Here is a 120,974-nt window from a genome sequence, read left to right on the forward strand (position 1 = left end):
GAGGAGGAGGAGGAGGAGGAGGAGGAGGAACCCGGTTCTCCATTCATCAAGACAGAAGCGCAAGAAGGTTTGACAGCATTCCGACCAGCGATTGTGGACGAAGATCCTCGAGCCTCTTCGTCGACCACCTCGTCGGAATATCAAAGCACAGAGCGATGGGATGACCAAGCACCTACAACACCCCCTCGATACCACAATCCGGTGAATTTCACAGCGGAAGATTTGAGGCTTCGATTGTCGTCAAACTTCGGCTTGTACGTGTGGCTGGATGCCAACACCATCTCGGGGAAAGTCGAATTCGCTCTCTATCAATCGCTGGAACCGCACCTGGCGTCGATCCGTCTACGGCGGACGAAGCGCATCAATCCGAAAATGATCGACATATATGTCAACAGTGCCCGTGAAAGGGAGCATTTGATACAATGTGCTGAAAAGTGGGTACCATGTGTCAAGGAACATCAGTATGTTCACCCACAACCTCCCCCTCCCCCACCTATTCCCCCACCAACGCCCACAAAAAGACAAATTCTTGGAAATTCCAGCCCTCTGAATCGAGCATTCAAGCTCTGAGCCCTTCTCGATCTTCCGTAAGCCGAGGGTGATGGATTGAGGACGGGGTTCTGGTATCTCAATTGATGGATTCTGCACAAGATACTTCTCCCCAGCACATGCCCCACATCTCGGGGCCTCACTGCTTTCAGTCCCTCTGCCTCTTGGCCTCCCCGAATGTTTCACCACAAGTAGACACGATTGGCAATTTCGTAGGCCAAGATTTGATGCAAGAATCTATCTATGTGAGCTTCCGCCTTTTGTGGAGTCGAAACGAAAACAAAGGCGAGCCAGAGAAGCTGCTCGGAAACATAATGGTCATGTTGGGCCGACCACTCGATCATCTAGATCTGCGTCGGGACGGTATCACCCCTACAGATGATAACATTGCCGGTTACAACTTGCGAGTACGGTGTGTGTGTGAATGTGCGTATGATCAGTTGTTAGGCAGTTCACAGACTCTGAAAGTTTAGTCCAATTATACTGTTTACCCAGCTTTTCGAAGCTTCGCAGGTCGGCGCTAGTGCCTATGTCTGCCAATGCGGTAATGCACGCGTTTGCACTGCGAGCTCATCATGGCAAGAGCGTGCGAGTGCAAGCAGGAGGGAAGACCCTCTCCAAACAATATCTGAAACGGATCCAAGGGCAATATCAAGATCCACTTATTCTCGACGGAAGCAAAACCCCACCCGAAGACTACGCATCCCTGTATCGACTTAAGCAATTGTGACGAAGAAAAACTGGCTTGTTGGAAGATGGTCTAAAACGCTCTAGTTCGGCTCATCATACACACCCATCACAAACCCAATGGAGTGCCTCCTCAATACTCCAAAGAACGCAATCACACTTGCTTTGCACGAACGCGAATCCTCACCAATTGCAGCCGGATCTCAACAGATACCATCATTCGGGCATATGCAAGTGAGACTGTGGCAACCGTTCCTGACAGAAGGACAGTTTACTAGCCGTCCACAATTCTTCCGACTGTATTCATACGACGTCAGTCAGTCTTCGATCAGTGGGTGACGGAAGAAGAAGAAGAAGAAGAAGCTCACCGGCTGCAACCGTCTCTTGCACTCCGGTTCCAGTGAGCCACCCTTGATGGAGATCTCCTCGGGCGCACTCTCCGCAACATCGGATATCGGGCTCCCACAGACCCCGCAGAAGCTGCGATGCACGGCAAGGCCTGAGCTGCCCACATTGGTGAAGGTGCGGAGCGGACCATGGATATGCACCGTATCCTTGGGGAATGTCAAGATTAGGGCTGCAGGAGGGAGGTCATCAGAAGGATAGCTATGATCCATGATGGCAGCAGAACTGACCGTATGTGGACCCGGTGTTGCGCTGACAGTCATCGCAGTGGCAGTAGACCACGAGAGGAGAGGCCGGGTCGACGATGTAGGTTACTGCACGGCAGAGGCAATGGCCGGAGAAAGTCATTGTTCAGGTTTCAGGGTTGAATTTGCCCGCCCTTGGAGGACTGACTGTAGGGTTATCATGGATCTATAAATCTACATACGCATGGCATGCACACTAAACCGGATCAGGCAGCCAAGGCGCAGGACTCGGGATCCCCCACCGCAACATTCATTAAGTTATCGATTCAAGCTGTGTGGCACAACTCTCTTCGAACTTTCGAACTTTCATCGGGAGAATCCCTCCCAAAACATCACACATTTTCTCACCCAACCAGCCTTATCAAGCAGCAAACTGACTGACCAGGGCTGGAGCTCGTGGATGCCCTACAAATCACACGTGAAAATCCCCTTCCACACCCCAGAACTCGCCCCACAACATACCCCCATGCCAAGTGCATGCCACACCTGTCGCCGGCGTCGGGTAAAATGTGACTTTCGAGCCCCAAAGTGTGACCGGTGCGAGACATCCGGGGTGGAATGTCTTGGCTATGGCAAACTGATCACCTGGGTGCAAGGTATTGCGAGTAGAGGGAAGATGATGGGGAAGTCTTTCGAGCCTTCATCTACACCCCCCGTGTCCCGGAGCACGGAAATGCGTATCCATGTGCAAAGAGCCCTGATGGATCCCTTCCTACAGGACCTCAGCTCCGAGGCTCGCCATTACTTGAATCATTTCTACTCCCGTGTCTGGGAGGATCTGGTCATCTATCACCTGCCCATGCAAACTTGGAATCCGTGCAGCGAACTCTACTGGCGCTCCCAGACCTGTCCCGCCATGTTCCATGTCATTATAGCCATGGCTGCCTATCATCGGTATAACCTCATTCCATCCAAGGAGCGTGCGCAGAGCATCCTGGTCGATGCACTCCAGTGGAAACAGGGTGCCCTGGTCCGATTTCAGACAATGCTCAGCCAAGTCCAATCAACAACGTGTGTGCAGGTGCTGGTGTGCTCGATGTTGCTGGCCAATTTCGATCTTCTCGAGTCTGGCAGGGATACATGGCAGCTGCATCTAGATTCAGCAGTACGTCTGATCAGTCTTATGGGTCCTTCAATCCGTTCCTTGGCGGGCAGACCAGAAAATGGGGGAAATTTGTTCGACCAGTGGGTCATATCCAGTATTCTCATGTAAGTCCTCACCTTTTCCGTCAAACATGCACGGTCACTTAATCGGAACGATAGCCAGAGTATCTTTGGCTCGACCTTCTCCCCAAGCGTAGGACACCACCATCTGTCTACACTCAACGATCCTACCGTGAGGGTGCTTGACTCCCTGGTTTTCGCCGAGGGTAATCATTTCCTCTCTTGTCCGGCCGAGCTAGCGAGCTGTATTGTCCTAGCATTTCAGACACAAGAAGACTCCCAAACCCCGAGCAGAGACGCCTGCCAAGAGCTATACGAGTCCGTTCAACAGTTTGACCCAGCCGCATGGGCCACCGCTATGCAGTGTTGGACTCCAGTCAATGACTACCCGAAGCGATTGCATATCGGATCCGCGTACAAGACGGCCGTGGTTCTCTACCTCTCACGGATGCTGCCCAATTTCTCCCCCGGCGGTTGTACACCCGAGCGGCAGACTGGACTAGTGCAGGCCGTTATCGGCCATATCTCGCAAATTCCGCCCTCCAGCGCATTATTCAAGTCCACTATCTGGTCGTCTTTCGTCGCCGGGGCGGAGGCCACCGATCCCCATCACCGAGAGTGGGTTGCCGCCCATCTCGACGCCATCTCGGCGCAGATTCCCTGGAATACGACAGTCACTGCGACGGAAGCGCTACGAGAGGTCTGGAGGCGGGTTGACTTGCCACTGGCCGAGCCACGGTCAGCTCCAAGGAACTGGATGCAGGAATTCCGGCGCTTGAAGGTGGCTGTCTTTCCAGCATGAAGATTATGACAGTAACTATGAACACCAAAGCAGCTTACTAAGCCGCTTATTAAGCACCAAGCCTTGTCGATTCGGGATCGATGCCTCAGGCACCCAAACCCGGCTCTCCTCGATGACATCACCACTTGCTCCTCGTATTAATGCGTCTCCATCGCTTCACCGTTCAACAGACTGTACTTCCTGTACATCCATCCCACATGGTCTGACTTCAACCTTCCCACGGCCTGTCTCAGATACCATGACCGGCCACATCGTCGACACGGTCAGAGAGGACCATAATGAGATTCAAGCTTGCTATGGCCGCATCGTGAGCTCGGCCGATCGACAAGAGCAGATCCGCTTCCAGAATCTCTTCACTTGGGCGCTGGCACGCAACACCGTCGGCAAAGAGCTCGTCGTCTACCCTGCCTATGAGAAACACCTCTCGGCCGGGGCGGCGACAGCCGAGAAACGCCGCAAGCAGAATCACGCCGTGAGTACCCCGCCAGCTGGTGCGCGGAGTGCGCGGAGACCATGGACCATGATTGACAGCCCGGCTAGGTCAAAGAGCATCTGAAGAAATTCCAGACCCTGGATCCGACCAACCCCACTTTCATCCCCACGATCAAGGGCCTGATGGAAGCGTTGAGTCCGCAGATGCGGGAAGAGGAGAACAGCGACCTGGTCGATCTCGAGCAGGTCCTGTCCGATCACGACAGCATCAGCCTGTCCAAGTCGTTCAACCGGACCAAGATCTTCATGCCGTCGCGGGCGCATCCCAGTGCCCCCAGTAAGCCGCCATTTGAGACGGTCGTCGGACTGTTGACGGCGCCGATTGATCAGTTGGGGGATCTGTTTCGGAAGTGGCCTCATGAGAAGGATGTTCAAACGTGATCAGTTGATTGTCTCCTTTAACACTTTTGTCCTTTTATGATTCCCGCTCCGGCTCCTATTTTTGGATCAGACTTTCTGGGGCGAAAAATTCTACTAATACTCGGTTGCTAGCTCATAATGGATAATGTATGTACTGTGCGTAACCCAGACTGCTACAACACTTCCTCTCTCCAACCGTAAGCCCGTCACATCCCCGTCTCTGGAACCCTAGTGAGACCGCCAGAAGCCCCTCCCCCACCGAAAGAGAAGAATACACCGGCCCACCAGACGCCCGAACGCGAGCGGAAGCCCGAACTTGAACCAGGTGGCCGGCTGCCACAAGGCAGCGCCGGGCACGGCAATCACGGCGCCACGCGCCGTGGACGGCGCCGTATCCCTGACCGTGACTGACAACCCCGCGAACGCCTCGACAGCCTCCAGCATGATCGCGACCGTCGCCTCGGGCTGGCTGAGAAACGGAGAATGGCTCGTCGGCAGCTCGCGGTGCTGGACGCGCGCCCCCATCGCGCGCGCCATGCCCACCTGCATGCGCTGCGCCACCACAGGCAGGCCGCGATCCTCGACGGTGCCGATGTACCAGACGGGCACGTCCTGCCACCCGGCATAGGCAAACTCCCCGCCCTCGAACAGGGCCTTCAGACTCTGCGTCGTCAGCTGCGACACCCACACCTCCGCCTCCTCGCGCGGGAGGTCGTGGTAGAAGAGCTCGCGTGGTGGTGTGACCAGCTCCGCGTAGCCGGTCTCGCGGTTCGCCCGCCACGACGGGGGTGGGTGGCCGAAGAACGGGTCCATGAAGGCCAGTCCGGTCAAGGTGAATCCGGAGGCGATCAGGATGAGGCCGATCACGGACCCCGCGGTCGGCGAGTCGGACTGCCTACCGGTAAACCCCTTGATGGCGCTGTTGCCGACCATGCCCCCGTAGGAGTGGGCGACAACGACCACGTTGCGGCCCTGGGCGGTTTCGTGGGTGATAGCGGCGCGGGCGGCGTCGAGGTCATCCTTGAAGGTTGCATTGGGGTTGCCGGTGGTGGAGGGGAGGGTTATGGAGACGCAGTTGAGCTGATACTCGCCCTGGAGGAGTTGGATGATGGGGTTGTAGCAGGTGGGTTGATGCCAGGAGCCGGGGATGAGGACTAGGGTTGGGGTTGGGAGGTTGGCCATCGTTGAGTAGCCGTAACTTGATCTCACTTATCATCCACGTCGTATGATAACTATATAATATAGATATGGGTAAGATGTATGACAAGTGGTGAAGGATTTGTGCTATATGGAGTATGGATGTGGCTGTGGCAATGCCCCGCGGGGAGGATCGAAAATATTTTATAAAATACTTATCAATTCAACCTTACGGGTACAGTACAGATCCACCCTATGAGTTACTTGGTTTGGACAGTATCATGGCCCCATTTCCCTCGCAACGCAACAGCCCGACTAGAACTCGGATTGAGCCTGAGAAATTAACGATGAACATGGATATACTGAGTACTGAGTAGTTGCTACTTGTATACCTTGTAAAGTAGCTGGATTTGCTATCACATCATATGATCAAGATATCTTCTGTGGCCTGAGGCAGCAATGTCTTAGTAAGTCTTAGACAAGCATCAGCCCTTTCCCAAAGGGTTGTCCCAACAAAGGTTGCTGTATTTAGACGAGCAGAACAGTAATGAATTAATGAAAGGATCTTTATTCCCAGTGAACAATGAAGAGGATACAGAGGCATGACAGAAGAGAATAGAGGAAAGAGAAGTTTGAAGAAAAGAAACAATCAAAGTGCTAATCGAGGAAGAACGGGCAGTAGCATCCTGTATAGTGAGTACATAGAAGCTTTGTTGTTGCCCCCAGTGAAAGGTAGAGTGTACAGTAAACCGAGATCACATAACAGCCTCGACGACTAGATCAACCATGCGGAGTCTTAGAACTGCTGCTTGTGATTCTAGACAGATTTGAATATGCCTCGGACGTCAACGCCCTGGCGCAAACCTATCGCCGGTTCCATGACCTCGCCCATAATTGATACCTCTATTCCTATTTCGCCCAGACATGTTCCCCACAGGGTCTTCAGCGAATGGCGGACACATGTAATTGTGAGTCTTTGCGGAAAATGCTTGAGAGCCAGGTGGACATAGACCAGTTTTACACTCTTGGTTGAGCTATTGGATCGTGGGGGTGAGGACTTCATGGACTTACCATGCTGTATGCTGCGCTCACGACCGGAAACAAGGTAGCATGCAAGCTCCTATTAAAGCGACACGCGCTCCTCTACTGCAGGTGGAAGTTGAAATACTTTATCCGTGAACCTGTCCCCAGAGCGGCCATGCAGGCTGGGGCATTTGTCTCTGTTCTGGCAGGCTCTAAGGCACGCCAATATTTGGCCGGCTGTCGGTGAGGACCACAGATCGAAGACGGTCGAGATACTGGGTCTCGCGGCGTATCGCGGCTCCGTCGACACCTCCAAGCAAGTCCTCAGTCACTGTGCGGTGTTTTTGGACCCCGAAGATCCTGCATATGACACTTTTCTCGTGTCGGCAGTTCTGGGCAAGCAACCGCCACATCAAAGCCTTTCCCTCCAAGATGAGCTCTTTGTTGAAGAACCCAGTCCAAGACGCAGTCCAAGGCCCAACCACAAAAGCCGTGCAAGACACAGCAGCTACTGTGATTGATATCAGCAAGGCGGTGGAGCAGCTCCTGGACGGTACGATCTCTCCGCTTGGCTAACCTTGGGCCATTGATTCGACAGACCTCGCAAGTACTGACCTCTATCAGGTCTTGCCAGCCAGCCACAACAGATCCTTCATGTCTATTTGTACAGTGATTAAACCAGAGCCATCGAGGAGAAATCATGCATTTCGTTCAAGAGTCTGGATGTGAATATAATTAAACTGTCTGATGTTCGAGACCTCCTGTTTAGCGAAAAGGTCTTGGAGCCGACATTGTAAGTGCCCGCACCGAGACAAAGTCAACAACATCCATTCACCTTCGTCCTACAGGCTATGGAGCTCCTTCTGCAATCAGCGTGGGGCTAAACCACCACCTTCCAGTTTACCAGCAACAAAGCGGGGAACAAATCGGTGTACGTGCAAGAGGGCGACGAGGTCTTCATTGACCAGTTCGACAAAGAAGGTAACGCTATCAGGGCAGCGGCGTGGCTGCACAATCCGGAGGGTTGCATTGGTACATATATCGACTCTCTCCAAGACCCTAAATATTACTGGTTCATGTTCAGCTACTTGAAGTGACGAGGCTGCAGTAAAAGATCGTGGAGGCGACGGTGGCGGGGTTTGTTTGCATCGTGCCAGGGCTTCCGTCCATGTGCCCTTCACCGTTCGGATGAATAATTCAGTGCAATGGAATAAATGCCATTATGTCCCTTCCCTGGGACTGTGATTTCAACTTGAGACTGAATACAGGACCCAGCACCCAGCACCCAGCACCCCGCACCCCTTCGTACTCCGTACGTACTATACAAAAATCGGGAGATGAAAGCTCCACGGTTGGCCCACTTAGGGCAGGCCAGGACGTCTTAGCGCGAACGCCACCATGAATGGCCTCCACTCGCACCCACGTCCAGAGTCTAGATCCCCTAGGGCTTCCAGTATCTCGACGTCTCATTCGTGGGCTCGTCTCGCACGAACTCTAAAGTTCGATCGATGTTACGGTGGGGGATGACAAGGCACCATATGGGTCAAGGCACGGAGTAAACTACGTAGCATTTAAAAATGCAGACCCATAAAGCATCCTGTTCTTTCATTCATTCAAATCTACCCCTGCAGCACCTTAGCCACCACCTCATCTGCACTCTCTTCTACCACCCCCAACAAGGGCGAGTCCGATTCCGACCACGAAGGCGCCACAACACACCGGGCCTGCCCTTCGTCGAACATCTGCGCGACCACCAACTCCAGCCTCCACATACCATTTCCCTCCTGAAATTTCCGGTGCCCACTCTCCATCAACCGCTGCGCTGAGTCGCGCTGCACCCTCCACTGCCGACCCGTACTAGCGCGCTGAAAGGCCTCCAGCAGCTCATTCTGATTCGTGACAATCGAGAGAACCTTGACGAAGCGATTCGCCGTCTCCTCCGGGTGCAGGAGCACCCCAACCACCGCCTGCCCGATCCCCGCCAGAGTGGTGCCGGAGAACCTCTCCGTGCCCGAGTCGTAGATGATAGCCGCCGCGCGGGCGATGTCGAAGCCCATCATAGGGAATTTTTTCATAGCCTGTACCGCACCAAAGACAATCATCAAGGTTAGCATCTTACTCCTCCCACCCAGCATTCTGGGATTAGGGGGGTAAACCGTACCCAATCAATCGGATTCCCCGTCGTGATCCCCGTAAACGTGAACCCGGGGTTCTCCCGTGCCTTTTGTTGCGCAAGATCCCACCCCACGCGGCGCTGCGCGTGGATGGCGCTGAACTCCGGCAGGCTGTGCGGATTGTGGCCCCAGCCGAAATCGTCGATGATGAACCGTTGCACCCCCGCCGCTGCTGCAGCTTCGACCATGGTGGCTTGCGCGGGGATGCCCCCGGGCCCGACGACGCAGATGGCGGCGTCTTGGCCGGTCAGAGCGGTGGTCAGGTCGGCGAGGGTGTAAGGGGTCCGGATGATGGGGAGACCCGGGGGAAATGTAGAGGTGGACTCGGGGCGGGTGATGATGGTGATGGCGAAGGTTTCGGTGCGTTGTAAGGCTGCTGTGATTGGGGCGCCAAAGTTGCCGGATGCCTGTGGGCGGGGTCAGTGATCGTGATCTGGGGGCTGAAGGAAGAGATGGAGAGTGGAGACGTAGACGTACTCCGAAGATGGTGACTTTGCGAATGGTAGGCATAATTGTGGTGGGAGGTGAGGTTGGACAGTGGTTGTTGTTGTTGTTGTTGTTAGGGTTAATGTTGTCAACGGGAGAATACTGGGCGGGTTGGTTGCATTTTATGTATAGCGAGAGGCCATAAGATGGCCTAGTAACTACTAAGTTAGTACCTTAGTTAGTATCTAATACAGAACTAACTGATAGACAGCATTAGTAATTTAATAAGGCTGTGGACCTGTGGTTGACTTACTAAACCAGATAGAGTCTATCTATGACTCAATCGAGGCATTTATCTGGACTTGGACTAGGCAGGCCATATGCAGTCAGGGTACGGAGTACACATACTAATTACAGCTTGAATGTGGGGAAGTCACGTACTGTTAGCTCTGGGTCGCGTCCGAGATATGCTTTCAAGTGGGTCTTCGAATGACCGTGACTGATGCTCTCGTATCACCCACCAGTGCCACTTGTGAGGCTTTCGCTAGTCGATTTACAGTATGAGCCAGAATAATGGTTTTAAAGTATCTTTAATATCTTCGTTGCATAGTCCTGAGAGACTTGACATCAAGTGAGCATACATTGGTGCATACATTGGGGCATACATTGGTGCATACAAGCGCATACTCCGCCTTTACAGCTTAATCCACCGACCCATCCACTCATTCACAATCGACTTGGCCTCATCCACCAGTCCCAGATCCAGCAGCAATTGCGTCGTGCCACGGACAGCCGAGTCCAGGGCAGAGAAGATCCACGCATGAGTATAACTGGTGTGCTCTCCAATGAAGATCGTCTTGAATTCCGTCTGGTAGTAAGCTGGGAGGTACAACTCCTGCTGTCCGACCAACGGATCCGCCCATGCACCCGCCTGGTGCTGATCGACCTCCCAACACTGGCGGTCGTAGATGCCAGTGAATTGCTCTGCCGCGATCTCGCCGTGAACTTCCACCATCGTCCGCTGGACAAGCGCAACGTGCTCTTCCTCGCTCAGCGCCGCAGTGGAGCGCGCCTCCGTGCCAGAGATATACGAAGCCAGGATCACGCCTGGCCCGGTGCCGTTGAGGTTGTAGGACGGGTAGCAAACGCTACCCACCCCGGCCACATCGACCGAGCCGCAGCCACCGTAGATGGGTTCATCCAGGTGCTCCCAGAAGCGAGTCTTGTAGAGCAGCGCCATCTTACAGGCCGGATCGTAGTTGAGCGTTGAGATGGCGCGGCTGAGCAACGAGGAGTACCGCGGCAGTTCCCAAAGTCGAACTTTGCTGAACGGCGCGGCCACGACGGCGTAATCATACTCCTTCGTCGTGGGCGTCATTGCGAACAGATCGTCCCGCCAGGAGACTCCGATCTTCCCGGAGGTTTCATTATACGTGAGTCCGCTGATCGTGCGGTTCAGGGTCAGTCGGTCCGAGACATGCGGGTAAAAGGCGCGAGGCAGGGATTCGAGACCCTTGTCGATGGTGCGCCATTCCGTGGCGGCGAAGTACACGTCGTCATAAAGGTCCCCCCAGATGGGAGAGTCGGTGGTTCCGGCAACATAGTCGCTGATGTTGGCATTATATCCAAGAGCGTATTGCAGGTATCCGGCCTCCGACCAGTGAAACATGTTGTTGTCCACAGCCCAGCGGTGCATCTTGTACATGTTCGTGGCAATCTGAGCGATGGTCTCGCGCGAGTCGATCGTCGTATAATTGTCATAGGCGGCTTTTGCATCGGCAACAGCCGTAGCGTTTGACGAGGCAGCCGTGTAGACTAAGGATGAGTTGGCGGCGACGTCTGCGGCGGTGGGGATGCGGCCGTCCGGGAGACGGACACCTCCCGAGTCGGCGGGCACATTGGGGGTGCTCTGGTGCCAAGGAATGAAGTTGACCTGAAGCTCAGGCTCGTCGACGTTCATCTGGTTCAGAGCCCCGGCCAGTTGAAACACCATCCGGTGGTCCATGATCTCAAGTGTCTCGTTCGTGTCGGAATAGGTAATGCTGACAGGGAATCGCATCGGGCCCATCTCCTGATACTGATATTGGTCGGGGCGCGTGTTGTTGAGGTATTTGGTGCGAATGCGGCCGCCGATCCTGCCGGAGGACTCGAAGATGTGCCAGTCATGGATCCCGACCGACTCGAGGAGCAAGCTTGTCATCAAGCCGGACATGCCACCTCCGAGGATAGCGACCGAGGTGTTCTTAGCTTTGGCGACCAGCGATGCGTCCTCGGTCTTAGACTTCATGTATGCGACCCCATCAAACCAGGGGCCCTCCATGTCGGCCACATCGGCGATGCTCTCTCGTTTGTCGACGCGCTTGGCAACTGAGACGGGCGCAGAGCGACCGACCAGAGAATTCCCCGAGAATGCATGCAGGCAGTGTAAATGAGGAGCGTCGGACGGAGTGATCCAGACCAGTCGCCCGGGTCGGGCATCTCGTTGTACAAACACGCTGGTGATATCGTGATGGCTCTGGGAGGGGTCGCGGAGGTTGCAGTCTCCATACACGACTCGCAGGGTGCCTGCAAATTCATTGTCGAGGAAATCCAGATGGATGTTGTGCAAGGAGTCTGCGGTGACGTCCACTAAGTCCCTGAATCGCACGAGGTCGTAATCGACCCCTGTCCGCACAACCCCAGCATCACTGAGGCCCGCGACTGCTAAGCTTAGCAACAATTGTCTGAGATATCTCTTCTTCATCTTCCGCTGTGTCAGGTCAAACTATGGCGAGAGGTGTTGTGCTCTGCTGCTCGATTGCGATTGTCCCAACCCCAGCGCCTGGGCTTTATACGCCTTCCGGGGGCATGATTTGAGCTCGCTGCCACCGCCCGTTATCAGTTGAGCTTGTCCCTCTCAATCCGTGACACAACAAAACCGGACCTGTATCGCCAGACTGCGATTAAGGCGCGCCTTTGCCATGACATGACCGTGTGGAGTTTAGTCCTCGTCTCGGTTCCTCTAAGCGAGGCCGCGGGTCACTGATTCTCCCGGTGTCGGGACTTCTCACTGGGAGACCGTTATCAATGTCTCCGCCTGAATTTGCCAGTCGAGCCAAGAGGCGAGTAAGCCCCGCGCGGGGTAGGTTGAATTGGCGGGATGGGAGTTGTGTAGGATCATCCCTGACGTATCTGGGGGGGTGAGAGCGAGATAACGAGGGTGGGTTGGTGCCGCACTGCCGATATCTCCTCAGCTGGTTCGGTGCTTATCATGATTTGCTCTGGGGGTGCCAAGCACACGTGGTTCGAGATGCTCTTGGCAGGGAAGATAAGTGATGAAATCTCAGATAAAACACTGCAAGGAGTAGTTTAGACGAGGGTGTCTTATCATGGGGGGAAGAAAGAGGGGGTGGAGAGAGAGAGAGAGAGAAGACGATGACGATGAAGGATGGAGGATGGAGAAACGGAAGAGACCGGCAGAAATGGGGGATGGGGAATCAGATCATGTGATCCATTGCGAGTTGTATGCGAATTGTGTGCTGGGGAGCTCTGCTGTGCACAGGTCTACAAGTCTACGGCGTATATCTCAATCATTTCTATCATCCTGTCAGATATATCATATATAAGGTGATCATATGGCCTTGCGCAGTGGGAAGTGCGATTGTCGACTGGTGAATCACTGCTCCTACTATTGAGAAGATGGGAGATATAAATATGTTCCGCTGCGGTAGGCCATGCAAAACACCGAGTAGAGCACAAGAGCCCAAGCCATTAGCTACCATTGAAGGACTCAATAAGACTAAGTGAAGCCATCTCATTACTAAAGCAAGATGAATAGGAAGGAAGGATGATTTCCGACCGTGGTCATTTACTCGTACTGTACGGAGTACTTCACACTTTACTGCCTGAGGCGTCAATCTATCTTCTAGCCAAGTCGGGACTAGGGCGGAGTGACACAGTCGCGCCTCGATTTGTTTTGTTTGTCTCGTTTGTTTCACTTGTCTTGTTTGCTTCCTTTGTTTCTTCAAGCCCACCACCACCATCACCACCAATAACAACTTCATCATCATCATCATCTTTTTCTTCTTCCCTCTACGACCACGAGTCCTGATATAACTTGCTCTTACTAGTAGCCATCTGGGCCACCGAGGTCAACGTGGCCCCACCCAAGATGTCGAATACCGCCATCTCCGATTGCAACTCCTTCGCAAACCAGCTCCGCAGCTCGACCGCCACCAGCGAGTCCACCCCATACTGATGTAACGGCTTGCTCGCATCAATGTCCGTCGCCGCAATCGACAGCGCTTTCGATAGCTTCTCCGCGATAGCTTCCCTGGCCACTGCATGAGCGCTGGCCAGCGACTCCGCCCGTTGCAACGCGCTCGCGATCGAGTCGCTTGCGCCCGCACTGCCATCCGTTCGTTCGTGGACGGTGAGATGCCCGAACATTGGCTTCTTCAGCCACATCGCCTGCGTCGCCTTGGGAGACAGTCCCACGGTGACTTGGCAGTCTGAGGCCTTGTCTAGACTGACCTGAGGATCACAGTAATAGTCCAAGAGCGCGTGGAGTTGAGGTTCAGTCACTGGTTCCAACCCCATACTTGCGATCAACATATCCCGCAGCTGCGCGTCCTCAGCCACCGCCCCGGCAAAGTCGAACACTCCCAGATCCAGCGCAGTTGCCTTCTCCCCAAGCGCCACGCGATGACGTGCCAGCGCATCCTGGAAGGCGTTGCCCGCCGCGTAATTGGCCTGCCCCGTGGTCCCGACGATCCCTGAAATGGAGGACAACATGATGAAGAAGTCCATACCTTGCGGAAGGTGACGGTGAAGATTCCATGACCCTTGCACTTTGGGGGCGAGGGACTCGTGCCACGCTTGATGAGAGATGTTCTCGAACAACGCATCCTGTCATGGTCAGGGTCAGAACGTGCATCGGGAGACACCATATGATATAGGGAAAGCTTACTCGCAACACCATGGCCGCGTTGAGACATCCCCGGATTGGAGGCATCTGAGACCTGCATAGCTGGAGGGTGTTTTGCAGCGGCACTTCATCCGAAACATCACAGGCTGGGGCTAGGACTTGGACGCCTCGTGTTTGCAGTTGCTCCACGAGCACACGGCCTCTCTCGCTTTGTCCTCCGGAGCGTGACAGCAACAGGAGGTGGCGTGCACCTCGATCCGCCAACCAATGGGCAATGTTGCTCCCCAGTCCTCCCAAGCCTCCGCAGATGACAAATGTAGAGTCGGGATCCAAAGAGTACGTTGGCTTGGAATTCAAAATCGTCTAGCACAGTGTTAGTGTCGCAGCCAAAGAAAGGGTACCCCGGGAAGCAGCTCACCATCACTTCGTCATCGGGGCGCATTTCCAAAACCATTTTACCGACATGCTGTCCGCCCTGCATGATTCGGAAAGCTTTCTCGATCTCCCCCACTCCATGTTGACGGATGGGCTGCGAGGGGTGCAGCTTTCCTTGCTGCACGGACGCGAAGATCTTGTCAAGAGCAGCGGCACAAATTTCGGGTCTCTCCACCGACATGGCGGCGAGGTCCACGCCACTGTAGGTGACATTGCGAAGAAATTGAGACATAGGAAGTCTCTGATTAGATAGTATGTCCCGCTTGCCGATCTCAAGGAATCTGCCATACGGCGCTATGCATTCCCACGAAGCCAGTAGACTCTTCCCAGCCAGCGAGTTTAGGATGATATCCACCCCTTTGCCGCCCGTGCGGTGCTGAATGGCTTGCGCGAACAAAGTGGTTCGACTGGAGAAGATGTGCGTCTCTGGAATCTGATAAGTGTCGATGAGAAATTGCTTCTTGCTCTGAGAGCCGACCGTTGCAAAGATGGTAGCCCCCGCGTTCTTTGCGATTTGAATCGCCGCTTGTCCGGTGCCGCCAGTTCCCGAATGGATCAAGACCGTTTCGCCGGCCTGGATGCGCGCAACATTGTGCAAAGCTACGTATGCGGTGGCGTAGTTAACCGGAATTGCTGCAGCCTCGGGGAAAGAGATGCCAGGGGGAATTTTCACAACGGGCCCATCCTCGTGAACCCGGATCGAGGTGGCAAAACATCCGTCGCCGAGGGCAGCAACTGCATCTCCGACCCGGAATTTGGAGACAGCGTCGCCCACTCGACTGACAATCCCCGAGCACTCGGAGCCAGTGTGCGTGGCCTTCAGTTGGCCTACAGCAATTAGTACGTCGCGGAAGTTCACGCCTGCGCACTTGACCTGTATCTCAATCTCATCTGGCTTGAGCTGTCGGTATGCTGTGGCATTTTCCAGGAACTGAAAGCCGCTGATCAGTCCAGGCGAAGAAGCGTCTAATTGCAAGGGGATTTGGCACTCAAACTTCTGCACTGCGCGCTGCTGAGAGCTGGCTTTGCGTGATACCGTTTCGTTGAGTTGCGCGGGTGTCACGATACGAGGGATGTGAAGCATATCGCTTTGTTCAATGTACTCTGTATCTGCACCCTTCGCAGCTGGCGAAGTCAGAAAACGAGCTAGATTCGCCACATGCTGCGCCACTTGGCTCAGTGGTTTTTCGGGCTCCAAGCAAAGAAGGTGCAGATTGCGCCGGCTATCCTCTTCCATCAAGACGCGGAACAATCCTTCAACTAGACGGAAATGCGGTATGGTGGGCAAGACACCCCCTCCTTGGTTGACCCACAGCACCTGAGATGCCGATGAAAGACAACTCTGAAGCTTTTTATACAGCTCAGGTTGGATGTCTGCCCACACCGGACGCTGGAGCTCGATGACAAAAACTCGAAGCGATTCGGTGTCTTTTTGATGGCTGATGGTTTCCTCGAGCGAGACGCGTCGAACCTGCGTGCATCCAATACTCTCGCATTGTTTGGTAATGGCATGTGCCAGGTGTTCCTGGTCGGGTTCCGTAGAATCGTACACTACCTCGATCTCTGTCACAGCACGCGTTTCGTGCTTGTTTTCGACCGCTGTCGAAATCATCAAGCTGCATTCGTGCGAACGCTCGCTGTCGAAGTCGGGTAACGAGACATCCACCCCAGAATATCCAACCTGTCGGAGGATTTCATCCCATTGACCTTCGTCCACGTACCGGGACGAGTTGCAATGAGGCTCCGAATCTGTAGCTGCTTAGTATTGCGACTCTTCTGACATTGCGAAGAGCTTACCCTGCCACCATTGCTCAAATAGACTGGACACAAATGTCAACCGGCACTCAGGAACGACTCCTTCGTACAGGACTAGCTTGCCGTCTCTACTTGCCGTGTGAGCAGACATAACAAAATAGCGATAGATGTGGACTCACGGTTTGAGCAGCCTCCGCGCATTCTGCAATGCCTTTCGCAAATTTGCTGTTTTATGAAAGAACTGCATGACTGTCAGTTGCGGGCCCGAAACAACTCAGGGTGGGAGATATACCATCGAGGCCACGACCACATCATACGTGCCACACTCAACACCTTGCGTGGCCGGGTCTTGTTCAATGTCGAGCACATTGAACCCCATGTGCTCGGCTTCCGAGGCGAACCTATCCTTGGCTGTAGCGATGCTTTCAGGCGACACATCAGTGAAGTCCAGGTGTGCGTATCGTCTGTCACTTGCATCCCCTCCCAATGTAGCCAGAATAATTTCCGTTACAGTTCCAGCATCTCCCCCTAACTCCAGGACCTTCATCTTGGGAAGGCGATGAGCCAGCAGATCAAGGTATTTGCTCAGGCCCCGGATGCCGTGCGATTCAGCGACCTGACTCGTTAGAGGCACGGTTCGTGAAGTGAGAGGGTAACCACTTACATGTTCCCGATACGCTGCCTTCAGCATATCCCCTTCAAGCAGACTGGACGGATCCAGCTCCCCAGTCAGGAGCTTTGTTAGATTGCGAGCGACTGTGGCGTACATATAGCCCTGTTTGCTGCCTAGAATTCGATTCTCGGCCTCCTCAATATACGATGGGTTGGTCATTTGGCTGGCAACACCCCGCGAGACCATTTGCTGGTGGTGGATCAGCCAGGTGTGGTACTTCTTGAGCTTCGGATCTGCTGGCTGGAACCCTGTCTCTACCAAGGCAGAGAGCGTTTCTTTCCCTCGTGCTGCGAGCACAATATCCAGGTCTTTATAGAAGCTTTCGTGGTCGACCGCATCAGCAGATACAGTACCGCATAAACCGGCAATCTCCGCATTGCTCAGCAACATCAAGTCTGGCTTCCACTCAATTTGATGACAGAGGTTATCCGCAGACTCATCGACCCCGTCAGTGAGACCTGGCGTGTCAACGATGTTCATACGCAACCCAGTCACGGACACTAAGGTCTTTTGCAACTTGTCGTCAAGTACAACGATGTTCGAAGATGGGCCAATGAATTGCGACACCTCGCAGCATGTGCCATGGACCTTGAGCACCGTGGATGACAGCGCGTGGTTATCGACCCATAACGTCTCAATGTAGGTCGGCACCGCTGTTGGGATCCTGTCCGTTTCCGAGGGTACTGCTGCCCAGATAGCTGTTTGAAGGATGGCATCCAGTGTTGTTGGGTGGATCGTCTCTCCCAAGGATGTCGAGAAGTTCTGGACCAGCGCAGTCACCTCTGCCTCCGCTCTGCCCTGGGAGAGCTCTTGCACCAGTTGGAAAGCCGGACCGTAGCCATAGCCTGAATCCTCCAGGGTATGATACAACTTCTCCCCCCTCATGGTCAGTTTTGACGTTTGTGCTGCCGCCGAGTAAGCGTCCCGCTGAGCGGCCTGCAGCTCAACTGCGAGCGCTTTCTCCATCTCCTCTTCCTTATCGCCATAGACAATCTGAACGGAGCCCGTGCAGTTATCGATCCAGGCCTCGTTCTCGAACGTGCAGACGTTGAAGTCAAACCAGCCGGACCGTTTCGACTCCATATTCTTGGCAGGCCGAAGATGAAAATCAGTCTCAATGCCTTGTGCCCCCGATGGCACCCGAATGGCCGCGTGGAAGGCGACATCTCGGACATTGAAGCCGGAGATCGGCCTGCTTGGATCCGCCAGCTGCTTGGCTGCCTCGATGGCCATGACCACCATCCCTGCTCCAGGGTAGAGGATCGTTCCATTAATCTTTGCAAATATCAGCATTACCCCCTGGTCGCAGCCATTGATGGAATCCGTACCTTGTGATCCTGGACCCAGGGCATTTCAGACACCCGGATGATATTCCTCCACCGCGCGTCCAGCGGGTTCTGGTTCTGATCCGCCAACCCCAAGAGGTCGTTCCGAGCGAATCGTCGCAGACGGTGACCCTTACTTATTTTGCTCTCGTACCAGTAGACTTTCTCGTGGTTGAAGGGATATTCAGGCAGATCTGGCAGAGCTCGGCATGTTGAATCGTCCTGGTTGACCAGGGTCAAGTCGATGGGATATCCTGCGGTATACAGATCACCGAACACTGAAAAAGCGGTATCCACGGCGGACATGTTACGCACCAGCAAAGACAGGTATTTGATGGAAGGGCTCTTGCCGATGTTTTTCAGGATATCCTTGCAGGCACCTTGCAGTACTGAATGAGGCCCGACTTCCAGAAGGTGATCGATCTTGCATTTCCGTCGGTGGCTGCCGTCCAGCGAATTCGTAGAGTTGGATGAGGCGGAGCAGAGCTTGGCGAGTCCATCGGAGAAGCGTACCGGCGATATCATATTCCTAACCCAGTGAGAAGCCTGACGCGGCTCGTCGGGGTCGATCCAGTCACCGGTGATGGATGAGACCATCTGAGGCTGGGTGTGCGGCTCTGAAGGGTCACCCTCCAGCTCGCCAAGAGCTTCCAGATACTGGGCCGCGATTTCCTTCATCTGGACGGAGTGATAGGCCAAGTTGACCTTGAGCCTGCGACAGAAGACCTTATCCAGGTCCAGTCGAGCCTTGAGTGCGTCGAGTTGCACCCCTTCTCCAGAGACGGTCACGCTCTTGGGACTGTTGATGCAGCCAACGGTCAGTCGTGGAACCTCAAACGCGGCGCTCACTGCTTCAATGTATGACAACACCTCCTTTTCGGAGAGGGCGACAGCCAACATGGACCCTTTCATCTGTGCGCTTTTCTCCAGCCGACTGCTCATATTGCCTCGGAAGTACGAGACCTTCCAGGCCGAACGGCGGGATATCGCGCGGGAACAGTATCTGGCCCATAATCAGCAGGATTCTTGCATGCTGATGGAACGGATACTCACGCCGCGGCAACCTCACCAGAAGAGTGGCCGAGTACGGCTTTGGGTACAATGTTGAACGACCGCAGCAGGTCCACCAGAGCTACTTGGAGAATTGTGCACAGAATCTGGCTGTACTCAGTGCGATTCACGTTCGATTCGCTTTCGTTTCGCTGGAGTTCATCTGGATTCAATTAGCAACAGCTAGGCTTGAGAGTGGAACATGTCACTCAGCATACCAACGGGATCCCATTCGCATCCTAGATTTCGGAGATATTCTCCGGCCTCTTCGATGCTTTGACGGAATGCAGGATACGTGTGGAGTAGCTCGCGTCCCATCCCATACCACTGCGCTCCTTGCTACAGAATTGTCAGCGACCACGGCGGTGTGATGAGCAACCCGGAAACACCTGTACTCACGCCCGAGAAGATCATGGCAAGGCTTGGAGACTCCCGCGACTGAACAGCTCCGGAAAAACGCTCAGTCACTGCTCTCAAGTCGTCCGATGGCCGAGCTACGGCAAAGGTTCGCCACGGTAGGTGAGTCCTTCGTGAGGCCAGGGTATGTGATAGGCTCTTGAGGAAGGAATACTGATCCTCGACTGATTTGGAAAAGAAGGAACTCCAACTTTGCTCGAGGCGCGGGATACCCGCTTCATCCGCCGCAGACCAGACGAGGAGCTTCGGCGTATTAGTCAAGGACCTCGCAACTCCATTGGTGCCGTTCGATACTTGTTGGTGGACCCCGTTCTGAGTCGTACCGTTGGTGCGAGCCGAGGCAAGCGGTGGCATTGTGTTATGGTTCCCTTCCAGTTGGTTGAGTTGGAGGTAGTGATATGCGTCATCTAGGACAATATGTGTGTTTGAGCCTCCATAGCCAAATGAGCTGATGGAAGCACGTCGCACATCGCCCGTTGGCCACGGTAGGGCTTCTTGAGGAAACTTTGACAGTTAGCTTTATGCTTCGCCGCTAATCAACGGTGCATTGGGGTTTTACTTTGATATTCCAGAACTCGTCATCAATTCGCCGATTCAGGGTCTGCAGGTTCTCACTGTTTGGCGGAATGATGCCCTTCTCCAGCGCCAGAATGACCTTTATCATCCCGGCGATACCACTTGCACCCTCGAGGTGGCCGATATTCGACTTCACAGATCCTCTGCGGATCACATCACATTAGTCCGAATTGACGGACAACCAAGATGTAGCGAACTCACATGTACAACGGCTCGTCCGGCGAGCGTTGCAGTCGGAAAACGGAACCAATAGCCCTGGTCTCGATGGGATCGCCCACGGCGGTGCCTATATGCTGTCAGCTCAAACCATACCGAGAGTCCGGGGATAGTGAATGCCAACCAGTTCCGTGTGCTTCAAAATACCGCGTCTGCCCGATATCCAGTCCTGCGTTGATGTAGGTCTCGCGAATCAACGCTGCCTGCATTTCCGCGCTGGGCTGGGTGATGCCCGGCGTCTTGCCGTCCTGATTTGAGGCTGAGGATCGAATCACTGCTCGAATGACGTCCCCGTCGCGCACAGCGTCCTCCACGGTCTTGATAACCAGCACCCCCACACCTTCACCGCGCGAGTACCCATTAGCACGGTCGTCGAAACTGAAGCACCGACTGTCCTTCGACAGCAGACCCAGGTTATCCATCATCTGCGTGACCTCAGCTGCCAGCAAGAGATTGCTTCCGATCGCCATGCCCTGATCATGTTAGCACACAGCCTGCATCCGTTCAGGGCGCTTCAAACAAACCATAGTCGCCTGGCCGCTCCAGATCGACTGACATGTCATGTCGATCGCCATCAAACTACTCGAACAGGCCGTGTCGACGGTCGCACTGGGCCCCGTCAGATCAAAGAACCAACTGACGCGATTGGCGAGCATGTTGCCCGTCGTCCCAGTGATATCGTATTTATGCTGGTGCAGGGGATCCTTCGCCCGCGACATCAGCCAGTCATGGCCGGACGAGCCCGTAAATACTGCGGTTCGAGACTTCGCAATGCGCTGCAACGGGATCCCCGCGTTTTCCAGCGCGTGGAACGCGGTCTCGAGGACCAACCGCTGCGGCGGCTCCATCGCCTCGGCCTCGGCGGCGGTGATGGAGAAGAACGGCGCATCGAAGCGGCGGAGATCCTCCGTCAGGAAATGCGCCCCGCGCATGGACAGCGCGTCCAGGCGATCGGTGTCTGCGCGGTGGTGCGTGTCGATGTTCAGTCGGTCCGGCGGGAAGTCGGTCGAGGCGCATCGTCGCTCCACGAGCATCTGCCAGAAGGACTCCGGGGTGACGGCATCCTGGGGCAGTTTGAAGGACAGTCCGACGATCGCCAGCGGTGTCGGAGGCTTTACTTCTACCGTTTGCGCCATGGATGGAGGAAGGGTGTAGATGTGAATGGGATGCCCTTGGGAGGCCAAAGCAAGAAGTCTATTCTAGGGAGGAGGGACCGTGGTGGATGGCCTTCCAACCGACCGACGAACCGCCTTTATTACTTTTGAGTGAACTGACAGCATCTTGGGCGTCACTTTTCCATGCTGCTTGAAGGGGCTAGTGGAAGAATGAGATCGCCTCTTGCATGATGGGGTTGGGGTTGGGGTTGGGGCTTGAGACTGGGCACTGAGGCGCAAGATGCAAGACGCAATCGAAAAGTCACCGGTAATTTACTAGGTGCCAGATTTCAGCCAACTTTCCCGAGACCTGTCAGCTCAACTGCAAGCGATTCGCAGGAGTAAATTCCGCCCAAGAATGAGAATTGTGGGTCTTATCTGCAGGATGTTGCTCGGCGTGCAGCAAAAGGTCAATGCTGCCGAGCGCAACGCCACTTTCACGCCATCCGCACATACCGTACCGGTACAATGGTTCAGACTGCAGTAATAAGTAATCTATTCTGTAATCTGACAGATAATGAGCCCGGCGTGATTGCGGGGCGTCGGCTATGCCGAAGAGTTGGGTCTCAGCCTCGAGCATACGGCATAGACTCCTTGCAGGGGCTCTTCTCCCCTTTTGGAAGCGCCCCTCGTCGTCTTCTCCTCTCTGATTCTTTTTGGCTTTGCTCAGCATTCCTCGGCCCAGTTTGGGCATATCAAACTTGCGGGATGCTGTTTCGCGTTATAAGTTGATTATCTGGGGCATACCGAGGGACTGACCTGTTTTCTGCCAACCCATCCCTCCGTGAGTCTCAACAACAGCGATTTTGCAAATGCGTTTCCTGTGGTATGCATGATCAAGCCAATGGCTCTTCCTGTCTTGAGGTTAATTCTAAGTTCTTTGCTAGTTTACACGGACAAGGCAGCAATGCCCGAGTGAGTGTGACCCGGCCCGGCATAGACGTACTGACCTGACTCTTCGACACAGATCTTCCAGCAGCAGACTGGTATGAATCTAGCTAGCAGCTTGCAAGCCAATCCAATGGCGCTGACACTATCAACAGCCGCACTGCGCTATGAACTTGGAGACGACCACAGCTACGACTTCGTCAACGGCGCGGTCGCATGGGAAACCGATCGAGGTGTGCCGCATGCCATCCTGCCCCAACTGGCCTAAGTGCCCTAACTGAACCTCACCCACCCTAACCACCCAACAACAGATCTGGATCAGTTCGTGATGGGTGAAGAGCAAACGTTCGCGCATTGTGACCCCGAGGAACCTGAATCATGCCTCCAAGCTCTGGAGCACCTCGAACGGTACATCGCCGCGGAAGGACCTTATGACGGCATCATGGGGTTCAGCCAAGGGGCTAATGTTGCCCTGAGCTGGCTGCTCAAGTTGCAGCGGGAGGCACGCCCACTGCCCTTCAGGTTCGGGGTCTTCTTTTCCAACCCGTGGGCTGTGTACAATTACCAGGAGCTGGTGGGCGGTCGCATTGTGCCCTTGCAGCGGGACGCGTACGCGGGGATGCTGGATCTGCCGACGGCGCATATCTGGGGGTCGGCGGACAAGAACGCGCCGGCGTCGGAGGCGATCACGGCGGCCTGTGTGGAAGGCAAGCGATCAGTCTGGGTTCATAACAAGGGTCATGAGATTCCCGTCAACACTGACGCGGTGATCGCGATGGGGAAGACGATCACCCGGGCGCTGGTGAGAGCCTCGACGACGCAATATGCCTAGATAGTCCTCCCTCCAGTGGATTAGCAAATGTACCAGTGGTTTGCTGCCCGTAGTTGATCCTTCACCCTCGTCTCCGTCGGGATTCTGCTGAGCGAGCAAACGGCAAATGAAGATGAGATGCGTATAGGGGGGCGTAAACCGAGCTACCAAGACGGGAGAGAAAGAGGGGAAAGGGTCTGCCAGCCGTGTTTCGTGCAACTCCTGACATTATCCTGACTGGTGGACGATAGCCAAGAGGGACTGTATCTGTACACTGCCTCGGTAGCAGTCTTCTGCAGCGTATGCGCTGGCAGACGCCGGGTTTCGAGGTGTGAGTGCAGGTGGGCCCAACCTATCAATCACAGCCTCTGCGGAAGCGTCTGCAGTCATCCAAGCCCTGACAAATGCAAGGAATGGTAAGACAAGACAAGAGGATAGACCAAGAAGATAAGCGCTAAGTTACCCAACCCTGGTGGCTCCAATCCGCTCGTATTTCCGCCGATGCTATAGCTCCGGGGGAACGCATTCCCATTGACACAACAGAAAAACCTGCAAGCTAATTGACTGGTCTGATTGTCTAGAACCGATGCAGTATTTGGTGGAGACACCACCCTTATGGTCTTGCTGGACTCGTACCGTGCGCATGCATCCTGCAGACTCAAGTAAACCACAGGAGGTTCAACGGTATTACAAAGCTCCTGTATCGTCATGTTCCCGTCACGGACATGCAATTTTGCAGTCTGCGTTACGCTTCGTTTGACGCGATGGGCTGGAAAAGGATTCTTGGGACATCCAGACGATCCAAAGGACTCGCGTCGATGATGGGACACCCCGAACACCCCGAACACCACATTCATCAATCACATCTTGTTTAAAAGGACACTGGAATGAAGAGGAGCATCCCGCATTTTCTTGGAAACCCCATCTGTTGACCATGCCGTCCTCCAGAACCACCGTCTCGCTGGCACAGTATCTGTTCACCCGCATCAAGGAAGTTGGCATCCGGTCTGTCCATGGTGTGCCCGGCGACTACAATCTGGTTGCGCTCGATTACGTATCGAAGGCGGGTCTCCGGTGGATTGGGAATTGCAACGAGCTCAATGCTGGTGAGACTCAGGCCCTTCTGTGTTCTATCTACCTACCCTATTGCAGACTCCCTCGACTGACGAAACGACGACTCAGGATACGCGGCTGATGGCTACGCCCGGGTCCATGGCATCTCGGCGCTGATGACTGTCGCCGGGGTCGGGGAGCTGTCAGTCTCCAATGCCATCGCCGGAGCGTACGCCGAGTACGTCCCGATCGTGCACATTGTGGGACAGCCGAGCTTGGCCTTGCAGAAGCGGAAGAAGCTGCTGCATCACTCCCTGGGCGACGGGGACTTCGAGAGCATGGCCCGCATGTCGCAAAGGACGGCCTCGAAGAGCGTCAAGCTCCAATGCGTCAGCCAGGCACCGGGACTCATCGACGAAGCAATCAGCCACTGCTGGAAGTCCAGCCGACCCGTCTCCATCGTCTTACCCACGGACATGGTGCATGCCCCCGTCATGGCCGAGCCGCTCTCGCGGCCGCTGGACATGCTGCCCTCGCCCAACGATTCCGCGACGGAGCGGTGGACCGCCGATGCGATCTTGCGCGCACTCCGGATCGCCCGGCAGCCCATCCTTTTGGTCGGAGGGTACAATGTCCGGTTCTCGAAGAGGCAAGAGGTGCAGGAGTTGGCCAAGGCCTTCGGACTGCCAGTCTTCTTGTCTGCCTCGGGCAGGGGCATTATTGACGAAGATCATCCCTGCTTCCATGGACTGTATCTCGGGGACTGCTCCGATCCGTCCACCACCCGGAAAGTACGCTCGGCCGATTTGATTATCTCCGTCGGCAACATCCATTCGGATTTGAACGTCGCCTCCGTGTCGTGGGAGTTTGATCCCCTGAAGATGGTCGAGATCCGCGATGGGACGGTGCAAGTCCAGGGCAAGGCTTACCACGGGCTGAACAGTCAGGGGCTTCTGCAGACTCTCGTCCGCCGAGCAGAAGAGTTGAGTCAGTCTGCCCGACGAAGCCCTGTGGCTACTGCGCAGCCTAGCACATCTGCAAGCCCACACCCGATCTACGTACCCCCCCCGATCACCCCCACGACTGTTGACCGCGAGGCGATCTATGGCGGCGGGCTGATGATGATGCACGGGATGCTGAAACGTATGTCCCATACGCTGAGCTACAGAAAGACGACCGGGGCGCTGAACCACGACTGGCTCTGGCCGGCCCTGGGTGAATGGCTGCAACCGGGGGATACGATCATCGCCGAGACTGGCACCTCCAATTTTGGCATATGGTCCACCCGGTTTCCTCGCGATGTGACCTATATCAGCCAGTATGTCTGGGCGAGTGTGGGATATTCCCTGGGCGCCTGCCAGGGGGCTGCAGCGGCCGTCCAGGATTCAGCCCTGCCCGATCGACGCACTGTCCTCTTCATCGGCGATGGCAGTTTTCAGTTTACGTGTCAGGAGCTGAGCACGATCGTCAAAAATCATCTGACCCCGATCATGTAAGTCAAATGACCCATCGAAGTCTGCAGCTGCATTGGGGATGATTAACTTCGATTGTCCAGATTTGTGATCTGCAACAATGGATACACGGTGGAGCGGCTGATCCACGGATGGCATGAATCGTACAATGACATTCAGGAATGGAAATATCGACAGCTGCTGGAGGTGTTTGGAGCGGAGCAAGGGTCCTATCAGACATATCAGATCCACACCAAGGAGGAACTGGCGGCGCTTCTGCAGGATTCGGTGTTCAATAATGGGCGAATGCTTCGGGTGAGTTCCCCAGCGCTCGGTGATGCATCGATCCACGCAGGTTACTGACCCCATTGGCCATTTGGTCATCGTACGGTAGTTTGTCGAATTACATCTGGATCAGAACGATGCCCCCTCGGAGCTGAAAACCCTCACCCAGCAACTCGTAACACGGGATACGCATCCGCATCCACCAGACTCCAGCAGCAAAGGGGAATTAATGACTTGAATTGCAGAGGACTAACTGTGGAGTAATGCATAGACTTGCTTTTTTTTTTTTTTTCTTCTTTTGCCCTTCTCAATGAGTGAGTGGTGTGAATGGTGAGAATGGTGACTCAATGGCAGCCAAGTAAATAGGATCGGTAACTTCGAACAATACAGTACAAAATAGTACAGTACAAAATAGCACACTTTGGTACAGTCTTGTGGTACTGCAGACCGCCAAAGGCGGTAAGTGTCATTTGGCGCCCCGGGCCTGGGGGGCATAATACGGAGTCTGCGGGGTAAGAGAAAAATACAGTTATTTACGGTCATGTGGTCACATGTGTTACCGGCCCTAATTCCCCGCTCCCTCTCTCTCTCTTTTTCTCCCTTGCTTGCTGTTAACTACTGATCAGTTATCAGCAAAGTCACTCACTCGTAACTCAGCCACCCAAACAAACACATACCTGCAGACTGCCAGGTTCATGCATAATGCATGGGAATCCCTGCCGTCTGTGAGGGTGAGACACCCTGATCCCTCTCACACCAAAGCACCAAAGCACTCGACTGTGACTAGTATTTTCGACTCTGCCCTCTTCCAAACAATTTTTCTGGCTTCTCCCTAAGACCAAACCCCGCCCCACTACATTCTCTCGTCTTTATCATGGAGAAGTTGTCCATCGTCTATGGAGTAGAGGAGCCCACCCTGTGGTCCCAGACTCTGGGCCAGCTGATCGAGGAACAGGCCACGCAGTATGGCGACCGCACGGCGCTGGTCACCCCGTGGCAAGACAAGCGATTGTCTTTCCGCCAGCTGGCGGACAGTAGCCGAGTGCTGGCCACCGCGATGGTGCAGGCCGGCCTGCGCCTGGGCGATTGCATCGCGGTGTTGGCGGGCAACCGCTACGAATACATCCAGGTGTTTCTGGCCGGGGCGCGGATCGGATGTCCTGTGCTACCCTTGAACAACGCCTACACCCCAGCGGAAGTGCTGCGCGCGTTGCAGAGAAGTGGTGAGTGGGTTACCATTCTGACTATTCACTCTCCATTTTCCAGCCGCTTTGCTCATAGACCTCCCTTTCAGCAACCCGATTCCTCTTTCTCGCTTCGCAGATCGGTCCCCGCAGCCTGGTCCCGCATCTCCAGGCTTTACTCTCGCCCGCGTCGCAAGCCACCTTGCCGGAGCTGAGTGGGATTGTATGCTTCGATAGTGACGGACCCTATACCCAACCACAGGTGCAAGGCTACGGGTGTTTCCTGGCCTCGGGCGAGAGGGCAGCACCGGATGAGGGCCTGCTGCCCGCCGCGGAGCGGATCGTGCGGCTGTCCGACAATCTCAGCTATCAATTTACCTCGGGGACGAGCGGAGAGCCGAAGTTGTCCATGCTCACCCACCGGTAGGTGATTCAACTCCCTAGGATTCCGTGGGACAATCTCTAATACGTGAATTCGTGGCACTTGTGTCAGCGGCCTCATCAACAACGCCCGCCTCGTTGGCGACGGGATGCGCCTGACCCCCGCCGACGTGGTCTGCTGCCCCCCACCCCTCTTCCACACCTTCGGGCTGGTTCTCGGCTTTCTCAACGCCTTCACCCACGGCAGCGCGATCGTCTTCCCCTCCGACCATTTCCACGCCGACAGCGTCATCGACGCGGTCATCCACGAAAAGGCCACCGCCCTGCTCGGGGTGCCCACCATGTTCGTCGCCGAGCTCGAGGCATGCGCGGCCCGGAAGCTCGACAAGATCAACACCGTGCGCACGGGGCTGGCGGCCGGGTCGCCGGTCTCGGAGACGCTGCTCAGTCGGCTCGAGGAGAGGTTCGGCGTCAAGGGCATGTTGATCGCCTACGGGATGACGGAGACCAGTCCTGTGACGTTTATGACTTCGTTGGATGATCCCAGGGACAAGGCAATGACGAGTCTAGGGAGGGTACTGCCGCATACGTCGGCCAAGGTGATCAACCAGGAGGGGGTCATTGTGCCGCGGGGCGAGAGCGGCGAGTTATGCACCAGTGGGTACGGGCTCCAGAGGGGGTACTTTGAGAATGAAGCCAAAACGAAAGAGGCAATGCAACGCGACGCGGACGGGAGGTTGTGGATGCATACCGGAGACCAATGCTATCTCGATGCGGAGGGATACTGTCATATCAGTGGGAGGATGAAGGATGTGATTATCCGAGGTAAGACTGCCCACAGACCCTACCACGACGCCGGGGATCGCGTCTAACCCGGTATCCTTTCCTTCCAGGAGGAGAGAACATGTTCCCCCTCGAGATTGAGGAGCGTCTCCTGCTGCATCCCGCCATCGCAGAAGCGAGCGTGGTGGGCGTGGCGGATCCCAGGTACGGCGAGGTGGTGGGCTGCTTTCTCAAGTTGACCCAGGGACACGTTCAGCCGCAGGATCAGGAACTACGAGACTGGGTACGGGTGGAATTGAGCTGGCACAAAGCCCCCCAGCATGTCTTCTGGATTGGAGACGGCGGAGTGTGTCCGGAATTTCCCAAGACTGCCAGTGGCAAGCACCAGAAGCACATCATGAAGGAGATTGCAAACATGTGTCTATCCGGGCGGCGTGCAGGCAAGGATCTGCCTTTTCGTATGCAAGTGATCTCTCTGTTTGGGCTCTCGGTGTGCTTAATTCCGGTGGCATTGTATCTGTCGACTTTGGCGTGACCGCATCAATGGACTTCTACTACTGCCCCCATTGACTTCTGGATTGTTGGCGTGCAGAGAGAAGCTGTTGAGCAAGCAATCTCAATGCCCAGGATGACACACGTAACCAACATTTGATTCCTGCTATGTAAATCTAGCCGCCAAGACTGCCTCGACGGGCTCTATACACTGTCATGGTAACGTCGATCAGTGTATTGTCATGTATCTCATCAGACTACCTAGACCAAACCCTAACGCATTAGAGTAACCTATCACTGAATCAACGGAAACCGCGTGAGAGCATGCAGCACATTCTCCTTCTCGCTGGACAGCACAAACAGCACGAACAGAACCGCAAAGGAGCAGACAAACGAGCCCAGCAGATTGACCGCTAACCGGGGTCCAATGCCCCAGACACTCAGCGCCCCGCTGGCCGTCTTCCCTCCCAACAACGCTTGACCCGCACCGGATATACAACCAGCGCAGCTCGCGCTTGAGCTGGACGCGGTTCCGCCCGGCCACAGCCTCGGTCTTCTCGCCCTGCAGGATCCCCAGCGCCTCCTTGGCGATGTCCATGGACAGACAGTCGCAGATGGCGGCCATCTCCACGGCGGCATCCTGGGGTCCGCGCGACCGGGCCCCGCGGGCGGCGAGGAGGATGATGGCGACGTTGTGAACCCCCGCCGTCATGACGCGGAACTGGGTCATCATTGTGGTCTTGCCCAGGAGCAAGGGCCGGAGGCCCCCATCCACTTTCTCCACGTACTGCATGATGTACTGGCGCCAGGTGAGCATCTCGAGGAGCTTGATCTCGTCCGGGTGGACGTGCTCCGCGCGCAGCCCCGCCAGGATATCGGCCAGCGAGTGACCCAGCAGCGTGAAGGTGCCATCCGCCAGATCCTGCGGGGGGATGACTAGGTCGTCCGAGATGGTGCACAGCGCCAGGTACAGGTGCTTCCACTTGTGGTGCTCCAGCGAGCCGTGCCACACCGTCCACCACTGCAGCGCGTCCCGCATGGCGAACCGGCAGACGTCCTCGGAGGACTGGTCCTGTTTCCCGCTGTGCAAGGTATAGTCCTCCGGCCGGCGGGCAGGGGCGGCGCGGAGGAAGGCGTCGATATGTGCCACGAGGGCATCCATGCCGTCGCACGTACAGGGAGGCCGGCTGGTGTCGCCGATGGCGGAGAAGAGCCCCATCACGTCCTCGGGAATCTCGACCCCGAAGTTGATGTTCTCATTGCGGGCTTTGGGGGGTTTCAGATCACAGCAGTGGGTGTGTAACTGGATGGGGTTCTCGCCGAAGTAGGCCTTGACGGCTTGCCACATGGAATCCATGATGGTCTCGTTAAGGGATGACTACCACGGCCGTGCTCTCTGACTTTGTTCAGATGAGAGGCTAGTTTGAGTACAATTTATGGCTGCTGAGTACCAAGGGGCTCCGCTGGATTCGCCTCCGTCAGGATGTCGTCTGCTGGGCACTCTCTCAGATGGCCATACATACCAAAGGCCCCTCTCGTCATGAGAACGCCTTTCCTGTGCAGTACGATGTTACCGGACGAGACGAACGCGCTCCTCTCATCTGTACCACCCGCGTCGGCAAACATTCACCCCCGCCGGGATTTGAGCATGCATGAAGATACGAGCCCTTGACGCCGTGATAGGCAGAATGAACGTCGATAGCACGACATTGCCTGCCGCCAAGTCGGAGAAATGGGCAGTAATAGTGGGTATATTGGTCATGGAAAGGTGCGGCGACTCCGATCAGATGAAGTAGCAAGGTCGTTCTTCGTGCTGGTTGCCTCAAAGGGCTTGGGGCAAGTAGCCCCGTAGGGTGTCTACCGGAACACTCTTGGATGCTAGACACGTCACGGCAGATACGAGGAAGGATTGAAGACTCCCGTATCGGGTCTCTCCACAGGAACGATTAGGTGAAGCTGAATCCCAATAGTAGCGGCGGGGGGGGGGGGGGGGGGGGAAAAAAAAAAAAAAAAAAAAAAAAAAAAAGGGAGGGTGGTTAAAACTATACAGGGACAAGTATGGATCAAGGCTCCCGTTCTCGACATGGTTGTCTGGGCCTTGTCACACAGCATGTGGGTGCATTATCAGGGCTTTGATCTGACGCATAGTGGGGTAAGTGCAATACCAGGCCGTAAGTGGATTCGTCCGCAGAACATGCATCGGGTTGATGACAGCGGACTAGTGCGCTCAACACACCAAGCCTGCCATGATTCGACATGGAAAACGGCTACAGTCTCAAGGTCTGGCATATGGCATCCTGTCAGCGAATTAATTAGGTGGGCCGGTTCAACCCTGAAGGAATGGGTACGTCGTCATCTGCTGCCCGCACCAGACTGTCGATGAGATGTAAAGCACCAAGTTGATTGGGTCGAGATAAAAGCCCCTAGTTTAGAGCCGCAGGGCGGGTCTGGTAATTTTTAGCATTTATGCAACATCTGCTGGCCATGAGTCTTCAGGCAAGATAAGACAGACCAGTTTCCCTTCGGGGCATTAGGGCAACGGAGACGGAGGGCCAACCTGCAGATTCGCCTCGTGTTTGACTTCCACTAAGTAACAAGCTTATCCTGACCCCTGTCAGTAGCGTCGTAAAAAAGGAATTAAAGTAAAGCTCTGTACTAAATAGCCGTTGGGCTTGGCGGAATTGTCTCATCCTTGCCAAGCAGTGTCCTCGTGTTATGAGATTCACCAGCAAAACAGCGCCATCTTGGCCGTTACACTAGTCCACTGGTCTATCAACATTCTTTGTATGTATCGTCGTTTCTGAGTTTTGCAAATAACGCACAGTCCATGTGGCCTCGTCATTGGTGGAAATGTCATCTAGAGAAGAAAGACCCTTGGTTCCAGACCGTTGCAGAATAAATCCATCCATCCTCAGCCTCCTCTGCGTATGGGCGTATTGTCTTACAAACATCCTAAGGACGAGAGATACACAAAGAAAGCCTGGATAGTGCCTAAGCATCAAATTACGTGACGTGGGCAGCCTGCCCTGGTGTGTGTTGGGGATGCTGCAAGCGCATCTGACTGCAGACTGTACTGCTCCTGGCTTACGAATAGCCTCCGTCCACAATCAGACAGAAGGACGACGATGAGTGGAGGGGAACCTGCCGGCGATAAGTTATGTTGAGGCTTTCTTCAGAGCCCAACCTTCCTCGCCAGTCTCAGTTTTTGTTTGCGTGGGCTCAATTCTTTTCTCTCCGCATTCACGTCCGCTGCGCTGTTTCTCTTCCAGTTCATCAGTCGCCGACTCTTTTTTCGCAATTAATATCATGCTCTCCGTGGAATTGTCGGCCTACTTGGCTCTCAAGGCTCTAGCATTGGCACTTGTTCCAGTAGGCTCACTATATCCCCGCAGGACCAGACACACGATCTAACGAAGGCATCATCATGATAGTACTACATCGGCTTCGCGATCTACAATGTCTTCTTCCACCCGCTGAGGCGCTACCCTGGCCCCCGGCTGATGGCCGTCAGTCGGCTCCCCATCGTGTTCGGGGTCATGACGGGCCACTCGACGGGGTGGATCAACCAGATGCACGCAAAGTACGGGCCAGTGGTGCGCGTCGCCCCGGACGAGCTGAGCTACGCCAGCGCCAGCGCCTGGAAGGACATCTACGGCAGCCATCCCGCGCGCCCGGGGGGCATGCCGCGAGATATGACCTTTTTCCGGTCGGTGGAAGACCAGAACGGGATTCATTCGATCCTCTCGGCCAACAATGAAGACCACGCGCGCATGCGGCGCCTGTACGCGCAGGCATTGTCCAAGCGGGCGCTGGCCCAGCAAGAACCCCTGATCCTGGGCCACGTGAACCGGATGATGGAGAAGCTGGCGCTCGCGGCGGCGCAGAAGCAGCCGGTGGACATTGTGGACATGTTCAATTTCACCCTCTTCGATGTGGTCTGCGACCTCCAGTTCGGCGAGTCGCTCCACCTGCTGGACGACCCGACCTACCATCCCTGGGTACGCAGCCATCTGGGCGTCATCCGCAGCGCCTCGCTGCTGGCCTCGCTGATTGAATTCCCTATCCTACGCATCCTCTTCAACCTGACGCTGCCCCGGCTGGTCAAGACTGAGCGCGAGAGCTACTTTCAGATGTTGAACGCGCGTCTGGACCACCGCCTATCCGCCGGTGTGAAGCGGCCCGACCTCGTGCACTTCGTCATGGAAGCCCGGACCGAGGCCGACGGCATCTCCGAAGGCGAGCTGCGCGCGACAGCCCCCATCATCATGATGGCGGGCAGTGAGACCAGCTCCACCGCGCTCAGTGGCTGGATGGCCCACATGCTCCAGCAACCGGAGATGCTCCGCCAGGTCCAGCACGAGGTGCGGGCCAAGTACCGGTCGAGCGAGGACATCTCGATGCAGACCCTCAAGGACCTGCCTCTGCTCGATGCGTGCATCAAGGAGGCCCTGCGTGCCTACGCCGCCGTGCCCGGCATTCTGCCCCGTATTGTTCCGGCCCCGGGTGCCACCATCTCAGGAGACTGGGTCCCCGAGGGAACCCGTGTGTATGTGACGCCCTTGGCAGCGTTTCGCTCGGCGGCCAACTTCCATGAGCCGGAGAGGTTTGCTCCGGAGCGGTGGTTTACCCAGCCCGAGAAGCAGTACGCGCAGGATCAGCGCGATGCGTGCAAGCCGTTCTCGGTGGGGACTAGGGATTGCGTTGGTCGAGAGTAAGTGTATCATCGCGAGAGATCCATTGGGCATGGGGCGTGCTGACATCCCGGTAATAGAATGGCCCAGTATATGATGCTACTCATTCTGTGCAATCTGATCTTGCACTTTGACTTCGAGACCGTGCCTGCGAATGAGACATGGTTCTCGGGACAACGAATCTGGACGATCTGGGACAAACCGGCTCTGATGGTCAAGCTGATTCCGGTCAGGGCCTAATTGTCCATGGCTTGATATTCGTTTGTGTTAGAGATATGGAATGTCACCTTGGGTGTAGGATGCCCGAACCACGAGCCCTAACAGTGGAAGCTCAACTTTTGACCCAAGTGTTTCTTACAAATCTGATGGTGCTGTAGATAGCGGGGTAAGTGGGGGTAGAAGATTGCTGATCGGACCGAGATTCTTGACGTACTATGCAGAATTCTAGGCCCAAACCTACCCTGCATAGGCGCAGATGCAGAATACGAGGCTGTCAGCACTTGTATTGTTAGCGTTGCCGTACTGTACATGTACATGTATGTACTTACCGTACAGTGTGTGTGTGTGTGTGTGTTTGTGTGTTATATCTCTGCCTCCAGACAGCCACCTAGGGCACAATATAAATCTCGTCCCAGGGATAAACGGATAAACCGTGACATCTCCATTCCCTTGCCCATTTGTAAGAGCCCAGAAACCCAAGGACACCATGACACCGAACCCCCCTCCTATCTTCGAGCCCTACACGCTCACCCCCTTCGACTATCTCCCTCCCCCACTGCACATGACAGCCTTTTTGACCTTCATTCTTGACAATCCTGCGCGGGCCATCCCAGTCCTTGAAGCTGCCGTAGAGCGACTCATCAATGAGCTGCCCTTCCTGACAGGCAATGTGGTTCTCTCCTCCTCCTCCTCCTCCTCCTCCTCCCCAATCCCTGGCCGACAGAATGTACGGGAGGTCCAACCCTCCACTGCAGCCATGCTGGATCAGCATCCAATGCTCGTTATCAAGCATCACCCCCGCAAATACGTCTCTGGTCCGGCGAAAGCCTCGCCCGTCCGCGGCAGAGGCCAAATTATCAACTACGACGAGATCTTCACGGAGGAATATCTCCCCCTCCCGCTGGACATGGGCTCCGCCCCAGCCAGCCCGGTGTATCGCTTCCAAGCCAACATTCTCGAGGATGGAATCATCCTCTGCGGCAGCGCACACCATAATGCCGTCGACGGAATGGGCCAATGCTTTGTCCTCGAAGCCCTAGCTACCTGCAGTCGCGAGGTCGACATCGCCAAAACCACCATCACCACCACCACCACCACCACCAACCTTCTCACCACCCTGGAGCAGGAGAAACAAACCCGCGACCTAATCCTCCAAGTCGCCAGCGCCGGCCCCGTTCAGACCCTGGATGGCCAATCCGCCGGGCAAACCTGGGGCGTCGCCGCTCCCCCCGACGTACCCAACCACCCCATCAGCCGCAAGCTCATCTTCTCGCCGGACCGAATCTCCCAACTCAAGACTCTTTGTAGCGCTCACCTCCCCACCGCCACCTCGGAGGGAGGGGCGCAGGCAAAAGACCGGATCCTCTCGCGCAACGACCTCGTTCTGAGTCTCATCTGGCTCTGCGTGATGCGCGCCCGCGCCCGACTCCTCGGTCCTGCGGCGGAGAAACACCACTCCAGCCTCAGCACCGCCATCGACGTGCGCGCTGCCCTGCGCCCTCCGCTCCCACGCACGTACATCGGCAATGCAGTGCACACCATCCCTCTCCACGCCCCCTTCCCCATGGCCGCCACCGTCGACGGCACATACCCCTATTACCCGGATCTCCTCGACCCGACGAATCCGACGAACCCGACGGAAACTCTTCCTGGAGAGAGCCAGCGCGCACCGTTGGAGACGACGGTGCTGACCAACCTCACGCAGCTAGCCCTCCTCATTCGCCGCGGCAACGCCTCGGTGGACAACGACTACCTGCGTCAGCATCTCGCGCAGGTCTACAACTCCCCAGACTGGTCAGTGAGCGCGGCCTCGCGACCCGCCCAGTTCGGCCAGAGCAGTCTGCGCAGTATTGGGACGTATCGTCTGGATTTCGGGAGTGTGCTGGGCCGGGTGCGCGATTTCGATGTCCCGGATCCCCGGTTCCGCAGCGCAGCGTGGATCCTGCCGGCGAGGGGCAAGGATGCACCCTGGGAGGTGCGGTTGGTCTTGGAGCCCGAAGCGTTGGCCTTGGTCAAAAGGGATCCGGTGGTGAGGTGGGCGGTTGGGGGCGAGGGGGCGAGGTTGTGATATACGTAGTTCCTGTCTTCTAGAACTTGATTGGCATAGCCATAGTCATAGTGGTAGAGTTGATTCTATGCGTTTCTCGTTCAATCGGGAGTGTGATTGTCTTGTGGCATCCCTGTACTATGATCATGCGCTAAGCAAACTAAACAGCCAACCGATCCCTCAGCCGCACCATCAACGACGGCTTATGCCAGATGAAATACGTGTTTTGATCATTCCACCGCTCGGAGGCTGGACACAGCTCCATATCGAAGTGATACACCAGTTTGGCAAGCGTTAGACGCATTTCCAGATAAGCCAAACTGTTTGCTGTCAGTCGACAATCGTGCTTCGACAATCGGAATGCTAACCTCTTCCCTAGACAGTTTCTGGCTCCCATGGAAAACGGCTGCAGCGTATCTCTCCTATCGCCCTCAAACTGTGGGTCAGTGCCCAGCCAGCGCTCTGGGAGAAACTCCTTTGCCCGAAAGAAGTTGGCATCACTCATGTAGGAGGCGTAGTGCGGGACGTGAACGTCCGTCTGAAGTAAGAGTGAGTGCCTCGTTCCTAAGCTCATCACAAAAGAAAAAAGAAGGGCAGGAAGTTGCGTACATTCTCAGGGAGAAATTGACCGGCAACGGTCGCACCGCCTCGAGGCACCACGCGAGGGAGATGGGCCGCCATGGGCGAGTACATGCGCAGCCCTTCATCAATCACTGCATCCACGTAGGGCAGACTGGCGCAGGTGGCAGAGGTGATGTCTGCATCCGTCTGGAACGCCTCGCGCACTGTTTGACACAATCGGTCCAGTGCGGACCGGTTGGTACAGAGATAATAAATGCACCCAGACATTGCAGTGGCGGTCGTTTCGCTCCCTGCGAGAATGATACTACCCAGATCAGCGTTGCATGGTCAACTTCAGCAGCAAGGGAAGTCGACATACAAGGTAGAGTTTGCGTGAACCTCATGGCGCGACATGCGCATCACTCTCTTCTCCTCCTGCGTGTGCGGGCTATCGTCCTCAAGCCCATTCTTAATCATGGCCGACATGAAGTCCACTCGGTCCGCCCCGAGGGCCATCCGCCGCTCGGCCTTTTCCGCACTGAGTTCAAAGTTCTGCATGATCTGCCGGCGGAACCACGCCGGAGTGCAGGCCTCCTGTAGCATCGCGAGCACCGGGAAATGGCGAATGGAACTGAGGATCGTCGAGCCCATGATACTGTTGAAGATGAACTCGATCCAGGGATGCAGTTGACTATCCTGCAGGCAGTCAAACGTCTCGGCAAACATCAAGTCGCCCGTGATGTCGAATGCGGCGAACTCCAGCCACGCCTTGATGTCGATGTCCTTGCCCTGGTGGGCGAGGTCTCGCAGCCGCGAAATGAACAGGTCAATGAACGAGCAAATCCTTGCCTCCTGTTCGCGGATCGCGCGGTCGGAAAACCCATGCGCCAGAAGCCGTCGCTGTCGGCTGTGGGATTCATTGTCCAGAAACCCCCCAACGGCGTCGCGAGTGGGCATCAATGAAGACCCGTAGGTCTTGGGGTCTTTCGGAAACTGAGGCACGCCCGGGCGAAACCCATAGATGTCCTTGAACCCTTCCGCAGTGTTGAACGACAGGGCGTTGGGACCAGTCCGCACGATCGGACCGTACCGATCATGAAGAGCAAGCATCTTCAAATGGTGATGTCCTCGCATCAAACTGAGCTGGGAGGGGATGTAGGACAAAGCCCACAGTCTGGGGCCAGGGTATTTGGCCAGTGGAGAGAGCAGCAACTCATACACCACTGCATACGACAGCCATGATATCATCTGAGTCCTACCTTTAGTCCATGGTCTGCGGGCAGGAAGGTAGACTTACCAGAACTCCCGCCGCATAGGGCCATGACCAGCTCGCCAGTACGGTGGCTATCGCCCGGTGTACAGAATCGCTGACGGCGCTCATTCTGACGCTGCCACCAACGTATCCAGATGTCGCTCTCTTGCTCCTCGCTAGGACTGATCCTGAGAAAACCCACTTGATAAAGAGGTCGTAGGAAGGGCTACCAGCAGCATGCAGCAAGCCGTTGCAAACGAGGTGGCGAGTCCGAGCTTATCATCCCATGTCAGCCGCGTTTCTGACAGATGTCGAAGTCCTCTATCTGAACGGAAACGGTTTTCGTCGTATTCGCAATTGATGATCAGATGTATGGCGTAATTTTCCTTTGCGCTTGTCACGCACTAACCCACCAGACACCCCACTCAATACGAACGGGTTGAAACGATGGGCCGGCCCACCGACCCGCTTCCCCGGGGTGAATCCATCGGAGAAATCCCGAGCTTCGCTGAGGGATTCCCCCTCATGCAGTGGCTCGTGTCATCCCTTGGCCTTCGGGGGGGTCGGGCGGCGCCAAGCAAAATTGAGCTAGATCTTGGCAAGGATCCTGGTAAAACGGCCATAATGAAGACGGTCCAGGTCGTTACAGGTCGTTACGCTATCACCCGTGTGAATCGCTACAATCTGGTTCGGCCGACTCTATCCAACCCACAACTGACCCCACGTCTCCCAAAAGTTGAGGGCCGACGATTCGTCCAGAAGAGCATCCACCATATTGTCCATATCATTGCCAAGTCCCGGATTGCCAGCAGCCGTGGCATTGGTCACGTCGTCGGACTGTGCAGAAAGAGGTGCCGCCGCAGAAATCGAGACTGAAGTGTCTGGCTGCTCATCGAGACGGTCGGGGCAGACTTGTTGAATGGCCTTGGCAAAAATTCCACGGTAGATGGACGCAACGGTGTAGACCTTCTGGAACTCCTCCATGACCATCATACATACGTTGAGCTTGTTGAGCCGGAGACGCCGTGATAGAGAGTTGCCGGTTCGACAGTTCAGAAGGTGCATTTGCATGGCCGGAATCAGTAGAGGTGGTCTGTAGAGATCAGGATCATCATCGTAGAACAGACTGCCCCATTGAGGCTGACTTACGTCATAGGAAGGGCATATTCAAGCAGACTCTCCTGTGCGAGGGTTTCTAGGATTTCGTTGGTACGGGAGGCTGCAAAGTCGGCCTTATGACGAATGATTTCCTGCCACTGGGTCTGGTTATTCAGAGACACGTCGTCCGGCGGGTCGGTGATACACGGTCGATATAGGACGATGAGGATTGCTCTGCAAAATTTTAGCGGAATAACGAACTAAGAAAAGGCTTGCGCATACTGATAATGCAATTGGAGGTGATGTAGGTAGAATCTCGTGGGACCATTCCAGTCCGGGGACGCCTTCTCTGGGGGTTGTTGACAACAGATCTCTTCCTCAAGAGTCTCAACTTCCTCACGCGAGGGTTTCGGACGGGCTGTCTTGTAGCTCATGGATAGGACAGCGCCTAGCAATTTGCTCATTCCTATTAACTGGATCCAATATTCAGCCAGGCGAGAGACTTCATTCGGAATGAAAGCGGATAGAAGTGGCTCCGGAACATCGTTGAGGTCATACAGAAGATCTTCCACTAACGGCATGGCCACATCGCAGTCATCGAGGTCAATACGTAACGGCCGTCCCAACGTTAAACTCAGCCAACGATCTCGGAAGAAGCATGTCCACCAGAGACGACGCCAGAGATGTCGCTGACGGTCGGTGATCGATGCATTATAACGTGCCGCGTCGGGATTGCGATGGAGGCCGAGGATCTGACAAAGAGTCACGGATATTCCAGTCCAGTACCAAGGCTGGACATGTTCATCTACTTCGGAGTGCCAGAAGCCGAGCATCAAAGAGGACTGCAGAAGAACGACCTTGTTTCGCTCTCCACTGTTGTTGTAGAGACACTATTCCTCGAATTAGTACCTAACTCAGTGCCATGTGCAGCTTCGTCGACTAGGATATCGCCTGTAAAAAGTTCTTCGACAAGCAGAGGTACCAAAGTTCTTTCTTGGAGCGCTTGCCCAAGCACGCGAGTATTTGAACAAACTTTGCCTGAGCTTCGACAGAGTAGAACGTGGCAGCAAGGACATATTGAAGTCCGAAGCACTTGTAAGCGATAGGAGCGTGAATGGGATGCGTTGGTGGTATTATAGGAAGCTTGTTCGCCCGCACAGACACAAGGGGAAAGGGCACGCTATCTTACCTTTGCCTGGGAATACATGGCTGCTTTCATCGCCTTTCGAGAGTCGTACCCCTCTCTCTCGCAGAGAGAGGACGGAACAAACTGCGAGGGCGTTTAGCTATTTTCTGGAATTTCGGCTCTCCAATTTCCACTCGAGCCGCAGCATGCATGCCGCAGATGCGTCATCGTATACTGGTCATGACCTACATTCACAGCAACAAAAAACACACTCCACACCAGCAGCAAATTGAACTCATGCAATCGTCCCGCGTGAAAGAAATGCAGGATCTGATCCGCTTCGATGATCGGCATGATCGTATGGACATGACGAAAGTATGCCTGAAGCAGGCAATGGCATGCTTCGCTGCTCGGTAAATTGAAGACCCCTTTGCTTGCCAGGTAATTCTGATCCTCCGCCGACAGTGAGGTCGCTGCGCGCGACGGAATCAGGAAATGCCGGGGTAGAGATTCTCCCGGAGCAAGGAGCGTCAGGGTTGAAGTTATTCCAGTCTTATCCCCTGATCCGAAATGAGGCCGTTAGCCTTGGGTAGACTCAAGCCACGGCGTTGTGCCCGGGTGAGCTGAAAGGAATGAGCAATACCGGTGTAAAAAGGAACCTGTCCGGCACGTTCCGGGTTGCCCAAAGCGGCCTCTGCAATCTCGAGACCGTTGCGTTCTTCGTCCTGGATGCTGTATCGTTCCGAAGCCGAAGCAGCCGGTGAATTTGCTGAGACTCTTTGAAAGGCCGGTGTCCGAGGCATCGTCGGGCGATCTGCATCCCCTTCGGGCTGTGCACCGCGGAAAGACGGGCTACTGTTCACGGCACGTAACCGTTGTCGAGCCGATGCATTGCGCCGGCTGGTCCTGGCACTTCCCACACTCCGTCAGTAATTCTCCTACGTTATGAAGACGCTTCTTGCCGGTCTCACCTCTCAGCCGGGGGAGGGTCCACCACACATTCGGCATGGTCTTGGGCACAGCGGATGCAGGGAACCCCGGTAACATTGATGCTGCATCGTACCTTACGCTTACGGCATGAGTGACAGGCGACCGTAGATCGGTAACGACGAGCTGACATAAGGAAGTTGTAGTGGAAGCAAGAGGGGATGGAGGACGGAGGATGGAAAGTGGAAGTTGATTCAAGGTAGTGGAGGTTCCTCGGGAATGTTTGAAGGAGAGAAGGAGACGAGGAGATCCCGCGGGAGGAGGCAAATGAGGCAAATGAGGTAAATGAGGTAAACGAAGCAAACCGCGCAAACGGGCAAACCTTCGTTCACACTGCATGGTTAGTCAGCATCCGCTATCCAACTGATTTTATGCACACCCTGATGGCATGAATAACCAGGTTAGCAGGTTAGTATCCTGCCAAAATACAAATACGTCTATAGGACAAGCAAGTAGGAAGAGAACTACTATAGGAATCGGTATGTCGACAACTAATCATGGATACAGAATATTTTCTAGCACTTCTAGCATTTGCCGTCTTGGATCCCTCATGTTTTCTCCAGAATATCCAGTACAGTACACATATATATTTCAGTACCTTCGCCAAACTGCCGGAGTATCTACCTCGTGGACCTCCCCAAAACAAGCCGCGCGCATAGTACTAAAAACAGAAGATCTGATCCGACATCTTCGCCACTGCCCCAGGAGCCTCGAACCCCAGAGACACCAAAGCCCTCTTGGAGGCGTTCACCATCCCCGGTGGTCCGCACAACATGACCTTTGTATCAGGAGACGAAGCAGGCAATCGCTCCTTCATGGTCTCTGCCGTGACATACCCCCTCCCAAATGCCCAGGTCTCCGGTGGCGTATCCAACATGTACCAGATCTGGAGGTTCCGAGGATAGCTTTGCGCGAACTGGTCCAATTCCCGCCGCAGCAGAATATCGTCTTCCGTGCGATTCGCATAGATCAGACTGACCTCCGTAAGATCGGTCGGGTCCTCGCAGATCGCCCGGATCAGCTGGTACATGGGGGTGATTCCAGTGCCCCCGGCAATCATGCCGATGCGCTTACAGATCCCTTGGGTATACTTCATCGCGCCCTTGGGGCCCCGGAGCTGAATTTCGTGGCCAATCTCTAGGTCGGCGAGATACTGTCCCGTCAGCAACCCGTCGGGATAGCACTTGATCACCAGCTCCAAGACTCCGCGATCCAGGTTGTTCGAGGTGGGAGTATAGGATCTGGAAACGGCCTTGCCGTCGACGTTCGCCTTAATAGCAACATGCTGACCGATCGGCAGTCCGATTACATCCTGCGGGCTGGGGAGCTGCAGCACGAATTTATAGACGTTGGGGGCCAGTTCCTCTTTGCGAATCAGGGGGAGACTCTTGTACTCCTTGGGATCAAGAAATCCCTTGACCAGATGAAGATTCCTTCGAATCCGCTTGCGACATTGGATGTAGGGCGGGTACCTGATGAAGCCCGACTTGATTTGGGTCATTTGTGATAACTTGGACGCGACCATCGAGCCCACGAGGGTCGCCAGTCCGGCTGCCACGGCAAACCCGGAATAGAAGCCCCCGGAGGTGGGCAGCGCATGGGGGGATTGGAGCGAGGGCAAGAGACTTCGAAGCTCGGGAAGTGCTGACCAACTTCCAGGGAGTTTGGCCTGCAAGTGACGGCCATAAAACAAGGTGACGGCCGCCCCGCCGATGGAGAAGATGGTTAGGGCTACAGGCGTGATGGAAGCGGCCTTCCCCGGGGCTGTGGGCGGCACAGGGCTCGTGGACTGGATCAATCGGACGGTCTGGGGTCGAACCCGCTCGCGGGCATCTTTTAATGTTCCAATGAGATATGTCTCGAGGATCTCGTCTGCATCCTGTGGGTGTCATGTCGGCCTTCAAACGTACTGTACATACGTGGTGAATATGACTCCCGTGCATACCTCGGAATGGCCCACGTCCTCATACGCTTCGGTCGCGTCCAGTCCAGCGACATCCATCAGTACTTCTGCCCCGCCAGGATGATCTCGAACATAGTCGGTGACGTTGTACACTACATCAGGAGATCTCATCAGCATTTGACTTGTCATGGAAGCCAGCAGTCCACGAGTGAAGGGGGTGTGGTACCTTTGCCACGAATAGCGATCCACAAATCATCCTTGGATTTGTGACCAGCAACCTCGTCCGTTGTATATTGTGGTAAGTTCTGCATCGCGAGAGGAGAGTGCGAGAGGAAGCGAAAGAAAGAAACTTCTTAGAGGCCTGAAAGTTCGGACTGAGGTTCCCTGAGCTGATTGACGGGCCAACGGTGCACAGAGACTCTTGTATATTTATAAGGTCCCAGAGCGGCCGTATGCCTTGGGCTTCTAGAGTAAACCTCTCCCGAACTCTGTCATGGCCCACATCCATGTCACACCCCATGAGCATCATGGCCAATTGTCGAGGGCGAAATGGAAAGCTGACCGTCCTACCTCGGAATGAAGCCGTGGGGCCCTCCTTCACTGCCGCGGGAGAGACAAAGCCGCGGGGGAGATGGATGCGTCTCCACCGAGGTATATGAGACTTCATTAAGAGTGGAAAATTGATACTGGCATCTACCCAGTTATAAAGACAGGGGCAAGTCATTCCCCAAAAGGCCAATCAAGCCCAGATCAACTAGCATATCATCGTGGCCACACATCATGTCGAACCAGCAGTTCTATCTCTTGGGCGAGGCGACCCCCTCCGCCAAGCACATCACAATTGATGCATCGGCGAACCTGGATCAACTGAAGCACACGGTGGCTGCTTATTTTGCCATTGTGGAACCCACTGGTCAGTCTGACAGCGACCATGCTCCGTTTGTCATTAATCACTAACCTCAAGTCAGAGATCGGCTTCCAAACCGACATGGAGTGTCTCGTCGATGTCAGCGATGTCCTCGCGGCTACCGGACCCGTAGCCATTACGATCAATGGCCAAGCAGTACGAGACCCCGACGGTCCCAAAGGCCTCCCTTACGTGGGCAATTATTTTGAGGTTTATCCAGACCATCTGGGTAATCACCAGCGGCTCTATAGCCAGTATGGCCGGATCTTCAAAACCACCAACCTGGGCCGTACCACATACCATACCAATGATCCGCAAATCGCCGCCATCGTCTTCGCCGAGTCGGACTTTTTCTCTAAAAAGATCAACGAAGCCCATCCACTTCATGCCTTGAAAACCCCCTCTGCGGGGGTCTTTCTGGGAGATACCGACACCCCGGAATGGCGCGTGGCCCATAAATTCTTGCCCCCAGCCCTTGGTCCGAAGGCCGTGCGGCATTATGCTCCGACGATGCAGCGCACCGTGGAAGACGCGTTCAAAGTGTTTGACGCGCTGGATGAACAAGGCTCCGCCTTCAATGTGTACCAGTACATGTTGAAGCTTGGATCCCAGGCGGTGGGCAAACTCACGCTGGGACTGGATATGGAGCATTTCACCTCCCCCGATGCTCCCGTGCACGAGATGGTTCACTCCATTGCGGAAATGCTGTCCCTCAACAAGAAGGTCACCTCTCGTGGGGACTGGTACGGCAAGCTACCCTTCGGGGATCCCCAGCGGTTGAGAAACCTGAAAGCGAAACTGGAGGCAATGGTAGAGCAATCCATCAAGGATGCAGAGCGTGGCGGTGTCACCGACCTGCCTTTACAGGAGGCGGCTTTGCAAGCCTCTAACATGGTTGGTGAGTATTCCTTCGTTGCCCTTCATGATTCCCCCGCATTGTGACCGGGCTAATACATAAATCTTTCAGACTATGCCATCCGTGCCACCGACAACAAGGGGGAAAAGCTGCCGAAATCGAGTCTGATCTGGGCGCTGATTGTGGCCACCGGGGCCGGGTTCACGACCACGAGCTCCCTGCTGTCGTGGTTGATATATGGTCTCGTAACGTATCCAGGGATGCAGGAGCGACTGCTGCAGGAGCTGATCGACAACGGTATCACGGAAGACACCGAGCTCACAGCCGAGATCACGGATCGGTTGGTCTTCCAAGACAAATACATCAAAGAGACGATGCGCCTCACCAATCCATCATTCCAGCCCGGCCGGACCGCCAAAGTCGATTTGATCCTGCCGGGGGGCTATAAGATCCCCAAGGATGCGGTTATTGTGCCGGGTCTGCACCATATTCACAACAACCCCGACCTCTGGGATAATCCCAGCCGGTTTGATCCTGACCGGTGGGATACCCCCCAGGTGAAGGAGAGACACAAGGCGGCTTACATACCTTTTGCCATGGGCCCCCGCATGTGCATTGGTTTCAATTTTGCGCTTCAGGAGGTGAAGATTTTCCTCCCAAAGCTGATCTACCGCTATCAGTTCAGCCGGGAAAATGATCTCGTGCCCGTGGAGTATGATCCAATGTTCCAACTGATCCGACCGAATAATCTGTACGTGCGCGCGGAACGAAGAGTGAAGTGGCCGCCCCGGACCAGCAACTGAGCCTGACGGCCGCATTTAAGTTGCGTATAGAGTTATCGTTTGCATAGAGGCATGGAGCATTGAATCAAGTAGTATTTGGAATTCTGAAGCAAGTTATGTACTGTACATTCGCAGGCGTTCTTGGTGGCGGTCATAAGAAGGTCACGGGAACGTATACGTACCCTAAGTTGTACCGTACAGAGTTGATCAACATTCGCCAACGGGTCAATCAATCAGCCCCTGACTGAAAGGCAAGGCAAGGGGCGTTTTTTATGATATGACCGTGTTGCTGACTCTGCCTGACCTGCGTCAGTGAGCGAAGGCTTGGCCTCGAACAAGTGGGATCCATGTTTCAGAGCGGTGGGCCTCCGACCAACGAAAACCATCATGATTGTCAATAGCACACACATAACTAGACGGCTTGCCGACCTTCCAAGGGAATCCATGACTTCTGTCCCGCGGGAGAGCCTGCAGAACGTATACACGTATACACGTTTTGACTGTGGACCTAGGTGTTCGCAGACCTTACGTGTCTGCAACTTCATCATTTGCTGTGTTGTTGCTGTCTTCACTGCCTGGTTGGCTTCCCACTGTTTGAATATGGGACTGTTGTTTCTCCAGTTGGCAGGACCAGAACAACAACACCATAGACAGTAGACAGACTCATGTATGTTTCTCTCGCTTGACAAATAGTCCCAACTACGGAGTACAGCTTAGCCCGATCGCACGATCTGGCTTACCGCAGCAGGGCAGTTCTCACGTTAAACCCATTGAAGATATCGTGCGTGTCGATCGGCCACCGAGAAGGTTTGCCAGCGCATTTCGACGGCGATTCTGCATGCCACGTCCACTAGTACTTGAACTATTTTAAGCCCAGTTTCCCAAATGGTCAGCCCTCCATTCTAGTAACAAGATGATTGGTACACGCCATCCCCTACAACTCAATGCAGCAGCGCTCTTGGGAGGTGACGTAGGTCTTGGTCTCTGTGGGGAATCGAAAGCTAAAGCTGCTACCTAGTAAAGCTCCGCATTCCCCGGGTGATCCCTATGACATTTCTCAGGGCCCACGAGAAGAAGCAAGGAGTGAAGCAATGGAGACCCCAGTCCTCCTCACAATTCTCACAGTTCTCACACTGGTGCTGTCTCTCGGCCTGTATCATGGCGGCTTCATCCGCTCTGGTCCATCAGGAGCACTGCCACTCCCACCGGGTCCGGGTCTCGTGGCCGGACTGACAGCCCTCATCCAGCAACGAGATCTCGCTCCAACCTTCCATGCATGGAGCCAGGCCTACGGCCCGGTGGTACATTTCAAGATCGGCACACGATCCTTCATCATCCTGGGCACTCGCCAGGTGGCACAGGAATTGCTCGAGAAACGCGCCAACATTTACAGCTCGCGGCCCCCGTCCGTGTGGCTGGACAAATACCTCCACCAAGGGCTGGCGGCTGCCTTCATGCCGTACGGACACGAATGGCGCCTCAATCGCCGGCTGCACATGTCGCTGCTCAACTACCAATGCACCAACGCTTACCGGCATCTGCAGGATATCCAAAGTAAGCAGCTGATGCACTCATTCCTCCCACCCGCGGACAGCAGCAACAGCACCACCCCCAAGTTCTCGGACCTCTTCTACCAATACACCGCCAATGTCATGTTCACCCTCGTCTACGGCAAGGGCCAGGGCCGCTCCGACACCGACCACACGCGCCTGGAACAGATCAACGAGATGGCCGTCTTCATTCTCCAGGCCGCCGCCTTCTGGACCAACCTGCTCGACCTATTCCCCATCCTGGACCGCCTCATCCCCGCCCGCCGCTTCCTCACCTGGCGCACCAAAGCCAGTGCGCTGCACGAGCAGACCAAAGCCGTCTACCAGGAGTGCACCGACGGCGCTCTTAGCGCTCCCTGCTGGAATTGGAGCCACGAGATTACCACCAAGTCCGACCTCGTGGCCTCTCTCCCGTGGGAGCACATCTGCTACTCACTGGGCGAGCTGTACGTGGCGGGCATCCACACCACCAAGATGATGTTGGAGAATTTCGTCCTTGCCAGCCTGCTTCATCCGGCGACCGTCAAACAGGCGCAGCACGAGCTCGATGCTGTGGTCGGCGCCTCACGGCTCCCCACCTTTGCCGACATCCCGGCCCTGCCCTACCTCGATGCGGTCATCTCCGAACTCCTGCGCTGGCGGCCCATCTCCCCGATTGGAGTGCCGCATGCGGTCATCCAGGAGGACGAGTATCTGGGGTATCGGATTCCGAAGGGTGCGACGGTCATCGCGAATCAGTGGGGGTTCAATATGGACGAGGAGGTGTTTGAGGAGCCGCAGGCCTTCCAGCCCCAGCGGTATGTCGAGGACCCTGGGCTGCCGGTTTCGGCGTTTGGGTTTGGGAGGAGGTTGTGTCCGGGCTACCGACTGGCGCGGGCCTCGTTATTCATTGTGGTGGCGAGGCTGCTGTGGGGGTTCGACATTCTAAGAGATGAGGGTGGGGAGGAGGATGAGGATTCGCCTTTGTCAAGGGACTCGGATCCGGGTTCTGTTAGGGCGAAGTTCTGCCTGCGAAGTGAAGACAGAAAGACGATCATTGAGAAAGAGTGGGAAGTAGAGGAGAAGGATGAGAGGGTGATCCTGGAACAAGTGAGGGCACGGATGGTGGGGGGATCATGACCACATCCCGCGGGAGTATGTTCATGTCTGTCCCAACCAATACGTGTGCTTTATGGAGTTAAAGGAATAGTATACTATAGTATGAGTATAACTATAGTAGAGGCATAGCAGCCGCTCTCCCGCGGGATCAAGCAAGCAGTGGATCCAAGCAGAAGCACCACACCTCGGCATGCCGCGGCAGGCCGGATATCGGCATCCCGAATATACCTCAGGAACGACTCCTCGTATGCGACCAGCCCTCTATATGAGCAGATCTTATATATAGCATTTCCTTCTTGGAGTCTCGGATCCCTGTCTGTATGCAACGAACCAAACAAGCTTTCCTCCTGCTGACTGCAGAACTTGTAACACATCGTCCTGCATCTACAAAATGCATTCCAGCTGGTCACCACCGCACGACTACCGGAACCGCCCCGTCGCGGTTTTGGGCGCTGGCGTCCTTGGAAGGCGAATTGGTCAGTGTTATTGAGGCTCCTTAACTGATATATGCACTAATATATGCCATGAATAGGCTGCATCTGGGCCTCCGCGGGCTACGACGTCCACCTACGCGATCCGAGCCCGGAGCAACTCACCTCCGGCATCGCCTACATCCACGATCAAGTCTCTTCCTACGCCAGCAAGACGGGCTGCATCCCAGGCAAAGCACACGGCTTCACCAACCTCGAAGAAGCGGTGGAATCCGCCTGGCTCATCATTGAGGCCGTCCCCGAAAAGCTGTCTCTGAAGATTGCCACCTTCGCCGATCTATCCGCCCTCGCCCCAAATGATAGCATCCTTGCATCCAACTCTTCTTCCTACAAGACCTCGGAGATGCTGGACCGGGTTCCGGACGCGGTGAAGCCACGGATTCTGAACATGCACTACTACATGCCGCCGCAGTGCATGACGGTGGAGTTGATGACGGACGGCTTCACGCATGAGGCCATCTTCCCCTTTATGGTGGAGCGGTGCCGCGAAGGCGCGACCTCGCCGTATGTCGCACGCAAACAATCGACTGGGTTTATCTTCAATCGGCTCTGGGCGGCGGTCAAACGAGAGGTGCTGACCATTCTCTCCGAAGGGGTGTCCATCCCCGAAGAGATCGATGCTATGTGGGAGGAGATGTTTATTCGGGGAAGGACGCTGCCGTGCAGGATGATGGATAGTGAGTTGGATGCCCTTCATTGCATCTCCGTCTCGTCATACTAAGTTTGATTGGTGGAACAGACGTTGGCCTCGACACCGTCGCCTTCATTGAACAGCACTATATCCACGAGCGGGGTCTTTCCTCCGAGAGAACCGTAGACTACCTCACCACCAACTACCTCGAGAAAGGTAAGTTGGGCGCCAAATGCGCCCTGGGCGGGCTCTATCCCCTGTCTAGCGCAGCCAGCAACAGTGGCAGTGACCCCACCACCCACGATAGCCGTCTCCTCGTCTTAGACGTCGGACTCGCCTCTTCCACCGCGGCCTCCTCGATCTCCACCCCTGTCGGACAGATCCTCTCTCTCGCGGCAGACGGGACCGATTCCAGAGTGTTGGTTGCCAACCAGCTCCTTCCTGACGGCATCGCAGTCGATGCCACGACCAACCGCATCTTTTGGACCAACATGGGGGTCCCCGGCCGACAGGATGGTGCAGTCTACTCCTCAGCTCTAGACGGGAACGACATCCAGACCGTCCTCGAACCGGGTGCGATCAACACCCCCAAGCAGCTGACCCTCGACCAGACAGCGCGGAAGCTGTACTTCTCCGACCGCGAGGGCTGCGCAGTCTACCGCTGTAACCTTGACGGGTCGGGTCTGGAGACTCTTGTCTCACGACAGCGAGGGAGACAAGGCAAAGAGGTGACTGACGTACGGGACTGGTGCGTCGGGATCGCCGTCTCGACTCGCTTCAACCGGTTCTACTGGACACAGAAGGGCGCGCCCAAGAGTGGCAAAGGGCGCATCTTCTCGGCTGCGATCCATGCACCACCGGGGATTGTGGGCGAGGACGAGGATGAGGAACTGTGCATCCTGAGCGGACTGCCGGAGCCGATTGATCTGGAAATCGATGAGGAGAAAGGCGACCTGTACTGGACGGATCGCGGGGAGCTGCCTCTGGGCAATGCACTCTATCGAGTCAGCTTAGATGCAAAGGGTCGACCGGTGGGCAAGCCGGAGGTTCTGGCTCGGGGTTTGCATGAGGCGATTGGGGTGAGTCTCGATCGGAAGTCTGGGGATATCTTCCTGACGGACCTCGGGGGTGGTGTCTATCGCTGTGATCGGGAGGGGAACCGGAAGGAGATTTTGTATCAGGAGGATGGGCGTGCGTTCACGGGGATTGTTTGCGTTTGAATTTGGTGAAAGGCGATTACCACCGTGCTATAGATTGGATATTGAGAATGTAGTTTCGCTTTTGACTATACAGCACCATTTCTCGTTCTGCGGGGGGGTAACTGAGAAAATACCACCATTCAAGTGTGATATCATTCCAGTATGCCACTTGTGGTAGGTCATACAAATGAAGGGAGGAGGAGGGGACAGGCAACAGTGGTAGCCCTGTAACATCGGCAGCTCAACACCATGCAGATGTCAGCTCGAAGAGCGTCCTACCCACTGGCTGCACTCTGTTCCAGGATCGATCTCGTGGCGCAGACGCGTGACTCCGCGGCATAGGCAGATATGGACACCAGCGTAATCTTGCTCGGGGCTTCAGATAAACCGGACGCAGTGGATCAATGCTTGACTCCTCCTTGCTATCCTGCAACAGGGGAATACTTGCGTCACGTCTGCGGCTGCTGATGGATCAAGGTACAGCAAAAACCTAATCAGAGATGAAATCAGACGACCCAAGTGACATGGATTCGGGCTCAACATTCGCAACGTTGGTGATCGGCTCGCCCTGCTACAAACGTACTTGATCAGAGCCACCTGATGCGATGCATCAAGGTCCAGCACAAGCTGAAAAATACCCTTTAATTTGACTACTGATTGCCAGGCAGCCAAGCGCGCCCAACACGGACCCAGCAGCTTTAGGATGGCCTTTCGAGTGAATTGCTCATCACAATACCCCGTCATCAGACCGGACGCCTACCTTGCCTTCCACACTAAACATGGAAGACTACGATATTTGCGACCGCTGCCATTATTTCATAAGAGGAATGCTCCAGTAGCATCAACCTCCGCTTGTCAGCACTTATTGCAAGTTAAGCCCAAGATCAACTGGCCTACCGTCAACATCATACCCGCCTCAGCGTCTAACTGTGATCGGCCTTCCTATACGATGATTTCTGCTGTGAACTCGAGTGAAACCGACGCATCCGAACGCAATCCAAAGGTCATGCCCATCGCCATCATCGGCATGGCCTGCCGCTTCCCCGGTGGCGCGTCCAGCCCCGAAAGACTCTGGGATGTCTATGCCAACGGGCAGAGTGCCTGGTCTCCGATTCCGAAATCTCGGTTTCACGCGGAGAGCTGGTATCATCCGGACAAGGAACATCTAGGGACAGTATGTCAACACTCACCTTGCATGACTCGCCGATCTGGTGGGGAAGACTGTTGAATTTTCTGCCAACAAATCATAGTCATATGTGAAAGGCGCGCATTTCCTCGCGGAGGACATTTTCCGGTTCGATGCTGCGTTCTTCAATTTCATAGCCGACGCGGCCAGCGTGGGTTCCATTCTCATTCGTGCCTGCAAGTGTAGAGACCATTGACAGTTGCAGACAATGGATCCCGAAGTGCGCCTGCAATTAGAGACCGCCTATGAGGCCCTGGAAAGTGCAGGTCTCCCCCTCGATCAAGTGACTGGCTCTCGCACCGGTGTCTATGCAGGCACTTGTTTCCGAGATAACCATGACAGTTTGTTGCGCGACCCCGATACTCTAGCTCGGTCCTTCCTCACAGGTAATGGCGCAGCAATGATCGCGAACCGGATCTCCCATTTCTTCGACCTCCGCGGGCCCAGTCTGATGGTCGACACCGGGTGTTCGACGACGCTGACGCTGTTGCATCTGGCATGCCAGAGCCTCCGGGCGGGCAAGTCAGAGATGGCCATCGTGGGTGGCTCAAATATCCTACTCAACCCGGATATGTTCATTGCCGGTTCAAATATTAGCTTGTTGTCGGCGGAAGGGCGCTGCTTCGCCTTCGATGCTCGAGCCACGGGCTATGGACGTGGGGACGGAATTGCCAGTATTGTCATCAAGCCCCTGATAGCAGCAGTCCGAGACGGTGACCCGATTCGTGCTGTGATTCGCAACTCAGCCGCAAACCAGGATGGCGAAACAGCGACTCTGACTTCGCCCAGTCAGGAGGCACAGGAGGCCTTGATGCAGGAATGCTATGAGATGGCTGGTCTCGATCCGCGCGACACCGATTTTGTTGAAGCCCATGGGACAGGCACGGAAGCGGGCGATACCATTGAAGCTCGTTCTATTGGGCGCGTGTTTGGCCTCAGACGTTGCACTGAGTGCCCGCTATTGATCGGCTCGGTGAAGACGAACATCGGCCATACGGAAGCTGCTAGTGGTCTAGCGGGTGTTATCAAAGCAGTCATGGCGATGGAGAAGCAGGCTATTCCTCCGCATCTGAACTTCGAGTCTCCGAACGAGAGCATCGCATTTGATGCATTAAACTTGAAGATTCCCCTCATGTTGCAGGATTGGCCTTCACTGTCGCTGCGGCGGGCATCCATTAACAACTTTGGTTCTGGAGGTGCGAATGCTCATGTTATTATAGAAACCCCAGAGATACTGCAGCGGAGTACCCCTTTCTCAGGAACGGTGAACACCGCAAACCCTAAGAAGCGGTCTCGTGTGTTTGTGCTCAGTGCCAAAGATTCCGGAATTGCTCGCAGAATGGGCGAGAATCTCTGCGACTATCTCGCGACCAGGATCCGTGAAAGCGAGGAAAGCGAGGAAAGGGAGGAAGAGTTGCTCGATCAGCTGGCTTTTACCCTCGGACAGCGACGCACCCGGTTTCCTTGCACCATAGCCTGGAGTGGCTCGTCGATCACTGAAGTACACGCCACTATCGATGCCCCAGGTTTGACAACCCAGCGCAGTATGCGTGTGCCACGCGTGGGAATGGTATTCGCCGGTCAAGGCGCTCAATGGTTTGCCATGGGTCGCGAGCTGCTCGACGCTTACCCGGCCTTCTGTGATGCCATACACGAGGTCGACGCTTGCTTGAAGTCAATGGGTGCTACGTGGTCTGCCCTTGAGGAACTGCAGCGAAATGCCGAGGAAAGTCGTCTTAACCAGGTCGCGTATAGCCTGCCACTGAGCGTGGCTATTCATTCAGCTTGCTCTAGTCGACCTGCTACGTTCTTGGGGCGTTTATCCTGCAGGAGTCACCGCTCATTCCAGTGGAGAGGTGGGTGCTGCCTACGCCGCCGGAGCCATCACCCTGAAAGGCGCATTGGCAATTGTGTACATTCGAGGCGATCTGACCAGTCAGTACCAACAACTCCTTGATCGTCGAGGAGGCATGGTCGCGGTGGGCCTAGGACGTCAGGATGCTGAGAAGGCGCTGCTGGCTGAGGTTCGATCCGGCAAGGCCATCATCGCCTGCGTAAACAGTCCGTCTAGCGTGACGATCTCGGGCGACGAGTGTGCGATTGAGGAAATCAAGACAATACTCCATGGCCGTGGTGTCTTTGTGCGTCGTCTTCATGTCGAGGTAGCCTATCATTCGCACCACATGCTGCCGCTGGCTGAGGCGTACCGAGCCCAGCTGTCGCGATTCCTCGAGCCGAACCCCGTACTTGACACCGGCATCATCTACTCGTCCCCAGCCACGGGGGGAAGGATCACGTCGGCTGCAGAGATTGCTCACCCCGACCATTGGGTGCGTAACATAGTGCAGCCGGTGGAGTTTCTGAGCTCGTTGCGTAACTTGTGTCGCGATGATTCTGACGCCACCAGGACCGCTATTGACATGCTTTTTGAGGTCGGCCCGCATGGCGCTTTAGCTGGTCCTATTCGGCAAACGTTGACGTTACCTGAGCTGAGTAGTCGGGAGATCACCTATGCTACGTGTCTGTCGCGTGGCCAGAACGCTGTCCAGACCATGCATCAGCTCGTCTGCACTCTTCTGCAAGCGGGCTATCCTGTTGACCTGGAAGCCGTCAACTTCCCTTGCGGCTGGAGCACGCTGCCCGTCTTGACCAACCTTCCACCTTACCCGGGGAACCACGAGACCTCATACTGGGCAGAACCTCGTCGTAACGAAGAACTCCGCCATCGAACTGTCATCCCTCACGATCTTCTTGGGGTTCCTGCACCAGGATCGACTCTGACTACGCCCACGTGGCGACATATAGTCCGCCCTCGTGATATCCCTTGGGTGCGCGACCACATCGTGCAGGGAGAAATTGTCTATCCCGGGGCGGGGTTTATGAGCATGGTGGTTGAGGCACTGCGACAGTTGCAATCACCAGCCCAACCCATCCATGGCTATGAGCTGCAGGAGATTCGAATACACAAGCCACTAATCCTGGAAGACTCGGCGGAGGGAGTAGAGGTACAACTGTCCCTCCGTGCATGTAGCGATCAGGTTCGTCAAAGATAGGGGTGGTATGAGTTCTTGATCCAGTCTGTCAAACAGATGAATGGCTCGTCGACGTTGCATTGCGAGGGGTTTTGTTGTACCTCAGTTCTGGCTCAGAGTGCCGGTTTGATAGGCCCTCCTGCTCCTACTGCTGCACCATTACCAGTACCTCCCAGTACGTGGCGTACCCTTGACCCCGCGGATATGTACAGGATGCTAGACGCCGTAGGTCTGTGCCTCGGCCCTGTCTTCCGGAATCTGGTGTCGGCAAAATCCGCTCCTAGATACGCGCAGTCAGTGATTCAGGTGGCCGATTCGGCGACGACAATGCCCCAGCAATACCAGCAACCCCACATCATTCATCCTACCACTTTAGACGCAGTCTTCCATGCAGCCTACCAGACTCTTCCCGTTGGGGGAAGCGGAGAACGCGCCGCAATGATCCCGACATCTATTCAGGATCTTTACATTTCCGCGGACTTGACAGCGTCCCCAGGTCACCGGTTCCACGCGAATTCGACCTTGGTGAGGGTAAACAGACGCGGGTTCGAAACCTCAATTCGGGTCACCAACACAGGCGCGGAGTCCGAAAAGTCGGGTTCTCACTGTCCAGGGGCTCTGGTGCCAGTCCTTAGGTCCGAATCCTGCGATGCGGATGCCCGACGACAGACTCTGCTATACCTCGGTCTGGAAGCCAGATATTGATTTCGTCCGACCTGAGCACTTCATTGAGCTAGATGCACCAAGCGGGACCCATCTCCATCTTTTTCAGCTACAAACCGCGGCTGTCATGTTCATTGTGGATGCTTTGCATCAAGTTCAAGGTAAAGATCTTGTTGCATCTGAGCATTCCAGTTACTGGAAATGGATGACAGACGTTGCAGAAAGGGCTCGTCCGATTCTCGACATCCTGGGGGTTACCGCGCATGGAATGGCAGCGCTGACACAAGAGCTGAAACAGTGTGTCGAGGGAAAATTACTGTGTCGATTCGGAGAGAAGCTTCCTGACGTCCTGTCTGGAATAGCCCTGGCGAAAGACATCCTGCTGGATTTCATGGCCGAGAACCAGGCTGAGTGGTATTCTGTTTCAGAGAGGCTCGAATCGGTGTTAACTCGGCTGCTCCAGCTTCATGGCCACAAATGTCCTCGGGCAAGGATCCTCGAGATTGGAACAGGCAATGGTGCCAATACACAGAGATTTATCAAGACCTTGACCAAGGTCGATACGCGACTGTTCTCTCGCTACGAGGTCACTGCCCCTAGTGCAGAACTGGTCAAGAACGCGGATACGGTCCTCAAGGATGAGGCAGACATCGAGTGCAAGGTTCTAGACTTGAACGCGGAGCCTGATGCCCAGGGATATGCCCGGAGAAGCTACGATTTGCTTATTCTATCCGCATCAGCTTTGTTGACGGTGAAGGAAATGGTTCAGACCCTCAGCTCACTGCATGTTCTTCTTGCCCCTGGTGGGAGATGCATCCTCTGGGGCCCCAGCCTGGGCGATGGTGCGTTGCAGACTATTTTCCGACTTTTTCCAGGATGGCAGGGCAGTTTTCATGCCAGTGGCCTGTGGAAGGAGCTCTGTGTGCAGGCCGGTTTCGAGTCGGTCAGCTCCCACCTCCAGCCAGATCTCAACGCAGACGGGTACCAAGGAGAAGTAGTCGTTGCGACGGCCAAGACAGACGTGACATCTGCCACTCGAACAGAAGTTCTGCTCATTTCTAGAACCAACCCGCCGGAAGACTGGCAGCAAGCACTCCAGCACGGGCTAGCTGCTGAATTTGTGTCTGGCGTCTCCGTTGTCTCCTCGCTTGAAGAGGTTGTTGCCGATGGCAAAACTTGTATCGTCTTAGACGAGCTTTTTCAGCCAATGCTGGATGACCCTACCGCTGAGCAATTCCATGCCCTTCAACGCGAGCTCAGCAGCTGTCGGGCTACAGTGTGGGTATCATGCGGTGCACAATGCAATGCTGAAGAACCTCTGAACAGTTTGCATCAAGGTCTCCTCCGCACACTGCGCTGTGAGAATCCTCTTCACCGATACGTCTCGGTGGACTTGGACCCCAAAGCCCCCGTGTGGTCTCTCTCAACTGCGACTGATATCGCACACATTGTCCGCAGCACATTGGCAGCGCTCCTCTGTCAGAAACCGAATACGCTGTGCGGGATTCCGTGATCCATATCTCACGGGTATACGAAGACCAACAAGAGGCCCAGCTGGTGGGCACCACGCGGCCTCAGGCCCCCGAGATGCGGGCTTGGTCGACCCCTGGCCAGAACATTCGGCTGGAAGTTGCCACCCCGGGTCTGCTCAACAGCCTTGTGTTTACGGAAGATCCCACTATCGACGAGGCTCTTGCCGACGACTGTGTGGAGATCGAGCCACGCGCCGCTGGCTTCACTGCTGGACAGCGGGTATATGCCTTCATTCTCGGCTACTTCGCAACCAGGGTGCGTATCCCCTTCACCAACGTGGCCCAGATGCCCGCGGAACTGGACTTCCTCACGGCAGCCTCCATCCCCTTGCATTTATCACCGCCTTTCATGCCCTGGTGGATCTGGCACGTCTCCAGCGCGATGAACGAGTGCTCATCCACCCCGGCACGGGGGGTGTCGGCCAAGCCGCCATTATGGTTGCGCGGTGGATCGGGGCAGAGATCTTCGTGACGGTCGGATCGGAGCACAAATGCGACTTCCTAGTAGAGGATTACGGGATCCGCCCGTCGCACATCTTCAGCAGTCGCAACCGTTCCTTTGCGAATCATCTCATGTCGGCGACCAAGGGGAAGGGGGTGGACGTGGTGCTCAATTCGCTTGCGGGCGCTTTGTTGCGCGAAACGTGGCAGTGCGTCGGGATGTTTGGACGATTCATCGAGATCGGTAAGCGGGATATCGAACAGAACAGCATGGTGGAGATGGGACCGTTTGGGCGGAGTACGATGTTCGCGTCGCTGGATCTGATCACGCTCGGGGAACGGAGAGGTAAGGAGGTGCAACGGATCTTGGGAGCGATCAATGGATTGATGGAGAAACGGGAGATTCGACCGGTCAGGCCGATCACGCTGTTTGGCATGGGAGACATTGAGAAGGCATTTCGCACGATGCAGACCGGGCAACACGTGGGGAAGATTGTGATGGAGGTGAAGAAGGAGGAGGAGGAGAAGGTGAAGGTGCAGCGGCCGGTGCGACCGGTGGTGATGCTGTCACGTGAGGAGACCTATCTAATCGTCGGCGGTGTGGGGGGAATCGGGCAGTATCTCGCCCAACGGCTGGTGGTGGAAGGCGGTGTCCGCCATCTCCTCCTCCTCTCCCGATCGGCTGCTTCTGCTTCTGCTTCTACTTCTACTACCACCACCACCACAACTGGAACTCCTCCATGGCTTGCACATCTACGACAGACCACTGGGGCTACAATTGTGCTAGTCAGTTGCGACGTCACTAATACGACTCTGCTGCAGTCGGTTCTACAGCAACATGCCTGCCACCTACCGCCCATCCGCGGCGTCATTCAAGCCGCCATGGTGCTGAAGGTACGTATCGTAGATCGATCCGTCAACATCAACAGATCACAGAAATCAGCATTAATCTTACTTGTCAACTCTAGGATGGAATCTTCGAGACCATGGCCCGTGAAGACTACCTCGCTGCCATCAAGCCCAAAGTCCAAGGATCGTGGAATTTGCATACTCTTCTCCCCCCCCGACCTTCGCTTCTTTATACTTCTCTCCTCCATCAGTGGGCTCGGTGGCAACGCAGGCCAGGGCAACTACGCTGCTGGGGGAAGTTATCAGGATGCATTGGCCCGCTACCGCGCAAGTCAGGGTCTCCCCGCCGTCTCCATAGACTTTGGAATGGTCTCATCCGTCGGCGTCGTCGCAGAATCGAAACCCCTCACGCATCACCTCGAGAAGCTCGGACTACGCGCCGTGTCCGAGCAGGAGGTGTGGCCCTTGGTCGCGTCCGCCATCCGCCATCCCATCCGAACCCCAGAGACTTGTCACATCGTCACCGGGCTACCAAGGGGTTTGGTCCGGTCGGAGGCTACTGCGGGCTGGAACCGCGATGCCAGGTTCGCCATTTTTGAGCAGCAAACCCCCTCTTCTTCTGGTCCTGCATCTCGTTCCTCACCGGAAGCCGGTCTGAGAGACCACTTGGCTGCCGCTACCACTTTGACTGAAGCAGTCTTAGTCATCGAAAACGCCTTGGTCACGAAATTGGCCGAAATGTTCAGTCGCACCCGAGAGGGGATTGATCCCTCCTTGCCTCTCGCGCAATTCGGCGTCGATTCCTTAGTGGCGGTGGAATTGCGCAATTGGTCGGTCGCGACGGTGCAGGCGGATTGCTCCATCTTTGATGTCATGCAAGCGGTTTCGATGACCGGGCTCGCAGGGAAGATGGCGGAGAAGAGTCAGTTTGTCAAGCTGTAGAGGGGGGGGGGGGAAATCAATGCATTTTATGGATACATCTATGCTACCATCAAGTCAACTTGAAGAACTTGTGTGCGCTGACCACGCCGTCTCTATAGTTGGCTCAATCTAAATCCAAATGCCAAAATTCAAACTCTTTTAATCGCATGAACTCCTGACTCGAAGCCCGTCTCAAATGGGCGAAGATGATCCTAAGCTTCCTGAGGAGCTTTACCAGGCACGACCCGCTCGACAGAATCCGGTCGATCGGGGTCAAGGTCCAGTGTAATATTGGTGAAACCGCGATGTCGTCGCTGCCCGCTCCGCAGGCTATAACTACTCAAAGCCCTCTCCCGACTACCACTGCTGCTCCACGAGCCAGAGAAAAACACCTGGCGGAAGGATGGTACGCAAGCCGTGACAATAATCAGACTGGCTTCAACGTTGCTGTAGGACGGTCAGCACCCTGCCATCACCACGCGAGTTCATCATCACCTACATCCACAACACCATAGCCCCGAGCCGATAGGATTCGTCGTTGGTATGCAGCATTGGGACGACCGACACCAACCGCATACAACTGGTAACCAGGGACCTACCCACGATCATGCATTCGTCAGTAGCTGCAGTGCGACCGACGAAGACGAGGAAGGACGAAGCATACAGTCCGCCAAGCCCAAACATGCAGGCCACCCCCACGCGCTTCTTGGGCGCCATGTTGAGCCCCACCACCACCGGGAGAGGCGTGATCACCAAGACAATGTCGATGAAGATACTGGCGCACGTGCCGGCCAAGAAAATCGAGGCCCGGCTGATGCACTGCCCCTCAATGGCTACGTCCCAGGCCTTCTGGATCGGGTTGCAGCCGAAGAGGAACAAGCATTCGAGAATGACCATGTAGGATATGACAAAGATCGTGAAACTCCACAGTATGATTCGCCAGCTGCGCTGCATATCGGACAGGCGATAATAGAGAATGATGAGGCCGATCTTGGAGAGTCCGAGGGCTGGGATGTACATGACTGCGCCAGCCATGAGAACCTGCTTGGCCATCAATGAAGGGTGCTAGACGAACCAGGCACGACTGGAACTCCGTACCTTCAGTGACTTGTTGTAGTCTTCTACTGTGAGCTCCCATTGATGGATCCCAAGCCCAGCGTGAGTGTATCCGTCTGAAAACCCCGGTGTGTTGTTAGCGATCCATCTCCGGGAAGCGGGCAGACACTGCGGAACACCTCACAGAGTAAGACGGATTGTGTGATGGCTGCAAACATCTGCACCATGAACATTCCAAATCAGTCGACGATACCAGTCGTCTAGTCACCGACACTCACCCATGAAAGCACGAGAACAGCTAATGATCCGTTGGTTAGATGTGATTACCCGACGCATCCATGCCACTTACTGTCATCCAGCATCCATTTCCTCACCACCACCAGCCGGCTGTAGATGCGCACCAGCAGAGAGATGGCACTAGCAGTCGTTCCTACAATGACGACCACGCGATTTGCCGTGTGCAGATGTCGTGTAGGGTGCGCAAAGTCGGGCGTGACCCCGGCAGGCGGTGCGATCACTCCAGTCTCATTGAGGGCCATGGTTGGTTACCACCATTTGCGTTCGATAGCTCGATGAGCATTCTTTGAGTCTTCAAAGAAAGTGAGGAAGAATTGAAAATACAAATCCAGTCACCAGGAGCTCAATGGCCAGGGTTGACCTTGTCCAGCCCCTGGACTAAGATTTTTAGCTGATGCCCGACACCTTCCGCGCATGGTAGCAGGCTGGAACTAGAACCGAGTCTGACCTCAGTACGCGACAGCTAAGCCCTGGGTTTGCGCCTGGGTTTGCGCCTGATCTGCACACGCTACGGCACGTTGCAGTTGGTTTAATCTCGAGTTAATCTATCTTCCACACTTGGCGTGGAACAACTTCGGCCATGCCCGTGCGTTGACTACTTGCTCCCTGTTCGGGCCTGAAGGATTTACTAGCTTAAGGTGAAGATATCGATGATATCAGCAGCAGGGATGTCGAGGTAAAAATAAGCACCGTGTTATCGCATGGATCAATAACGAGGATCTTGCCGTCAGGCAAAAACGGCTGGCTCAACGGCTGGCTCTACAGCTCAAAACAAAACGGCTTGGTGACCTTATACCGGAAGTTGCTATCAGCTAGGCGTAGGGTGTAGTATGATCAATAATCCAACCTCATCTATAACATCTTCGTGGCCCTCAAACATGGAGCTTGGTCATCATCTGTCCATTGCTGCCTCGCCATCGACAGCGGCCCCATAGGATCATCATGGGTCTATTTTGAGTAGACAGCCGCTCATTGTTCATGCCTCAAGCCCCCATGCACATGCTCGAGCATATAATTCTTTGTGCATGTACGGTACACCCATACTCCGAGATCAGGGCCATGCAGACGTAAACCAAGGCGTCGATCCACCCGATGTCTCATCCTGGACTGTACCGGTTGAACCTAAATTGATTTATTGATTCATTGAATCAACGGTTCCGCCCTTCCGCTGCGGCACGGTTCGTTTGAGATACTCAATCCGGCCGATGATTGCCAAACTTCGGGCATTCTTCGGAGACTTATCCCTCCCAGAGTGAGTGGATAGCTAGCTAGTTATAAGCTAGTTGTAAAAAAAGGGTCAGTACTTTTGTCAGGATCAGGTCGAAGGTCTGTCTGCAGCATTATCATTTCACAGCGTTTACTGCTGAACCGGCCCAAAAAAGACCTCGGGGCGGGTAGACCATGCGCCCGGAGGAACTGGCCACCGCCTCTCTCTCCGCTCGGTTCTGCCCGTCTTTTCAGCCCCAACTGGAATGCTTCAATGCCCGCTCGGTTCTGGCCATGTGGTGTACAACAGATAAGTTAGTTAAATACAGTACTCTCATCTCTCCAACTCAGTCTGCTTCGCTATGCTATCGACCAGCGACAGCTTCAACATAAACAGCAACACGACTCACAGCCGAGCACTCTGCAGAAGTTCTCCTCGTGGTGGACGCTCGCTTCCTGCATGGTATGGCTATCTATGCCTCTGGAGTGTCTGCACACAATGTGAGCTAAGGCCAGATATTCCACCGTACTGCCAGTGAGCGATGCCGCAATAAACACCAGAAATGTGAGTCTGAATTTATTTACTCTTGACCTTAGAGGTCTTTGTACTCAGTTGCGAATTAGGCGATCTCGCTGTCAATCGCAACACTTGCTCCACTTGCGAGCGAGCGGGTCTGCTTTGCAGCCAGAGTCGTCAGCCAGACCTCCGCATCAAATTGGTGGATATACCATCGTTCAAGCGCAAACGCCGCAAGTCTGCTCCTGGGGGGACCAGCGCGAGACTTAAAGTGGTTCAACAAGCCACTCGATCGGAACTGGTGGACGCCGGTGAGGACGACCCTGGCAACAGAAGCTCCGCAATCCCACCGACTCAGTGTCCTCAAAAGCGTTCTCTAAAGCGACCGCTTGCATCGCAGAATGAAGGATCAGCAGTTCCGTCCGACCATGACCCTGGCCCGTCAGTCTCAGCCCCTGCGTCGACCGCCTCGCCGCAGTTCTGGCCACTTTCCAGGGAAGAGGCCCGGCTGGTGAAGTATTTCTTCACCAATTTAGTGTCGTGGGTAAGCCAAGTGCCCGATCGCACTTAAGTGGACTACAATAATGATATTGACCGAGCGTAGTTCGACTATTGCATTCCTGACAGGCACTTCCAAACCGTTGTGGGGGCCACCGTTACCAAAGACCCGTCCATCCTATTTGCCGTTTTGGCAATATCTGCCCGACATCGGGAGTTGACGATGGGGATCAGCTCCTGCAATTCGCATGAATATGAGGGGCGGTGTCTTGAAGTTCTGATCCCGAGTCTCAACGATACGTCCAAGGCTTTGGACGATAGCGTGCTGGCCTCCGCCATGCTCTTAAGATTACTCGAAGAAATGTCCGGTAGGTGTTGGGTCTTATCCCAAGTACCGGCCCAACTGCTGACTTTAACATAAGAGCCAACCGAAGCACAGGTCTTCACATCGCATGCGGTTTCCACCCCGATTTTGCTTCAGATCAAGGGTGGTAACGTCCGACCATCGGGATTCAGTGATGCAGCCATGATTGTGGCTTTGCGGCAAGAAATCGTTATTGGCAACGTGGTGAAACGAGCCGTTGAACCCAGCCTTGCCTCCTGCAATGCGAATTGGTCCCTGGCGCCCGCTGACGATGCTACGTGGACATATCGCATGATTGCACATGCAGCACGCGTCACCACCTTTGCCTACGGTGACGGACCCAAAGACAAGTTGGAGTGGGATCGACTGTGGCAGTATGTACTGGACTGGGAACAGCGCAAGCCCGACTCATTTCAGCCGATACACTATTCACATCGAACCCAATTGTGGACCTTTCGCCTTCGCCCGGAGAACCCGGGAGATGCACCATCTGCCAGCGCGAACAGGGACAGTTAACTCCCGGTGATCTATTACACCTACGACTGCCCCATTGCAGGCCAGCAATATCTCCAACTGTCTCGCATCTTATTACTGGCGCATGACCCCCGCTTGCCCAGCTTAGGCATGGGGCGCGCTCAGTATCTGCAGAAGCAAGAGGAGGAGATGCGTAACGCGGTTCGCGTCATATGTGGGATAGCCATGTCGAATCCGGAATATATGCCCGCCAAGCTGACCGCGGGTCTGGCAATCGCATTGGGTGGTGAGCTGTTCGACGATCCCGAAGAGACTCGAGAGCTGATGCATCTGGTTGCTGAGGCCGAGCTGCATGTGGGGTGGCCATGCTTGAAAGTGAGCTATCGCCTCCGAGCTTTCTGGGGTCTCGAAGGCAATCTTGAATGATGCATGGAGTCGGACGGTTTATACCTCAAAGGGAAATTTCGGTCCGGGCGCAGCTTATGTATTGTAACATGAGTTAGTAGTCGGGATGAAATGCCATTCTGGGTAATTTTCCCCCGGGTTGCCCTATACAATGCAATATATTATGGATGGCCCAGCAACATCAACTTTCTTTCTCAATTCACCTCTCACCCTGGCAACTACCACAATCTGAATCCTCATCATGCCCCATCCCGAGACCGACTTTCCAGACCTATACGTCAACGATGGCCAACTAGACCCTCAACGCACGGGTCTGCTCGAAGCAACCTGTCCGCGTACCACTCCCATGGCTGAGATGCGGCACCGATTGGAACGAGACGGGTATCTCTACCTTAAAGGGCTTCTGCCTCGCGCCGATGTCCTTGAGGCAAGGAGGAAATACTTCGAGATGCTTGCGCCGACCGGGATTCTGGATCCCCGGACCTCCCCAATCGAGGGGATCTTCGATCGCTCCCAGGACGCCACCGACTTCCCCGGCTTCGGAACCGGTCGCCACGGCACCGGAACCACCACGTCCGATACTTTTATGATGCTGGCCCTTCGTGCCCATGCTGAAGACTGGCATCGCAATGATCTCTGCAAACATCCGGCTCTCATCGCCTTCGTCGAGGACTTCACCGGCTGGGGCAAGAGCACATGGGCTTTGGAACGGACTATCCTGCGGAATAATCTCCCTGGAAATCCAGCGACTGGGGTACACTACGACTATATCTTCTTGCGGCATGGGGAACACTCGGTCTTGACAGCGTGGGTTCCGGTCGGGGATATCGCCCTCAACGGGGGCGGATTGATCTACCTTGAAAACGGTCTGTAGTTGCTGGAGCTGGCTATCGATCGCTTCGAGCTAACACGACCAGGCCACGTCCTAGGTAGGGCCACCGAAGGCCAGTTCACTAGCAAGGCCCAAGCGGCAGGCCTCTCAGAAGAGGAGGCCAAGACCGCGTTCAACCAGAATATGATGTCCAATGGCATGCTCAGTCAGGATCCGAGGCATTTTGGTGAGGAGCACCAACGCAGGTGGCTTGTTTCGGCATATGAGGCGGGGGATGTGGTCTTCCATGATTCCTACATGGTATGAAGGCTCTTGCGAGATTGCAGGATGCTCGCTGATTGCCCCGTCAAGATTCATGCCTCGACCTTGAACCACGACACGAATGGTGTCATTCGCCTCGGAACGGACTTGCGGTTCGTTGATGGGCGTGGAGACTGGGATACGGTCAGCCCGGCCCTTCGATTCTTTTCTGTCCTGCACTGACTGTTTCCCATAGCGATGGGCCAGCATCTACAGGGATGATGATGGGCTTTGACTGTGTAAACAGATTTTGTTCGGTCGCGGCCTTCGTTCAGCAATCTGGGCTCAGAGAAACCGAAGACGGCCGATAACACGAGGCGAGCTGAAAGGGCAAGGTTCAAACCGGAGGGAGAATGTATTAGGTCGTTGGTTCACAATGGTGGTCTATCATCGTTTTTTTTTTTTTTTTTTTTTTTTTTTTTTTTTTTTTTACGATCTACCTGTTGGCTTCCTTCAAGCAGTTTTCTGGTCTTGCAATGTTCGAGAGTTGAAGACACGCGAGGCATTCAAGCATTGTGAGCATTCAGGTGGATTATGTAAAATGAGAGACAGCTAAAGTCCAACAGCTGGCCTGCTGGCCCAATGGTAAGGCGCTTGACTACGAATCAAGAGATTGCAGGTTCGAGCCCTGCGTAGGTCATATTTTTTGCTCCCCTAGACTCAGTCTGGTTCTCCCCTCCAACTTCTTTTTTCCCCCCTCTTCAATAAGAAATGGGTATCTCCTTCTCTAAAGCCTCGCAAATCACCACGATATGTAACTTCTGGCTTGTGGTCAAATGTTGTGCCATCAGATAGTGGAATTATCGCATGCTATCCGACGTACATATCTTACGGAGGATCAGCCCGAACAGTAACACCACGCAGCAAGCAGCACCGACACTATGAAGCAATACTATTCATTCATCTCTTTCACCCAAACAAATAGCAACACTACCAATTGACTATAAGGCCCGTTGCGATAGTTTCCGTCCTCAGCCGACGAACGCTCACTTCAGAACGCTCGCCATGACCACCACCGGATGACCCAACTCTACCCCCTCCTGGTACAATTCCAAGGCCGTGATGGCATCGATTCGCTCTGAGAGTAACTCCCGCCCAATCTGTAGCGCCCGGAGAGCAGCGCCCGCCGGAGTCCGACCGTGAAAGATGCGTCGGAGAGTGGTGGTGCGATAGAAATAGAACTGGTCCGGTGTCAGCATGCGTCTCACCAGCCCTGTAACCAGAGTTCGACTAAGAGACTCGGAACCCACCGGACCCAATCCCTGCTGCTGTTGGGTTGCATAACCACCGATCACCGACTCAGGCTCACTCTGCACTTTCCAACTCATGGAGAGGATCCGCCCTGCAAAGCCGGCCGTGTCAGCGAGAGCGAGGATCGTTGCGATCGGCACACGTCCGCCAATACTGGACAAGATGACCCCGGACGCGCTGAGGAGGCTGAACGCGCGAGCCTGAACGAGGCTGGTGTAGTGCAAGTCGAGAAGCGCGGAGGCGACGAAGGGAGGAATCTGATAAGGTAGATCGGCGCCAGAGAAGTACGTCGACGATGTCTGATCCTCCAGGAGGGTGGCCCCCTCTGGGAGGGGAATGTTGGGCAAGTTCCTTGGGGCATGCGTTAGGTTGTAGGTCACGAAGGAGTGTATTGAACGAGGTGAACGCACTCATAGATCAGGTCGAAGACTTGTTGTCCCTTCAATGGCTCCAAACAATACCCCGTCAAAGCAGTAGCCTCGAGAGCTACCGCTTGGATCGTCTTCCGGGCGTCATGAACCGCGGAGATCAGATTCAATCTGGCGGTTGCGACCACCTCGGGCGATAGGTCGGTCATGGTGATGCTGGTCAGCTCAGGGAAAAAGACCTCGAGGGCGCCCACAGCATCGGTTCCGGATCCAGTCCCAATCGTGGCGAACCGACGAACGGGGCTGTAGCCAGCGAGTTGGAAAGATCGAAAGGCCTGGAATGCTGCCGTCACTGTCCAGTCCGCGGTGGGTTTCTCGACCTAGAAAGTGGGAAGTGGAAGGCATGAGCATTGTTCTGACTGTCAAACATGAACATAAGCTTTTCACCTTGGGTTGATAGCTGAGATCTGAAAGACTGATCTTGAAGGAAGGCGAGACATGACGAGGCTTCACCCCATAGAAGGACTCAAAGTGGATAGAGAGATTATTGCGAGCCTTGGGCACCAGGTCAATGGTAGCCCTAGACAAGTCGTCAGCAACAAGTATCTTCTCCTCCAGAACCGCAGTAGACATGCTGACAAGTGGGTAAAGTAAATGGTGTTACAACCACATCGAGCATCTCAGACCTCAAATTCGGGCGAACAACAACATTAAGTATCAATAGCACCTGTCAGAAGGCGCCCTCTGCTTCGTGTTCATATTACTCCGAGATGTCGCGTTCAGGAAATAAGCATATCACCGTTGTTGTTGTTGTTGTTGTCTATTTCCCCGGACCGAGTGTGCCAGGCATGTCATCTTCATGTCTTGATGGAGGCTTCTGGTGCGGCTGACAGCTCTTAAGGTGGTGTGGCCGAGGTAAGTAACCCCGGAAAGTTTCGCTATTGGATATTCTCCTGAGTGTCACAGAACGCTCGGATCCCCCGAGTCGAAAGGGCATGCAAGTTACTTAGTTTATACAATACGAATGATTGATTCCATTTCGGTAGCAGGGAGAAACACACTGGCAGGGCGCACACCGGCTGGGGGAAACCGCGGACCGAATGTTTGCTGTTGACGCCACCATCCACCAAACTATTGATTTATAGCTTCGAAAGGACTGCAGCTTAGCGTCTGCACCTGCAGCCCTCCAAGCGACGAAGAAGCAAGCGAAGCGAATGGTTCATTGCCAAGCTGCCACGATGCAGCCCCAGATCCCAAGGCAACGATTGCCGAGCCTGCTTTGGCCCAGACCATGCGGGGATTCCCTTCTTCTCAGCTGCGAACTCAAGCGCCTCTGCCTGGCATTTGCCCTCCCAGCCAGTCGCAACCGATTGCTTGTCTCTTTCAAACCCACTTTGGGCTGCCATGGACTTCTAGGGAGGTCTGGTCGAGCCGGTCTGTTTGACAGGTCGGAGGAAGGAGGGAGGAGGGCGGACGGCTGTTAGTTAGGGCTTCTCGCAGAACATGTCGAGGACTATAAAGCGCGATGAGTTGCCTGCACCGATGGAGTTCATCTCTTCTCTAATCGCGCTCACAATGCAGCCTCCAGTGTCCTCCGAGGTACAATGCTCCCACCTGGAGGTCCCCGATGCCAAGTTGTACTATGAAGTACGTGGCCAAGGCCCCCTTCTTCTGCTCATGGCCGGGGGCAACGGCACCGCAGCCTTCTTCGCATCTTTCGCATCCCTCCTGTCGTCCCACTTTCGAGTAGTGACGTACGACCGACGAGGATTTTGGCGGAGTCCTATCAAAGATGCGACCAGCTTCGACGCATCCAGACTGCTAAAGGCGAACGTCGAGGATGCTGCTGCCCTGATCCAACATCTCTCACCCAGCGCATCGGCTATTGTTTTCGGATCCTCCTGGGCAGCCAACATTGCGATGAATCTGCTCAATGCCCATCCTCAGCTGGTTCGCAAGGTCGTTATTCACGAGCCTGTCCTGGGGAACCTGTTCACCCCGCCGATCCTACAAGGATTCACTGAGGATGTCGATCGAATCATTGCTGCGTTCCGCCAGCGGGGAGTGCCGGCGGCCAATGCGATCTTGACTGCCATCACGAGTAGTCAACGCGATCGAGAGCTGTTCGTTGCCTCGCCAGTGTTCAAACAGCTGATGTCCATCCCCCCGAGCAACCAAGACTGGTACTTCGGAGTTGAAATGGCTGAGTGGCGGCAGTTCACCACCTTCGAGCCGGAGGTTCTCCTGGACCATCGGGGGAAGCTGGTGCTCATGCGCGGGGCAGAAGAATCCCCCGATTTGACCGCGCAACCGATCTGCGTCTTGTCCGACCGACTGGGTCTGCCCGTCGTTGACATGCCTGGAGGTCATTTAGGCTATATCACCCACCAGCAGGAGTTCATTGACAGCTTGAGGCAATTGTTATCGCATCACGAGCGGGCTCGGTTGTGATCCATGGTTCTGCGAGAGTCTTCCCAGTTTCTCCGCGTCATTGTCGCCACTGCCCTGCCCCCAGATAAATCGACCCTCTCCACCTTCTTTCAATCTCGCTGATGTTAGACGTCTCAAGGCCACTTTCACCACACCTCAAAACACACCTCAAGACCAAACTCAACCATGTACCAAGCGTTTATCAGTCGCTCAAGGCCGGCTGTGTCCAACCTCGGCCAACGCATCCAGTCAGCGGGTAGGGTTGCTTGAGATACAACCAGAGACAACCAAGAACCTCATCACTGAGTAAAGGTAATAGATCCCTCCCAGCGTCGAAGACACATCGTACGCTCGGATACCTATCGCCGGGACAGCTTCGAACCCGGTCACATCCCGCTCAGTTCGCTGCGGGTGCAGGCCGCGGCCTGGGGCGTTGCAGGGGCGGGCATCTTCGCCACCCTGCATGGAGTGTATATGATGCTGCGGTCGTTCCGGCAGATCCGCTACCTCTAGGATAAGGAGGAGATGGAAATGATGGACGGTCTAACGGGTGGGGGCTCGCATTCCTTCTAGCTTCACAGTCTGTACAGCAGCGTCTTTTGATTCGTTATCTTTAAATGCCAACTACCGCTTTTATGCCAGGTCCAGGGAAACATCCAACCCCCTTCAAACTCCTCTACTGCACCACAAACTGCTCCGTATGACTCTTGTACAGCACACTTGAGTCCAGAACTGCGCCCGTCTCGGATCGAATGAAGTCCACCTGCAGATGCGTCTCGTTCAGCACCCGCACGGTACTGTAACTGTAGTCATCGGCGTAGACAAACGCTGTGTACGAGGGCTCGGATCCGACCGAGCTCAAGCCCTCGATATTGCCCGCTCCACCGGCGACGATGTACATGGGCGCCGCCGGGTCATTCAGCCCATTGGCATCCGCGGTGCCGTTGTAGACGGGCTGGAAGCGCTGCGAGTTGTGCACGTGGCCGAACACCCCCAGATCCACCCCGTACTTGTACAAGAGATCCTCGAAGGCCTCCTGGCACGCGTCGCAGATGTTGCTCGACCCACCCGTGGAATACCACGGTCGGTGACCCGCCACGATCACCCACGGGGTCACGCTGCGGTCGACACTGGCCAGGTCCGCTTCCAGGAACGCCAGCTGCTGCTGGGGCTGGCCGAAGGGGCCGCCGTCCAGCCCGGCAGAGCCGTCCGGGCCGTCCGGGGCGTCGGTGAAGTCGGTCTCGGTATCGATCATGGTGAAGTGCACCATGCCGTACTCGAACGAATACCAGAAGGGGGGGTTGGAGAGCGTGCGTGCGGTCGCAGCCAGGGTTTGTGCGGTGGTGTTGGTGGAGGACGAGGCGAAGGCCGACGGCATCGTCTCGTCAAACCGGTGCATGAAGTCGGTGAAGTTGCGTTGCCCCTCCGGGCAGAGATCGATGAGCAACGACAGCTCGTCGCAGTCGGCTTCGTGGTTCCCCGGACTGACCATGTAGGGCTTGCCGGCGGCAATCGGAGCGAGCTGGTCGTAGAACTGCTCCAGAATGGCTTGATAGGCGTCCTTGCCGTCCAGCAGGTTCTTCAGCTTCAGATACCAGTCGTCGGCGTAGGCAAAGTCGCCGGGGTGAATGACGAGCTCGTAGTCGTCGAATGTGTCGGCCAATCGTCCGATGGTGGTGTGGTTGAGGTCGGGCTCGACGTACGGCGTCTCTCGCTTGCTTGTGGAGGAGTCGCTGGAGAGGGTGTAGCCATCAGCCCCGTACACTCCCAGGTCGATTACGACATCGAAATTGAAGGGAGTTTTGTCCCCCGGGGTCCGGGGGCTGAGGAACTGTTCCACCGTGGAATTGCCAGACACAATCTTGTAGTAATAGGTAGTGCCCGGCGTAAGGCCCGTCAGAGTCACAGCATTGGAGTAAGTCCGCGAGGTCGAGTAGGTCGTCGACTTGGTCGAGCAGGCCTGCTGGCTCAGGTCACTGCTGGAGGTGCCGTATTCGACACAGCTCGAGTTCAGCTTCTCATAGGTGTTCCATCCAATTGAGACCGCTAGACAGAGGGGTTGATCAGGGACTGTCGGGTTATGGTTGGGAGAGGAGGCGCTCACATGTGGGCCCCATGATAGCCAGACGCTGCTGGTACGGGGTGGTCAGGTCATTAGGCAGAGTAGGATAGTCCACGGCCAAGGCTGCAACCGCCAACAAGGGGAGTCCCTTGAACAAAGTGGACTGGTGCATCATAGTAGTGGTTGTCGCTTGCGTCTGATGCTTGTGGTCCTGTTGTTTGCCCTCATATGCTCGAATTTATAGTCGCGGTCAGGCGTAATCCCGCCGTCGTGAGTGGCTCGGGCCAGTGGCCCCAAGTGCATGCTGGACCTTGCAGATTCCAGCTTGCATGATTCTTGTTTGATGCAGAATCAAGGTTACGGCCGAACGTGCCTCGGTCCGCGCCTCTGTTTGGGAATGATGTTGGGAGGGCATTGATGGGGGATTGATTAGGGTACCTGATCGGCCAAGCACGTGGGGAAAGCGTTGGCCTCGCCGTGCTTCCTTCTCCGTGCCGGCTCTGCCGCATAAATTGCCCACGGGGGACGGTAGACCGTTTTCTGCAAGCATCTCCGACGTCACGTTGGTGATTCTGCGGGATTCTGCAGCCACTGCCAGGCAGCAAGCTCGGTGGAGCCATTCGTACGGACTAAATGCCTATTTGGGAGGCGGGTTGCTGCATCACCACCTGGCATTCCCCACCTCATAGTCCGGCGTACTCAGACCGGGCATAGTGGCATAGCTTATATAAGCAGGCATTATCCACGAATCTCCTGTGCTGTACTGTCTAATTGGCAGCGGAGGAGTCGAGGAAGCGAAGTGTATTCAAGTGTATGACAACCCTGCCTCATAGCTGGGCGGCGAGACCGATTGAGCCACTTCGAATGCTGGGAGCTCATCGCCGAACAGGTCGCTGTGCAACTTGTCACTGCTACTAGCTAGCTGATGGATACGAAGTGGAAAGATCGATCCGTAGGACCTGACCGAAGTCCTTCGGTCCAATACACGATTCGTTCGGTCATTGACAATATCCTCGCCCGTGATGACTTCGATCTTGAGGTGATGATCGACGGTGATGGCTGGGGTCTTGGCGACCTCACTCGGATGAAGCCATCCACGACTCGGGCAATGGGACTCTCGGTCCAGGTTATCCACAGCATTGATGGCTTGTGGTATCGTAATGTCGAATTGGATCTGAGCCCGATCATCCGTCCGACTCAGTGAATTTGAGTGTCGGTGGTTGCTGTTTGATAACGGGATCTTGACCTCTCCGCGACTTAGGGCACGTGTCGACCTCTGACCAGGACTGAGGCTTGTCTGCCAGTCGCCGTTGGAGATCTCTGTGATAACAGCTTCTTCTCCCACTTCCCACTTAACTGCGTTGACTATCACATATTTCGCTTCTCCCGCTCGGTCTCCGAGTGCGTAGAGATTCTGGACCAGCAGTGACACGGAGAACTGAGCCCTAGGTGTGTTGTGATTGGGTTGCCGCTGTGTGATGCTGACGTCGAATGTGAGAGGAGACTGAGGAAACATCCGAATGTGTTTGGCTGTGAGATATGAGCTTTGTAAGAGGCGATGGAAGATCCCCAGCGGTCTGTATAGAAATTCTGACTCTCCGGAGGCCAGAGTCACCGTGGCCCGGATCGCGTAGCTGATGGCTCCCACGTCTGTGATAGTCGTAGCAGGAAGGTTATCGGGCACTGGTACACAAAAGGGAAACTGGAGACACTTGAGACTAGTATCTGTTCTTGCACTCTGAGACGTGGCGAGCAAATCCGGCGAGGACCAGAGGTTACACTTGAGCACGGTCTCGCAGTATGTCTGAGCTGTCGTCTGAGCGGTTCTTGGTGAAATCATCCGCCGCTTAAATGGGAGCGAATATCGCCGGTGACCCCCGGTGATTCTGTGAGCTGACTCCTTGGCTTCAATTTCCACAATTCGTAATAGACTGATAGTGATCCCTGAAGGGGCTTGGGTGTCCTTCGTGACGGAATCCGGTGAAATCCAGAGCGACCCAGACAGAGGCAGAGTATATGATCCCCGATCCGGGTGGATGAAGATAACATGCGAAGTGGGAGTGTCTAAGCGGAGACGTGGTATGGCCATTTCGGTCGACATATAGATGTTGGTGATGGAAGAGATTGGCAGTAAAATGGGTGCTTGAGAAGAATTTGAAGCAACAATGGTCCAATGGTCCAATGGTCCCATAAGTAAGATATTGATGCCATCGACGTATAACTTGCACGTCCAGGGTTATAGTGGGTGGCAGCCAGACTAAGCCCGAAAGGGCAGCCAAGCTGTAAAAATAAGCTTTTGCATCGTTTGCAGCTCCACCGTCGATGCCTGAACGTCGCCCGCTTCTTCAGGCCGCCAGCGCCCCTTCCCCTCTCCATAACAGAAGCATTGCCCTGCCCTGCCCTGCCCTGCTCTTCCCTTGGAACTCAGTTCTTGTTGAGTCTCCCTCTCCATTCCCCCAAATCCGCCAGCCTGCTCCTGTCACGGGTCGGTTCGTCTATCTTTACGGCTCGATTTGGAAGGCAATTCCACCATCAGGGGTTCCCACACTTGGACATGGCTCCCAGACTCCATTTGGTCCGCCACGCAGAGGTGCGATTCATGGCCATTGGCTTCCCCCATTCCTGACTTGACCGACAATCAACTCTAGGGCTTGCATAATCTCGGCATAGCCTACTGGTCTCTCGAGGACCCGCCTCTGACCGCGAAGGGCAGGGAGCAGTGCTCCAAGCTCAGAGAGCATTTTCCCTCGCATCCCAGCGTTGAACTTGTCGTATCGTCGCCCATGCATCGTGCCATCGCGACTGCAGTGGAGAGCTTCCAGCCGCTGTTTGATCGTCTCCCGGACTCCAGGTTGGTGGCACTGCCGGATCTCCAGGAGATCAGCAGCTTCCCCTGCGACATTGGAAGCGAAGTGACCGCACTTCAAGCGAAAACGGAGGACTTGGGCGCTCACATAGATTGGAGCCATGTGGAGGACGGGTGGACGAGCAAGGTGAGTAGAACAGCAGTATAGTACACCCGATGGGTGCCAGAGAGACCCGTTGAGGCTGACCTTGGGACGCCTATCATATCTAGGACGGACGATACAAGCCCACCAGAGAAGCGATTCAGGAGCGGGCTCGTGCCGCCCGGCGGTGGCTCTATGAGAGGCCAGAAAAGGAGGTGGTGGTAGTCACCCATGGGGCCTTCTTACACTTCCTGACCGAGGATTGGGAAGACAGTTGTGTGTACGAAGGGACGGGCTGGGCCAACACCGAGTATCGCACGTATGAGATGGCCGCCGCTCCGGAGGATGACGAAATCTCGCTGGTGGAGTGTGACAGCTCGCGGGTCCGCCGTGGCAAGACTCACGGGGCATCTTCACGAGATGAACAAAGTCGATTGTATGGGATGGCGCTGCAAGGGTGGGAGGAACAGGGCTACTTGTTGAATGGGATCACCCAGACGGCGGTAGTGGGATAGGGACCTTGTCAGAAGTATTGGTTAGCTATCTTCAACTTATGAGATTGATAGCATTCACCACATTCATCAGCTCTTATTCGCCGAGTATAGTAATGTTGCTGGGACCACGAGATATACAAAATAGACAGAATATACAATCACCCCGCCCGATCACGTGTGGGTCACATGACCCAGCAAAAATTTGAGCGTCCAACCTTGACGTCAACCTGGCATCTACAACCAACCGACTAACTAGCTAGATATCCCTCAGATTGATCGAATTCCATCTCCCGCATCCCGCCTGATGCTAGGCGTCTTTAGTCATTTACCCCCAAGCACTGCGTCCGACAAAGGTCAGTCGTCTCCCGCAGCTGGCATCTTCCCCTACAGCCACACTAACCACAAAAGGGCGGACCTCCAGACTGTTCCAGGTGCAAGTCGCGACGGATCCAATGTGACCGGAGTTTGCCCAAGTGCCGAAAATGCATCTCGCGTAATTATGACTGTCCCGGCTATGGGCCGGTGTTCAAATGGGTCCAAGGGGTGGCCAGTCGAGGCAAACTAAGCGGCCAGGCACTTCCTGTGCCTAGGAAGAATGAGAACGAGGAAGAAGAGCGCAGGGAATGTCGCACTCCGCATCACTATCAGCTGCAGAATGCGGAGCTGACGGGATCGGAAATCTACATTCAACCAGAGAGTCCGGCAGAGGCCCTCTTGTCCCACTTGCTAGCTCATTTTGACCAGCATGTCGCGACAAGGCTTGCATGGGTGGATGGGCCCGACAACCCCTGGCGAAACCTCGTCATACAATTGACGCATTCGTCTCCGGTAGTCCTCAACTCTGTTCTCGCAATGGCATCGGAAGACTTGATCCTTCGCTATGAGGCCGGGCACCGCCTGCGCCGCCTGCAGGCTGCTTCGTTGGACTATAAAAGCAAGACCCTGTCGTTGCTCGGACAGCAGCTGGACATGCTGCCACGAAACGGCTCGGGGTCGCCCGGGCATACCCACCAAGTACGATGTATTCTCGCCGCAATTCTGCTTTTGTACAACGTGGAGCTGCTCACGGCAGAAGATGCGCGTTGGCGAGTACACATTCAAGGGGCGCGCGCGGTCATCCAATGGATGTCCCAGGCCGTCGCTCGTCGCAATGTGGAAGACCAAGTGGATGTTTTTCTGCTCTATGAGTACTACTATTCTTCAGTGTTCATGGGGCTGACGACTTTCGACCCTTCGGAGGAAACCTCGAAAACAATTCAAACCCACGATACGTTAACTGTATTCAGCGACTTTGTTCAAGTCATGCAGACGGTCACTCGTGCTGAGCGGGAGAAGCACGCTGGGAACCCCGACGCTATCCTGCCCACACTGGAGGATATGATGGAGGAGATCGATGCGGCGAAATCCAGGACCTTGCTGCTCAGCCAGCGTATTCAATTTCGGTCGGCTGACGCACAGCGAGATTTCGACCATCTCTCCTCCATGTACTACCATGCGTGCTTGATATATAGTCATCGGGTCCTCGGGGATAGTTCTGCCGAGGAACCGTGCATTCTCCTATCGCGTGACGCAGTGCTGGACCACGTCTCTTGTCTGACACACAGCGCGTCGTTTGCCCAGGATCTGGTCTGGCCACTTTTCATCGCTGGCACGGAGTGCAGAGGATGTCCCGCCAAACAGGCGACGGTGGAACGTGCGATGCTGGCCGTGATGCAGATCAGTGGCCGGCTGGACCGCGACCGCGTGCTGGCCTTTTTGAAGACATACTGGGAAACAAAGTTGAGTCCCGATGTGACCTGGATTCAATTCGCCCGGTCCAGAGCGTCGGATTGTCGTTTTCTGATCATCTGAAGCTAGTAAGGTTTTGTGCGTGAGTCACTCAGCCCGCTGGACATGACACAATGACCGTGATCGGAGGCGTGTTTCGGTGTCAGCTACCTTGGGTAGCAAAGCATTTACCATGGAATGCGAGTCCTGTGATGTTTACCATCACCCGTAAACCAAGGGGACAGATGTGGCCTCTGAATGAGTCAGTAACTCCCCCTATCAGGCAATATTTATACATAAATGGAAGACGCCCACGCGAACCACGTCCATAATACCAAACCAGTTAATCCAGCACAAGCTTCGTCAACAGTTAAGCTGCTTGGATACACCATGGCGCAATGAATAAAATCTGCGGTTGTTGCTATTTTGAGCGCGATACTTACGCCTTGAGGTATATCCCACAGGTTGGCCTTCAAGCCCACGCAATCCTACGAGGCACCAGCTCGTGCACAACTCTGACCCAAACATTCAAAAACTCGGGACCTGGGCTGCTTCACGAGGTCTGCTATCGGTTCCCACTCTTCGACGGGGTCAGTATCGTCGGATTTCGATGCCAGGTGGGCGATCGAGTCTTGCGCAGCGAGGTCAAGACCAAAGAGCAAGCCAGCCAAGACTACCACACAGCCGTCTCGCGTGGCGCCTCGGCTGGGGTGCTTGACCAGTCCAGTCAAGACTCGGACATCTTTATACTGCGGCTGGGCAATGTCCCTCCTCGGGAGACCATCACAGTGAGCATCACTGCTGTGGGGGAGCTGAAGACCGACGCGCAAACCGAGGGCATTCGATACACATTGCCAAATGGTATTGCACCTCGTTATGGGTATAGGGTGGATCAGGTCGTGTCTACTCTGATCAACCCAACAGACAAGAAAGGCCTCAAAATAGTTGTAGACGTCGTCATGGAGAATGAAAGCGCAATTCGGATGGTTCAGTCACCCAGCCATCCCATCCGTGTCAGACTGGGCCGGACTTCATCCACCCCCGAGGAATGTACCGAATTCGCAAAGAGCTGTGCCTTCGCAACGCTGCATGTCGCCAGTGAAAGCCATATATTGGAGCGAGACTTTGTCCTGGTGATCAAAGCCGATAAGACAGATGTTCCTCGCGCTTTGATCGAATGTCATCCCACCGCCCCCAACCAGCGTGCCATCATGGCTACCCTTGTACCCCGGTTTCACATCCCTGCGTCCGACCCGGAAGTGGTTTTCCTGATTGACCGTAGTGGCAGTATGCGGGACAAGATCTCAACCTTAAAGTCTGCTCTCCGGGTCTTTCTGAAGTCGGTGCCCGTGGGCACCTATCTCAACATCTGCTCTTTCGGGACCTAGCACCAGTTTCTCTGGGCTCGCAGTCGGGCCTACGATGGCCCCGGTCTGCAGAAAGCATTGACCCTGGTGGATTGCCTGGATGCGGACATGGGATGCACGGAGATGACGGCTGCTGTCCAAGCAGTTGTGAAGCGTCGTCTGAAGGGACGGGAACTGGAGGTTCTGATTCTCACCGATGGACAAATTCACCAACAGCAAGAGCTATTCGACTTCATCCGTGCTACTGCTGCTAACCACACAGCTCGCTTCTTTGCTTTGGGCATCGGTTCCTCTGCTTCTCATGCCCTTGTGAACGGTATTGCACGTGCTGGTGATGGGATTGCCCAGTCGGTCATGCTTAATGAGGAGCTGGACTGCACCGTTGTGCGTATGCTCAAAGGGGCTCTGAGTCCGCACATTCATGATTATTCGCTGACTGTCAACGACGACGAGCCGAATGACGGTTTCGAGGTGGTTGATCATGAAGAGCAGGAGCTAGTGCAGGAGCCAGACACCACCACCACCACCCCAGAACCTTCCCCTCGGAGACCTATCCTGCTCTTCGACCCCGAACTGAGGGTATTTTCGACACTGCTATCACATCGAGCGAGCCTCCAGTTGTGCAGCCTCCGAGTATCATTCAAGCTCCACAGCACCTGCCAACCCTCTATCCGTTCATTCGCACCACGGTCTACCTTCTTCTCACATCGGCTCGAGCTCCACGCTCGCTGACTATTCGTGCTTCCTCCAAACATGGCCCACTGACACTTGACATTGCCGTGGAAGACGTGGGTTGTGGCGAGACCATTCACCAGCTTGCAGCCCGCAAGATAATCACCGACCTGGAAGAGTCTGGCGGATGGATAGCCCGTGCCAAGGACAAGCATGATCAGCTCTACAATTCTGTGACTCAGTCAAGGCTAGCTATCCAGGAATGTAAACGTCTGGGTCTCCAGTACCAGCTCTCTGGCCACCACACGTCGTTCGTGCAGTCGATGAAAATGCTCTTCTGTCAGGAGAATGCTCGTCATCTGGTTCAACTGCCGTGGTGATTCTCCCACACCAACCGGACACGGGTCCAGACTCATTGATGGGACATGTCTTGCCTGGTTCCCCGAGGAAGTGTTATGCTATGTCGAGAGCTTGGAGAGGTGGTCCACCGGGGATTCTGAGGGGTGGTGCCAGAGATGGTGTACGAGGTGGCACAAGAGGGGGTGGGCCAGCAGGTGCGAAAGGTGGCGAGATACCCACCCTACGAGGCGGTGGCAGTCCCCTCGTGCCAGTGCCCCAATCTGCGACTGTCCCCAGCGCATCACGTCGACGGATATATTGCGTCATTGACTTGCAGATCTTTGACGGAAGCTGGCAATGGTCACCAGAGCTTTTCGAGGTATTGGAGCTGGACGAATCGATGATGCGTAAGCAGCTTGTGCGTTGGTGGCAGCAGGCTGGCATTCAGCCGAGTCAAACGTTTCCAAACTGTGACGACGGTTCGCTTCTTGCCACAGTTCTAGCCATTGAATACCTGCAGGGACGATGTCAAGATTCGAGAAATATCTGGGAGTTAGTGTGTACTAAGGCAGAACGGTGGCTGGATGAGCGAACTCGAGCCATGGAGGAGAGGGGTTGGGGTTTAGTCGGACGTTGCCGGGAGCACATTCATTCCCTCGTTTCGGACAAGGATACTGAAGGATGAACAGGGAAGGTGTAAGCGGATCAGCTACTAATTTTAATCTCTCTCGTGTTTAAAAGTTTATCAAGTTGATTATTGTAGCAAATCTCATACAAAGGCCACTCCGGCCCAGAACATCAGCACCAAAATCCCTACACCTGCAGCCCTGACCCGGTGCGCAGCCGCACTCGTAGCTCCACAGCACTTGCCATTATACGTGACATTGTTCATCTGGGCTGCAACCTCGAAGACCGATCCAGGAAAGTTGCCATCATTGTAGTAATCGACTAGGAGAAAGTTGGGGGGACGATCCCATGTGGCTGCCACAATACATATCCCAGGTCAGTGTTATCATGAGTGCACCGCAGGATGATTCGAGTCCCAAACTTACCCCGGCAATTGTTGGCCATGAGCCCCAGACTGCCGAACCCAGATACAGCATTGGTGGTGTTCAGCTGCGCGGTATCTGGGATCAGAATCTCAATTCCCTCCAGCATCACTTCAATGTCGAGGTTGTGGTTGATCATGTACATCCGCTCCTCGGCCTCCGCCGCGGTAATCCCCGGTGGTCGCTGCACCGTGCAAGGGAATGAAGCGTTGAGAGGAGAAAAGGGGGTCTCCCACATCTGGCTGAACTCGTCGAGGATGTAGGGGATCGAGCTCTGATCGGCCTGATAGTCCATGAACACGACCACGCGCTTCTCGGCCAGAATCATTTCTGACAGGGTCGGCCAGTCGCTGACATTCATCGGGATTTTCCACGGCTCGTAAACGTACTCGATCAAGCCGGAATTCTGGATGGGAGCCGTGAAGTTGGAGGGATCCACGTAGTCGGAGTTGACAATCAACACCGTCACCACGTCATAGGGATTCTCTTTGACCCAGTCGGTGACGTTGGTGAGGTAGCTCTCCAGGGTGCCCATGTTCAGCAATTCGCACGAGGTATGACAAAGGTAGATGTCATCCTGATAGTAATGTGCTTCAAAGGAGACTGCCTGACAGTGAGTGAAGGCGTGGTGTGCAACGAGGATCGAAGAACTGACCCATGCGTACGCCGTCCTCGAGCTGAGTGCGGACCGGGTATGCCTGATTGGCGGCGACATTGTTTTTCTTCACAAAGGGACTGTTGTGAGCAGTCACCATCGTGATGTTGGAGTATTTCCTTTTGCAGAATTCGGCGTAGCCATTGCAGGGCTGTGAGTTGGCAGCCGTGGTGGCCGTGGCGGTGCTGCTGCTGCTGGTCATGACCCGCGTGCCGCTGAGCTGAACTGCTGTGTCGGTCGTACTAGTCGTGCCTGTTGCTGTCGCGGTGCCATTGCTAATCGTGGAGTTGGTCACCGTACTGGCAACTGCAGTCGTCGACAGCGATAGATTCTGGGCCAGTGTGATAGTGGTGGTGTAGCTGAGATAACTGCCAGTGGGCACCACCGCCGAGGCCGAGGTAACCACCACGAGAATGTCCGAGCCAGTCGAGGCCGATGAGGTGCTGCTAACCGTGGTTCGGTCGGAAGTAATCGATTTGGCGCTGACCAGGAGCGTGAACGCCTGCAGCACGAGCAGAAACAAGCGCCTCATTGTGAGCATGGTATGTGTCGCGTCAAGATACTTTTGCCAAGGTGGGCATCGACGGGATATAATGGAAAAACTGGAGGGAGTGACGTCGTCGGAAGCAGTCGGAAAAAGCTTGGCCAGCCTAGTCTAGTACTCTAGTACTCTAGTACTCGTGCCCGACCTGACTGACTCCGGGCCATGTGGCCGAGCCTTTGTCGGCTTTCGTCGAGAGGATAAAACTTTGTTGCCTGCCGCGTCATCCTCGCCTGGAGTGACTTTTTCCGGGTGGAGCACGACCGAGGTTGGCCGTTGGTGGGAGGCGAAGCGGAGGGGAACCTTGCAGAACCTTCTTAGGAACTAGTCTGGTCACTTCCACTGCCTCAATGGGCTTTTGATCATGAATTTTATCCCAAACATACTCACAGCTTTGAGGATGGAAGTGAATCGAGATCGATGGTTTCGATGGTTTCGATGGATTCGCTGGTCACACCGATCGCCATTGCCAAGTCGGATCTTCCCGAGAACCATCGTCGCCTCAGGCATCAACGACGCCAAGCATGCCGCGGCCTGATCAGGCACAAAGGCACACATGTCTGCAAAGATCGGGCTGTCCCCGTGTTCAATGCTCTCCTCATGGCTAGTGTCCCAGCAGGAGCAGCGGGTGGTATTGACTGTTCTGCCATTGCATTTCAGATCGAATGTCAGACCAGAAATGGAGGGTAGTACTACGGTACATATGGTACAGTACGCCCAGGAAGTATGGGTAAGTTGCCACGTCTTGCTGATCTCATGCTGATCCGCAGCAACCTTAACCTTAAGCTCTGAATTCAATCTGACCAAGCCAGGGTATAGCGGGCGAGCAGGACGACAAAGAAAGAAGGGGACAAAAGAGAAAAGAGGGGAAAAAGGAAAAAGAAAGAAGAAAAAACAAAAGCAGAGGCGCCGAGAAATGCCATGAATCGCCGTGTCTCAGTTGCAGTCGGCGGGAGTTTCATCGCGGCCACACGGCGCTTGAGTGTCCTGCGTGACAGCTTCAGGAGAGTCCCCATGAGCACTCCTAAATCATTTAGACTAGGGGCCTGTTGAAGCAGATTCGAGGGACCACCTATCCTAGTTTGAATGACTGATTCCCCATCACGCAGGATGGTGTGTTGGAGAGTATGTCTTGGTTTAGGGCTGGGCCGAGGCCGGGCTGCAGAATTAACATGAAACCTCATTTCCCCCTCTTATACCCATTTAGACCCATTAATGCCCATTTAAAGTCTCAACCAAGACTCCACCCAAGTCAATTTACTCCACCAGAGCCAATGAACGACCAGAATATCAGGCATCAACCACCCTGAGCCATCAATGCCAATCTCCGACAGACCCTGACACCACACTCGGCATTGCACCCTTCCAGGGTCACCTGGCTGGGGGTGGGTTCAGGGATAGCACAGTTGCCCGCAAGTATATCTAGCCTAGGATCCCACGAGGTGAGACCACTGTCCATTCTTTTTGCAGACAGCAGCTTCACCAACTACCGCCCTCCATCATGCGTGGGCTTTTCACTCTTTCTTTGCTTTCTGCGGCGCTGGGCGCCTCTGCCGGCTTGACCGCATCCAACCTCGAGACTCATGTCGATGTGCTGGCACTCGACAACTCCTTCAACCCGATCGAAGCCGCTTACTGGACTAGCTTGGCGCATCACCGTCGGACTCCTTTTGCGGTTTCTCCCAACGGCAAGACGGCCTATTTGGCCTACCTCGATTCGAGCGGAACCGACGTCCATGTCACCGAGCTGGACCCTACCACTTTCAAGGCCACGGGCACTTCCGTGACGGTCAGTGGTGGTAAGGAAGGTAAGCCATTCTGGAGCCTGGGGTCTGGCGGATATACATAAGATACAAGCAAGCTAATACGCACGGTAGCCGGTGGTCTCGTTGCCCACGATGACGGCTTCGCTCTGTTGACCAACGAGGTGATGCCCTCTGGCACCACCAATGCGCCTCCCAGCGACACCCCCGTCCCGGTCTTGCACCGTTACACGAATGGCAAACAGACCTGGAAGACCTGGCTCGGTGGCCCCGACGTGCACGCCTCCGATGGTCTGGCCGAGGCGGTGGATATGAACGGCGACCTGGTCTACTCGGAAGAAGCGGGGATGTACGGGGCCTACTTTGTGGTCAGTGACTACTCCGGCTGGGCCGAGGGCCACTACGGCGACAGCATCGAGTACGTGGCCACCAACGGAACTTTGTTGGACATCAGTGGGGCCTCCAGCGCCTGGGGCTGCAGTCACAACACCGGCATTGCCTTCGAGGCGGCCGACGAGCCTCCCTTCGCCAGTATCTGTGCGGAGGACCAGGGTGCCATCTGGCTCAACACCCAGACTCAGGGCATGACCAACAACGGGGTCAAGATCTCCAACGAAAACACCACCAACGGGGCCTCGGGCGAGCCCATGGGTGGGATGTCCGGCAGCTACAGTGGCCTGGCGCGCTTTGCCGACAGCAGCCGCTACATCTTCACCTGGGTGTCGCGGGGTGCGATCGATGTGACGGAAAACAGCTGGATGGGCGATGGATACACCCACGTCAACAACCGTACCAACCCCCGCAACGTCGCCCTGGCGCTCTTCTCCGACAAGTACACCAAGGTGGGCGCCCAGGCGACCTCAACTGTGGGCGCCGAGGATGGGGACAGCCAAGTGACCTGGGTCACCTCGGGCTCCAACGACTGCTCCAACGCCCATACCGCCACTTTTGGGAACAGCTCGGCCCTGATCACCTGGGAGGAGATTTCCGATCCGAGCTGTGACTACATTGCCATGGGCTGCCAGGGCAAATTCGCCGGCACCTACTTCCAGCAGGTGGATGCGAGTGGACAGAAAGTGGGAGATGCTTTCTCCAGCACCGATGTCTACATTGCGGGTGACATGGTGACCATGTCCGACGGTCGCATTTGCTGGCCGTATGTGAGCATGGACTGGGATCTGTCCGTGGTGGTGTATGAGGCCGACTCTTCCAAGTTCACCAAGCAGATCAGCTTTGCCTGCATGTCTCCTAGCGGCAGCTCCAGCTCCAGCTCCAGCTCCAGCTCCAGCAGCTCGTCGAGTGCTGTTGCTGCTTCTAGCACGGTTGCCAGTGTCTCTACTACTCAAGCCGCGGCTGCTGCTACTTCCAGTGCGGCTGCTGTCTTTGTGGAGACCATCGCAGCTGCAGCTGCAGCTGCAGAGACCAGCGTTGCTCACACGGCCGTGGTCAGTTCCGTTGCTCCTGTCGCCACAGAGGCCAAGGTGGCCTCTTCCAGTTCCACCAGCCAGCCTCCTAGCTGGGCTACCGCCGCCGGTCAACGGACCACTCTCGCCACTCAGGGTCACTCCAAGACCTCCTCCGTCAAATCTTGGCCGACTGGGGGCTGGGAAGAGGGAAGTGTGCCTCAGTGGCAACAACCCTGGTCGGAGGAGCAGGAGGGCAGTTGCTCGTACTAGGACATGGTACAATTCAACCCCACATAATCCGCTGCTAGCATGAATCAGGTAGTCGATAAACGGGGGAGAAAAGAAAGGTCAACCAGATGGAGGGGCATGCGCAGGTTTCATAGCTGAATCTCATTTTGTCTCTTAACACGGTAGTATCAATTGCCACAAAGTCCAAGCTACTCAAGCCAGTGCTGAAGAACTCTTTGCCAGTGGGCCTTTGGCAGACGAGTCGGTCGAGTCCAGTAACAATTGCACAAGTTCTCTCAAATGTAAGTTAAGGTATGTATCCTACCTAAGCACAGATTGATGCAAGTTGAAGCATAAGTCAGCAAGCGACACCCCGCTCCGTACAACTTGCATACACAAAAGAATGCACCAGAATGTACCCATGATACACTGTAGATTTTATTCATGTTTATTCCCCCTTGTTAGGGCAACTGGCGGACTACCTCACCTGACCGGTACAACCTTCCATCACTTCACAATTCCCACTTCGATCCGACATCGGACCCGGCCCCTCGTCGAGAGAAGTGCTCACTGCTGACGAGGCCACGAACGTGTTGAACGCTGCACTAAGCCAGTTTGATGGGGGCCACGACCTTGGCGACATTGGAGTACTAGGTATTTTATTTACTATATTCACTATATACACCGTTCCATCGAATTTGAATATTGGTAGATATCGATGCAGTCCTCCCGTTCTTATGGAGGCGGATCGATCGGTCGGTCGGCAAAAGCGGGTGGGGCAACGGGGCAACACAACAGCCGATGGGGGAATCAGAACCAGTCGGGAGGGAACCATGGGGGAATTCCCCTCAGAGTGTGGGGGAGGGAAAAATGACAAATCAAAAAAAAAAAAAAAAAAAAAGTCTGACATCAATCAGATAACGTCCGGTAATTCTCCTCCCCGATCTTGCACCACCATCATCACCACCATGAACAACAAAGACAGTCGCATTGTCATCGTAGGGGCGGGCGTGTTTGGTCTGGCGGCCGCCCGTCAACTGGCGTTGGAGGGATATCGCCAGGTGCTGGTGCTGGATCGCTCGCTGCCCCCCGTGGCCGATGGCTCCAGCTCCGACATCTCACGCATGATCCGCTTCGACTATGCGGACGATGACTATCTGCGCATCTCCCATGAGGCCTATCTGGAGTGGACCAAGCCCCGGTACCAGGGCATCTTCTATCCCGCCCCCTTCATCCTGACGGGCAACACCAGTGCCCACGGCCAGGCCTGGATTGCCAGCACCACCGCAGCCCTAACCCGCCGGCAGTTGCCCTTCACCCGGCTCGACGATGTCCACGCCACCAAGCAGATCCACCCCGTCCTCAGTGGCGCGTTGGCCGCTCCCCCGTTCAATGGCTATCTCAACACCCAGGCCGGCTGGGCCGATGCCAACAAGGCCATCACGCAGATTCGGGACGACTGTATCGAGCTGGGAGTCTCATTTGTGTGCGGTCGCAGAGGCACGGTGGTCGGCTTGGAGACCGATGCCGCCCACGAGATCAAGGCCGTGCGGACGCTGGTCGGCAGTCCCATCGAGGGCGACTGCTTCCTCCTCACGGCCGGGGCCTGGGCCTCGAGCCTGGTCCCCATGTATAATTCCACCCTGACCACCGGACAGGTCGTCGCCTATCTGCGCCTGACCCCGGAGGAACTGGCCAAGTACAAGGACCTCCCCATGTATGCCAACTTCTCCACGGGTTGGTTCAATTTCCCCCCTCATGAGGAGACGGGCATCCTCAAATTCGCCGTCCACGGATGGGGCTACACCCGCACGCCGGGCCAGGAGGAAGTCCTTTCCAACCAGGCGAATGTCTCGGCGCCCCCCCTGATTCCGCCCCGCGAGCGCCGCAACTTCGTGCCCGCCGATGGGGAGGTCCGGTTGCGCGACGGATTGCGCGAGATTCTCCCCGAGCTGGCCGATCGACCCTTCGAGAAGCTGGCCCTGTGTTGGTACACCGATACGCCCACCGGGGACTTCATCATGGACTACCACCCCGACTACAAGAATCTGTTTATTGGGGGAGCGGGCAGTGGACAGTAAGTTCAGGGCTATTCAAGCACGAACATCACCGGGGAATTAGGTTTCGGCTGACCATCTCCACTAGTGGATTCAAGTTCCTCCCCGTCCTGGGCGAGTACCTGTCGCTGGCGTTGAGGAAGGGGCTGCCGAAGGATCTGGCGCAGAAATGGAGATTTCGAACCGATTACGCCACACGCGATGATGTCTTCTTGGGAGACGGCAGTCGAGGCGGACCTGTTCGTCGTGAATTGAATCCCCAGGAGAGGGCGAAACTGTAGGGGATGTCTTGTCGTTTGTTGTAAGTTGAGCACGTATGTCAAATATCTCGTGCGTCTGTGAACCGAAGCTTCTAAAGTGCGAACATGTATTTCCGCCCGGTCACAAGAGCAGTTCCTCAATGCTAGGGTGGGGAATAGCAGCCCTCCCCGAACGATGCATACCACAGTTTACGCCCCACGTTCTCCAGACTACATCCCTGCCGGTCTATAGTAGCTAGTTAGTCAACTATTACTGATTTGTCATTTTATCTTGGCGAGAATCACCCTGGGAGAGGGTCTCCGGACCCCCGACGGCAGTCCGGAGACGCGATCACGTGACGTGGTGCTGACCGGAGCCAGGACAACCCCCCAAATGCTGCCTCCCCCTCCTCCCAGGAGTTTGTCAACCCCATATGGATGAGCTGTCCAGGTCGCATCGGTGAAAATGGTTCGGCGCCTCACTGGCTCAGCGGCGCTGGCTTCAGCCTATACAATGCGACCGACCGCAATCTCCATGAACGTCCATCGGCGGTCTCCCGAAGCAGAAGCAGGAGCAGGAGCCATCGATCAGCCTCGAGTCACCATCGTGAACGCCAATCTCCTAATCCCTGGAGACGGAAATCCTCTGGAAGATGCGGCCTTGGTCATCAGTGACAAGATCATTGCTTTTGTAGGCCCCCGAGCCGACATCCCCAAGCGATATCTGCGCGGACCGCACACCAGCCACAAGGTCGTCGTCCTAATGCCTGGTCTGTGGGACTGCCACATGCACTTTGGGGGGGAGGACCAATACTACAATGACTATACGGCGTTTCTCGCCACTCACCCGGCCTCCTCCGGCGCCCGACTGGCTCGGGGCTGCTGGGAAGCCCTGCAGAGTGGCTATACCTCCTACCGCGATATGGCCGGGTATGGGTGCGAGGTCGCCCGGGCGATTGAGGATGACTCGATCGTCGGGCCCAACGTCTATGGGGCTGGGGCAGCGATCAGCCAGACGGCCGGCCATGGGGATATTTTCGGCCTGCCCGCTGGGGAGGTGCTGGGAAATTTCGGGGCACAGAGTCCGCGCCCCGGCCACTGGGGGGCAGGACCAGTGTGCATCGTGGACGGGGTCGAGGAGGCTCGACGCGCTGTGCGGCTGCAGCTCCGTCGGGGGGCGAAGGTGATCAAAGTCATGGCCTCTGGCGGGGTCATGTCCCGGGACGACAACCCCAAATGCGCGCAATTCTCCCCCGAGGAGCTGAAAGTCATGGTGGAGGAAGCCGCCCGCCAGGACCGCATCGTCTCCGCCCATGTGCATGGGAAAGCCGGCATTCTGGCGGCCATTCACGCGGGCTGCAAGAGTCTGGAGCATGTGTCCGAGGCGGACGAGGAGGTCTTTGAGTTGATGAAAGAGAAACGCGTCTTGTACGTGGCCACCCGGACGGTGACTGAGGTGGCTCTGGCCAACCATGGAGAGGGACTACCCAAAGAGTCGTGGCAAAAATTGCGAGCCCTGGCCGACTCGCATTTGAAAGCCTACCAAGGAGCGGTCAAGGCCGGTGTCACCATTGCCCTGGGAACCGACACTGCCCCCGGGGGACCCACGGCGTTGGAGCTACAGCTGGCCGTCGAGAAGGCAGGCATGACGCCCCTCCAAGCCATCAAGGCTGCCACGGCCAATGCCCCGCTGTCCGTCGGTTCACAGGCTCCCTTGACGGGCCAGCTGAAGGAAGGGTACGAAGCAGATGTCATTGCACTGGAAGAAAATCCCCTGGATGACATCCGAATCTTGCAGGACAATCAAGTGATCACCCATGTATGGAAAGCTGGCAGGCTCTTTAAAGGACCGGGCGTGGGTCCCTGGGGGGAGACCCCGAATCCTTTTCGCTGAAGCCATGATTTTGCTGAATGGGTTTGAATCCTCGATGAGAACTACCTTGAACGATGGATGTATCACGCTTGAGATAGTGCGATAGAAATGATCCTATATCCGATCCCCGTTTACCGCGTGTGCCACCAGAGTACTGCAGCAAGCCGTGTATAAGATCAGCACAACGTGTCTCCGCTCGAGGGGCTACCCGTCGGTAGTGACACATGTCCCGTTCAAATCACATCGGTAATCGAGAGCCAGGTGCTTTGTGTCCCATGTGGCTCTCATGGGAAACTCCGGACCGATAGATTGATGTCCATAGATTGGGTAAGTCCGGCCGAAGACCACTATATATCATGCATCACGGCCGGATCGAAGGACACTTCTTGTCCTTATCCTGACTCTTCTACACGATCTAAGTCTGGGCCGCCATCAAAATGCTCATGAAGCATCTGATCCTCACTCTCTTGACTTTGGTGTCTACCTTGTTCAGCTCCGTTCTGGCTTTGCCGGGCGAACCAAGCGACCCCGACTCAGATGATGGGGTTCCACCCAGCGGAGGATTCCTCCCCCTCGTCAAGACGTTGCAGAGACTTGGAATCGCTGGCATCAAGCTTGACCGCACCCTCGAAATGTCGCAAATCACGCCTGAGACCCGACAGACCATCCGGCAATTGACCCAGGACATCGAGAACATCGTGACCCAGGCCACGGCTGAGGCAGACGCCCTAGAGGTTCTGGACCCCATCCGCAGCACCAAGCTGACCAAGAATGCCCTGCCCATGAAGCCAGTGTTTGGCCACTTGCTCAAGGTCATTTCGAATGAGGTAGGCTGATGCCTTCGCGCGCGCGGGTGAGGACGTGGAACGGGACTGATGAACGAGCACAGAAAGAGGGACTATGCGCGGCTCAATTTTGCCACGAGATGCAGGACTTCTTGACTTGGATGCGGATTCGGTGCCACGGACTGGCGGAATCTCTGCGACGGATCGTCGGGTTCGGGGATGGAAAATTGATTGAAGTCTGTGCAGACCTGATCGATAAGCAGTATGCCATGACGATCACCGAGTATGAGAAGCTTATTCGATCTGGCCGCGACGAGGACCAGCCCGATGACCCAGGCGATGATGCGGGACCTCCTGGGCAGGGCCCCCTTTAGGAATGAGAAACCGGAGTGTCGACAGCGAAACTGAGTCGCACGGAAGACTTCTATGTAGTGCCTTGAGTACTGTACATAGAAAGTGGCCCCGGCCGGATAGGAACAAGGTCATTGACTTGGAATGACCCTAAAGAGCTCTAAAGGACCCCATCCCACATGTATGCTATGAGTATACCTCGTATTCACTACCCGGTGCGACGCCTGGCCGCATCTGGTCAGCCGAAGTGACTGAAACACATTTTTGCTTATGATCTAGAGCGCGTGCATGACCCACATGGAACAATATCTTGTCAGCCTTTAAGCAAACCATTCGCCATACTGCAATGCTGGCTGGGAAGGTCCGTAGACAAAAGACAGCAATCGTTAAGACTAGTAGAGTGTAATGATCTCATCATGCCAGCAACCCTCATTGCTTCTCCAAGAACACTACCTGACTACCGTACTCCGTCTCGAAAGTAAATTGCAACCCCATATTCATCAACGTGGCCCCCGAGTACCTCTCGTTCCCATCCACCGTATACTCTGCTACCGGATCCAGTCCCTGCAGCCTCACCCACGGCGCTACATGATTGACATTTGGCCTGAGCTGAAAGTAAAACAATGCAGCTTGAGCACCGCCCTCCGAGACAAACAGTGCAGCAGGCCACTGCGAGTCCTCTGGTAGTCGCAGGCGGTACAGGTCCCCCGTCAGAACCAAGGGGTTGACCTTTTGGGCCAACGCGAGCAGCTCCGGAACCGTGGCATCATCCTGCACGGTTGCTGGATCGAGTTCCAGACCGAAGGAACCACCCATCATGGCAACGTGCGCGCGAAAGGTGAAAGGGACCGTCCGGCCCGTTTGGGCATTGGGAACGGCAGAGAGATGTGCGCCCATTGCCGATGGCGGGTAGGCCAGCGAGGTGCCAAATTGGATGGTGATGCGGTCCACGCCGTCGGTATTGTCGGAGGTCCAGATCTGGGGGAAGTACTGCAGCATGCCGGCGTCGAAGCGACCGCCGCCCGAGGCGCATCCTTCCCAGAGAACGTCGGGAAAGCGGTTGGTGATGGTATCGAAGACGCGATACAAGCCGAGCATGTATCTATGGTCATTGGATGGAGAGGGAGTCTCATGAAAACCGCGGTTGTTGTCCCATTTGATGTAGGAAATGCCGCCAATCTGCAACAAATTGGTCATAAAGTCGATGATAAAGTCCTGCACCTCCGGCAGGGCCAAGTTGAGGACGAGTTGGTTGCGCCGTTCCGTTCGGGGGTAAGGCCCAGCGTGTAGAACCCAGTCGGGGTGTTCGTGGTAGAGCGTGGAGTTGGGATTGACCATCTCGGGCTCGACCCAGATGCCAAAGCGTAGTTTCGAGTCGGTCCCGTTGACGGTGAGGTTGGTGATTTCCTGCACCACGGGCGACAACCCCTCTGGAAAGCGCGCTGGATTGGGCACCCAATCCCCCAGTCCAGCATTGTCGGACACACGAGGGTATCTGTCGCCAAACCAGCCGTCGTCCATGACAAAGAGGTGAACCCCCAGCGCCGCCGATTCTTCCGCGAGAGTCTCGATGCTGGTTTGATTGTAGTCAAAGTAAACGCCTTCCCAGCTATTGAGGAGGATCGGACGATCCGCCGTGGCGAACTTGCTCTTGATCAGGTGGTTGCGATACAGTCGGTGGAATTTGCGAGACATGCCTCCGAGACCCTCCTTGGAGTAGATGGCAACGCACTCGGGGGAGGTGAGGGTCTCGTCCGGACCCAGCTCCCAGGAGAGCCGGTCGGGGCTGAAGCCGAGCAAGGCGCGAGTAAAGCCCTGGGAGCCCTTTTCAACTGCCGCCGAGAACGAGCCGGTGTAGATGAGGTTGAAGCCCCATGCCTCTCCCTGGGATTCGGTCGTGGACGGGTCGACAATGGCGAGAAAGGGGTTGTGCAGATGGGAGGAGGAACCCGTGTTACTCCCAAACCTGATATCATTCTTCCGTTTAGTATGATGACCGCCAACCTGAATGCGCGACCCACCCTTGGACACCATAATCGACCTTCCTTCGCTGGACCTGTGCCTCTCGGGCCCAGTCGCCCCGGAGACTGATCATGTCGAGGTCTTCATAAGGAAAGTCGACGCTCAGACTAGCCAGAGCCTCGATGGTGATATTGGCCGGGCCTCGGTTGGTGATGTTGACACTCCTCACCACGGCGTCGTATTTGGGAAAGATGGAATACGACAAGTCCGCCGCGACGGAGCTATAGTTGTCGTACAGGTGCACGACGAGCGTGGTCGCCTCCTGCGCGGTGCCAAAGGTCGACGGCAGCCCCGGTAGAGCATGTTTGCCCTGGACCACCTCGTGGGAGGTGTACTGCAGATCGGTGACGGTATAGCCGGGGGATTGGCGAATGCGCACGGCGGGAATGCGGAAATCGCCGCGGCCCTGGTCGGGGAATTCGCGCCGGATGCGACCGGGCATTCCCACCCACCCATTCACGGCCGGTTCTTGGGGCGAGGGAATTGTACCCGTGACGAGGCCTCCAAAGTGGTCGGAGACTAAATCCCCGGTGGTGTGGTTGACGTGAAATCGGTAGGAGAGCTGGTCGCCATTGAGAGCAAAGGTGGTGCCCTGCGCGACGATGGCTGGACGATGGCTGGTTAGTCAGCTCAGGTTCCGAGGCTGGCATCTTCAGGGCATTATTAGGTAAGGATTGGGGCATGACACACCTGGTGACTTCAACGTGGTCTGCGCGTGAACTACGGACACGCCAACGCACAGCGTCGACAGGCCCAGAGCCACGGCAGGACGGATCGACCCGACCATGATGAGAAGATGATGAAAGTGAGGGTGGCCGAAGATGGGGGGAAAGGAGGCAGTGCTTTGCCGGGTATTTATGTATTGGTTATCTTGGTGCTCTGGGACATGCATGGATGTCCCCAGTCAAGGGATCGACTGCATCCGGGGAAATGTCGGTCAATGCTGCTGCTTGTTCCTTGGCACCCCCACGCCGCATTCCATTTACAGTGGGGATCATCATGCTTGGCAGGCATGGAGTCGAGAGATCAAGGTAAAAGTACTCTTGGCCCGCAGTTACTATGAGTACCTAGCTCGTTTACAGTACTCAAGTAGGACAAATGGATGGGCCCATGGGGTTGAGTGAGGGCTTCCATCTTGAACAAGGTTTCTTCCCCCCGAGGTTCAATGTGATGGTAGATTAATGCAATATCATGCTAAAACGCTCTTGCAGAGCAGGCTTTAAATTTCTTCTGGACTTGCTATAGGCTGCTAATAGCAATGGTGTTCAGCCATTCTGGATCGGGACAATGAAATGAGGTATGCCCATGATACCTACCCAAAAAGGAACACCTAAAAAGGCGTCTGGTCTTTATAGGCAACGTACCAGTTGGGCGCTGTTCGATCACACCCATGGAACAAAAAATAGAAGAAGGGCTTCTGACGCTCAGAATACGGAAGCCACTTCAGCATGGCCGGCGTGATGTCGGGAATATCGGTAGTCCAAGTGTCGGCCAGCCACTGATTCCAGCTCCAGGTAATCCAACCGGACAAGGCCCACTCGTCGTTTGCGTGATCGGTCCGCCACCAGCGCACAATAGGGCTGATGTATCTTCCATCTAGCAGATCATCGGTGTCCTCGAAGTCGTAGATATCGCAGGCAGAGCGACCAATCGAGGCCAGCCCGAAGTCAATGATTACAACCCGCCGCGTCTCAGTCACTATGACATTCCGCGGGAACAAGTCGCCATGGCTCAAGTCTAGGGCATAGAAGCACGTCTCGGCTTCTAACACCTGCCGTATCAGATCCTTGCGTTCTTCTGTCGAGAAGTCCGCCGGCCGCAGGTGCGCCATATCCATCCCTTCGATGTACTCGGCCAGGACCAGCTGGACTGATCGCTGCCGACCTTGGGTGTCCGCGATCATCGTAGACCACGAGCCATAAAACTTTGGAATATGCTTCCCCAGGCCGTGGCGGATCAGATAACGGTAGGCTGAAGTTTCCCGCACATACTGGCGATTCGCATAGCTGGGGGGGTGGTCGTAAGGGTCAAGGTATTTCGCATCAAACAGCTTGGCAACCATCTTTGGGCCCAGCTGGCCCTCGCTAGCGTGACTCGCCTCCTCATGACCGTGAGGACCATGACTCTTGTCTCTTATCTCTTGGACCAACATCACCTGGGAGGCAAGTCCAATCCCAACCTGCAGCCCTTGGGCCACCCGCAACCGGAGGGTCTTGGTTCCATAGTCGGAGAGTGGCCGGTGCTCCTGCGCGGTGAGTTCGAAGCCTTCGTGGTAGGGCGTCATGATATCGATGCTGTGTTCTGCAGCTGGATGTCCAGGCCATGGATGTAGTATTCATGTCTCGCGACTATCGGCTCACTATAAACTGGTAGGTAGGCAAAGAGATTCCCCGAGGCGGCGTCTTGGCTGGTGGCCTCACCTCTTCGCAACAACAATGAGAATGCAGAAAGTGATTGTTCTTTATGTCTGCTGCTCGATTGTCGTACGTAATTGAGTGCCCTGATTCGGATTGAGATTGACAAAGAGTCCCTTGTCTACAAGCCTGCAATACGAAATATTCCGTGGACTTCTGAAGGAAAGGATCATGACCGCTCATTATCTCAGAATGAAGATACTCATGGAGAAAGCCGATAAGACCAGGTCAAAGGATCTTGATGGAGAGTATGCGGATCTCATCCACTGACACATGCGTTGAGGTGGAGTATATAAACCCCCTCTTGACCTTTCCTATATGCTCATCACCACCACCCTCGAGATCGTCAACGACCTTGGAATTGCCCAACCGTACGTACTGTTCTGCATTATCCCAAGTTCCGCACGGATCCTTCCAACAAGATGGCTTCACAGAACGCCCTACGACGACTGCGAGGCGGTGATGATTTGCCGGTTCGGGCCTACTTGACTCTCCGGAGGAGCCAGAACCGCGAATGGTGTGGCCTATGTGGGGAAGAGCTACTTGGCCGCGCCCGTCTCGAAGTGTTTAAGTGCTCGGACTGTGAGCAGAGTTACCACCAGGATTGCATCGACCAGCTCCGGCGCCAGGAGGCCGACCGCGGGGCTCCCCTGCCTTTCGGCTGCCCGGGTTGCGGCAGACCCTGGTACGAGACCTCTCGCCCCCGTTTCCGGCAAGAAAGAACCTCGGGACGGTATCAATATCGGATGGAAGGTCGAACCTTCATCTGCGAGGGGGGCCTCTTGCCTAATGGGCAGCAGTGCGCCTACACGACAACCAACAACTCCAGCTTCTACCGCCATTATGGTAATGTGCATGAGAGCCAGCACTTGCAGGAATCAGGTACCTGCTTCTCCTGCCCTTACTGCGGTCATAGCTTGCCGACTGAAGAGAGCTTGATGAGACACTGCCGAGCGGCGCATTTTGACCGGGAACTGCCTACGGCTGGCACCTCCTATCGTCAACGGGATGATCCCCGTTCCGCGGCCAGGGACTCTCATAGTCCCCGAAATGCCGGGAGTACATACCAGTCAGCCGAGGATGGTGAGTACTACTGCCCCCGCTGCGCCGCCGGTCCCTTTGACTACTCGCGAGTCTTGAATCATCTGACGATTTATCACAACGGTGAGCAGCCCTACTGTGAGCTCTGTGGCCAGTCGTTTTATGCCTGGCGTTTTCTGCTTCGTCATCTACGCGAAGACCATTGAATGCACGTCCTGGCGGCGTTTTCTGCTGACATGGACTAGGAGATGTGCTTCAGGCACGGAGCCGACTTTCCAGTCAATGCTCCTCTGAAGACTATAGGATATTTAATAAACCAGAAAAAAAGAACGTATGAGGTGTTACTTAAATGCCTCTGAAATAAAGATATATAACAACAAAATCCTCCTCGAATACACCAGTACATTAGTCTGTGCTATGCCTTAGACTCTTTATTTACTGCTTGCCCAGCTGCTTCAACAACCACACCTCACCGTCAAGAGTACCCCCCTCGAATCCTTCCGCCCCATTTGCCATCCATCTTCAGAAAAAATACACATTAGAGATTCTAATCCACAGGCGGAATTAATTTTCGCCCGGAAATTAGTTAAAGTAGAGCTTAGATGGGGCTCTGCAGGCAATTTAAATAGCTATAATTAGAGTGGCTAACGGCCAGGTCAGGTCAGGTTAATTAGAATTTTTATACCTGACCGCCAGGTTATGGCCAGATTAAGGAAATTTTTATACCTGACCGCAGTATAGCTAAAAAACAGGCGGTTAACTGTTTTAACTGTTCTTAGTGCTAAGATCCTTCCGCTATACCTATTTAGGTTTTAATATAGTTAAAATATATCCAGATTAAGCGGTTATTAACCTGACTATTTTAACTGTTATCTAAAAGTATACAAAAACAAGCTTTTTAAATTAGAAAATAATAACTAAGAGAAATATTAGTATCTTTTTTATCTCTATCTAAAAGAATTAATCAGAAAATCTTAGTAATATTAATAAAATTCAGCTTCTTATAAAACTGTTGTTCTTATAGTAAGAAATATATATAAATATATATAATTACAGCTCGGTTTAGACTGTATATTTTAGTTATACTATATAATAGCCGAAAAACTATATATTTATTACTAGTTAGATTACTAAAAATAAATATATTATTTCTATTTTATTATTCTTCTTCTTACTTCAGCTTAAATAGTTTATTATATTCTTATTTTCTATCTAAAAAAGCTGAATTATCTGTATTATAAATTAAACTTAAAGAAAAACCTGCTGTTAAGTTGCGGGCTGGTAGATATAGATAATAATAAACAGAATAATAAAATAAATAATAAATTAGCAGTATTTTAATAACTTATTTTTTTATTCTTAACTAGCTACTTAATTAGATTATTTTTAGATTTATAGACAAGATGTAGCTCGAAAAGCTATAAAAAGATTTAGAAATAGAAAGATTCTTAAGCAGATTCGGGATTATATAATAAACAGTTAGAAGCAGCAGATTCAGTAGATTAAATAAATTAAATAAATTAAGTAGATTAAGCAGATTAAATAGGTTAAGCAGATTAAATAGATTAAATAAATTAAATAGATTAAATAAATTAAGTAGATCAAGCAGGTCAAGTAGATTAAACAGATTAAATAAATTAAATAGATAAGTTGAAAGAATTAAAGCTGTACTATAATATCTGTATAATATTATCTATATAATCTTTTTCGGCAACTATATTTTCTAATAATTATCTAATTAAATACTAGATATTATATTTTTTAAAGAATTCTGTAAAAGTCTTTTCCAGGCCTTTTTTATTAATATAAGAATAATCTGATTAATCTAATTAATCTAATTTTTATAATTTTAGACTTAAGATATAATTTTCTGCTTGCTAGATCTTTTAAAATAAATAAAATACGGCAGGCGCTTTAACTGTATTTAAAATATAATAAATTATATTTATATAAAAGTATATTTTAAAGTAAAATAAACTGTTTTTATAGAATTTTCTACTTTTATTTTTTTATATCTATTATTTGCAGAATAGTCTTAGAATTATAAATTAATTATAGTTATTTAATCTATTTTTAGAAAATATTATCAAGTCTTTTTTTTCTATTTTTCAGATTTTTATAAACTATAATAATATTTTAACTAAAATAAGCTTTTTAAGTCAGATCTTTTCTTTTTTTTTAAATCTTCAGATTACGCGCGTTGCGAAGAATCGGAAGATTATTTTATATCTAATTTATAAAAAAAAACTCTTTATTTTCTAAAATTAGTAGTAAAAAATAATCTTTTCTAAAGCCTGTATACAAGCTTAAAAACCACTATTTTACTTTAATCGGAAGAAGATATTAATAATATAAAACAGTTTTTAGAAAGATATATTATTTTTTAATAAAATCTTTTATATTTACTATACTGTATATCTTTATATCTTATAACACCCGGGAATTAAAAACTTAGAAATTAGTTCTATAAGCTACTATTTTTATAAGAATTATAAAAAGAAAATACTATTAGTAATATTTAAGTAAATAATCAGCCAGATACTAAATAAAAGACTATTATAGATATTTACTTATTTTTTAAAGATAAATTTTTTCTAATTATTATTTTTTCTAGGCCTCTGCAGCTTATAATAAACAGAAATTTCAGAATTAAATCCTATACTTTATAATTACCTGTTGCTTATTATTTTAAACTGTCGAGTATATTTAATTTAAATAGATAATTAATCTTACGGTTTTATTTTTCTGCTGAAAATTAAGTTTTTTTAATTAAATATAAATTAAAAAACATCTCTTAGAGTTGTTAAAAGATATATATATATAACTATTATTAAAGTTTTTAAATATTAAACAAATATCGATTATAATAGACTATTGGATTAGTCCTAATTAAAAAGTATTTCTTACTTTAACTAGATATTTTTTAATAAAAGATATAGATTACTACGAAGTTCTACTGGGCTTCCAACTAGTATCTAAATCTTATATTAATAAAAATCTAGCTATAATTATTCTATTAGTTTTATATAAATATAATCTATTCTATTAGTTATTAGATATAACAACTGATAATACTAATAATAATAGTTTAATATTTAATATAATTTTATTTAAACTCCGGACTCAGCTTAGCCAGAGTATTCAGCTTTATAATATTTTATTCTATCCTAATCTTATAATAATTATTTAAAGCCAGTATTATATATTTTGTTTAATTTATATAATTCAGCTTGTGGTTAATACTTTTCTATAAAAACTTCAGATTAAAGCCTTAAATAGTAATATTAAATATATATAAAAGATTTATAATAGAAGTCTTAAAGCCTTTTCTAGTATTTTAAAAACTTTTAAAAAAGTATATTCTAAAAGCTATCTGTAAAAGACTAATACAAAAAGTTTTTATTATTTATAATAGAGACTATTTAAATTAGTTTTTTACAGACGGGTTCTAAAGATCTTTTTTTAATAATAGCTAATTTTACTGATTCTTGATTATAGATTCGGAAGATTATATAATTTATAAATATAAATTTTTAATACTGTAAAAAGTTTTAGCTTATTTAATAACTTAAATTAGACTTAGTCTACTATCTTCTTCTTAACTATAAAACTTGCTGAAACTTAATTTATCTTATAATTTACTAAATATTTAATTTTTATTAAATAATTAAAAGTTTTGTTCAGTACTGTAATTATAGTAATATTAATTATCTTTATTTTACTATAACTAAGTAGAAATAGATAGAGTATCTTCTTAAGTTTTTATATCTTTTTTTTTTTTATATTCTGTTTATCTAAGAACAGTAGGCCTACTGTTTATAAGATTTATAATATTTATAATAATTTTTTTAATTATCTAGATTATTTAATCAACCGACTGGTAAGAAAACAGGCACTCTAAAAAAAAAGATTCTTGGAGGCTTATAGAATATATATTAAAAATTTTAAAAATACTACTATTATATTTATCAGACAGAAAACTATATTTATATAATTATAACTAGAGTGGCTAACGGCCAGGTCAGGTCAGGTTAATTGGAATTTTTATACCTGACCGCCAGGTTATGGCCAGGTTAAGGAAATTTTTATATCTAACCGTAGTATAGCTAAAAAAAAGACGGTTAATTATTTTAACTGTTCTTAGTACTAAGACCTGTCCGCTATACCTATTTAGGCTTTAGTATAGTTAAGATATATCCAAATTAAGCAGTTATTAACCTGACTATTTTAACTGTTGTCTAAAAATATATAAAAACAAGCTTTTAAAATCAGAAAAAAATAACTAAAAGAAGTATTAGTATCTTCTTTATCTCTATCTTAAAGAATTAATTAGAGATTTCTAATAGTATTAACAAAATTCAGCTTTTTATAAAATTATGGTTTTTACAGTAAGAAATATATATAAAGATATATAATTACAGCTCGGTTTAAGCCGTACATCTTAATTATAATATATAATATTAGAAAAACTGTATATTTACCAATAATCGGACTACTAAAAATAAATATACTATTTTTATTCTACTATTCTTCTTCTTACTTTAGCTTAGATAGTCTATTATATTCTTATTTCCATCTAAAAGAGCTGAATTATTTGTATAATAAATTAAACTTAAAAAAAAACCCGTATAATACTATTTATATAGTTTTTCTCGGTAATTATATTTTCCAACAATTACCTTATTAAATATTAAATACTATAAAAATAATCTACTATTTTTATTCTTTTAATCCAGTTAATCTTTTTTACTCTTTTTATCTAGTTAATCTTTTTAATCTGTTTAATCTTTTTAACTCTAAGTATTCCAGAGACCTGCTATTAATTATACTAACCTTACTTTATTTATTTAATTTAACCGACTTTTCTATATAATAATAATATATATCCTAAAGTCTTTCTATATTTTTCTTTTCTTTTCTTCCTCTTTCCATGCTTAAAATTCTTATATTTTAGTACTAAATAGATTAGTTTTTAATTATTTAAACAGCTTTTATAGATACTGTATCTTTTATAGAGGACTTTATATAAGCCTTTTTTAAACCTTTTTTATAAATATTAGAATAATCTAACTAATCTGACTAACCTAACCGACTAAAATAAATAAGATATAGCAGGCGTCTTAACTATATTTAAAATATAATAAATTATATTTATATAAAAGCATATCTTAAAATAAAATAAATTATTTTTATAGAATTTTCTACTTTTTTCTTTCTGTATCTATTATTTACAGAGTAGTCTTAGAATTATAAATTAATTATAATTATTTAGCTTATTTTTAGAGAATACTATCGAGTTCTTTTTTTCTATTTCTTAGATATTTACAAATTATAATAATACTTAAACTAAGATAAGCTTTTTAAGCTAGATTTTTTCTTTTTTCTTAAATCTCCAGATTATGTGCGTTGCAAAGAATCGGAAAATTATTCTATATCTAATTTATAAAAAAAAGTACTCTATTTTCCAGAATTAATAATAGAAAATAATTTTTTTTAAAGCCTATATACAAGCTTAAAAACTGCTATTTTACTTCAGTCGAAAAAAGATATTAATAATATAAAACAGTTTTTAGAAAGATGTATTATTTTCTAATAAAATTTTTTATATTTACTATATTACCTGTTTTTATATCTTATAATACCCGGGAATTAAAAACTCAGGAACTAGTTTTATAAGCTACTATTTTTATAAGAGTTATAAAAAAAAAATACTATTAGTAGTATTTAAGTAAATAATTAATTAAATACTAAATAAAAAGCTATTATAGATATTTATTTATTCTTTTAATATAAACTTTTTCTAATTATTATTTTTTCTAGGCCTCTACAGTTTATAATAAATAGAACTTTTAGAATTAAGTTCTATACTTTATAATTACCTGTCGTCTATTATTCCGAACTATTAAGTATATTTAATTTAAATAAATAATTAATCTTATAGTTTTATTTTTCTGCCGAAAACCAAGTTCTTCTAATTAAATATAGATTAAAGAACATCTCTTAAAATTATTAAAAAATATATATATACAGCTGTTATTAAAGTTCTTAGATATTAAAAAAATATTAGTTATAGTAGACTGCTGGACCAGTCTTAATTAAAAAATATTTCTTACTTTAACTGGATATTTTTTAATAGAAAATATAAATTATTATAAAATTCTACTGGACTTCCGATCGGTATCTAAATCTTATACTAGTAAAAATCTAGCTATAATTATTCTATTAGTCTTATACAAATATAATCTGTTCTATTAGTTATTAAATATAACAAGTAATAATACTAGTAATAATAGTTTAATATTTAATATAATCTTATCTAAACTTCGGATTTAGTTTAGTTAAAATATCCAGCTTTATAATACTTTACTTAATCCTAATCTTACAATAATTATTTAAAGCTAGTATTATATATTCTGTTTTATTTATATAATTCAGCTTATAATTAATATTTTTTTATAAAAACTTCAGATTAAAGTCTTAAACAGTACTGTTAAATATATATAAAAGAATTATAATAAAAATCTTAAAGCCTCTTCTAATATTTTAAAAACTCTTAAAAAGATATATTTTAAAAGTTATTTATAAAAGACTAATACAGAGAGCCTCTATTATAGTAGAAACTATCTAGATTAGTTTTTTATAGACGGGTTCTAAAGGTTTTTTTTTAATAATAGCTAATAATACTAATTCTTAATTATAGATTCGAAAGATTATACGATTTGTAAATACAAGTTCTTAATACTATAAAAAATTCCAGCTTATTTAATAATTTAAATTAGGCTCGGTCTACTATCTTTTTTTTAACTATAAAACTTGCTGGAACTTAATCTATCTTATAATTTACCAAATACTTAATTTTTATTAAGTAATTAACAGTTTTATTTAGTACTGTAATTATAATAATATTAATTATTTTTATTCTACTATAATTAAGTAGAAACAGATAAAGTATTTTCTTAAGCTTTGTTAGGAACTACTTGACGCAGTAGACACGCTGGTTAGGCAAGGCAAGCAAGATAGTCAAAAGCAGTCTCCTATTGATTTCAAGACTAATCCTTGAGGAATCTCCTCCTCTAAAGGATCTCAGAACAATATATCATACAAAAAGGAGGGGTAAGCAACATAATGATGTAGGCATCCGGATTGAAATCCCGACGAATCCGTATCGACCCCGAAGCGGCTGCCATAGTGGTAGATATGGGCTGCTGTAGCGGTAGGTATTGTATAACAAGCTTTTATATCTCTTTTTTCTTTTTATATTATATCTATCTAAGAACAGTAGACCTACTATTTATAAAATTTATAATATTTATAACAATCTTTTTAATTATCTGGATTACTTAATCAACCGACTGGTAAGAAAACAGACACTCTAAAAGAAAAAGATTCTTAGAAACTTGCAGAATATATATTAAAAGCTCCGAAAATACTACTATTATATCTATCAGACAGAAGGCTATATCTATATAATTATAACTATTCTAAATCCAATATTAAAGCTTAAAAAGTTTAAAAAAAATACCTGGCTGGATAATAATACTAACTAGTATTTTAAGTACTAAACTATTTTTAAGAAAATATTCTATTTTTATTACAGTTAGAATCTGATTATTAATATACTATTAACTATCTCCGGATTATTATCAGGCCTAGATAAAGTCTTTTATAATATTTTTAAATACCGAAAACTCTTACCGGCAGCCGAGACATTTAAAGAACTTAAGATATATTTAAATATTAAAAATATATAGCTTATTAAAATATTTTTAATTAAATTAATACTATTCTAAGTACTATAAAATATACTAATATTTTTGCTTACTGGAAGTCCCGCTGTAATCAGTTTCTTATTTTCTATTAAATAACTAAAGATTTTCTTTCAGTTACTACCAACAGTGTCAGTATTAAATATTTATTTAATAATTCTTAAGATATCTACTATTATCGTCGAAGCCGTCTTTATTTTAATATAATTAAAATAATAATACTTTAGATATATACCGATTGTTTTACTATTAGTAAAAAGTATTAGAATATTTTTAATAATTTTAATCTGGATTCGATTATCTTCACACCTAAGAAGTAAGAGAAGAATAAAATAATTATTATCTTTTATATCAGTAAAAATAAGAATATAAATAATCTTAAAAATAATCTAAAAAATAGATTATTATTAAAAATAGAAGAGCTAGCTTTACCTGAGTCTTTAAATATTATATATACTTAGATAAAAATAAAAACCCGGTCTTCTTGATTTCTTCGCTACTATAATTATTATTCTGAACAGTATAAAGAGTAGTATAATCTTATTAATTTATCTAATATTAAATTTTATATTTCTTATACTAGATTCTATAAATATTTTTTTTAAAGTATAGTATACCCCTCGGGACTACAGAAAAAGAAGTCGAGCAGGTCGAATAAATCAAATAAATTAAATAGATTAAATAGATTAAATAGGTTAAATAGATTAAATAGATTAAACAGATCAAACAGATCAAATAGATCAAACAAATCGAGTAAATAAGCTAAATCTAGATAATATTACTATACTATAATTAAAAGTATATTATACTTTGTATATTATCTGTGTAAGAAGAATATATATATTATTAATTAATCTGCAGTTATTAATCTACCCGCTATATCTGACCTTTCTGACCGGCAGGTATAAACAGTTAAAGTAATAATTATATCTTAACCTGACTATAACCGTACGGTTAAAATTTTTTTGTATCTTAACCTGACCGCCAGGTTATGGTCAGGTTAAGGTTAAGATATAACGGTCAGGTTAATCCACTCTAATTATAACTATTCTGAACCCGATATTAAAGCTTAAAAAGTTTAAGAAGAATATCTGACTGGATAATAATACTAACTAATATTATAAATACCGAACTATTTTTAAGAAAATATTCTATTTTTATTATAGTTAGAACCCGGCTATTAATATACTATTAACTATCTTCGGATTACTGTCAGGCCTGGATAAAGTCTTTTATAATATCTTTAAATATTAGAGATTCTTACCAGCAGCCGAAATATTTAAAAAACTTAAAGTATATCTAGATATTAAAAATATATAATTTATAAAGATATTTTTAATTAAATTAATACTATTTTAGATATTATAAAATATACTAATATTTTTACTTACTAAAAGTCCCGCCGTAATTAGTTTTTTATTTTTTATTAAATAACTAGAAATTTTCTTTTGGTTACTACCAACAGTATTAATATTAAATATTTATTTAATAATTCTTAAAATATCTGCTACTATCGCCGGAGCTGTTTTTATACTAATATAATTAAAGCAGTAATACTTCAGATATATACTAATTATTTTACTATTAGTAAAAAATATTAAAATATTTTTAATAATCTTAATCTAGATTTAATCATCTTTATACCTAAGAAGTAAAAGAAGAATAAAATAATTACTATTTTTTATATTAATAAAAATAAGAATATAGATAATCTTAAAGATAACCTAGAAGATAGATTATTATTAGAAATAGAAAAACTAGTTTTATCTAAGTTTTTAAATATTATATATACTTAAGTAGAGATAGAGATCTAGTTTTCTTAATTTCTCTACTATTATAATCACCGTCCTAAACAGTATAAAAAATAGTATAATCTTATTAGTTTATCTAATATTAGATATTATTTTTTTTATACTAGATTCTGTAAAAATCTTTTTTAAAATATAGTATACCCCTCAGCTCCACGGGGGGAGAGGTTAAGTAGGTTAAATAAATTAAGCAGATTAAGCAGATTAAGTAAGTTAAATAAATTAAACAAATTAAACAGATAAGTTAGAAGGATTAGAACTATACTATAATATTAAGTAGATAAGCTAAATCTAAAGAATATTACTATACTATAATTAAAAGTATATTATACTTTGTATATTATTTATATAAAAAAAATATATATATTATTAATTAATCTGCGGTTATTAACCTATCTACTATATCTGATTTTTCTAACCGGCAGATATAAATAGTTAAAGTAATAGTTATATCTTAATCTGACTATAACCGTACTGTTAAAATTTTTTTGTATCTTAATCTGACCGCCAGGTTATGGCCAGGTTAAGGTTAAGGTATAACGGTCAGGTTAATCCACTCTAGCTATAATAATTATATATATATGTTTAGAAACTAATTAATTTTTAACTAAGAAACGAATTAATAATTTCCGGTAGAATAACTTAAAATATTAGAATTAGAATTAGATAAAATAGTCTAACTTTAGATTTACTTCAAAGCTGTATGAATGCAAATTTAAATCAAAAAGAATAGTTTAAAGTTAGATATTTTTCATAAAATATTTATTAATTACAGCTGCTATTAAAACCAACTAACTATTTAAATTATATAAAATAATTTAGAAAAAGTCTAAATATGTACTAAATTACTAATTTAGATTAAATATAAAACTATCTAGTTTAATCTAATTTTAAAAATTTTAAATAAAAAATTATTTTTTATCTAGTTAAAGAAACTGTGAGTAATTATTTATAAATAATATTAATATAAAATCTGACTATAAAATATTATTTTTTATTTTAAAAATTCTATTTATTAGATTTTTTATATTCAGGCTATAAAACTCTAAGATTATATTATATAAAAATCTAGATTATAATTAATTCTAAGATAGTTAAAATCTTATTTTATATAAACAAATTTATTTTAGATATTTTAATTTATTATAATCGATTATAATATTATTATAAATATAATCTATATAATTATATTATTAAAAATCTTTATAATATATAAAATTATTAGTATACTATCCATAATTAATATTAATAAAGCTATATAAATTGAGTTAATATTTGAAAAAAGATTATTAATAAAGCTAAATTTTATTGATTATATCAAATTATAGATTATTAGTGATTATTTCCTATCTAGTATGAATTATATTATATTTATAGTTATAAAAATCTTAAACTACAGCTATTTCTTATAAAATAAGGTAATGAAATAATAGATATTATATTTTAAAGATAGGAATATATATAAACTAGAGTATTCAACAGCCAGGTTATGTCAGATGAATTAGAATTTTTATCTCTGACTACTGATTAATAGTGTCAAGGAGCGGGCTGGCGTCTGGTTCTTAGTCTGGCTGGATAATAGAAATAATAGCTCTAGCTAGATTATTTTTTATAACTAGTTTTTTAGATTTTTTACTAGCCACTAGATTAAATTGTTCTATTCTAGAAGGATTGGCCTATTGAAGGTTGAATATGATTAGAATAGGGCTTTTTACTTTAATTTAATTAGCTGACTGAGCAGCCGAGAAGAATTTAATATTATTAATTTTATATATAAAATAGTATTATATAAAAAGAAGATAAGATAATAAAAATTTTATAGATAATATAAAATATATCTAAGTATCTATTATTCAACTTATAATATAATTAGAAAATATTTAAAGATTTTATAATTATTTTAAATTTTAGGATTTTTTATTAGGGGTCTTTTAGCTATAACTAATTTTTAAATTCTTTTACTAAATATCTTTTTAAAATTTAGAATAACCTATCTTAATCTTTAATTAATTTAATTTAATCTAAATCTATAATCTAAATTTATAATCTAAATCTATAATCTATTATAAAAAACCAGTTTTTTAAAGAAATCAAATTTTATTTAATTATTATTTATAAGTAATACTGATATAATATTTAGCTTAAAAGAATTATCTAATATTTTAAATAATCTATTTATTAGGTTTTATATAAATAAGCTGTAGAAATTTAAAATTAGATAATTTAATAAAATCTTATTTTTAATTTTAATTATATTAAGTTTTTTTATTAGTTTAGTTAATTAATTTCTAATATTTTTTTATTTAAATAGATTATACTGTTTTCGGGATTATAGACAGTATAATTATATTATTTATATACGAAATAGTATATATAATTATTAAAAAACTATTTATAAATAAATCCAGAACTTTTATTATAGTTAGATTAGTTTATAAAAATATATAATTAATAAAGCTGAGCTGTAGTAGTTATATAAAATTATTAATTATTATTAATAATTATTTTTATTATAATTTAAATCTTATTATATTTATATTTAAAGATTAATTAACTTTCTATCTAATTCTACTAAGAAAGCTAATTATATAGTAGATATTATACTTTATATATAAAAGTAAGCCTAAAATTAGTAGAAAAACTAAGCTATTTAAATAAATAAAATTTAGAATACTAACTTTTAGCTATATTTAACTAGATAGACAGTCTATCTAGAAAAGATTTTATATAAATATTTAACTAAGTTAGTTACTAGTTTTTAGTTTAAATCTAATAATATAATTAAGCAAATAATTCTCTGTTTTTAATATATAATAAAAAGACTTGTTTAGAAGAGCTAGTATATTATTTAATATTATAATTAAGCTATTTATATTAAAATAATATAGTTTAAAGTAAGTTAGATTTTTTATTATTTACTCTAATTATATATAGACTAAAAAAATATTAATAAATATATATAATTTTAGTAGTAGATTTTTATTTTTATTAATTATATAAAAATATTATATAGCTGGTATAGTTCTAAATATAACTTTATTTTCTAATAATAAAAAAATTAGCAGCAGCTGTAGCAGCTTATTAATATATATATTATTAATTTTAATATTATAATTCTTAATCCAGCTAATAATAATTTTTTTAATTAATAAATTATAAATCTATTTAAGCAGGCCTGTCTAAAGTTTTATATTAAATTTTTTAATTAAAAATATTAGATATATAAATAAAAAAGTAGTTTTATTTATATAATAGCTATATTTAGCCGAACTAAATATAAATAATATAATATAAAAAACTATTCTCTAATTTTTTTCCGAATAATTAAAATTAGTTATTTTTTAATTATATAAAAAATATTATAGCTTAATCTATCTGTCTGCTAGATTATTATAATATAATAATAAAAAAAATTATATTAGTTAATATTTTAATAATATTATTAATCTAAATAATCTTAATAAGAATATTTATATTAATAATTCTAATTTTTTTTTTAAGATTTTATTTCTTTTTTATTTTTTTATTTTTTTATAGTAATTTTTAATTATAAATTAACCTCGGCTAACCAGCCTGTAAGTTTCTTTAAAATTAAATTAGCTAAATAATCCGGCAGCTTATAATTTACGGCTATTATATTTTAATAAAAACTTTATAAAACTAGTATATTTATAGTATAAAAATCAGTTTTAATAATATCTAATAGAATTATATTATTTAGATTAAAAATAACCAGTTGCTATATAAGTATATTAAGTTTATAATAAAATAATTCTATAATTTTATATAAAAACTAATTATTATTATTTGGTAGATTTTATAAACCAAATTTTTATTTAAAATCTTTTTTATAGTTTTTTAAATCTAGTTATTTAATAATCTTATTTAATAGAAACCCGGCTGGAATTTTTTATAAAATTTTTATATCTAGTAGCCGGTGGACAGAGTTTAATAATTAATTAACTAAATATAAATTAAGCTAATTATATAATAATATTTTATATATTAGCAGCAGCCGGGCCGATATTAAACTAAGTTAATATAATAATATTTTTATATAATTAGCCGGTTTAAAAAAAAACTAGTTATATTAGTATATATTACTAAAAGCTAGTTTAAATAAATATTAAAACTTTTTAGTTTATAATATATTAATATTAAAAATAATTACTAATAAAATATTTTTATTAATAATAAAATAATTATACTGGTCTCTGTTTACTATAAGAATTTTCATACTAATAATAATATTAAGATTATTTATTATTATTTATTATAAAAAATCGGAAAGCTTCTAGTCTAATATTTTTAATTAATTTTATTATTTATATAATAACTTAAAATATAATTATAATAATATTATAGCTAGGTTTATTATTCGTCTGCCAGCAGTATATTATAAGAATCTAATTCTAATATATTATAAAAATAAAGCTCCGACTGATTTTATAAAATATTTAAATAAAAAATTAAAAATTATTTATTTATTAATATTAATTTTTAGATATATTAAAATATTATAGTCGGTATTAGCCGGCGGTTTCTATATAATAATAACTAGTTTTTTTAATATATATAAACAGATCGGCCAACTTCTTTAATAGAATAAAATATTAATAATAAAACCGGACTAGATAAACTAGACTAGTAGAATTATATTATTAATATATAAATAATTTATTTTTTTATATTACTAAAATAGTTTATAAATATAAATATTAAAATCTAGTTAGAATTATAATATACTAACAGCAGCTGTTCTATCTTTTTAATACTAACTAGTATTATTTTTTAGAATTTGTTCAGAATATTTTTTTTAATCAGTCTACTCCGGCGGCTGTTTTATAAAAAAATAGTTTAAAAATAATAAATAATATAATAATAATAGTTATAAATTATTAATCTGCTGATAGTTTTATAGTAAATATTTAGATTTAGATTTTAGTTTTATTTATAGTAAAAGCCGGCTCTATAAACTATTTAATATAAAAAAAGTTTTATAATTATAATACTACCGATTAAAAGTAGTAAAAATATATTATTTCTACTATTTATTTTTATTATTTTTAGAAGTTTAACTATAATAATAATATTATTAATTATTTTATATATTAATTTATAGTAGTATTACTAGCAGCTAGAAATTTTTTATATAATATAAAAAAACTAATACTTTTTTTATAAAATTTTAATTATATTTATTATTCCCAAGTTTATTTTTTTAGAGGACTTTTAGTTTTTTTTTAGTTATATATAAATAATTAAATAACTTAACTATATTATAATTAACAAGTACTATATAATTTTTAATTTTAATTTTATATTCTAGTTTTATTTTTAGCAGCTGGGGCGGCTAAATCAAATTTAAATATAAATAGTTTTTTTTTTTATTATTTTTTCTCCGCAGCTGGAGCCGGTTTTTTTTTAGTAAATAGATTATATTATTAATTAGATATATTTATTTAAGTATTATATTAACCGAACTAATATTATTTACCGGATCTAGACTTTATTTATATTAAACTGTTTTAAATAGATAACCAATCCTATAGTATTAAGATTTTTATATTTTTATATTTAATATATAATATTCGGAAGAATTATTATTTATAATTAGATTAGTAATTTTATACAGTAGCTTACTTAGCTTCTTTAACATAAGATTTTTTAAAGTATATAAATAAATTATAATAGTATACTAAAATATTTTTATATACAAACAGCAGCAGTAATAATAATTATTAATATTTTAAATATAAAAAGAAATATTTTAAATATCTACTATATTTTTTATATAAAAGCCTCGGTCTTTTTTTTAGACTATATATAAAAGAGCAGGTATATCAGGCGGGATAAATAACTAAATAAAACTATTATCATTTAACTAAAAAAATCAGTTCTGGTTTTATATAGTCTAAAAATAAAAATATATTTTATTAAAATCTATCCGGTCGGCTGCCAGCGCGTTATTTTAAATCTTTATATAAATAGATTTTTAAATAGTTTTATATACTATTACTACCGGAATATCAATTCCGGAAAATTATTTTATAATTAATATATTTTTATATCTAGTTTCGGACTGCTGCCGGCCCGTACAATAGTTTTTATTTTATTAATATTTTTATCATTTTAGAAAACTATTTAAATTATCTTTATATAGTAAATATAAAAGTAGAATTTTAAAAACAACTACTATTATAAACTACTAAAAGCTAAGATATTCTAATAATAATATCTATATTATATTTATACTATAATTAGATATTTATAAAATAAATATAATCTTTTTTTTACTGCACACCTGCTAGCTAAAGAACTAAGTAATAAATACTAGTAGTTTAATTATACTTTTATTATTTTATTTTTAAAATTTATTATTAATATAAAATACTACAAACTTTCTATATTTAGATTTCCGGTAGAAAATATTTATATAAGAATATATTTCTACTAATAATAGCTGCTATACTGTATGACTTTTAAATATATAATATCTAATTACTATAATAATAATATTTAATAAAAATTAAGATTTCTAAAATTAAAATAAATATTATAATTATATTTTTTAAATAATTATTATTTAGGATTTCCGGCTGGTCTAGCTAGCTGTTTAATATTTTCTACTAATTATAGTATATATATATAAAATAGAAGATCTTTAGCTATAATAAAATAAAAAAATAGTCTAATTTTTTGTTAGGAACTACTTGACGCAGTAGACACGCTGGTTAGGCAAGGCAAGCAAGATAGTTAAAAACAGTCTTCTATTAATTTTAAGACTAATTCTTAAGAAATCTCTTTTTCTAAAGAATCTCAGAACAATATATTATATAAAAAAAAATAAATAATATAATAATATAAATATCCGGATTAATATCCTAACAAATCTGTATTAATTTTAAAATAGCTATTATAATAGTAGATATAGACTATTATAATAGTAAATATTATATAATAATTATACTCCTCTACTAAGCCGAGCTATCTAATATAATAATATAACCGCGAATAACTTTACTGTTTATTTTAATTAAATATTTCTACTAGTAATATTTTTTAAATAGTAGAATTCGGTACTGTAATAGTAAAAGAATTATTTAATAGACTGTATATTTTATAAATAAAAAATTCTAGAATAATAAATAAAATATATATTTTATTAATAATCTAATTAAAATCCGATGTAAAGCGTTTATATAAATAAAAAAGATTAATATATTTTTATTTATTTTTATATTTTAATTTTCTACCAAATCTTTTTTTTATATTTTTTTTTATTGTTTTCGCTTTTATTTTTATTATTTATTTTATATCTTATCTGTTGATTTTCTTTTTTAAAACTCTTATTTCTACTATTTTTTAATATAATACTAATAACTATTTATTATTATTTAGCCGATATATTTATTATACCTAGAATCTTTTTCTATCTGTATTACTTAAGAACTAGTATTAAAAATTTTAATATTATTAATACGGAAAATTTTATATCTGATTGTATTTTTGATATTATAATATTTATAGTATATAAGCAGTATTTTAGTAAGAATTAGATTTATTATTAAATATATTTTAACAGTTTTTTAGTAGATTTTTTAGACTAATAAAAACTAGACTTTAGTTAGTATACTAAAAAATATTTTTAAATTTTTACAGATTCTAAATTAAAACTAAAAGTTTTTTATCGACTATACTATCTTTAATTATAATCTAAATTAAAATCTAATATTTTATATTTAGATTAGTTATTTAATTCTAGCTTTAACTATTAGTTTTAAAACAGCCAAACTAGTTTATTACTATAAATATAAAATAACCGGTATCAGTAAGTCTAAGATTATTATATATTTTTTTATTAACTTTTTGTTAATTTATAGGCTAATTTACTAGCTTAATCTAGTTTTATATTATTTTTTTATTATAAACTGTTATTTTATTATAAATAATCCGACTATACTTTATCTAATATTTAGAAATAATAGATTTCTTTTATAAACTAGGGCTGAATAAATATTATTTAAAAAAATTTACTGCGAAGTATATATTATATATAGTAATAAGATTTTTTTTTAGAATTTCTATATCTAAAAGATAAAGCAGTTCTGGCTTTTTACTATTTATTTTTTATAAGAATAGTACTAATTAGCCGGATTAGTCTGGTAGTTTTTTAATAAAAATCTAGCTTATTTATAAAGATTTTTTATTTTAATTATATATTTTAATATTAATTTTTAAATATATTTAATATAATAATTTAATATAAATTCGGTTGTTTTTTTTATATTTAAAAATAAAATATTTTCTGCTGTTTTAATTTTTTTTTTATTTTTTATAGCTTTAAATAGCTTACTAGATATTATTTATAGATTTTTCCGGAATTTATTTATTATATTTACTTAGCTAGTCTGTTTATTTAACTAGAAAATACTACTTATTGTTAAAAGTTTATTTATTTTTAATATTTTTAATTTTAAACTTCTCTTTCTTCTCTAAGTTTGAAGAGTAGAGTTGGTTTTATAAATTTATATTAAATTTTTATTATTTTAATAATAATATATAAAAAATATTATAGATTCGACTATAGCAGTCAGACAGAGAAATTTAATATATTTATTTTCTAATAATTATTAGGATTTTTAAAGATTTAATATATTAAGAAACTAGCTTCTAAAATAGAATTTTAATTTTTAAATTTTTAGTAGATAGCTTTATAAGATCTTTTTTTTTAAAAATTATTAGCTGGTATTTTTTATTATAATATTTTTTTATTACTTTATTAGGTTTTTGCTAGTAATTTTATAGGTTTTTTTATAATACAGCTAGTTTATTAATTTAATTTTTAGCTGTAGAAATCTTTTTTTAAAAAGTACCGATCTCGGTATATAAGTAAAAGTTAAATAAATAGTCTAAAAAAATCTTAAAAAAATAATCAGTAGTTAAATTTAGAGTATTATTATAAGTAAATTAAATAGAAAATAGTAGAATAGACTAGTTTAAATAATTTTTATTAATAAAATATTAAAAATATTATTTAAAAGTCTAATTTATTCTTTTAATTTAACTATCGGTCTGGGATTAAAATACTATTAATAAATAAAGTTTAATCTAAATATAATAGATAACTCGGGACTAAAATTTACTAATAAAAAAAATCTTTATCTAAGATTATACTTTAAAATAGTCTAAACTAAAGTTTAATTTTTTTATAAAAAAGTTCAGTAAGTTCTGAAGCAGTTATAATATATAAAATAAATAAAAATTAATACTATTTTATAAATTTATTAATAATAATAAGAATTAAATCTAAAATACTATTTTTTATTATAACAGAAGATAGATCTATAATAAAATTTATAGATAATTTAATAAAAAATTAGCTAGGAATCAGCAGTAATTTAAGCTTGCTATATAGTTTATATTTAATAAATATAACTTTTTAATATATAAAGTACTTTCTAATATAGATAATTATATCTTTATAAAGATTTATCTAATAAAACTTTTTTTTAAAAAGAATTTCTGTTTTTGATTACCTAAAATAGTTTATTAACTAATTATTATAATAAAAGTTTAATAAATATTACCGAAGGTTTTATTCTGCAGGAATATACAAGTAGTATTTATATATAATAAGATTATTTTTATTAATTTTTTAATATTTTGGCCCAGAATTATCTTTTAAAATAATAAATTTTTAATAATATATTTTTATATCTCCGTTTTAGATTCTTTTGATTAGGAAATATAATTTTTTATTAATTTTAAAATAGAATAAGTTTTTATTTTTATATATTTGAAATACTGTTAATATATTAATATATTTATTATAAAATGAGCTTGCTTTAATAGTTTTAGAATATAATAAGTTTTTATATTTATATACTTGGAATACTACCGATATATTAATATATAGATTATAAAATATTTTTATTTTAATAATCTAGCTAACTATTTTTATACCGGTTTGATTATATTTAGATTCTAATAAATTTAATATATACTAGCGGATATAGGATTTAGAACTTTTTTATAAAAATATTTTATTATATTTTAGCTAGAACTTCTTCGAGACTAGCTATAATTTTATAAAAAATTTATCAGCTATTTAATATTATATTAATTTTAGAATCTTTATATTAAACAGAACTTTTAAATCTTTTTTTATTTTTAATAATAGATTAGCAGGATTATACCTACCGGACCGATATTAAATAATAAAATTATAACTATTAAAATATATATATTATTAAGTCTAACAGCCGTTCAGCTTCGGCTGTTTTATAAAAATCTAAAGATTTTAATAGTCTAAAAAAATTTTAATAGTATATAATAGCTCTTTAAGATATTAATACTAATATTTAAATAAATAAATAATAGCAAAAAACTCTTAGTCTGAGATTAAATAATAAGTTTTAGTATTATTAAACTTTTTTAATTAGAATATAATAAAGTAATATACTTTATAGTTATCCGACTGAAACAGTATTTTTATTATATTTTATTTAAAAGTATCTATTTCTATTCGAATCTTCTATTAAAAATTAAAATATTTTAATAAAAATATAGTCTTAAAATTATAAAAAAACTATTAGAATACTACTATTTTTTTATTAGTTAATATTATTTTCTTAGGCTTCTTTCTATTCTAGGTGCTTTTTCAAAGAGAGATTAGTAATAGTATAATTAAAAAATAATTTTTAATAAAATACTAATAAAAATTATAAAATCCTAAGAATACTGTTATACAATACCTACCGCTACAGCAGCCCATATCTACCACTATGGCAGCCGCTTCGGGGTCGATACAGATTCGTCGGGATTTCAATCCGAATGCCTATATTATTATGTTGTTTACCCCTCCTATATAATATATTATTTTAAGATTCTTTAGAAAAGAAGATTCCTCAAGAATTAGTTTTAAAATTAATAAAAAACTATTTTTAACTATCTTACTTGTTTTGTCTAATCAGTATATCTACTATATTAAATAGTTTCTAATAATTTCTAATTCTTCTTACTTTTGGTTATTCAAGAAAAAGTAATATATTATCTAATAAATTTTTGTTAGAATTATTTTAAGGCACTTTGTCTACTTCTAAATTATATTATTTAATTTAAACAGATATTTAAAAAGTACAAGCTACTATTTACCGATTAGAACAGTTAAAATAATTAAAAGAACAGATTTAAGTATTATAAATAGAATATAAAAATATTAAATTTTTAATAAAATTATAATAATACTGTACTAGCTCGACCTTATTTTTTAAAAAAAAAAAAAAAAAAAATTAAATTTAAAAAAATCTCTATTTTCTTTCTTCAGTTCAGTTTATAACAGAGAACGAAGTAGATTTATAATCTATTATATACTTTTAAAAAAGCCTCTCGGAAGTATTGAATAAAGAATTAAAAAATCCTAGCTATAGTTAGTTATTTAGACTTTATTTATCAGCAAAAATAGTATCGATATATTAATAAAAAATCCCCGAAAAACCGCCGAAATACTAAGAAATTATAGAATTATTTTATTTAATAGACTTTTTCTTTTATTTAAAATACAGCTATTTTATAGTCTAATAATATAAAACAGCTTAAACAGGCCTACCAGTAAACTAATTAGAATCCGAAAAAGTTTTATTCTTACTTAGATATTTTAAAGTATTACTTCGAATTTAAATAAAATAATAAATATATATTAATCTTTTTTTTAAAGCTGGCACCGAAACTTAGTTAATATATTTATAAATATATATTAAAACTACCGGACTTCCGAGAGGAAATAGTATCTATTATTATTTATTATTAGAATATATTAAACCGAAAGAAAAAACGAGATCTAAAAAACTAAGAATATTATTTAAATAAAACTTTTAAAAAATCCGGATTTTTGCAGTTTAATAATAAGTTTTTTTTATTTAAATCTTCTCGAAATAAAAAAAATTAAAAAGAAAAAATTCTTTGCTGTTATAAATATAACAGTAAATATTATTTAGCTAACTAATATTTTTATAAAAATAAAAATAGAACCAAACTAGAACTGATAAAAAAAGAATAATAGTTAAAAAAGTCTTTATATTTTTAATAAACTAGTCTAAAATAGAAACTGCTACTTGCTTTAATATATTTATTTGTTTTAAAAACATACTTAAAATTTATATAGACTTGGATTTATACGCTAAAATTAATCTTATTAGTTATTAATTTATTTAGTAATTTTATTTAAATATAGTCTGTCTTACAGCCCTACTAGTTACTATAATTAATTATTTTATTATAAATATTTATAATATATAAAAAATTTTTATTACTGCTATTAATTCGAGGGGAATTATATAATTATTTATAAAATATTATATAGCTATTAATTATAATCCAGATCTTTCCGAAAGTTTTATTTTACTTTTAATAACTATTTTAAAAAATCTATATATTTATTTATCTGTATAAAATCGACAGTAGTAGTATAAAGTCTAAATATTAAAAATCTTATTTTCTTATAAATTTATAAAAGCTTGCTGAAATCTTATTTATATTTATACTATTATTAAATTTTTAGAAAATATCTAGCTATTAGAAGATAAAACCTTCTTGAATTATTTATAAATTAAATCTGACAAGATTATATTATCTTTTAAACTCTAAGATTTTGCAGATATATTTTTTTCTAGTTATTTTTAATAATTTTTTTTTATAGACCCTTGGACTATGCTATTAATCTAAAAAATAGCAAAATTCTACTATATAGATTTATTTATTTTTTATTTTAAGTTAAGCTCTAATCCCTTTATTATTATATTAATAAAAATATTTAATTAAAATAAATTTAACCTTCTAAAAATCTTATAAAAGTTTTTATTTTTTTTATATTAAAGAAAAATAGAGGCCTCCGATTATATATAGATTACAGAAAACTTAATAAGATTTTAGTTAAAAATTACTATTCTTTACCTCTGATTTTAGAAATTCTAGATAGAATTATAGAAGCCAAATATTTTTTTAAACTAGATATTCAGAATATATATTACCGAATTTATATTAAATAGAGAGATAAATAAAAAATAGTTTTTTAAATTTATTACAGATATTTTGAATATCTAATTATATTTTTTGGATTAACTAATACTCCGGTTATATTTTAAAACTATATTTATTTAGCTTTCTACAATATATTAAACGTTTTTTATATTATTTATTTAAATAATATTCTTATTTTTTTAAAGAACCGCCCTTTTTATACTCTTTATTTATATTAAATATTAGAATACTTACAAAAAGCAGATCTTTATATTAAGCTATTAAAGTATACTTTTTACTAAGATTATATTAAATTTCTAGAATATATTATATTTTTATATAGTATATTGATAGATCTTCGACGGATATTTAATATTTTTATATAATTAATACTAATTATATACTGTAAGATCCAAGTATTCTTAAAATTCTACAATTTTTATTAATATTTTATTAAGAATTATTTTCTAATTGCATTGCTACTAACCTTTTTTTTAAAAGACACCTAGAATAGAAAGAAGTCTGAAAGAATAATATTAACTAGTAAAAAAACAGTAATATTTTAATAGCTTTTTTATAGTTTTAAGATTATATTTTTATTAAAATATTTTAACTCTTAACAGAAGATCCGGATAAAAAAGAATATTTTTTAATAAAATATAACAGAAATATTCTTTTAGCTGGATAATTATAAAGTATACTATTTTATTATATTCTGGTCGAAAAAGTTTAATAATATTAAAACTTACTATTTAATTTTAGACTAAAAGCTTTTTACTATTATTTATTTATTTAAATATTAATATTAATATCTTAAAGAACTATTATATACTATTAAAGTTTTTTTAAATTATTAAAATCTTTAGATTTTTATAAAACAGCCGAAGCTAAACAGCTGTTAGACTTAATAATATATATATTTTAGTAGTTATAACTTTATTATTTAATATTAGTTCGATAAATATAACCCTACCGATCTATTATTAAAAATAAAAAAAGATTTAAAAATTCTGTTTAATATAAAAATTCTAAAATTAATATAGTATTAAATAACTGGTAAATCTTTTATAAGATTATAACTAATCTTAAAAAAGTTCTAGCTAGAATATAATAAAATATTTTTATAAAAAAGTTCTAAATCTTATACCCGCCAGCATATATTAAGTTTATTAAAATCTAAATATAATTAAACTAATATAAAAGCAGTTAATTAGACTGTTAAAATAAAAATATTCTGTAATCTATATATTAATATATTGGTAGTATTTCGAGTATATAAATATAAAAACTTATTATATTTTAAAACTATTAGAATAAGCTTATTTTATAATAAATATATTAGTATATTAGCAGTATCCCGAGTATATAAAAATAAAAATTTATTTTATTCTAAAATTAATAAAAAATTATATTTTCTAATCGGAAGAATCTAAAATGGAGATATAAAAATATATTATTAAAAACTTACTATTTTAAAAAATAATTCTGGGCTAAAATATTAAAAAATTAATAAGAATAATCATATTATATATAAGTACTATTTATATATTTCTGCAGAACAAAGCCTTCGGTAATATTTATTAAATCTTTATTATAATAATCGGCTAGCAGGCTATTTTGGGTAATTAAAAATAGAAATTTTTTTTAAAAAAAAGTTTTATTAGATAAATCTTTATAAAGATGTGGTTATTTATATTAGAAAATATCTTATATATTAAAAACTTATATTTATTAGATATAAATTATAAAGCAAGCTTAAATTGCTGTTAATTTCTAGCTGATTTTTCGTCGAACTATTTATAGACTTTATTATAGATCTGTCTTCTATTATAATAAAAAATAGTATTTTAAATTTAATTCTTATTATTATTAATAGATTTATAAAGTAGTATTAATTTTTATCTATTTTATATACTATAACTACTCCAGAACTTGCTAAACTTTTTTATAAAAAGATTAAACTCTAGTTTAAACCATCTTAAAATATAATCTTAAATAAAGATTTTTTTTTACTAGTAAATTTTGGTTCCGAGTTGTTTATTATATTTAGATTAAACTTTATTTATTAATAGTATTTCGACTCCAGACTAATAGTTAAACTAAAAAAATAAATTAGACTTCTAAATAATATCTTCGATGTTTTATTAATAAAAATTATTTAAACTAGTCTATTCTACTACTTTTTACTTAATTTACTTATAATAATATTTTAAATTTAATTATTAATTATTTTTTTTTGAGATTTTTTTAGATTATTTATTTAACTTTTATCTGCGTGCCGAGGTTGGTACTTTTTAAAAAAAGATTTTTATAACTAAAAATTAAATTAATAAGCTAGCTGTATTATAGAAAAATTTATAAAATTATTAATAAAAAACTAATAAAGTAATAAAAAAGTATTATAATAAAAAATACCAGCTAATAATTTTTAAGAAGAGAGATCTTGTAAAATTATCTACTAAAAATTTAAAAATTAAAATCCTATTTTAAAAACTAGTTTTTTAATATCTTAGATTCTTGAAGGTCCTAGCAGCTATTAAAAAATAAATATATTAAATTTTTCTGTCTGACTGGTATAATCGAATTTATAATATTTTTTATATATTATTATTAGAATAATAGAAATCTAATATAGATTTATAAGACCAACTCTATTCTTTAGATTTAAAAAAGAAAAAGAAGTTCGAGGTTAAAAATATTAAAAATAAGCAGACTTTTAATAATAAATAGTATTTTCTAATTAAATAAACAGACTGACTAAATAAATATAATAAATAAGTTTCGGAAGAATCTATAGATTATATCTAACAAGCTATTTAAAGCTATAAAAAATAAAAAAAGAAATTAAAACAGCAGAAAATATTTTATTTTTAAATATAAGAAAGATAATATTTTAGGGTTTACATTAGGGTTTACATTAGGGTTTACATTAGGGTTTACATTAGGGTTTACATTAGGGTTTACATTAGGGTTTACATTAGGGTTTAC

At 47.7% G+C, this 120,974-nt stretch overlaps 40 protein-coding genes and 1 non-coding gene across 41 annotated transcripts; 23 read left to right on the plus strand and 18 right to left on the minus strand.

Moving 5' to 3' along the window:
- Positions 1–1,279: 1,279 nt before the first annotated feature.
- Positions 1,280–2,016, minus strand: BO95DRAFT_424434 (GFA family protein). Its single transcript, XM_025584673.1, has 3 exons — positions 1,872–2,016; positions 1,605–1,813; positions 1,280–1,533 (listed from the first exon to the last, which is right to left on the minus strand). The coding sequence occupies exons 1-3, from the start codon at positions 1,987–1,989 to the stop codon at positions 1,453–1,455; spliced, it is 408 nt and encodes a 135-aa protein (XP_025437069.1). The 5' UTR covers positions 1,990–2,016; the 3' UTR covers positions 1,280–1,452.
- Positions 2,017–2,361: 345 nt separating this feature from the next.
- On the plus strand, positions 2,362–3,768 carry BO95DRAFT_321493 (Zn(II)2Cys6 transcription factor; the record flags this gene model as incomplete). The annotated part of the gene is made up of 2 exons (XM_025581803.1): positions 2,362–3,095; positions 3,150–3,768. Coding segments are annotated over 2 exons (1,353 nt in total), but the record flags the coding sequence as incomplete, so codon positions are not given.
- A 322-nt stretch (positions 3,769–4,090) lies between these two features.
- On the plus strand, positions 4,091–4,725 carry BO95DRAFT_375248 (uncharacterized protein; the record flags this gene model as incomplete). The annotated part of the gene is made up of 2 exons (XM_025583137.1): positions 4,091–4,324; positions 4,393–4,725. The coding sequence occupies 2 exons, from the start codon at positions 4,091–4,093 to the stop codon at positions 4,723–4,725; spliced, it is 567 nt and encodes a 188-aa protein (XP_025437071.1).
- BO95DRAFT_295769 (alpha/beta hydrolase) lies at positions 4,671–6,319 on the minus strand. Its single transcript, XM_025581744.1, has one exon. The coding sequence runs from the start codon at positions 5,884–5,886 to the stop codon at positions 4,933–4,935; it is 954 nt and encodes a 317-aa protein (XP_025437072.1). The 5' UTR covers positions 5,887–6,319; the 3' UTR covers positions 4,671–4,932.
- A 618-nt stretch (positions 6,320–6,937) lies between these two features.
- On the plus strand, positions 6,938–7,842 carry BO95DRAFT_518599 (uncharacterized protein). The gene is made up of 2 exons (XM_025591979.1): positions 6,938–7,417; positions 7,489–7,842. Exons 1-2 carry the CDS (start codon positions 7,231–7,233, stop codon positions 7,539–7,541), a joined length of 240 nt encoding a protein of 79 aa, XP_025437073.1. The 5' UTR covers positions 6,938–7,230; the 3' UTR covers positions 7,542–7,842.
- Positions 7,843–8,374: 532 nt separating this feature from the next.
- BO95DRAFT_295798 (aromatic alcohol reductase) lies at positions 8,375–9,814 on the minus strand. Its single transcript, XM_025581746.1, has 4 exons — positions 9,778–9,814; positions 9,516–9,724; positions 9,026–9,445; positions 8,375–8,942 (listed from the first exon to the last, which is right to left on the minus strand). The coding sequence occupies exons 2-4, from the start codon at positions 9,546–9,548 to the stop codon at positions 8,484–8,486; spliced, it is 912 nt and encodes a 303-aa protein (XP_025437074.1). The 5' UTR covers positions 9,549–9,724; positions 9,778–9,814; the 3' UTR covers positions 8,375–8,483.
- Positions 9,815–12,459, minus strand: BO95DRAFT_295797 (flavin monoamine oxidase family protein). Its single transcript, XM_025581745.1, has 3 exons — positions 10,142–12,459; positions 9,906–10,084; positions 9,815–9,831 (listed from the first exon to the last, which is right to left on the minus strand). The coding sequence occupies exon 1, from the start codon at positions 12,205–12,207 to the stop codon at positions 10,159–10,161; it is 2,049 nt and encodes a 682-aa protein (XP_025437075.1). The 5' UTR covers positions 12,208–12,459; the 3' UTR covers positions 9,815–9,831; positions 9,906–10,084; positions 10,142–10,158.
- Positions 12,460–13,535: 1,076 nt separating this feature from the next.
- BO95DRAFT_436541 (type I polyketide synthase) lies at positions 13,536–21,953 on the minus strand (the record flags this gene model as incomplete). Its single annotated transcript, XM_025585241.1, has 14 exons — positions 13,536–14,351; positions 14,413–14,733; positions 14,789–16,554; positions 16,603–16,688; positions 16,740–16,801; positions 16,853–18,508; positions 18,562–19,561; positions 19,612–19,771; positions 19,827–19,947; positions 20,008–20,529; positions 20,585–20,744; positions 20,803–20,887; positions 20,909–21,290; positions 21,342–21,953. The coding sequence occupies 14 exons, from the start codon at positions 21,951–21,953 to the stop codon at positions 13,536–13,538; spliced, it is 7,749 nt and encodes a 2,582-aa protein (XP_025437076.1).
- Positions 21,954–22,783: 830 nt separating this feature from the next.
- BO95DRAFT_457285 (uncharacterized protein) lies at positions 22,784–23,691 on the plus strand (the record flags this gene model as incomplete). Its single annotated transcript, XM_025588464.1, has 3 exons — positions 22,784–22,797; positions 22,974–23,092; positions 23,171–23,691. 3 exons carry the CDS (start codon positions 22,784–22,786, stop codon positions 23,689–23,691), a joined length of 654 nt encoding a protein of 217 aa, XP_025437077.1.
- Positions 23,692–24,460: 769 nt separating this feature from the next.
- On the plus strand, positions 24,461–26,703 carry BO95DRAFT_295947 (alpha-keto acid decarboxylase family protein). The gene is made up of 4 exons (XM_025581747.1): positions 24,461–24,776; positions 24,853–26,215; positions 26,279–26,489; positions 26,569–26,703. The coding sequence occupies exons 1-4, from the start codon at positions 24,605–24,607 to the stop codon at positions 26,695–26,697; spliced, it is 1,875 nt and encodes a 624-aa protein (XP_025437078.1). The 5' UTR covers positions 24,461–24,604; the 3' UTR covers positions 26,698–26,703.
- A 587-nt stretch (positions 26,704–27,290) lies between these two features.
- Positions 27,291–29,342, plus strand: BO95DRAFT_508788 (acetyl-CoA synthetase-like protein; the record flags this gene model as incomplete). Its single annotated transcript, XM_025591299.1, has 4 exons — positions 27,291–27,682; positions 27,754–28,066; positions 28,137–28,849; positions 28,918–29,342. The coding sequence occupies exons 1-4, from the start codon at positions 27,334–27,336 to the stop codon at positions 29,340–29,342; spliced, it is 1,800 nt and encodes a 599-aa protein (XP_025437079.1). The 5' UTR covers positions 27,291–27,333.
- Positions 29,343–30,005: 663 nt separating this feature from the next.
- Positions 30,006–30,656, minus strand: BO95DRAFT_326913 (uncharacterized protein; the record flags this gene model as incomplete). Its single annotated transcript, XM_025581864.1, has 1 exon — positions 30,006–30,656. A coding segment is annotated over one exon (651 nt), but the record flags the coding sequence as incomplete, so codon positions are not given.
- Positions 30,657–32,605: 1,949 nt separating this feature from the next.
- BO95DRAFT_508794 (cytochrome P450) lies at positions 32,606–34,322 on the plus strand (the record flags this gene model as incomplete). Its single annotated transcript, XM_025591300.1, has 3 exons — positions 32,606–32,668; positions 32,731–34,010; positions 34,071–34,322. 3 exons carry the CDS (start codon positions 32,606–32,608, stop codon positions 34,228–34,230), a joined length of 1,503 nt encoding a protein of 500 aa, XP_025437081.1. The 3' UTR covers positions 34,231–34,322.
- Positions 34,323–34,537: 215 nt separating this feature from the next.
- On the plus strand, positions 34,538–36,277 carry BO95DRAFT_508801 (uncharacterized protein; the record flags this gene model as incomplete). The annotated part of the gene is made up of 2 exons (XM_025591301.1): positions 34,538–35,785; positions 35,867–36,277. The coding sequence occupies exons 1-2, from the start codon at positions 34,697–34,699 to the stop codon at positions 36,275–36,277; spliced, it is 1,500 nt and encodes a 499-aa protein (XP_025437082.1). The 5' UTR covers positions 34,538–34,696.
- Positions 36,278–36,315: 38 nt separating this feature from the next.
- On the minus strand, positions 36,316–38,066 carry BO95DRAFT_477129 (cytochrome P450; the record flags this gene model as incomplete). The annotated part of the gene is made up of 4 exons (XM_025589969.1): positions 36,316–36,576; positions 36,625–36,794; positions 36,866–37,142; positions 37,197–38,066. Coding segments are annotated over 4 exons (1,477 nt in total), but the record flags the coding sequence as incomplete, so codon positions are not given.
- Positions 38,067–38,385: 319 nt separating this feature from the next.
- Positions 38,386–41,413, minus strand: BO95DRAFT_424460 (Zn(II)2Cys6 transcription factor; the record flags this gene model as incomplete). Its single annotated transcript, XM_025584674.1, has 7 exons — positions 38,386–39,162; positions 39,219–39,401; positions 39,450–40,057; positions 40,357–40,437; positions 40,543–40,853; positions 40,937–41,214; positions 41,265–41,413. The coding sequence occupies 7 exons, from the start codon at positions 41,411–41,413 to the stop codon at positions 38,769–38,771; spliced, it is 2,004 nt and encodes a 667-aa protein (XP_025437084.1). The 3' UTR covers positions 38,386–38,768.
- A 414-nt stretch (positions 41,414–41,827) lies between these two features.
- Positions 41,828–43,506, minus strand: BO95DRAFT_508807 (putative cytochrome b5 reductase). Its single transcript, XM_025591302.1, has 3 exons — positions 43,410–43,506; positions 43,226–43,335; positions 41,828–43,159 (listed from the first exon to the last, which is right to left on the minus strand). The coding sequence occupies exons 1-3, from the start codon at positions 43,492–43,494 to the stop codon at positions 41,942–41,944; spliced, it is 1,413 nt and encodes a 470-aa protein (XP_025437085.1). The 5' UTR covers positions 43,495–43,506; the 3' UTR covers positions 41,828–41,941.
- A 457-nt stretch (positions 43,507–43,963) lies between these two features.
- BO95DRAFT_457292 (cytochrome P450) lies at positions 43,964–50,718 on the plus strand (the record flags this gene model as incomplete). The annotated part of the gene is made up of 6 exons (XM_025588465.1): positions 43,964–44,096; positions 44,152–44,988; positions 45,058–45,697; positions 48,779–48,852; positions 48,909–49,544; positions 49,607–50,718. 6 exons carry the CDS (start codon positions 43,964–43,966, stop codon positions 50,716–50,718), a joined length of 3,432 nt encoding a protein of 1,143 aa, XP_025437086.1.
- Positions 50,719–51,646: 928 nt separating this feature from the next.
- Positions 51,647–59,342, plus strand: BO95DRAFT_468643 (ketoacyl-synt-domain-containing protein; the record flags this gene model as incomplete). Its single annotated transcript, XM_025589374.1, has 10 exons — positions 51,647–51,871; positions 51,948–52,034; positions 52,089–53,613; positions 53,678–54,921; positions 54,973–55,440; positions 55,493–56,989; positions 57,037–57,556; positions 57,616–58,445; positions 58,520–58,587; positions 58,652–59,342. 10 exons carry the CDS (start codon positions 51,647–51,649, stop codon positions 59,340–59,342), a joined length of 7,155 nt encoding a protein of 2,384 aa, XP_025437087.1.
- A 474-nt stretch (positions 59,343–59,816) lies between these two features.
- BO95DRAFT_375227 (uncharacterized protein) lies at positions 59,817–60,916 on the minus strand (the record flags this gene model as incomplete). Its single annotated transcript, XM_025583135.1, has 6 exons — positions 59,817–59,916; positions 59,986–60,362; positions 60,420–60,493; positions 60,562–60,595; positions 60,656–60,675; positions 60,727–60,916. 6 exons carry the CDS (start codon positions 60,914–60,916, stop codon positions 59,817–59,819), a joined length of 795 nt encoding a protein of 264 aa, XP_025437088.1.
- A 1,882-nt stretch (positions 60,917–62,798) lies between these two features.
- Positions 62,799–64,159, plus strand: BO95DRAFT_457295 (uncharacterized protein; the record flags this gene model as incomplete). Its single annotated transcript, XM_025588466.1, has 5 exons — positions 62,799–62,838; positions 62,898–62,941; positions 63,002–63,263; positions 63,318–63,770; positions 63,816–64,159. The coding sequence occupies 5 exons, from the start codon at positions 62,799–62,801 to the stop codon at positions 64,157–64,159; spliced, it is 1,143 nt and encodes a 380-aa protein (XP_025437089.1).
- Positions 64,160–64,379: 220 nt separating this feature from the next.
- On the plus strand, positions 64,380–65,505 carry BO95DRAFT_375240 (uncharacterized protein; the record flags this gene model as incomplete). Its single annotated transcript, XM_025583136.1, has 4 exons — positions 64,380–65,004; positions 65,056–65,270; positions 65,322–65,414; positions 65,467–65,505. The coding sequence occupies 4 exons, from the start codon at positions 64,380–64,382 to the stop codon at positions 65,503–65,505; spliced, it is 972 nt and encodes a 323-aa protein (XP_025437090.1).
- Positions 65,506–65,838: 333 nt separating this feature from the next.
- On the plus strand, positions 65,839–65,910 carry BO95DRAFT_t291. Its single transcript has one exon. It is a non-coding gene; the product is annotated as a tRNA-Arg (tRNA).
- A 274-nt stretch (positions 65,911–66,184) lies between these two features.
- On the minus strand, positions 66,185–67,564 carry BO95DRAFT_400089 (uncharacterized protein). The gene is made up of 4 exons (XM_025583836.1): positions 67,337–67,564; positions 66,932–67,269; positions 66,521–66,872; positions 66,185–66,451 (listed from the first exon to the last, which is right to left on the minus strand). Exons 1-4 carry the CDS (start codon positions 67,520–67,522, stop codon positions 66,257–66,259), a joined length of 1,071 nt encoding a protein of 356 aa, XP_025437091.1. The 5' UTR covers positions 67,523–67,564; the 3' UTR covers positions 66,185–66,256.
- A 939-nt stretch (positions 67,565–68,503) lies between these two features.
- BO95DRAFT_343614 (alpha/beta fold hydrolase) lies at positions 68,504–69,289 on the plus strand (the record flags this gene model as incomplete). The annotated part of the gene is made up of 1 exon (XM_025581977.1): positions 68,504–69,289. A coding segment is annotated over one exon (786 nt), but the record flags the coding sequence as incomplete, so codon positions are not given.
- Positions 69,290–69,505: 216 nt separating this feature from the next.
- BO95DRAFT_468649 (uncharacterized protein) lies at positions 69,506–69,832 on the plus strand (the record flags this gene model as incomplete). The annotated part of the gene is made up of 2 exons (XM_025589375.1): positions 69,506–69,575; positions 69,639–69,832. 2 exons carry the CDS (start codon positions 69,506–69,508, stop codon positions 69,830–69,832), a joined length of 264 nt encoding a protein of 87 aa, XP_025437093.1.
- A 163-nt stretch (positions 69,833–69,995) lies between these two features.
- BO95DRAFT_468650 (metallophosphoesterase family protein) lies at positions 69,996–71,556 on the minus strand (the record flags this gene model as incomplete). Its single annotated transcript, XM_025589376.1, has 2 exons — positions 69,996–71,365; positions 71,424–71,556. 2 exons carry the CDS (start codon positions 71,554–71,556, stop codon positions 69,996–69,998), a joined length of 1,503 nt encoding a protein of 500 aa, XP_025437094.1.
- A 630-nt stretch (positions 71,557–72,186) lies between these two features.
- Positions 72,187–73,470, minus strand: BO95DRAFT_468651 (uncharacterized protein; the record flags this gene model as incomplete). Its single annotated transcript, XM_025589377.1, has 1 exon — positions 72,187–73,470. One exon carries the CDS (start codon positions 73,468–73,470, stop codon positions 72,187–72,189), a length of 1,284 nt encoding a protein of 427 aa, XP_025437095.1.
- Positions 73,471–73,820: 350 nt separating this feature from the next.
- On the plus strand, positions 73,821–74,846 carry BO95DRAFT_447759 (uncharacterized protein; the record flags this gene model as incomplete). The annotated part of the gene is made up of 2 exons (XM_025587699.1): positions 73,821–74,374; positions 74,458–74,846. The coding sequence occupies exons 1-2, from the start codon at positions 74,165–74,167 to the stop codon at positions 74,842–74,844; spliced, it is 597 nt and encodes a 198-aa protein (XP_025437096.1). The 5' UTR covers positions 73,821–74,164.
- A 229-nt stretch (positions 74,847–75,075) lies between these two features.
- BO95DRAFT_424482 (Zn(II)2Cys6 transcription factor) lies at positions 75,076–76,674 on the plus strand (the record flags this gene model as incomplete). The annotated part of the gene is made up of 2 exons (XM_025584675.1): positions 75,076–75,176; positions 75,245–76,674. Exons 1-2 carry the CDS (start codon positions 75,128–75,130, stop codon positions 76,672–76,674), a joined length of 1,479 nt encoding a protein of 492 aa, XP_025437097.1. The 5' UTR covers positions 75,076–75,127.
- Positions 76,675–76,988: 314 nt separating this feature from the next.
- BO95DRAFT_457302 (VIT and vWA domain-containing protein) lies at positions 76,989–79,653 on the plus strand (the record flags this gene model as incomplete). The annotated part of the gene is made up of 4 exons (XM_025588467.1): positions 76,989–77,939; positions 77,979–78,536; positions 78,569–79,005; positions 79,077–79,653. 4 exons carry the CDS (start codon positions 76,989–76,991, stop codon positions 79,651–79,653), a joined length of 2,523 nt encoding a protein of 840 aa, XP_025437098.1.
- A 70-nt stretch (positions 79,654–79,723) lies between these two features.
- Positions 79,724–81,231, minus strand: BO95DRAFT_447761 (uncharacterized protein). The gene has a single exon (XM_025587700.1). The coding sequence runs from the start codon at positions 80,730–80,732 to the stop codon at positions 79,917–79,919; it is 816 nt and encodes a 271-aa protein (XP_025437099.1). The 5' UTR covers positions 80,733–81,231; the 3' UTR covers positions 79,724–79,916.
- Positions 81,232–81,889: 658 nt separating this feature from the next.
- On the minus strand, positions 81,890–82,639 carry BO95DRAFT_296257 (uncharacterized protein). The gene has a single exon (XM_025581748.1). The coding sequence runs from the start codon at positions 82,395–82,397 to the stop codon at positions 82,008–82,010; it is 390 nt and encodes a 129-aa protein (XP_025437100.1). The 5' UTR covers positions 82,398–82,639; the 3' UTR covers positions 81,890–82,007.
- A 75-nt stretch (positions 82,640–82,714) lies between these two features.
- Positions 82,715–84,652, plus strand: BO95DRAFT_486122 (uncharacterized protein; the record flags this gene model as incomplete). The annotated part of the gene is made up of 2 exons (XM_025590439.1): positions 82,715–83,021; positions 83,091–84,652. The coding sequence occupies 2 exons, from the start codon at positions 82,715–82,717 to the stop codon at positions 84,650–84,652; spliced, it is 1,869 nt and encodes a 622-aa protein (XP_025437101.1).
- An 838-nt stretch (positions 84,653–85,490) lies between these two features.
- Positions 85,491–87,033, plus strand: BO95DRAFT_447762 (FAD dependent oxidoreductase). Its single transcript, XM_025587701.1, has one exon. It carries the CDS (start codon positions 85,579–85,581, stop codon positions 86,689–86,691), a length of 1,113 nt encoding a protein of 370 aa, XP_025437102.1. The 5' UTR covers positions 85,491–85,578; the 3' UTR covers positions 86,692–87,033.
- Positions 87,034–87,329: 296 nt separating this feature from the next.
- Positions 87,330–88,997, plus strand: BO95DRAFT_296387 (amidohydrolase). The gene has a single exon (XM_025581750.1). It carries the CDS (start codon positions 87,373–87,375, stop codon positions 88,798–88,800), a length of 1,428 nt encoding a protein of 475 aa, XP_025437103.1. The 5' UTR covers positions 87,330–87,372; the 3' UTR covers positions 88,801–88,997.
- Positions 88,998–89,727, minus strand: BO95DRAFT_296386 (uncharacterized protein). Its single transcript, XM_025581749.1, has one exon. The coding sequence runs from the start codon at positions 89,594–89,596 to the stop codon at positions 89,195–89,197; it is 402 nt and encodes a 133-aa protein (XP_025437104.1). The 5' UTR covers positions 89,597–89,727; the 3' UTR covers positions 88,998–89,194.
- Positions 89,481–90,306, plus strand: BO95DRAFT_447764 (uncharacterized protein). The gene has a single exon (XM_025587702.1). The coding sequence runs from the start codon at positions 89,615–89,617 to the stop codon at positions 89,936–89,938; it is 324 nt and encodes a 107-aa protein (XP_025437105.1). The 5' UTR covers positions 89,481–89,614; the 3' UTR covers positions 89,939–90,306.
- A 38-nt stretch (positions 90,307–90,344) lies between these two features.
- On the minus strand, positions 90,345–92,751 carry BO95DRAFT_424501 (alpha-galactosidase; the record flags this gene model as incomplete). Its single annotated transcript, XM_025584676.1, has 3 exons — positions 92,628–92,751; positions 91,937–92,543; positions 90,345–91,881 (listed from the first exon to the last, which is right to left on the minus strand). The coding sequence occupies exons 1-3, from the start codon at positions 92,722–92,724 to the stop codon at positions 90,345–90,347; spliced, it is 2,241 nt and encodes a 746-aa protein (XP_025437106.1). The 5' UTR covers positions 92,725–92,751.
- A 516-nt stretch (positions 92,752–93,267) lies between these two features.
- On the minus strand, positions 93,268–94,221 carry BO95DRAFT_436566 (uncharacterized protein; the record flags this gene model as incomplete). The annotated part of the gene is made up of 1 exon (XM_025585242.1): positions 93,268–94,221. One exon carries the CDS (start codon positions 94,219–94,221, stop codon positions 93,268–93,270), a length of 954 nt encoding a protein of 317 aa, XP_025437107.1.
- Positions 94,222–94,773: 552 nt separating this feature from the next.
- Positions 94,774–95,598, plus strand: BO95DRAFT_436567 (uncharacterized protein; the record flags this gene model as incomplete). Its single annotated transcript, XM_025585243.1, has 1 exon — positions 94,774–95,598. The coding sequence occupies one exon, from the start codon at positions 94,774–94,776 to the stop codon at positions 95,596–95,598; it is 825 nt and encodes a 274-aa protein (XP_025437108.1).
- Between the last annotated feature and the right edge of the window lie 25,376 nt (positions 95,599–120,974).

This window comes from Aspergillus brunneoviolaceus, assembly GCF_003184695.1.
Source record: "Aspergillus brunneoviolaceus CBS 621.78 unplaced genomic scaffold BO95scaffold_97, whole genome shotgun sequence".
Taxonomy (NCBI): domain Eukaryota; kingdom Fungi; phylum Ascomycota; class Eurotiomycetes; order Eurotiales; family Aspergillaceae; genus Aspergillus; species Aspergillus brunneoviolaceus.

Bases quoted from the DNA above. Each gene is read 5' to 3' on its own strand.
- BO95DRAFT_447761 (XM_025587700.1), bottom strand. From the start codon at position 80,732: ATGTCGCCGCCAATCAGGCATACCCGGTCCGCACTCAGCTCGAGGACG.
- BO95DRAFT_447762 (XM_025587701.1), top strand. From the start codon at position 85,579: ATGAACAACAAAGACAGTCGCATTGTCATCGTAGGGGCGGGCGTGTTT.
- BO95DRAFT_400089 (XM_025583836.1), bottom strand. From the start codon at position 67,522: ATGTCTACTGCGGTTCTGGAGGAGAAGATACTTGTTGCTGACGACTTG. The intron at 67,270-67,336 runs GTGAAAAGCTTA...CCCACTTTCTAG, and splicing joins ATCTCAGCTATCAACCCAAG to GTCGAGAAACCCACCGCGGA. The intron at 66,873-66,931 runs GTGCGTTCACCT...GCATGCCCCAAG, and splicing joins GTCTTCGACCTGATCTATGA to GAACTTGCCCAACATTCCCC.
- BO95DRAFT_295798 (XM_025581746.1), bottom strand. From the start codon at position 9,548: ATGCCTACCATTCGCAAAGTCACCATCTTCGGA. The intron at 9,446-9,515 runs GTACGTCTACGT...CCCCGCCCACAG, and splicing joins GCAAAGTCACCATCTTCGGA to GCATCCGGCAACTTTGGCGC. The intron at 8,943-9,025 runs GTACGGTTTACC...GGTGCGGTACAG, and splicing joins CGGGGAATCCGATTGATTGG to GCTATGAAAAAATTCCCTAT.
- BO95DRAFT_424434 (XM_025584673.1), bottom strand. From the start codon at position 1,989: ATGACTTTCTCCGGCCATTGCCTCTGCCGTGCAGTAACCTACATCGTC. The intron at 1,814-1,871 runs GTCAGTTCTGCT...TCCCTCCTGCAG, and splicing joins CAACACCGGGTCCACATACG to CCCTAATCTTGACATTCCCC. The intron at 1,534-1,604 runs GTGAGCTTCTTC...GTATGAATACAG, and splicing joins GCAAGAGACGGTTGCAGCCG to TCGGAAGAATTGTGGACGGC.
- BO95DRAFT_295947 (XM_025581747.1), top strand. From the start codon at position 24,605: ATGCCGTCCTCCAGAACCACCGTCTCGCTGGCACAGTATCTGTTCACC. The intron at 24,777-24,852 runs GTGAGACTCAGG...ACGACGACTCAG, and splicing joins TTGCAACGAGCTCAATGCTG to GATACGCGGCTGATGGCTAC. The intron at 26,216-26,278 runs GTAAGTCAAATG...TCGATTGTCCAG, and splicing joins AATCATCTGACCCCGATCAT to ATTTGTGATCTGCAACAATG.
- BO95DRAFT_508807 (XM_025591302.1), bottom strand. From the start codon at position 43,494: ATGCAGAACTTACCACAATATACAACGGACGAGGTTGCTGGTCACAAA. The intron at 43,336-43,409 runs GTACCACACCCC...CTCCTGATGTAG, and splicing joins GATCGCTATTCGTGGCAAAG to TGTACAACGTCACCGACTAT. The intron at 43,160-43,225 runs GTATGCACGGGA...TGACACCCACAG, and splicing joins AGGACGTGGGCCATTCCGAG to GATGCAGACGAGATCCTCGA.
- BO95DRAFT_295769 (XM_025581744.1), bottom strand. From the start codon at position 5,886: ATGGCCAACCTCCCAACCCCAACCCTAGTCCTCATCCCCGGCTCCTGG.
- BO95DRAFT_296386 (XM_025581749.1), bottom strand. From the start codon at position 89,596: ATGACCTTGAGCAAGTGGCCAAACACTGGCTTCATGGGCAGGGCATTC.
- BO95DRAFT_295797 (XM_025581745.1), bottom strand. From the start codon at position 12,207: ATGAAGAAGAGATATCTCAGACAATTGTTGCTAAGCTTAGCAGTCGCG.
- BO95DRAFT_518599 (XM_025591979.1), top strand. From the start codon at position 7,231: ATGACACTTTTCTCGTGTCGGCAGTTCTGGGCAAGCAACCGCCACATC. The intron at 7,418-7,488 runs GTACGATCTCTC...GACCTCTATCAG, and splicing joins GGTGGAGCAGCTCCTGGACG to GTCTTGCCAGCCAGCCACAA.
- BO95DRAFT_296387 (XM_025581750.1), top strand. From the start codon at position 87,373: ATGGTTCGGCGCCTCACTGGCTCAGCGGCGCTGGCTTCAGCCTATACA.
- BO95DRAFT_296257 (XM_025581748.1), bottom strand. From the start codon at position 82,397: ATGAGGTTTCATGTTAATTCTGCAGCCCGGCCTCGGCCCAGCCCTAAA.
- BO95DRAFT_447764 (XM_025587702.1), top strand. From the start codon at position 89,615: ATGCCTTCGCGCGCGCGGGTGAGGACGTGGAACGGGACTGATGAACGA.